General features: G+C 43.1%; 2 protein-coding genes across 3 annotated transcripts; one reads left to right on the forward strand and one right to left on the reverse strand.

The window, feature by feature from the left end:
- The first annotated feature begins 26163 nt into the window (after positions 1-26163).
- ctnna1 (catenin (cadherin-associated protein), alpha 1) lies at positions 26164-97688 on the forward strand. 2 transcript variants are annotated; one of them, XM_018745198.2, is made up of 19 exons: positions 26164-26562; positions 29739-29856; positions 30108-30303; positions 34286-34452; positions 35693-35812; positions 37091-37360; positions 41518-41721; positions 71750-71830; positions 73565-73717; positions 76355-76447; positions 76683-76839; positions 78077-78277; positions 79210-79361; positions 83990-84100; positions 86484-86665; positions 89036-89141; positions 93295-93429; positions 95512-95840; positions 96793-97688. In XM_018745198.2, exons 2-18 carry the CDS (start codon positions 29752-29754, stop codon positions 95797-95799), a joined length of 2721 nt encoding a protein of 906 aa, XP_018600714.1. In that variant the 5' UTR covers positions 26164-26562; positions 29739-29751; the 3' UTR covers positions 95800-95840; positions 96793-97688. The 2 variants fall into 2 exon arrangements, with proteins under 2 accessions (XP_018600714.1, XP_018600713.1); XM_018745197.2 differs by having other exon boundaries at positions 95512-97688.
- lrrtm2 (leucine rich repeat transmembrane neuronal 2) lies at positions 65869-69050 on the reverse strand. The gene is made up of 2 exons (XM_018745199.1): positions 68630-69050; positions 65869-67916 (listed from the first exon to the last, which is right to left on the reverse strand). Exons 1-2 carry the CDS (start codon positions 68631-68633, stop codon positions 66262-66264), a joined length of 1659 nt encoding a protein of 552 aa, XP_018600715.1. The 5' UTR covers positions 68634-69050; the 3' UTR covers positions 65869-66261.
- Positions 97689-144179: the final 46491 nt, after the last annotated feature.

The following is a 144179-nucleotide window of genomic DNA, read 5'->3' on the forward strand; positions in this document are numbered from 1 at the left end:
AATAAGCCTTTAGATCTAGAAATGGGTCTGATTGACAGATGATGGACTTTGCCATTTGTACCACTCTCTCTGCTACTCTATTATACTGTGGGTACTGAGGGCTCAAAGTGATATGACGAAATCCATAGTGTTGTGCCATCTGTTCAAACTCTTGTGATGCATACTGGGGACCATTACTCAAAATGACAGTTGTGGGCATTCCCCAGCAAGCAAAGATACTTTTCAGCTTGTGTACTATGCCAAAAGTTGTTAGCTTGTCCAAATGGGCAATTTCAACATATTGAGAATAGTAATCCACTATGATTATGTAATGGTGACCGTTGTACTCACACAAATCTGAGCTGAGTTTTTCCCATGGACAACTTGGCAGGGGTGTAGGCATAAGGGGTTTATGGCGCTGCTCCCTCAGGAACTGTTGGCATAGTTGGCAAGATTTTACCGATCTTTTGATGTCTGCACTTAGTCCAATCCAGAACACTGTACTCTATGCCCTCTGCCAGCACTTGGTTATCCCCTGATGTCCATCATGTAGCCTGTTCACCACAGTCTGTCTCAAATGTTCTGGTACATCGATACGGTTATCAAATAGGAGCGTTGCATTACTGATGGAAAGGTTGTTCTTCAGCAAATGGACAGTAGAACATCCTTTGACGAATGCATCGTAGAACATCCTTCAGATACGATGGCCATCCTGATAGTGTTACCCTCATCATTTCCTGCAGCTTGCCATTTGCATATGTGGCATTACAAACAGTCTCTAGCATGTTGGGTGAAAATCCTTTTAGTTCCACACTGTCTGCATACAATGCTCTCTCGGCATAACTTCACAAACAAAGATTAGGAAGGATAGGATCCACTTCTACTGCAGGCATGCTGGTGACTGATAACTCCAATACGCGACAGGCAGAGTCTACCACTGCGGCTGCACTAGAGGGACTGATTTATGGTTGGTGCTGAGGGAACAGGGTTCTTTTGCTTTCTTCTCTTCTCCTCCATGCTGGTACTCTGGTTTATCTCAAACTGTGCAGCAGCCTCCTGGACTGTCAGCTGCCACAAGTCTCTGTCGGCCACCTGGGATGCCCCTTGATGGTGATCTATATCACAGAATGCGAGGCACTTTTGCAGAGTGTCTTTGTATCGCTTTCCTTGGTTGCGATAACCTGTTGACAATTCGTCATAGAGTAGAATCTTGGGCAGGGGATGGCCATCCATCCTGGAGACATGCCCTACCCAGCACTGCTGTATCCTGAGGAGCATGGCCTCTCTACCAGTGCATTCTGCTCTTTGAAGGAATTTGATGTTGGTGACATGATCCGTCTTGTGGATGTTGAGAATGACGTGGAGACAGCGTTGATGAAAGTGCTCAAGAAGTCATTGGTGGCGACAGTAGGTGACCCAAGACTCAGCGCCATCCAACAGGGTGGTCAGAAAAATGGCTTTGTACACCCTGACTTTTGTGTCTGCTTTGAGTTTTTTGTTGTTCCAGACACATCTAGAGAGTCTGCCAAAAGCACTTTTGGCTTTAGCCAGACTGTTGTCCACCTTTTTTTCAATTTTTGCATCAGAGGATATCATACAGCCTAGGTAGCAGAACTGTTTAGATGATTTTAGCTCTGTCTGCCTGATGAAGATGCTGCGGGGCTTATACTCTTCTTTGGGCGCGGGTTGATGGAGGACTTCTGTCTTTGCGAGGCTGACCTCCAGGCCAAAGTGTTGGGCAGCCTCTGCAAAGCATGGTGGTATTCACTGCAAGGCCGATTCAGTGTGAGCAACAAGGGAAGCGTCACCAGCAAACAGAAGCTCCCGGATCAGCTGTTCCCCGGGTTCGGTGTGGGCCTGCAGTCACCTCAGATCAAATAGGCTGCCATCAGTGCGGCAACAAGTGTAAATGCCATCATCGTCATTAAGGTCTTGGACAGTCTGCTGGAGCATCATCTGAAGAATAGGATGAACAGAATGGGGAGAAGGACGCAACCTTGTTTTACACCATTTGCAATTGGGAAAGGTTGTGAGACAACGTTTCTATGTCTGACCTGGCCGAGCTGGCCCTCATGGAGCTGCATGAGCATGCCCAGGAACTTCAGTGGGCAACCTTGCTTTTCCAGGATTGCCCAGAGCCCTTTCCTGCTCACAGTATCAAATGCTTTGGTCAGGTCCACAAAGGTAACCCGCAGTCCTTTGTTTTGCTCCTGGCACTTCTCTTGGATCTGTCTCAGCACAAACATCATGTCGGTTGTGCTGCGGTTGGATCTAATCCATTTTGGCTCTTTGGGAGATGTTCCTCTGCAACAGCTGGTACCAGCCTGTTGAGCAGTATTCTTGCTAGGATTTTGCCAGCAATGGAGAGAAGAGTTATTCCACGATAGTTTGAATAGTCTGATTTATCCCCTTTGTTCTTGTACAGGGTAATGATGACTGCATCACGTAGCTCTTGGGAGAGTTTTCCCTGTTCCCAGCAGTGGACAAAAACTTTGTGAAGTTTGGTGTGTAGCGCTAAGCAACCATCCTTCCAAACCTAAGATGGGATGCCGTCGACTCATGCAGCCTTACCACGTTTCACCTGTTTTATGGCCTTCACAGTCTCTTCAAGTGTTGGTGGTTCATCCAGCTCATTCTTCACTGGTTGCTGAGGGATGCGGTCCGGTGCTAAGTCTTCCATCCATCCATCTTCTGTCCCGCTTGTCCTAAAAGGGTCGCGGTGGCAGCAGGGAGAGCAGAGAGGCCCAGCCACCCCTGTCCCCTGCAACTTCCTCCAGCTCAACCTGGGGGAGCCCCAGCCGTTCCCAGGCCAACTGTGAGATGTAATCCCTCCAGCGGGTCCTGGGCCGACCTCGGGGCCTCGTCCCAGTTGGCCGTGCCTGGTATACCTCCAAAGGGAGGTGTCCAGGGGGCATCCTTATCAGATGCCCAAACCACCTCAACTGGCTCCTCTCAATGTGAAGGAGTAGCGGCTGTACTCTGAGCTCCTCCGGGATGTCCGAACTCCTCACCCTGTCACAGAGAGTGAGTCCCAGCACCCTGCAGAGAAAACTCATTTCGGCCGCTTGTATCCGCAATCTTATTCTTTCGGTCATCACCCAGAGTTGATGACCATAGGTGAGTGTAGGGACGTAGATCGACCAGTAAATGGAGAGCTTCGCCTTATGGCTCAGCTCCCCCTTCACCACTACAGACCGGTACAGCGACCGCATTACTGCTGCCGCTGCTCCCAGTCTGTGGCCGATCTCACGCTCCCTTCTTCCCTCACTCGTGAACAAGACCCCAAGATACTTGAACTCCTCCACCTGGGGCAAAAACTCTCCCCTTACCTAGAGAGGGCATACTATCCTTTTCCATGAGAGAACCATGGACTCAGACTTTGAGGTGCTGATCCTCATCCCCACCGCTTCACACTGGGCTACAAACCGTTCCAGTGCATGCTGAAGACAGCCATGTGACGGTACCAAAAGGCCAACATCATCTGCAAAAAGCAGAGACGCCACCTTCCAACTCCCACACAGAATGCCCTCCTGACCTTGACTGCGCCTTGATATCCTGTCCATGAAAACCACAAACAGGAGTGGAGACAAGGCACAACCTTGGCGGAGTCCAACACCCACACTGAACAGGCCTGACTTAATATCGAGTATGCGGACACAGCTTTCGCTCCGTATGTACAAGGACCCGGTACCCCATACTCCCGAAGCACCTCCTACAGAATTTCCCGGGGAACACAGTCAAAGACCTTCTCCAAGTCCACAAAACACATGTAGACTGGATTAGCAAATTCCCATGCCCCTTCAATGATCCCTGAGAGGGTAAAAAGCTGGTCCACTGTTCCACGGCCAGGGCGGAATCTGCATTGTTCCTCTTCAATCTGAGGTTCAACTATTGGCCAGAGCCTCCTCTCCAGCACCCCAGCATAGACTTTCCCAGGGAGGCTGAGAAGTGTGATGCCCCGATAGTTAGCACACGCTCTCCGGTCCCCTTTCTTAAAGATAGGGACCACCACCCCAGTTTGCCAATCCAAGGACACTGTCCCCGAGGTCCATGCAACATTGCAGAGGCGTGTGAACCATGACAGCCCTGCAACATCCAGGGCCTTAAGCATTTCCGGGCGGCTCTCATCCACCCCCGGTGCTTTGCCACTGTGGAGCTTACCAACTACCTCAGTGACTTCCACCAAGGAAATGGACTCTGACAGCCCGAAAGCCTCTGGCCCTGACCCCTGTAAGGGAGGCATATCACTCGGGTTTAAGAGTTCTTCAAAGTGCTCCTTCCACCTCCCGACAACGTCCTCATCAGAGGTCAGAGTTTCTCCACTCCTGCTAAACACAGCCTGAGTGAAACTCCTCCGATCCCTTCTGAGCTGTCGGATGGTTCTCCAGAACCTCTTTGAAGCCGACCGATAGTCGTTTTCTATGGCCTCTCCAAACTCCTCCCATGCCTGGGATTTTGCTTCTGCAATCGCAGCCACTACTGCCTTTTTTGCCTGCCGGTACCTGTCTGCTGTTTCAGTAATCCCCAGAGCCAACCAGGCCCTAAAGGTCTCCTTCTTCAGCTTGACGGCTTCCCTCACCACCGGTGTCCAACAGCGGGTTGCCTCCCTGGCTGGCACCAACAAGCTTTTGGCCACAGCTGTGCCTGGCTGCTTCCACAATGGAGGTTTTGAACAGGGTCCATTCAGACTCCATGTCCCCTACCTCCTCCGGGACGTGGGAGAAGCTCTCCCGGAGGTGTGAGTTAAAATCATTCCGGACAAGGTCCTCTGACAGTCATTCCCAACACACCCTCATTAAACGTCTGGGCCTACCGGGTCTGTCCATCAGTTTTCCCTGCCATCTGATCCAACTCACCACCAGATGGTGATCAGTGGACAGCTCAGCACCTCTCTTCACCCAAGTGTCCAAAACATGTGGCCTCAAGTCAGAAGAAACAACTACAAAGTCAATCATTGACCTTTGGCCCAAGGAGCTCTGGTACCAAGTACGCTTATGAGCATCCTTGTGTTCGAACATGGTGTTTGTTATAGACAAACCGTGACTAGCACAGAAGTCCAATAACATTTCATCGTTCTGGTTCATATTGGGGAAGCCGTTCTTCCCAATCACCCCCCGCCAGACTTCCCAGTCATTGCCTACATGAGCGTTGAAGTCCCCCCAGCAGGACAATGGAGTCTGTAGGTGGGGCCCTGTCCAGAACCCCTCCCACCTTCTCCAAGAAGGCCGAATACTCCGAACTGCTGTTTGGTGCATAAGCACACACAACAGTCAAAGTTTTCCTCTCTGCAACCCTAAGTCGCATTGAGGCGACCCTCTTGTCCACCGGGGCAAACTCCAACTGTATGGCAGCCAGCCGGGCATTTGTGAGTATCCCCACACCTGCCTGGCCCCTCTCACCTCGTGCAACTCCTGAGTAGGAGAGGGACCACCCCTTATCGAGGAGTTTGGTTCCAGAGCCAACACTGTGAGTGGAGGTGAGCCCAACTATATCTAGTTGGTATTTCTCAACCTCCCGCACCAGTTCCGGCTCCTTCCCCCCAAGTGAGGTGACATTCCATGTACCAAGAGCCAGTTTTCCTTGCGAGGGGCCGTGACGCCATGCGCCACCCCGCTCACTCCCGCCACCAGATATACATAGCACCGGACCCCCACGCTGGACCTTGCAGGTGGTAGGCCCACATGGCCCCCCCACGATGCCTTTTTGGGCTGAGCCCGGCTGGGCTACGTGGGCTGCCCGGCCACCAGGCGCTTGCCTAGGAACACTACCCCAAGGCCTGGCTCCAGGGGTAGGTCCCGGTGACCCTATTCCGGGCAGGGTAAACGTTCTCTTGTTTCCATTTTTCATGGAGGTTTTTGGATCGTGTTAGTCTGGATCTTCACTCCAGACCTGTTCGCCTTGGGAGACCCTACCAGGAGCATAATGCTCCCAATGACATAGCTCTGGAGATCCCTAGATCACACAAGCCCTTCCGCCACACCAAGGCACCAATCCAGGAAGAGTCTTTCACTGTGCAATTAGTGCTGAAGATCAAATCAAATCAAATCAAGCTTTTTTGTCACATCGTCGTCAACATAACATGTAGACAAGAGTGAAAATCTTTAGTGCAGCTCCAGAAAATGCGGTATTGAGAGTGTCACAGTTGCGCGTAGCGCGGACGGACTCAGGTGCAGAGTTCTCGGATCGATGTGCACGGAAGCCGAATCAGAATCCATAATCGTAGTCGAGGGGCAGGCGAGGGTCAGGCGATCAGCAAATGGAGTCCAAAGGGCTAGGCACAGAACGTGGTCAGGAAAAAACAGGCAAAGGGTCGAAGTCGGGATGGGTTTCTTGGTAACATGGTTTGCTAGGAAACAAGGAGGCAAAACAAGGTTCCGCATCTGGGCTTCCTCGGCTTCCCTCTTTATTGTCGCTCCCATCAGGGAACGGCAGGTGTTGCAGATGTGCCAGATGCGGAGAACATGACAGTACCCCCCCCTCCACGGGCGGCTCCGGACGCCCTGGGCCGGGAAGGAGGACGCCCCTGGGGGTGCGGAGCCGGGCACTCGGAGTGGTCCCTGTGGAAAGCGGCCACCAGGTCGGGGTCCAGGATGTCCGACGCAGCTACCCAGGAACGCTCCTCCGGACCGTACCCCTCCCAATCCACCAGATATTGCAGCCGACCTCTCCGTCGGCGGGAGTTCAGCAGGGCTCGGACCATATAGACATCGTCCCCTGCGAGGGGTAGCGTAGACGGTGACGTGGTTTCTACTGGTGGCTGGGATCATTAATGATCTTATGTGCCTTCCTCATCCACCGCCTGTTGTAGATATCCTGGAGGGAGGGAAGCTCAACCCCCACAATGTGTCTGGCTGTCCTCACCACCCTCTGGAGAGACCTACGGTTGAGGCCAGTGCTGGTGATACAGCCAGTAATAATGCTCTCCACTGCACAGGTGTAGAAGGCTTTGAGGATGTTCTGGTTCATCCTCAACTTCCTCAGCCGTCTGAGGAAGAAGAGGTGCTGATGGGCCTTCTTCACCACTGCATCAGTGTGACTGGTCCATGTGAGATCCTCAGTGATGTGGACACCGAGAAACTTAAAGCTGGTGACCCGCTCCACCGGTGTCCTGCTGATGGTGATGGGGGTGTGTTCCCTCTCCTGCCTCCTGAAGTCCACGATGACCTCCTTGGTCTTGGTGGTGTTGAGTAAGAGGTGGTTCTCCTGACACCGATGTGTCAGAGTGTGCACCTCCTCCCTGTAGGCTCCTGACGCCTGCCAGTTAAAAAGTCCAGTATCCAGCTGCACAGGGAGTTGTTCAGACCCAAAGCCCGGAGCTTCCCACTGAGCTTGGAGAGAACAATGGTGTTAAATGTTGAACTGTAATCTACGAACAGCATTCTCACGTAAGTGTTCTTTTTCGCCAAGTGGGAAAGAACAGTGTGGAGAGTGAAGGCAATGGCATCGTCTTTAGGGCGGTTGTTCCTGTAGGCAAACTGGAGAGGGTCTAATGAGGCAGGCAGCACAGAGCAGATATCGTCTCTAATCAATCTCTCCAGACACTTACTGACTACGGAGGTCAGAGCAATAGGGCGCCAGTCATTTAAACATGTAATTTTTGATTGTTTTGGGACAGGCACAATGGTTTATGTTTTAAAACACAGTGGGACGACTGAGTGGGAGAGGGAGAAGTTAAAAATGTCTGTAAATACACCCGCTAACTGGATCGCACATGCTCTGAGCACTAGGCCTGGAATGCCATCTGGACCCGCAGCTTTACGAGTCTTCACCTGACGGAAGGATCGGGCTACATCCGCTACAGAGACAGAAAGTGGAATAACTTCTGCAGCCGTGGGAGCTCTCTCTGTGCTGATGGTATTGCCCGCCTCAAAACGAGCATAGAAAGCGTTCAGCTCATCAGGCAGAGAGGCAGCAGTGTCCGCAGGGTGGTTATTTTTCTTTTTAAAATCCGTGATGTTGTTAAGCCCCTGCCACAGACTGCTGGCATTGTTGAAGTTGAAATATCCCTCTACTTTGACTCTGTACTGGTGTTTGGCGGATCTGATGGTTGAGCGGAGGGCGTAGCTGGCTCGTTTGTACTCCTCCACACTTCCAGAGCTGAATGCTGAGGTTCGCGCTCTTAAAGCTGCCCGGACCTCACTATTGAACCACGGTTTCTGGTTCGGGTAATCCTGAATTGTTTTGGTCGGGACCACGTCGTCTATGCACTTCCGGATGAAACACATCACGGTGTCTGCGTAGGCGTTGACGTCACCGTTGGAAGCGGACCTGAACATCTCCCAGTCGACGTGATCGAAACAGTCCTGTAACACAGAGTCTGATTGGTCCGACCAGCAGCGGATCGTCCTGAGGGCGAGCGCTTCTCACTTCAGCTTCTGCCTGTAGGCAGGGAGGAGCAGCACAGAGCAGTGGTCCGATTTGCCGAAGGGTGGGCGGGGCAGGGACTTGTAGCCGTTCGGGAAGGGGGAGTAGCAGCGGTCTAAGACCCGGTCCTCCCATGTGTTGCAGGTTACGTACTGGTGGAGGTTGGGCGCTATTGTTCTGAGGTCAGCTCTATTAAAGTCCCCAGTAACAATAAACGCGGCCTCAAGGTGCGCGGTTTCCTGCTCGCTGATCCTCCCGTACAGCTCCTTGAGTGCCTGCTCCGTATCGGCCTGGGGGGGATGTAGACAGCTGTGATGATAACCGCCGTAAACTCCCTCAGTAACCAATATGGCCGACACAGGAGTATGAGGTATTCCAGGTCAGGGGAGCAGAAGGACTTGACGAGATGTATGTTCCTCAGGTCACACCACAAGTTGTTCACCATGAAACACACACCTCCCCCTCTGCTCTTCCCCGAGAGCTCTCTCGTCCGGTCCGCGCTGTGCGCCGAGAAGCCCGCGGACTCGATAGCCAAGTCCAGAACCTCTCCGGACAGCCAGGTCTCTGTGAGACAGATCACACAGCAGTCCCTCGTCTCTCGCTGGTAACTAATCCGTGCCCCCAGTTCGCCGAGCTTGTTCTCCAGAGACTGTATGTTGGCCAGCAGAATGGTGGGTAATGGAGGACGGAAGGCTCGCTGTCTCAGTCGTACGAGGACGCCGGCTCTCTTCCCCCTTCTCCGGCTGCGTTTCCGTTGGTGCTGCCGGATCTCCCAGACAGAGGGCTCTGCTCCATTGTTTGTAAACAGAGCGCCGACGTTTAGGAAATTAAAGTCCAGTTTACGGTGAGCAACCGAATGGCCTATTCTTATAAGTGTATCTCTGTCATACGTTATTAAACTAACTACTTCTACTACTAAAAACAATAAATAAATAGCTTAAATAGTTAGAATGAAGAAAAAACTGCATTGCTGTGCTGGAGCATGCAACACGGCAGCCATCCTCGGCGCCATCTGAAGAGGGAGTAAAAGTGCTCTCTCCAGGGATTGAGTATAGATCTTTTGTCTGTCAGTAGCTCCTTCCCATCAGTACTCCACAACAGACTCCGAATCTGATAGGATGGTCCATAGGCCTCTTTCCACGCATTTTGGTTGTCTCTAAGTTTCCGCTGTAGGATGCTGCATGCAAGACAGAAGGCCACCTTTTTCTCCGGGCAGGATGGGTTTAAAGGATGGGCCTGATGTGCTGTGTCTTCTTCGCCAACAGAGCCTGGACCTCTTGGTCATTTACATCAAACCAGTCACTATTTTTCTTCGTGCTGAAGCCAAGTACTTCCTCTCAAGTCTGCAAAATGGCAGTCTTGATGTTGTTCCAGGAAATTTCTGGAGATGAGTCATCTGCACAGCTTGAGCCTTCAAGCCTCAGTTGTAGGTTTTCTTGAAACTGTGCCTTGACTTCAGCAGTCTGGAAGCAATTTATTTTCAGTTTCTCCCTTGGGATGCCTCTTTTCCTTGGCTGAGACTTAAAATGGAAGTCAAGCTTGCAGTGGACGAGATGGTGGTCTGCATTGGCACTCTGCATGGCATGACTCTGGTGTGTTAAACATCTTTCAGGTCAAGTTGGCGCACTAGGTTATATTCTATCAGGTGCTAATATTTTGACCGAGGATGCATCCAGGTGGTCTTCAGACTGTCTTTCTGCTGGAAAAAGGTGTTATAGATGGTGAGCTGTTGTTCAGCACAGAATTCAAGAAGTAGGTGCCTGTTATCATTACAGTTACCTACTCCATGTTTACAAAGCATGCCTTCCCAGCCTTTGGAGTCGCAGCCCGCAGGGTCTGCCTGAAGAGTTTGTGTGTATACACTGAAAATAGTGGCATGTTGCTGGTTTCCAAGTGGAATTCACATGGATACAATACAGTCTGAGTGACCAGATGGCAGGTTTGTAAGCCTTTTGGCAATGGAGTTCCTGACCATGAAACCGATGCTGGATAGAGGTTTTTCTGCTTCCGGTTTTCCTGACCAGTATAAGGTGTAACCTACGCCATGTTCTTGTAGACTTCCTTCCTCGGGGAGGCGGGCTTTGCTGAGAGCAGCTGTGTCTACATCCAGCCTGGTAAGTTCAAGTGCAACTAAGGCGGAGCAACGGTCAGGACGATTTCTGTCTTTCAAGTCCAGCATAGTTCTAATGTTCCAGCAAGCAAGCTTGAGTCCCTTCCCACCTCTGGGTGGGATATGATTCCTCTTTGTTTTGTTTCGATAGCAGTTTAAGATGCCCATTGGCCACGGTATGCCAGCTAGCTGTTTGGGATATTTGCTTTGTTTGGACCACCTTTTCTAGGTCCATCTCTGTGTGGAGAAAGCAGTGCTGTCCCTAAAGAGGGCTACTTGGTCGCTCAGGGTACTGGTGGGTGATGATTTCATCTCCGGGTCAACATCAGACGGCCTGTACACTTGAGCTGCCTGCATATGCAGGATTGAGACTGCGGCTTCTACTGACATCTTCCACCTGCTGTTTTTGCCTCTTTCCCATTGTTACAGGACCTGACTTATAAGAGTTGTGGATGTATCCTAAAGCCTGCGCAAAGGAGCATCTAGGTGGAATAGAGTGTGCACGCAACTGATCCCACCCTTTAAGCCCGAGGTTCATCTGCCATAACCTAGCAAGCTGGGACGGTGACGATGAGGTCCTCAGGCTGTAGGTTTTTTGTCGGAGTTTCCCTCTCCTAGGCAACCAACCTGCTAACCAAAGCTAAAGAGGTCTGCCTCCCCTGCTATTTCAGCCATAGCTGGTAGCCCACAGCTACTGTCCACAGTTAACTAGCAGCATGTCCTGGTCACGTGCACTCGGAGCCAGAACGTGAGAGATTTAGGAGATGGATGGGCACCAGTTTTTCCGGTCATCCTACTGGTAGGATGCAGCTGTTAAAAAGCAAAGGTGGTACCCCTAACCCAAAGCCCCTTTACACCCCACATACAGCACTACCTCATTGGCACCTCAATAAAGAGACTGCTATAACTAAGCCCTTCCTTAGAACATATCTCGCTTATACTCCAAAATGCATCGATCATAGCAACAATCTCTGGCACAGCACTGGTACAAAAGCTATGTCCTTTGTCATTATCAAAGGAACGAGCGGTTTGTTTTATTAAAAGTTCAAAATTCAAGTCAGTTACATAGTTGACAAACTTCTCACAAGCCAAAACAACTGATAGACATTTCTTCTCTATTTGTGCATATTTTCTTAGTACTGGTTAAAGATCTCGAAGCAACAGCCACGGTTTCCACCTGCTACCGTGCCTTTGTAGCAGACAAGCACCTATCCCGTAGTTGCTGCTGTCAGCACTGATGATCATAGGCTTACTACGGTCAAAAAAGGACAAAACTGGGGCCTGTGTTATTGCCTCCTTGGCTCTGTAAAAAGCTTCTACCTGACTCACTTCCCACATCCATGTTGAGTTAGAGTACGATAACTCATTCAAAGGTTGAGGAATGGTAATTAGATCTTTCACATATCTCATCATAATATTGGCAGTCACCTGGCTTAACCTTGCACTATGTTGCTCCTTTGTCTTTCAGTGTTCTTGGGATTGTCCAGGGCAATGACTGTTTGAACCTTGTCCTTTGAAGGACTAATTCCTTCCCCTGTGATGCAGTGACCAAGGAAATCCAAACTTGACTGATCATTACTTCAGATTGCATCATGACTCCCTCATGATCTCTGAGTAGGTTACATATAACACGCTGGAAGATCTTGGGGGCACTGGAGATCCCAAAAGGCAATCTTTTAAAACAATACCTCCCAAAAGCAGTGATAAACATTGTCATCTTAGAACTGTGTGGATCTAGTGGAATTGCCCAAAACCCACTGGCAGCATCTAATGTGAAGAAAACTAGCTCCAGACAGCCGGGGTAAAATGTCTTCCACTGTGGGAAGAATGTATCTTTCCCTCATGACTGCCTGGTTTAGTCTCTTGAGATCAGCGCAGATCCTGACACCACTGAAACCATAGGGAAGCACCATTTTGTTGATTCCATAACTGGAGTAATGACTCCATCTTACTCCATCCTGTTCAGTTTGGCTTTAACTTTAGGTAGAAAGGGGACTCTCTGCTCTGTATGCAAACTGTACGACACTGCATCACGCCTTAATTGTATCTTTACTGGGTCATACTTTATCGTTGCAGTAATACCAAACACTGTTGACCCCACTGTCCTTTCATTTAGCTGTAACTTTATGAAACCCACTGCACGAGAAGCAGATTGACTCAGTAAATTGTTCACTGCATCTGACACAACGTAAAACCTGAGAACATACATAGTGTGTCTTCACTGTACTCTGGCAGTAAAAGTTCCTAAACATTCCAGTTCACTTCTTACACTGGATAAATTCCCTCTGCAAGGAGCTAGTTTTGGGGGATTGGGTAGGGAATTGTAAGAGTCACTTGTCAAGATGATAACATCAACATGAGAGACATCTTAAATGTAAGAAGCTTACTACAAATATCAAGCTGAACTTCCCACGATCTGTCCAATTTCCCAGTATTAGCAGACAGCGATTTCAGAAAACAGCTGTTAGTTCCATTGCCTTTTCCATCTTCTGAAACGACAATTTCAAGAGCGTGCTCATGTATCATGTTTCATTTAGGAATGAAATAATCATCAAATTTCTCAAGTACCTTAGCAATTTTTTTGCAATCTGGAGCGTTCAGTGCAAACGAGTTGAAAAGAATCGCTGCTTGAGCACCGATTATGCACAGTAGCATGCTGACCTGTACTTCACTATCTTCACTCATCAAGCTTAATGCAATTTTGTAACGTTCAAACCATGACTTACACAGGGGCCATTTGACCAGATGTAAAAAGTCAAACTTTTCTGGATGCTTATATTTCACCATATAACCATATAACCATACAGCTAACATATAACCTTTCTCACTACTAACTAAAACATGAAGCAATGATAGAAAACAGTTTTGTCAGGTGTTCTTGACAATACAGTATTCACCTAAGAAAAAGCATAATTACTGCTGCCATGATGTTATGGTTTTGACTGACACAACAACTATATCTTACATTATTAGTACACACATGCAAACTATATATTGATAACACTTACATTCTGACATCACGTGATAGCTTTGATTTAACTGCTGTCGAAGAAAATACCATGCTAATTTACTTGATGAAATCAACTACCTGTCCTTCAGACCAAATTTCTTCTAAGTTACTTAAAGCCACAGTTTCTGTTTTTACATAACCCATTATTAATTTAATCAATACTTTCTTATGTAATGGTTGTGTTTCAAATGTATTTAAAGACACCATTATTAGACTATTACTAAAGAAATTGGATCTTTACAGTAATGACCCACTGAATTACAGACCTATCTGTAGTTTATAGTTTTCATCCAAAATTTTAGAAAAGACTGCATCTTCCCAAATTCTAATCCTTAATCCAAATAATCTGTTTTTGAAATTTCTCTTTGGTTTCTGCCCTGGCCATAGCACTGAAATGGCTTTCACACCTGTTGTAAATAACACACACACACACACACACACACACACACACACACACTTTCTGAACCGCTTGTCCCATACAGGGTCGCAGGGAACCAGAGCCAAACCTGGCAACACAGGGCGTAAGGCCGGAGGGGGAGGGGACACACCCAGGATGGGACGCCACTCCGTCGCAAGTCACCCCAAGCGGGACTCGAACCCCAGACCCACCAGAAAGCAGGACTGTGGTCCAACCCACTGTGCCACCGCACCCCCTCGTTGTAAATAATATTCTTATTCTATTCTTGTGCTGGTCATACCACAATCCTTATATTACTAGACTTGAATGCCTCATTTGATACAATTGACCATAGTGTCTTACTTAGTAGACCTGAATCCCTGGTTGGACTAACAGGCACTGTTCCATTCATATTTATCTGTTAACAATTTGTACTAAAATTGGATGATTGTGTCCCTTCATGCTCATCTATACTTGAATGTCATGTGCCCCAGGGCTCTGTGCTGGGACCATTATTGTCTTCATTATATATGTTAACATTGGGTGATATTATTTGTTAGTATTATGAAAGTTTTCACTCATACTTTGATGACATTCAGTCATTTATTTTGTTTAAACCTGATGACCCATCACATATTGTGTTTTTAGCAAATTGTTTTACTAATATAAAATTCTGTATGAATAATATTTTTTTTCTCTGAATGGTAGTAAAACAAAGATACTTGTGGTAGATGGTGGTGCTGAATCCATTGACACAATCAGAATAATCTTTACAAATCATGTATTAAGCTTCATGTCTAGAGAATGAGTGAAGGACTTGGGTGTTTTGCTGGACAGAAACTTGTCATTAGCGTCTCGTGTTGCTACATTGACTAGGTCATGTTTCTTTCATCTGAGGAATATACCTAAATTAGAGCAATTTTTATGTAGGCAGGATGCTGAGAAATTGGTTCATGCTTGTGCTTCAAGTAGAGTGGACTACTGTAATGCTCTGTTATCGGGCTGTTGGTACCAGACTGTACAGTATACTGCTGCCAGAATTCTTAGAATAACTAGGAAGTACGAACATATAACACCCATTCTTAAATCCCTGCATTGGCTTACAGTTAAGTTTATAATAGACTATAAAAATCTTGCCTTGCAGTGGACTGGCGTCCCGTCTGGGGTGCGTCCCCTAGTCTTTCACCCTTGTGTCCTGTATTGCTGGGTTAGGCTCCGGCTTGCCACGACCCCGCTCAGAACAAGCGGTTGTAGACATTTTGTGTGTGTGTGTGTGTATAAAAATCTTACTTTTCAACTATAAGTCAGTAAATGGCATCGCTCCGGTTTACCTTAGTGAGATTATTGATTCTTATGTCCCAGAATATTGTCTTTGTTCATTGGATGCAAATTAAAGTAGCTGTGATCAGTAAGATCTCAATAGGAGGGCTTGCATTTAGCTGCAGAGTGCCAAAATGTTACGTTTAGTCATTTAGCAGATGCTTTTCTCCAAAGTGATTTCCAGTAAACACTACATAGTGTCATCAGCTCACACCTTATTGTCCCAAGGTGACTTACACTGCTAGATACAGTACTTACAATGGGTCACTCATCCATACATCAGTGAAACACACTCTTTGTGTCACTCATACACTATGGGTGACTTAGAGTCTCCAACCTACCTGAACAGCATGTCTTTAGACTGTGGGAGGAAACCAGAGCACCCGGAAGAAACCCATGCAGACACTGGGAGAACATGTAAACTCTACACAGACTGAGCAGGGATAGAATTCATGTCCTCTCACACCACCCAGGTGCCGTGAGACAGCAGCACTACTTGCTGTGCTACCTTGGCACCCAGCTTTGAATTACCGCAAAACTGTGGAATAGTCTGCCAGTTATTATCAGGAATGCCCCATCAGTCTCAGCCTTTAGATACTGACTTAACACTCATATGTTTACTCTGGTATATCCACGACTAATGTGATTCCTATTTGGTGTATTGTTTTTTCAATATAAAACTCTCTCGTTTTATTATATGGTCAGTTACTAACCCTTTATTTCCTGTTGAGCCTATGTTTCCCTGTGAGCCTCTTGTTCCCCTATGACAAGACTTGAGGAAGCTGGCTGCAAAACCAGCACTCCATGTTCATGGAAGTTGATGACTGCATGCAGGATGAGACCTGCATATGCAAACCAGGCCATCAGCTGATTAGTGTGTAGTGACAGTGTTATAAATAAGTTTACTTCAAAGTCTTTTTGTATCGAGAATGCCCAGGAGGGGTGGGCAGCCACTGGCACTTAGACCACCCAGGGTTTTTTTTTCCTCCGTTGCCTTTCCTTTGGGAGTTTTTCTTCCTTTTTATCTATGGTCAGTTGACTTATGGTTTCAATAATTAATAAATTTGATGTGTAGGCAACCTTTAATTTGTATTATGTCTCAAATCCTTTGTCCAGCACTGTGTGTCAGTGTGTGGGAAGAGCGCTCTATAAAAATAAATTTAATAAAATTTTCTGAGATATTGCTCTTCATGTGGCTATCAATAATTACTCTTTTGTGTATGCTGCACATCTTTTAGCACCTGTTTTGGGGGTTTTCATGCACAAAATTTCATAGCACCGTTTTTGTACCACATATGGACCGTGGTTAACATTCACTCTTCTTTGTGTTTTTTCTGCTACTTCCGTGAAGACAGAAAAGTCTCTGCAATGCATACCGTGTTGGGCTTCTGCTGCACTTCCGATGGCGTTTCTTGAAGCGTAATGTGGCCCTCTGTGTTTGGAGAAATCTTAAGAGTGGAGTGAAGTCAGACCACGATGCAGCCCAAAGAGTGGCCACGGGTTATTCTTGTACATTTTAATTCTGCTAATCTGTGAAAGCATTCTGCCTGGGAATTGGCTCCAACATTAACACACCCTCTGGGTCATTTAATTTAGTGATGCTCTTTGCAGATCTGTAGAGAATTCCTCCTGGAACTTCTTAAAAATTATGACTAAAAGCATTTTCATCCATGCATTTATGGAGTGAAGATTTCACTTGGGTTTGACTGGAGAATGAATGGGAAGTTGATGTAAAATAATACACAGATGATGTAATACATGACAAAATAACTTACAAACACAACAAGCAAACATAATAAGTGCAATATAAGAAGGACAATTCTATTCTGCTTGAGAAAGTGAAAAATCAAATATTCACACACAATATAAATAAGTGTAGAAAAAAACATACCTTTATTCAACAGGAGATGCTTTGTAGTTGTTTCACAGCATGGAATGTGCTGCAACTTGCGCAGTTTCAATCAGAATACCCTAAACAAGGCCTGGAAATGATAATACAGATAGCAGATATCTTCAAATTAACAACGTATAAATAATCAGCAATTTTCCCTGCTTGAGGAAAAGACACAAATTCTTTAAGAAGCAAGTTGGAGTAGAATGAAAATGTTGTGCATGGATAATTTCACATGGTTTCTGTTCAGCTGAATGACTTGAAATAATTATTTCACGTATATTGCCAAATTGTTCCATTATTCATAAAGAAGAGAAAATTCAAGTAAAGTTTTGTTCCCCTGTGTTTAGATAGATCACCGTGAGTCAGTGCACAGCTGACTCACAGTGATTTATTTTCCTAACTCCCACTGATAAAACCTTAAGCACAATAAAATGTTAACAAATCTGTGCCTTTGATCCAGGGTGGCACAGTAGTTCTGCAGGTAGTTCTGGTGTCTCACAGCTCCTGGATGTGGGTTTGAATCTGGCTCGATTTGCACATTGTCCTTGTATTTGTCACTTTCCTCAGGATGATCTGGTTTCCTCCCACAATCCAAAGACATGTGTTTCAGGCAGCATGGTGGTGCAGTGATTAGTGCTGCTGTCTCATAGTGCCTAAGTGGTGCGAGAGGATGTGAGTTTGATCCCCGCTCAGTCTGTGTAGAGTTTGCATATTCTGCTTGTATCTGTGTGGGTTTTCTCTGGTTTCTTCCCACAGTCCAAAGACATGCTGTTCAGGTTCACCCATAGTGTGTGAGTGACAGAGGGATAAGTGACCCAGTGTAAGTAATGTATCTAGCAGTGTAAGTCACCTTGGTGAATAAGGTGTGTGGGCTGATAACACTACATAGAGTTCATTGGAAGGCGCTTTGGAGAAAATTGTCTGCTATATGAAGTAAAGATAGGTGAACTAGCAACAAAATTATTTTTAGTAACTCTCTGTGTGTGTGTGTGTGTGTGTGTGTGTGTGTGTGTGTGTGTAAGATTGCTCTCTGATGGACTGGCATCCTGTCTCAGGTGTACCTTATCTCATACCCTTTGTTTCTGGGATATGCTCTGTGCCGCTACAGCCCTGCATGGGGAATGCTGTTGTTAGAGGAGAATGAACATTAAATCCATCGATAGCTTGCACACTTTCCTTTTGGGTATAATGAGAATGAAAAAGGGAAAAAGGGAAATAGTAATGTCAGTAAAACTATAAAATAACACACAAATTAAGTAATACATGCCTCATCTGTTCTTCGCATGGTGTTTGAAGGCTGCATATGGAATGCTGGTTCATAAACAGTATAACTGTCAGCTACAGTTTTACATGTAATGAAGATTCTTGGTACTGAGTAGGTCGGTTTTGCCTTCACAAAAGCTCCCCAAAAGGAATCCTTTATAAGGGGATGTGCCTCCACTGAGCGATCCAATGTGTCCATCATCTAGTGAAGGAAATGTATGTGTTGCAGTGAGAAATTCTGCTGATGGGGGGAGGGGATGGGGGGTTTGGGGGGTCATGAGCACTTTCCATGAAGAGAAGCCCATTCCACCGGGAGAGGGCAGTGGGGTGAGTCTGATGGCTGTACAGTAGTTCTCAAGTTTCACACCAGCAGGGAGACTGCACACGTCAGGGGCCATTTCAGTCTCCACAGAAGATGCGCTCTGAATCAGAGCGTTATAATTGTGGCAGCCTCCAGAGTGCTAAACACATTCATTGCATAGTTATGTAATAGAATTATTTATAACACGCTCTGCTTCCATGATGTGTCAAATACATTCACAGAAAATTACTTAAAGCCTTATCTCAGTAAAACCGTTTTGTCTATGGAAAGATGGAAATTTTCAACTTTGCTGTTGTTATTTTTAAATTTTAGACTTTCGATTTAGTCTAATTGTAAAAGGGCTTACGTGAGCTTTTTGAATAACAAAGATGCTAAATGTGCCGTATTACAGCAGATAGAAGGGAAAAGTGAATGGCAGCTTTTACTGGCAACCCAGAAACAGTGCTGCCAGCGAATATAATGGCATATGTTTCTCAACCTATTATTTTTTTTTTGGACTTTATTCTGTACTCTCTCTGTCAGTGTATGCGCCGCCCCCCCCCCAGTGTAAATATGTTTGAACTGAGGAGCCCAATCTCAGCCTACCTAACCCAACCTAAATTCCAGCAGAGGTCTTTCTCTCCAGAACTCCACCCATCTGCCCTGCTCACCTAACCCCAACAAGCCTACTGGGACCACATGTAAGAGGAAGCTGGAAGAGGCAGTTCTTTGCATAGTCTCGTTTGTTTCTGCTCCTGAAGCTCCAACCTATCTTTTGTCTTTCTATGAATGCTGGAAGAGTCATCTCACTGACCTGAAGTATGCACCTAGTCACCATCAAATAAATTCCGCACTTGGATTCCCTTCACTTCTAGCTCCTCGCAACATAATTGCAAAAACTCAATATGGTATTTAATATACAGTAGTCTGCTTTTTGCCATTTTAATCACTTTGTAAAACTAGACTATTTGACCTTGATATGCTGAACATGTTTTGCTGTAGAACTGCACCAGAAGCATATGCAGATCAGGGTATGAATGAAGGTATGGGGTGTAGTGGCAGACTACAATCAGCTGAAAATCACAACTGGTAACTATTTTTGTTGATTTTTATTCCAGTCCAATCAGTTCCAGTTCACACTTTCCTACCCTAATCCTATCGGGTCTGGAACCACACTTCCACATCTTGGTTAATTTGTTGGAGCATTTCTTGCCTTATGGGGGGCGTGGCAGGTTGACCTGTGCCCGCTGTGTGGCCGATCTGGGGTTCGAGTCCTGCTTGGGGTGCTTGCAACTGACTGCTGTTCTGTCCTGGGTGTGTTCCCTCCCCCCCTTGGCCTCACGCCTGTTGTTGCTGGGTAGGCTCTGGCTTGCCATGACCCCGCTCAGGATGGGCAGTTGTAGATGTTGCACTGTGAATGTCTTGTCTTTTGTCAGCCTTGCAGACAATTTAAAACCAGGCCATTACATGGTTCCTTCCATCTGTGAAAATCATGGTCATAGGTAAGCCCATCTGGGTTTATCACAACAACTCGTAAAGAAATCGTTTCTGTAATTGCTTTCCATCTGACTCAGTTACGAAGATCACTAAAATACATAGCCTACTTTAAGCATGTAAACTCAAAACCAGTCCATACCTCCAAGCTATGGGATGAAAGGAACCTCCGATTTGGATTCAAGCTGAAATTTGAGGAAGTATTTGATAATACACAGTGGCCTCAACACAATTTCATTAGGCTGGGGCTTAGGCATACCCATTTCCCTTCCATAGAGACAGTCATCCCTGAATGATCACCAGGTGTGACCAGTTGGACCAAGTAGGAGAAAAGGCAGAGAATAAAGAGTGAAGGAAAGGGGTCTGGGAGAATATGTAGTGAATTTTGCACTGAGGCTGGATTTTGGTTCATACGGTATGTCTTCACAATAGTTTTGGTTTTGTTCACGTTCTTTGTATGGTACTTAAGCAAACCAGCATTTGCTTTGCTTCTTGTGTTTTATGGGTAAGAAGAATAAAAGCATTTACAAATACACCCACTATTTTTCCATGCTTGCTCATTCCCAAAACCCAGAACTATTGCCATGTGGCAGAAATTCACAGCAGTTACAGAAACATTATGTAAAGGTGATTGCTGTTGTTCTGACCAAAGGCTGTGCTACTACATATTGGGTCTGGGGTTCCAGGAATTTTTGTGATACCTTTTTCCTTTTTTTAATTGCTTGCATGAACAACACAGACAGGGTCAGCGCAACATACAGGTAGAGGAACATTTCTTAGTATTTTCTGTTTTAAAATTATATACAGCTATACCAACTCCCAGTTTATAGACTTTTGCTTTAACCATTGGTATCACGGGTTATTGTGTTGCCTCCCATCAAAAAGAATGGCAGTGTTTTCGTTGCCTACCTGGCCCAGGAATGTCCAACATTGTTCTCAGAAGTGAATTCAGCTGGAAGCTGGACACCCAGCACTGGCAGCTGGAGCAGGGAAGTTGAGATAACTCGCCATGGTGGCACGCCTGGTGACCAAGGTTGCCATCCTTTCTCTTTATCTGCCTGGCCTCAGTCTCAGCACGGCTACCTGACGTGTCCCCACCAGGTCCCTGTGGTGCCGATATGGTCCTCGATGACCAGCTCTCGCAGGAACACAGGGATCACGCATTGCAGATGCTTATCGTTGTTGCTGCTCCAGCAGCGGTGGCAAATAGTCCTCATCTTTTGACGCCAGACCCACCTGGACTGATCATGGCCCCACTCATGCTCCAGCCAGTCTGTCGCTCGCTGGACCTGACGCGATGTCTGAAGGACTTGGTACTTCCAGTTGCATAGCACTTCTGCTTTCACAGTGCTGTTATATCTTGCTCTGAAGTATCACCCCCTTTTAAGGAAAGTTGAAGAGGCTTGAGATAAGCTAGGGACTTTTCTCCACAATGATGACGACTTCTTTTAATGTGGACAGCTTTACGTTCAAGGGCTTACTCAACTCATCCAGGCAACCAAGTCAGCATGTAGATGGGATACGCTCCATCCAGCACGTCTCCACGAGTTTGTCTTTTCCCTGGGTGCAGGGAAGACCCCTCTGAATCTGCTCACCAGCTGTCAGTGACATCTCGCAGCTCTTTCCATTTTCACAAAAGCAAACTCTTCTCATGGGCGCCTTTGGGCACCAGTACTTCATGACACTTCCTCAGCTTCAGCTCTGATTGCCACAGGCTGCTTCATCACATTTCCCCCTGGCTTCTTCCTCTGTGTTCAGGGTTTTGCTGCTCGTGGAATGGACCCTTTCCACATCTGATAATAATGTAGCAATCACAGTTTTGGGCTTTCATAGGGCAAAGAACAACTTCCAGAAACCATCCATCAGTAAACATCTATTGGAACACCAGCAGATAAGCAGTATCAGTGAGTACAGAAAGAAAGATTGCTTGTGATCCAAAGAACCCCTTTTCAAGGACTTGCACTTCTAAGAGGTGCTTACCCCTTTATAGCTCCTGATAGTCCCCTCTGTGGTTACACAGCCTGTACACTTCCCAGCAACCTTTGCTCTCATTAACTACTTATAATTCTTGCTTAAAAACAGCACCCTTTGGTCACATGGGTTGTTGTAGTACTGATGTTTTACTTCTTGTACAGACGGTGAGGATGGGCCATTTTATTCAGTAAAAAGAAATGCCGGAACAGGGAAAACAATGTGTTGAGTAGAGTGAAGCATCTGTCTTTATATACTGTTAATCCCTTTGTGTGACTATTATGCTTGTGTTGCATATATTTATTTCTAATAGATTTGCCCGCTGCAATAACCCCGATTTATTGCTTCTCCACTCCATTAGGCACAGACTCAAACCCTGTGCTACAGCTCAATTGTTCATTACATTTCACACCAGTATTTAGCTGTTTAATTAGTAAGAGCTGGCAAATATGTAAAAACTGAAGATAGCTTTTGCTTGCCAGCCCCTGGGGTCCATTTGCTGTGTAGACAACAAAAAACTAATTATCAGTCCCCATGAAAGTTGCACAATATGAAGTTGTCTGATTGATAAACTAAAAAAAGAAAACTGGCCTGAATTACAGAGGGAGGAAAAGTTTACTTATCAATTTAGCAGTAATGAAAAACACTGGCTGTTACAACATTGCAGTTTTTCTAGAATTAAAAAGAAATAACACTTTTTCTCAAACTGCAGTAATAATAGGGTCAAATATTGAACTAAAAATAATTTTATGGAGACCCAGTATTTTGTCCATTTAAAATTGAAACAACAAGAGAAACCGACATTGCCGTTGTTGGGTGGTCACACTCATTCTGCCACACAGACATTTATTTGTGTAGCACACGCTGTATCCCAAATCGGCGTACAGCTGAGTGTGAACAGAAGTACATCTCCAGCAAACCTTGATGTGATACTGGCAGCAAGTGCATCTACACCAGATATTTATGGGAGCAGTGGTCTGGAGCCTATCGGGGAGCAACACTACTCAGGGTACACCTTGGACAGCACACCAGGGCACTGCAGGTTACACAAGAAATAGAAAAATTTAAAAATTACAACAATAAAAAACAACAAAGTCCATCCATTATTAATAACTGCTTGTCCCTTGTGGTGGTCTGGTGGTACATGTTGTGGGGCAGGGTGCTCCCTCAATGGGATGCTAGTCAGTCAGCAGTGCCACCTTCTGTACCACAGTACCACAAGAGAACAACACTCCAAAACAACAAAATAAAAGGAGAAAATAGTAAGGTAAATGATGATGTAATGAGGAAAATGGCTCTGAAAACAGGAGCATGCAAATGTGTGTTTGAGTCTTAAGCCTGGATTTAAAGATTCCCAGAGTAGTTCTGAAATTGTGGACTAACACTGTGCTAATGCAGCCGTGAATGTTCACTGCAGCTCAGGATTACCCAAAGCATGAGTGCGTCTGAGATCATATGGCAAGTGCAGTTCAATGAAGCTGTAGGGATTGGTCACAACTCCCATTTTCTCTCTGCTGTTGTCTAAACAACAGACAGTTTATTACCGAACAGTTCAGGTAATGTAGCATCAAAGCACTTAGAGTAAAATTCCAGCAACGTACAGCCACGAGAGAGTGTGGCACATGTGCCCTGTCAACTCTTACACCATACAGCAGACAACACCTGCCTCCTTGCGCAGATCCCTCGGAGTTACGGCGTTACACTGGTAATACCATACCCGAACTGGATCTTGCCGGTTTGTCAGATAAAGATCTCAACAGGTTATTTCATGTTCTCTACGGTTTGCAATGGATTTCAAGTATGGGATATAGATATAGCATATAGGGTACAGGACAAAGGAAACACTCCAACACCTGGTGAAATAAACCAATTGAATTTCATCCAAAAATTGTGTCTCGTTCACTTTAATGAGTTTCTGATCCAAAAATTTTACACACAAAACATAAAACACCATAACCCAAGAAAATAGGATTTTTTATGTATAAATAGGAGAACTAAAAACATTTGGCTAATGCCACATAATTAAGAAGACACTGAGCAGGCTGAAAGCTGCAGGACAAACGCTGTGTTCACAAAATATACGTAGTACTACAAGGTAAAAATTACTCATAATGTTCAACATGCAGATGACATCCTTAGAGAGGTCATATTTTCAGATTTTATCTGCCACATCAGTTCCATTTTACATTTTCGCTAACCACCATGTTTTTCTTTGTGCTTTGTGTGCTAGGAAATTGTCACAAAGCCAATAAATGGAAGTGAATAGCTCCAAATGAACCGTCTCCAGAGAGAGGGTCCTGCTCCTATTGGAATAAACACAGGAGACAGGCAATAAATGGATGCCTGTGGCTGACACGTCAGACACAGAAGGACAGCTCTTGGACACTGATGGTAAAGACGGGCTCAGGGAATATAGCAGTACACTCACTTGTGATCACAGCCTTGCTGGGTATTTCACTACAAAAACAAACCGTGATCATTATTTGGATACTTCTATCACGTTTGTGTGTAGCACATACTGTAAACTACATATATTTCATAGCAGAAATCAAGCATGTAGACAGGGTAATGTAAATCAACATTCTTTCTTTATCACTTTTCCAAGTTGCTTGGCCTTCTCACACATTCATAGTGTTATTTATAGTGTGACCATTGTCCCTGGCACAAGCTGTCCTCACACACTAACCATGTCCCTTCACACACTGAGGGCAATTTGGAGTCACCAATTTACCTGGACTGCAGCAGGAAACCCATACAGACACAGGGAAAACATGCAAACTCCACACAGACTTAATCAGGATTGAACCCACATCCTCTCGTACCACCCAGGTGCTGTGAGGCAGCAGCAGTACTTGACACACCATCAGTCCTACTGTTTCTTCACACACACACACACACACACACACACACACACACACACACACACACACACACACACACACACACACACACACACACACACACACAGAGTCTGAAACCGCTTGTCCCGAGCAGGGTCCCGGCAAACTGGAGCCTAACCCGACAACACAGGGTGCAGGGCTGGAGCGAGAGGGGACACACCCAGGACGGGACGCCAGTCCGCCACAGGGCACCCCAAGCAGGGCTCGAACCCCAGACCCACCACAAAGTAGGCCCTGGCCAAACTCGCTGTGCCACTGCACCTCCTCTCTATTGTTTCATATGAAATTAAATTAGAGGACAAGTGGTTCGAGATCAGAGATCCAGACTTGGTGAAGCAGTGTAGTATTTACTGGGAACCAGAGAATTAGACGGTTTATACAGATACTGGTCATAAATTAGTGACTATGAATTCACATAGCTTTACTCTGTGTTTCAACCTGAGCAACAGGTGTCATTTCAGCCATGTGCCATTGTTTGTAATTTCACTGAAAGTACAGTAATGCTCTATTGTGATATTAGTGCTTTCCTGCCCAACAAAGCAATATAGCAGCTTACTAAACTGCTAATAATAGCTGCTTGTTCTAAACTCAGAACTGCTTACTTTGTCCTATGTCCTATAAAGCCACAAGGATGTATAACACAGAAATTCTGTACTTTGATGAGAGTCAATTGTTCAGCCATTTATTTAGTAGAAATTTATAATTTGATAATGACTTGGCCAGGTTTTCCTTACTTTCTGAGTTTGTGAGCCGAAGGTGTTCACTCCTTTTTTTTTAAACTCACCAAAATAGCACATCAGTTGCCTTTTTATTGTCTTATTTATGTAACCTCAATGCAGTGTAACAAGTAAGAATATTCAATATTGTGGAGTAGAGAAGGGTGGCGGTCGGACCACCCGCAATGAGGCGTCGCGTTTCCAGGACAACCAGCACTGCTTTGTGGGCCGGTGATTATTTAAAAAAAAAAAAATATATATATATATATATATATATATATATATATATATACACACATTTTCAAGATCCCTTCGAATAACTATTCATTTTAATTACATCTTTTAAACACTAAATTATCATCTCCACAAAACTAACATTAGACAATTCCAGTGTCACAATTCTAAGTCACGATAATACGAAAGAGCCAAAAACACACAGAGACGAAGACGTAACAGTGGCCCCTCTCCACAAGCGAACAGCTAGGAAGCCCCTCAAGTCACAGAGAGAACTTGTGCTGCGCGCGGACACACCTTGTCCACGCGGGGCGGGGCTGCCGGGGTGGGGGAAAAGGCACGCGCATTGTCCCGCTCACGCAGTTCCTGGTCGCTCGGCTCGCGTGCCATTGCCGCTCGAAACTCAGGAAAGTTTGAGACGCGGGAGAAAGTGTGCAGAAGTGCGCGGAGACAAGACGCGCGGATACATAGCCCACAAGCCGCTCACGCAAAGTTCACGGAGAGCCCCGCCGACGCTTCAGCGGCCCACGTCGCCGTCGTGTGTCGCCCGGCCAGAGCAGAGCCCGTCTTGCCGCTCCTCCATTTTGTTCCTGCTCTTCCTTGTTGCTGGTGAGTCAGTTGGCTTCTAGTTCCACACTTTGTCCACCACCTCCTGGCTGTACGTTGCGGTTGCGGCTTCGCTGCTGCTTCACCTCTTGCCGATTTGTGCTTCTTTTCCTGCTCATTTGGGGCTTTTCGCCTTCTGTCTTGTTTTCGGTTGCCGCTTCTCTCAACTACCGCGGGGAAACTTTTTCCCCATTATACGCCCTCACCCAGGCTGGCCCAGTGAGTGTGCGGAGCCGCCCGCCCCGTTTCGTACCGCTCCCAGCGGCCGAACGAAGGAGCGCCTTTCTCCGTGAAGGAGCCCCGGGCCGGCCCGGGAGGTCTGTCTCCCCTCTCGCTCTCTGGCTGTGTTTGCTGGGTACAACATCTTATTCCGGCTCCCCGACTTACGACCGCGGCAGCTGAGAGCGGAGCCTGGCCTGTTCATAACTCAGTTTGCGAGCGGCGCTGCGGGCCGAATCTGAGTGAGAGCACCTCCGATTGTTGACTGCCACGCCGGCTTCCCTTTAACAAAAGAAAGAAAAGAACTTAAGGCGAAATTACAATGACTTAAAGTTGGCTTTAAAACGCTTGTTTATTCCGCGTTTTCCTCTGCTCTGGGTTCCTCAACTTAATTTTTAATCTCTTCTTGTACCTGACTGAAGCAAACTAGTGTATCACGTCATCATGTGCGGCAGATTAAATTGCGCCACTGCCCACTCACTTACATTTAGTTTATTAATCTGTCCGACAAAAATTGTAACAATACGGAGTTCTTTGCTATGTGTAAAACTCTCGAATAGTTTCAGTAAATGGGGGGAGGGGATACGCTGTAAGACTTTGCAGGTGTTGATTAACTTGGAGCGGTATTGAAACTGATTCAAACCGCTCGAAAACAGACGCTGCCTTCAAAATTGCGGTACCGGTCGGTGCCATGAACGCTGGTCCGGCGCCGCTCCGTCCCTGTTCGTTGTACTGCCCCTGGTGGTTGGAGGCGGAAGTGCAGGTGACCTTCCCTACCAGACTCGATGATGCTTGTTGTCATTGTGTGCAACACTATGGAATTTTGTGTGGCAGCCCTCAGAACAACAGTAGCAGAAAGAAGACTTGAATAAGGATTTGATTAAAACTTTGAAGTCCTTAGCAGCCTTTGTGGATGGATGTGGGGCAGCAATGGAGGGACAGCTGGCTGTTGTGGTGAGTTCTCTGGTTGGGCAGGGAGGGTGTGATGGGGGCCACAGCTCTGGAAAGGAAGCTGTTCCTCAACCTGTCGATGCGGGATTTTATTGTCCTGACGTGTTTGCCAGACGGCAGTGGTTCAAACCGAAAGTGACCTAGAGTTCTTGAAAATAAATGAGGCGAAGGAATTGCAGATAAAATAAATGGGACACTTTTGGTTCTTTGAAAAGCTGTTGCGCCACATTGTGGTGCGAGTTGAGGCCTCTTCATTGGGACTTTGCAGGTTCAGAGGACTCAGCTTGGGCAGTACCTGTGTATCTCACACTTGAGCTAAGCAATAGTAAGACTCGGTTTTTTTTCAGGAGCTGTATTGGGAACATAATCTATTTCAACCTGTTTGCTGGAGAATGTAAACAATGAATGGAGAATAAAAGAATGAGTTGTGTGGCTGGACTAACCTGTAATGCTACTCACCTTTCCGTGGCCGACACCTTTGTTGGGGGCTGCTTGGTAGGTAGGGGGTTCGCAGTCAGTGTAGAGCAGACACAGGACCTGAATCCAGATGATATCGTACCGCTCATGTGGGCCAGTTGGTGCGCTTTGAGCGCTCAGTAAGGTTTTGGGGCAATGCCCCATGTATCCTGCCACGTACTAGGTTCAGTTTCACCAGCTTGTCACCTACAATGAGCTCTCCTTTTGTCCTTATTTATTCATTATGGGCTGTACTTGTAACATTCTCAAATGTCATGTTTGTAAAAGAAAAGTTTTGATCGATTCTGAAATTGATGAGGTGTTAATCTGTGTAAAATGGCATTACGGCAGTAAATGCTTTCATAACTGTTAAGGAAATGGAAATTAAACTCCTGTTGTTGGCATTTTATGTGAACCTATTCTCCTCAAGTTTCCACAATATGGAGTCATTTTCTAGAAGGTAATTTACCATGATGGTGACTTAGAGGTGAGAAGGGCAATTTCCCTGTTGTGTTCATCATGTTAACTTGTATGTGATGAATATGCAGGGAGCTCTGTAAGAGCAATGTCAGGATACACATATTTTACTGATTTCACTAAAGCAAAATTTCATTTTACCATCCCAACACCAGCTGCTGATCTTTCCAGAAGAGAACTGAGTGTTTCTACTTGGATGGAGTTTGAGGAGTAATTTTAACTTTTTTTTTTATTTTTTATTTTTATTTAAAATGTTGTGAAACAGTCCCTTCATGCAATGGGTCAGTTGTGTCCCTTGTAACCAACAGGAGCTTTGTCCAGCTATTGATTGTTCCTGATTTCACTGCAGATCAATAAAGCTGTTTCCACTGTGTATCTAACATGCGACCTTTATATCGCAGTGTCTAATACACACACACACACACACACACACATTTTCAGAACCGCTTGTCCCATACGGGGTCACGGGGAACCGGAGCCTACCCGGCAACACAGGGCATAAGGCCGGAGGGGGAGGGGACACACCCAGGACGGGACGCCAGTCCGTCGCAAGGCACCCCAAGCGGGACTCGAACCCCAGACCCACCGGAGAGCAGGACTGTGGTCCAACCCACTGCGCCACCGCGCCCCCATCAGTGTCTAATATTCACAACCTTTTTGGAAGCCATAGTAATTCTGTAGGGATCTGTGTTGTACTGGTCATGTGATTTGTGGATCCATTTTGATTTTTTTAAAAATTGTTTACATTTATTCATTTAGCTGCTGCTTTTATCCAAAGCGACTTAGTGTTCAGGTACTTAGTTATTTACTCATTTATACAGCTGGGTAGTTTTATAGCAATTCAGGGTAAGTACAGCTGGAGGAGAGACTTGAACGTACGACCTTTGGGCCCAGAGGTAACAGCTCTAACCCCTACGCTACTGGCTGTTTAAGGTGTAGCTATGGATAGGGTGTGATGTGATACCTGTTGTATAAATCTAGTATGATGGATTTAAACGCTGTTATGAAATGACAGTGTTGCTCTAACAAAGTTAGATTACACATACTTCAATACTAGGCTCTTGTGTCTTCCACAGAATCAGTGAGAACATGACAAGCATTAATACAGCCAATATCAATTTCAAATGGGATCCAAAAAGCCTGGAGATTCGAACTCTGGCAGTGGAGAGGTTACTTGAGCCCCTGGTGACCCAGGTAAGAATCTGTTTTTGTCTCTATTACCTTCATAACTCATCGTCCACTTGTCCATTTTGCTGCTTTTCAATGGGATTGTTATGAGGTGCGTTATCAGGTGTCGTAATTATGCTTTTTCAGAAGTTTACTGAATCCAGTTTGTGTAGAACTGAAATAAGGCAGAGGGAAAAATGTGGCAGTCCTGGCAATTTGTATCTGCATACCAGTTTTACATGTCAACTTAAAAATGTTCTGTTTGGAACCTAATCTAGGTCACTACCCTGGTGAACACCAGCAACAAGGGGCCATCTAATAAGAAGAAGGGCCGGTCCAAGAAAGCCCATGTCCTCGCAGCTTCGGTGGAGACAGCCACTCAGAACTTCCTGGAGAAGGGGGACAAGATTGCCAAAGAAAGTCAGTTTCTAAAGGACGAGCTCACGGCTGCAGTGGAGGATGTGCGCAAGCAAGGTGACCGCACTGTTTCTCGTTGCAGCCTCCCGAGGAGTTTTCTGGGGTGGATTTGAGAGTCAACTCAATTATACCTATTACTACTGCTGTTGTTTTCAGCCATGCATAACCGCTGACAAGGATTTGAAATAAACGCAGCCCTCGTGTAATGGTACCACATTAAAAAAAAAAAAAAAAAAAAAGCAAGAGTGGTTCTAGAAAATGGTTAGTGTTTTTCTTTAGAATGAGTTAAGATTAGTTGACTTAATGTTAAGAAATGGTGATTCACCCATTTATACAGCTGGGCAGGGTAAGTACGTGGCTCAAGTGAGCTATGCAGAACCCCTCACAATGGTGTCCACATGCTCTACAAATGAAATTTTCTTTATATGTATGTGCTGCAAATGATCAGTGTTGAGGTGTATGCAGAGTCTGTTTAACCTCAGCAGTGTACTGATGAACATTTTTTGAGCAGAAACTTACTTGCCCTCTGCTAGCTTGGTAAATACAAGCCCAAATTACAGCAAAAGGAAAACTGGTAATGAATAATGATGTCTGTCAGAACGATTCTTTCACCAGCACTTTTCCATGTTGTCAGTCTAAATGAAACGTGATGCCCGTCCCGTTTGCAAAATCAGGTTGACGTTAGACATAAGCAAGCTGATCGGTGTAGCCTTTCGGCAGCTCACCACCAGCCGGTTTCACGTCGGTGTCGGCTCCGGGCCGTGCGCTGTGCTGCCTCTTGCCCTCTGCGGTCTTTGCCCCAGTTGCAGCGCAAAATGTGCGCCCGCAGCTGTCTGTTGGACTGTTCACTGCCCTGGAATGTCACATTGGCTCTGGCATGCTTTCATCAGGGTGCAATTGAAAGAGCACTGCTAGCTGGTGCTGGTCAGCTATGCGCTGCCTGTGCAGCAGTGCGTGGTCAGACTGATAAAGCTGCTGCTGAGTGTAACTAAACATCTTCCAAACTGAAAGTGCTTTTCCCCGCCTAGCTGTGATGTAGCAGCTGTTTTGTAAAAATACCAAATTGAGTGTAATGTTAACATACCGCGGCTTTTACGTGATCGATTGTGCATTTTCCATTCTTTTAAGGTTATAATTGGCAGTTGGATTCATTTTTATTTTTTTTAATAAATAAAACTTACCATATTCTGAAGACCTGAACTGCCTTTCTTAGGCACATTTACTTTTGGCACAGTATTGTTTTGTGTAAACTTTTTCCAAATGCAGTTGTGGGGTACACTGGTTCCACACGTTACTAATGCATGAATTACGCATTTCCAAAGATCCATTTTCCAGTATTTGAGCTCTCTGCAGCTTTGTTATCTCAGATATCTGGCTATTCTCTAGCAGAAGCCACTGGTGTTTTGTGTTGAGACATTATTAGCCAAATGCACTTGGAACAAAAATGCAACAGGTGTGGGGCCAACTTGTGAACACGCTTTAATGCTGGTTTTTGGTGTCTCAGTGCTATGGTCGGTAATAGGATGAGGGATTGGATGTTTTTACAGCATGGAGCAGTCCGCAGTCACTACTGAGTCAGCACATTTTAATTTTGTCATCTTAAATTAGTTTAAGCTGTCATCTACTTTAAAGCTAAGAAAAATGTTAAAACATACTCTTAAGTATTTTTGCTAGATGTAATTTTTTTTTTTTTTTTTATTATAAAAAAAATACACAACTTCACACATGACTCAAAGGACATCTGTTTTCAGCCTCTGATTTGTTAATAATAGTTGACAAATGGAGTTCTGAATAGCCTTCCATTCCCTAAGAGTTTTGTAAGGCTGCGCCCCAGTGTATTTTCTGGTACAGAGTAATCCTTTTACAAAATTTGTTTTGCCTATGAACTATTTTTAGGGCAAAAATACAGCTTTTTTTAGTTACTACTTTGCAAGTCGGAAGGTGAAATTTGACTTGCACATGGTGTCTTGAATGTGAGTGGTGAAAAGCTTCCAAAATTGTGACCCGCCAATGGTCATCTTTCTTTTACTGCAGAGTAATAAGTAATGTCTTAAATGTTAACTTGTGAATTATGACTGTATTTTGATGCATTTGTATTCCCTCTTTCTTGATTTCTGTTCTCCTTCATTGCTCTTGAAAGAATGCAGCAAAGTAACATGTTGCTTGTGAAGTGAAGAAGTGCAGAAATGACAAAGTAATTGGGTCAAGTAGCCCAGTGTAGAGCTCACCTTGCCTCGGGAGATGACATAGCGGGAGATGATTCAGCCTCTTTCAGAAGGTTACTGCTTGAGCGTCACGAAAATATAACCCCCTTTATTTATTTATTTTTTTAGCATATGTAAAGGTCATATGCCTTTTGTGTTCTGATGGGAGGGTTTGCTGGAACCTTACCATCCCTCCTGACCAGCCAGTGTAATATGTTGTGCCGTCTCTTATTCCAGGCCTGTTCACATCTATAATTAAGCCTTTGCTTTGCGGTTCACTCGCCGCCTGCCCTCAGCGCAGCATGCTCCCAGGCGGCCGCTATCAGTGAAAGGCAGCACATGCTCCTCTAGCGTATTTCCTCCTGCCGAGGCTGTGAATGAGCCTTTAGATGGAAAGTCAAATTAACTCTTAATTTAGTGCTGGCAGAGTTCAATGCAGCAAATGTGAGGCACCATCTCAGCTACACTTAGCTTTTCATGCATCGGTGTCATCTCCTGCGTGCTTCTTGCACTGCTGTGACAGAGGCCGAGCGTTGCCTTAAGGGGTTTGCAGCCTTTCCTTGCATTGCTGCCCTCTTGGACTTTTGTAAGGAATCATACTGTTTATCTGCTTTCAGCTCCCCTCTGATGGATTTCTCTTCTTTGTCTTTTTTTTTTTAAACTTTGCGTTCAACACATTGTTTCCACAAGTCTTTGTTCTTGTTCTTTTCCTTCCCCCTTTTCTGTTTGAGCCCATCTCGGTCGAGCAGCTTACTGCATGTGGCAGCTAGCTTGACTTTGTCTCAAAGGTGTGGTGCCTCGCAGCACCTTGCATCTACGATCGGGTGTAGCTTTGAATTGAGCTCAGCCAGTGTCCTGTTTGTATGTTTTCCCTGTGTCTGCATGAGTTGCCCTTGGATGTGTGGCAGCACCCTGTCATGGAGCGGCGTCCCATCCCCAGCATACTTAGATTAGAGTAGTGTCACAGGGAGGGTCCAGACCGCCGCGACTCTGCATTAGGACAAGTGCTTGTCAGTAGTAGGTGGGTGACACTTAATTTTTACTTAACACCAATGCAGGCTGCAGCACTTAGAATTTGGACTGAAACTAGTCGGAGCAAGACCTGCAGGTGCATCTATTAATAGATCTGCTCAAAAGTAGAAATGGTTGGGTTAGTTATGACTGATAGCTCATTTTCCGTGCAGCTTTTAAGTCTGTACAAATGTTAGCCTGAGTTATGATGAGCTTAAATGTCTTAATTTATAAATGCTTTCTCTTTGAGTAGTTTTTCCACACTTGGAGATACGGGCGATACTGTTGACTGTGTGCAGATCAAACCTGTTTCATACTGCACCAAGTCTTGAATTTGTGCCTTAGTCAAAACGCAACATGAGTGGCGAAAGGGAGTGGAGTCTAGCATCGCAGTCGATTGATCCTGCATCGCCACTTGTTTATTTGGTCATTTAAGGTTTCAAATTGTCCTCTTCCAGTACATGCTGTGAAGTGGCTTTACACACCAAGGTCAATCTGTGCTCTGCAGGAGAGCTGACACCAGCAACCCGGGTCTTTTGCAAAGGAGAGCTCGTTAAGAATGCATGTTGATGTAGGCCGGTTGTGGTCTCTTTCGGTACTGGGGGGTTCTTCTCATTGCTCTGTTCTCTCTCTTACTGCCATTTTCAATATTGTGTACCTGTTTTTGAGGTCACATTCCAGAATGCCAGTCTTTTTAATAAAAACCTTAAGTTCAGAATTCAGTGTAGCAGTGTTTTGAAGGCATGGTATTCAGTATCGCCCATGCTCGTGCACGCTGTGGTATTTGTTCCATGACTATAACTTTTGGCTTCCTGTGCCTTCAGGCGAAGTGATGAAAACCGCCTCGGGGGAGTTTGCGGAGGACCCCTGTTCGTCTGTGAAGAGGGGGAACATGGTGCGCGCTGCCCGTGCCCTGCTCTCTGCTGTTACTCACCTGCTGGTTTTGGCTGACATGGCTGATGTCTACAAGCTACTGGTGCAGCTCAAACTGGTGAGAGATGAGCAGGCTTTTCACTAACAATCCTTCCTCCATGTCATCACTATGTCATATTTGCCCAGCTTTCTCCCCAGGGAGCCTTAAACCATGTAATTTTCTCAAGGTTTAGTGGTGGGCCTCTCCGGGGAAATGGGCTGTTGGTAGCTTCAGGCACGTATTTGATCCATCTTAGAGATGGGGAGGGGGATTACAGTTGGTACGCTACCTAGAGAAATGGGGCTTACTGTTGGAAGTGTCTTGGATGGTTTTCGGTGTAAATAATTTGCTGTGTAACATGCCAATAGTCATGTCATTAATACTGAAATCGACACTTCACTCTTTGTTAGGGTTAATCTTAAAATGACTTTTTTGGTATATTCCAGCATCAATCTTTTTATTCATTTAGTCTTTTTCCCATTTTTGTTGCCACCTGTGTTTGTTTGTTTATGTATAATAACCACACACACAACAGCTGAAGCCGCTAGTCCCAAGCGGGGTCACAGCGAACCGGAGCCTAACCCAGCAACACAAGGTGTAAGGCTGGAGGAGGAGGGAACACACCTGGGACAGGACGCCAGTACATCATAAGGCACCCCTAGCGGAACTGGAACCCCAGACCCGCCAGAGAGCAGGCAGTTTTGCTTAACTGTTAGTTTGTTAAAAATACAGTACATGTAGTCTTTATTTGCTTTGCATGGACACAAAATGTTTTGAAAATGAAAAATTTCAGGCAATTGGAGTCGTGTGGAGTTGTTCTTTGCCTGGCACTTCCCATTAATGTTGCTGCATTTCAATGCAATATTTATTTAATTGGAATTAGTCTGTTCTTATGAGCTTAATTAATTGGCTTTGTGGCCTATTTAGTTTTTTTTTTTTTTTTTTTTTTTTTTTTAAAAACAAGAAAAAAATTACCCACACCTTCTTCTGGTCAACTTTATGATCAACAGACTAAATTGCTACCTAATAATTCACGGTCTCATTTGAAAAGGTAAGTTAATGCCTTGGGTTTAGTGGAATTCATTAGGCATATTGGTTTTGATCATAGCTGGTTCTGACATCTTTTGGGGTTAGTGAGCACTTTTTATGGCATTGACTGTTGAAGTTTAACTTTTTTTTGACGTTGTCTGTCAGCCAAACGCAACAATGCTGTAAATGACTGCCAGTGTTGTGTATAAGTGAGACTTGACTGTGATTATGCCGTGCTTTATGCATGTGCCGTTTTCTCAAACCAGCTCATCTGTTTCTGCTCTTGTAGGTGGAGGATAACCTGGTGAAGGTGCGTAATGCAGGCACCGAACAGGATCTTGGCATTCAGTACAAGGCCCTGAAGCCTGAAGTGGACAAGCTGAATATGATGGCTGCCAAAAGACAGCAGGTACTATGTGCAGGAGGGCTGGCAGACCTTCTTTCTGATCTTTAATAATCCATGAATGTAAATTTATTTTTGAACGGCTCTTGTTCAGCAAAGTGCACATCAGTTTGTTTTGCAGGGTTATAACGTGTGATATATCTGTTGTGATGTGTCTAAGATGTAAGATGCTCCTAGGAAGTCAGGGCAGCTATTTGTGTTGCTTTGGAATGATTTTTTTGGTAGGTAGATTTTGTCCCCTTGATTTGATGCACTGATTGCTCACATAATGGGGTTAATTTGCTCTGTGAAATCATGCCTATAGGCAAATTCCAGTTTTAAGGTGATTCAGTTACTATTTTTGTGGGCGGGAGGAAAACGATTTGTGAAATGAATGATTTGCAGGAAATATCAAAATAAGACATTTCTGTGCTCTGTAATGACAATAGCATCATAAGGCACCAACTTATTTGTGGTTTGTGTTTTAGCCTTATATTGTCATTCATTATCAGTAACTACTTGCTCGCCATAGGGTTAAAGAAATGTGGAGTCGACAACACAGGCACATAGCATGTGCTTCATGGTTTTCTGCAAAGGCTTGCAGCTCTTTGTAGTAGTGGTAAAAGCTGTGGTTATTTATTATTTGAGAACTACACATAACATGAAGGACTTGAACTCTTAATTGTTTATTGGGGCAGGGGGTAGAGTCCTGTTGAGGGCTGTTGGCTTGTTATTTTGAAGGTCTCTTGTTTTGAATCCCCCCCTCCTTTGTAGTCCCTTATTGAGCGTACTTGTAGTTTTAAATACCTTCCAGTATAAATGAGTAAATGCATCAGAGCAGTGTAAGTACATGCTGCTGATTGCTATTCTGGATGGCTGATATGGTGCTCTGACTTTGGCTACTTACTGCTGCCAGTGACATGTAATACATGGAATAATGTGCTTTTCAGACGAGGGCTTCCTGTGTACCGATGCCTTTGTGAAGATTTAATCACGGGGCGCAGAAACAAATGGTTCATGCAAGTAACAGTGCTGTTTGATTAGGATTCAGACTTATTGTGTTCTCCTGCTTGATGATTATTTGTGCGTGGCCCTCCTGCAGTTAGTTCAGCAATGTTTTCTCAGCCTCTGTTATTTGTAGTCATGTTACTTATCCATTGACGGAAAGAACATTAAGTGTTCCTTACTCGGATTAATCATGCAGATGCTCAGCTGGTATCTATAGTTACGAGTTGATGAGGTTTTTTTTTTTTTTTTTTTTTTTTTTTTTCCCCTTCTTCTTCTTTTTACTTTTTTGGGCGGCAGGAGCTGAAAGATGTCCACCATAGAGACCAGATGGCAGCAGCACGTGGCGTGCTGCAGAGAAACATCCCCATGCTGTACACAGCCTCTCGTGCCTGTCTCCAGCACCCCGATGTGGCTGCATACAAGGCCAATCGCGACCTCATCTATAAACAGCTCCAGAGTGCGGTTGCGGGCATCTCTAATGCTGCCCAGGCCACTGCTTCTGAGGATTATGCCTTAAACCAGTCTGCTGGTGCTGGAGAACTCGCCTACGCCCTCAATAACTTTGATGTGAGTAACGACAACTACCGAAACTAAAAGGACACTTCTGTGATATGAGAGAACTTCATGGTTCTTCCTGCTTCTGGTGTTGCAGTATTATATCCAATCTTACAATGATCTTGAACTGATTTATGTCTTTGTTCGCTTTTTAATTTGCTTGGGGGCTTTGCACAGTTCGCACTAGATGAGATGTGCTGAAACTGAAAAATTAAAATGCTCTCTCATAAGCCTTTTGCTCCAAGATGGACAGTGCACCCCGGAAACAACCTCGCACCACAATGTAATAGGGACTTTCGTCTTTTCTGATGCCTGCTTTCTTTAAGTGACACGTGACTCTGAACTGCCAGTTGTGCTAATTGTAAGTGTTGTTATAGTTAAGGCCTAATTAATGCATTTAACTTGAGTACATGAATTTGGTACGTCTCTTTAGTGAGCACACATCAATACACCACAACTGAAGACATCTAAGATGTGTTCAGGTAAGAATCCTCTCGGCAGTGTGTGGGGAAAAACATGGCATCCTTTGACGTTGTGTGGAATATCAGTGATTTTGACTCCTATCTGTCTCAATTTCAGGGCTTAATTAAAAAGAAAAAACTTGGACTTAAACCAAAATAATAGTGTTAGAAGGAAATGTTTTGTACAGTAATGCATATTGCTTGTCATGTTAGCATTTCCTTAATCTGTTTTTTTCACAGACCCTACGGCGCAGCACCTGTGTAATCTCACTGTTACGACCTTTGCTTCTGTTGCATGTAGTTTGTATTTTACATTGACATTTTTTTCATTTAGCAGGTGCTTTTGTCCAATGCTATGTACATCTCATACAAAACACAATGTGTGCATTACATTAGGAGACATTGTTGCACATGTGTGATTAAGTACAGTTTTTTTCTTTCACCATATGCACTGCTGTTCATCACACAAGTACTTGCATAAAACTCAATATCGACGATTCCTGGTCACCTTCCTAATTTTTTTCTTTTTTTTTTTTTTTTTTTTTTTTTTTTAGATATGCAGAAACACGTGACAATAGAGGAGTAGCTGCGTAAAGGATTGATCTGGGCACAATCTTAAAGTTAGAGTGCATGAACATTTACAGTATACACAAATTTAAGCGCTCATTTTAAATGCACCGCCGAGTCTGACATCCGGTTCGGAAATGGACCTAACTTTGTGTGCCCAGTGGTGCAGTGTTGGGCACATTGCCTTCTGTTAGTTCTTGCATAGTTTCTCAGATTTATTGGCTGCTTTGCATCAAGTCACATTATTGAAATGACTGTGGTGGTGCATTTTGTTTATGTGCCAAAATGGGTGTTTATGTTTGGAATGCAGTTCTGATTCTTTATTGCTGTGTTGAAGTGCATTACCCTTAATGTAGTAATTAAAAAAAAAAATGTACACCCATTTCTCACATAACGGGGTTAAATCTTTGTGTGAAAACATCCTCTTGTGCAAGTTACCAGTTTGAGGTGGTCAAATATTATTTCCTATCAGAGAGGTGGTTACTTGATAGAGAACCATTTCTTGATAAACCAAATTAAATTTTAATTCATGGCAATGATAAAACTTGCATTTAATATTTACAGCAAATTATTCGTAGCTTTGACTTTTCCCCATTCATCCTTTATCAGTAGGCACCTGTCCCTTACAGGGTCACTTTGTCCATGTGTCATGGACATGCTTTCATTGGCCCTATGTCTAATTTTAACATTTATTATCCTGTAAAGCAGATCTGTATGCAAATTTAAGCATCCAAAGTTTTCACAGCAATTTTATTGTTCAGGATTCTTTGTTTTGAAGGCCACATCTCCAGTGCATCCTTTATTGTTGCTGCGATCATAAGTACGCGGTTCAGGGTTTCTTTTTCAGGGCTGCTTCTGATTTTTAGAGACTGAACAACTGAAGTCTAGGAGCCAGTGTTCATAATACCCTTTCAATGCTTTTGATATAAAATTGAGATTAATTGGAGGCCATTAATCTTTACACCTGTCATCTTCAAGTTCATCGTTTTTGACATCAGTTAAGCAACATATTTAAAAGAAAATGTAACGTTCAGCAATTAATACCAGCAAATGTATGACAGTGTGACTGAGCCAAATGATGATCTTGTATTTTTCATTTTGACATTGTGTCCTTCAGGGGTAGTCTGCCGTGTTGGGTGAGCCTTGTTGTTTTGCACCCGTACTGGAGCTTTCCTGAACACACTGGATAAACCAGGAACATTATATGGTGGGGGATGCAGCAATTATGTAGAAGAGGACCATTTGTAAAGTTTCCAAACAAGATTTATAAAAAAAAAAAAAAAAAAAAGAAAAACACTTTCAAGGGGTTGTCTGAACTGGCCATTGCTATCATGTGGGATCGTAGTGAGTCAGCTAATCTTTCAGTGTTTTAACTTGAGAACAGGATGTGACACACAGACAGCACTTGGTCACATCCAAACCGCTATCAGGTCCCAAGGAGGAGGTTCCCCCAGGCTGACTTTGATTTTCTGTCAAATCTCCAAGGCAGTGTGTAGAGAGACATACAGAGGAGAGGCAAAAGAAATGGGTGGCGCAATCCGAAGCAAACTATATTTAAGCCATGCAAGGCTGTTTAACAAGATTCCCAGAGCTTGAGCAGATACTGAATCTCCTTACATTTATACTGATGAGCATTTTAAAACACAGTAGATTCTGATGTGTGAATACAGTAAGCATACATCAGTTTCAGCTGGCATGATGAAAGGTGTCTTTTTGTCGTAACATTGTGACTCATCGCAGTGTACAGATTGGATTGCCGGTGACTGCTCAGACATGTAACATTGCACGCACCTTTCAATGCATCCTTTCCTGCTACTCAGTTTCAGACTAAAGAACCTGAGTGACTCATAGTCTGGTTTCCCTGGAAACGTCTCCATAGAAGCTGGAAAAGGCAAGGCTCGTAAAGTGGAAATTTCAGCGACACCATGTGTCACCTATGACATGTTGTGGCGGTTGCCACATTGTGCCTTCTGCATTCCCGTGTGTCCTTATCACTGCCTCAGGACTTGCACTATGGTTTTCCAATCCAACTTGAATTTTTCGTGTCGCCTGCGATGTTTCCAGGGAACCGACGTTGATGTGTGGTGCACATAATGTCGTGTGAATGTCGTTAAGTTATCACGGTGATAGATAGTGGTTTCGGCACATGATTCACCCGGCCAGTGTTATGCCTCCTACCTTTCATGAGAGTGTGTTCAGCAGCGCCATGGCCGGTTGGGTGTGTTTGTTTTCAGTTGTGTATCACGTTACGCTGTCAGTGTCGTGGCTCCCCAGTGTGTGTATCAAAGAACACTGGCATAGCATGCCTGTGACTCGGGAGTGGCATTTCCAGCACACACACCCCCCCCCCCCACCTTTTTATACTTGTGGTAAACACAAATCACTTCTCTTTATAGAACTTCAATTTTGTAAATTTATGGAATGTGAATTTCAGTGTTGTGCTAAACAAGAATTGAATTTTCTGTTTGATATAAGTAAAACCACACAACTGGGAAGTTTTGTCATAACTATGTAAATAATTCATTTTCACTCCTTACTTTTGCAAGTACTATAGAAAAGGGATCAAGAGTTATTAAACTCTTCCTATAAAGTTGCAGTCTGTTCTGGATGGCTGCTTGACTGATAAAGGCTTTTCATGGCCTTGCTCATGTTTTTAAATTGCTTGCTCCTTCTGCAGTGCCGCCCCCCCCACACACACACACACACACACACTAAAATTTGCTCCTTATCCCATCATAAGTGTGCACAATGAACATCTACCAAATGGGTTTTCTGCAGTAATCTGATGTGCACAGCTAATGGGGAAACTGTAAGACTAAGGAGGCAGTAGGTAGTGTTGTGGTTAGCAGTTGTGTCTTACACTTAAAGGGTGCAGGCTCCAGTCCCATCTGCTGCTCTGATACCCTCTACTGAGGTACTTCCTCTCAGTTGACACAGTAGAAATGGGTAAATAATTTTGTTACTTTGGTGAAAAAAGCCTACCTGAATAAATTAGTCAGAGCCTACTGCATGCATGCAGTCTTGGATAACCAAATTAAAGCAAAAAAATTTGTATCAATAAGTGCAACATCAGGCATGGAACTGTAAAGTTGCAGATGGAAAGTTGTGCACTGATACTCTTCCGTGCTCTTTGTGGTACAGAAACAGATCATTGTGGACCCTATGAGCTTCAGCGAGGAGCGGTTCCGGCCTTCCCTGGAAGAACGCCTGGAGAGCATCATCAGCGGAGCTGCCCTCATGGCCGATTCATCCTGCACCCGTGATGACCGCAGGGAGCGCATTGTAGCGGAGTGCAACTCAGTCCGGCAGGCATTACAGGATCTTCTATCTGAGTACATGGGCAACGTAAGTCCTCCTACCTCTGTCCAATCTTTATCACCCCCCGCCTTACGGACATGACTGCTTGTGCGTGCACTCTGTGAGTCAGCTCTTTGAGGCCAGATCCCGTTTTCCTCTAGGGGCTGATTTGCAACCACCAGAGGTCAGTCTTTTTATTTTCTCAGAGTCATTTTGGCATGTTGGCCCACTCTGCTGCCCTCTTGACCTTTATTTCCTAATATTCCTGACTAATACAAGAGCCTTTCAACAAAAGCCCTTTCTGTTTTCAAAATGCCTTTTGAAATTGTAGCTAATGGTAGATGAGAGATATGGCTTTTGTTCATATTTATCCATTGCGCGCGTGCACACACAGTCTGAAACCGCTTGTCCCAAATCCAGCAACCCAGGACGCAAGGCCCCAGGATGGGATGCCAGTCCGCCGCAAGGCACCCCAAGTGTGACTCGAACCCCAGACCCGCCAGAGAGCAGGGCCCAGCCAAAACCACTGCACCCCCCCTAGTTGACAAGCTTTTAGGGGTTTGGCTGCACTTGGGCAGATTGCTCAGTGGTCCTGAGTCTTCCAGATGGAAGGAACTTCCCAAAAATGGATTACCATTTAAAATTGTTCTGACTTAAAAAAAAAAAAAGATGTCATGAAGTGTTGTTCACAAATTAAAAATAAAGTGCATTGTTACAAGTAGGGGTGTGGAGGATGGCCTTCGTATGAACACTATCAGCTGATGTGCAATGCCATGCCAAACAGGTGGCGTATATGTTAAAGGTGCCACATTGTACTCAGAAGACCCAGTTTTGAATTCAGTTTTCTCCATGGATACTTGCCTAAATTTTTTACAGTAAAAATTACCCTGCATTATAAGTAGATGAGCTTAAGATTGCAAGTCACATAAAAAAAAAAAAAAGGCAGGTAAGACACAAATGCTCTATGTGAAATGTGACCTCAGCTGTGTTACTGTGTGAATTTTAATGCTTTTAAGAAGTTGTGATTCTGTGTCTTCACAGGGAAAAGGTTTCCCCTCTGGGTTTGGTTGAAAGTGTGTGTGTCCAAATATGCTGCCCTCCTTGTCATTCACTGATAATACACTTCACCTTCATTTCTGTGATGGACAAGAAGCACAGTCTAGAGCTCAGTTGTATTTAACTTTGCGGTTTTGGGATATTACAGGTGAAACAGGATTCACGTGACCTTTATGAAGGATTTCTACACATTAAAAGTGCATACTTGCACAGCGTATTGATCGACTGCAAATTGTATGTAGGTTGTTTCCAGATCAAGCTTTGGCACTGTGTTTGTGGTATTGTGATGAGCTGGGTTGTACATGTGATCAATGCCATGTGCTTGTTTCCTCTCAGCTGTGATTGTATCAAAAAAAAAAAAAAACTGAATGGCAGGCAGCATCCTAATCCTTACTTTATGCACATTACATTGCAGGTTGTGCCTTCACTCTAGAGTACTGCTTTTACATTGTAATAATTGGAATGTACTGTCAATTTTCCCCATCTTTTGTTTCTCTTACAAAGGAAATCTTCAGTTTAATTGCATTCATAATGTTGTCACAATATATTCATGTAAATTGATTCTGGGAGCTGAGAAGCCAGAGGCTAATTAAGATGAAAACAAGAGGCATTTGGTTTTCTGTAAAATCTTTCAAATGTTCAGTCAGTATTGCTGCTGCATGAAAATGTCTAGTAGATACCAAGAGATGCAATTATTCTGCAACTATTTGACAGCATTTTGGGGACGGCTGGTAGCGTAGTGGTTAAAGCTGTCATTTTTGGACCCGAAAGTTGTAGGTTCCAATTTCACGTTTGGATGTAGTTGCCTTGAGAATGCTACTTACCCTATATTGCTCCAACAAAAATGACCCAGCTGTACAAATGGGTATGTAATTGTAGATAAATTAACATTGGAAGTCGCTTTGAAGAAAAGCGCTAGCTAAATGAATAGATGCAATTTTTTGAAAACCGCTATTGTACACTGCTTTGGTTTAGGCAAATCGGATTTGTGCTGCTATGGACTGCTCTTTCCGTTTATAACCCCTATTTTCACTGTGATCTTTGAGAATATGCACTTACTGTGGTGGCTCATTGGAACGTTGTGCACCCTGCCCACACCTGTACTCCTGGACGTGTGGCCTCGCCTATATTTGACACTTGTGTTGTAGTGCCTCTGAGTAATGTGTCTTCAGTTTGCTATATTTTTAAGAACATGTGTTTGTGGTCACCAAGTTCTGTTAGCTTCTGCTTTCTGTAAATTGACACCATAAGCATGATATGAACAGCTTTGCATCTTTTGTGCCCCCCAAAGTCAGTGCAGTCTATTCCCTGGCTTATACTCAGAGCCTCTTACAATTACTATATGAATGATTGATGATACGTTGGAGTTCCTGCTGGTTGCTGGGCAAGTTTTGCTGCAGGGTACGGCAAGTCTGGCAACGGTATATCCACTTTCTCGTGAGTGTGTGTGTCTGTCTGTGTGAGTGAGATGCGGCGTGGTGCCTTCTGCATGGAGCACGGTTGCTGCGCTGAGCCCTGAACCAGTGATCTTTGCTTTGCGCTGCTCAGTAGCTGTTTGAATGTTCTCACACTTGCCTGTCACTGAGCAGTGCTGTTGTCAGTCTGTGAGATCATCAGCCAGCCCAGCTTGGCTTGTTCCTGCCTATCTGTATTCTCTCAGCACCCTTTTTAATCACGGGTGTGTTGGCACATGCCCTGCTCCTTCATAAGGGCTTGTTTGTTCCTATGTTCTTCATGAGCCTCAACTTGTTCCCATGAAGTAATGTAGCACTGGCTGCTGAGGCACAGAAATTTTCATTATCTCAGAACAGATACTGATTCAAAGGATCAGATAAGACATTTGTAATTAAACTTACACACCTGTTTATTGCTGTGAAGAATGTAGCTTCGGTGCCATTGTTTCCCCCATCCTTCAGGTAGTTGTTGATCCTTTTTTTTTTTTTATTTTTTTTTTTTTTTTTTTTTTTGGGGAGCAATTCACAGTAAGTCCCTTGCAGTAGTGTTTTCTGGTATTGGTTGTGGTTTAGCATGTTACAAATCCCTATCCTTCACTGTTGCACTCTTGCAGGTTCGTCTAAAGGCTGCTGAGAGCCTCACTAGGATAAGCAGTTAAGGAGACTGACTGATGATAAAATGTGAACCTTTAGTTTTTAAAGAGTTCTGCACACTAGTGGTCAGTACTACAAACCACAGTCTGTCATATTTCAGCAGCCTGCTGTTTCTCAGTACATTGTCAGCTCTCGAACTTTGCTATGTTCGCAACTGAAATTCAGATAAATAGATATGATAGAAAAAGAGCAACTAACTCGTGGTAAAAGACGCGCGCACACATTGTCTGAAACCGCTTGTCCCAAGTAGGGTTGCGGTGAACCGGAGCCTAACGCGGGGGGCAAGGCTGGAGGGGGAGGGGACACACCCAGGATGGGATGCCAGTCTGTCACAGGGCACCCCAAGCGGGACTCGAACCCCAGACCCACTGGAGAGCAGGATCCAGTCATACCCGCTGTGCCACTGCACCCCCCTCACGATAAAAGTTAATGATAAAATGAGAGCTGATGAAAATGAAGTGCACCACACAGGATTAGTGTTTTACCACTGAGGTGATGCTGAACATAGTATCCAGCCAGCAAAGCCTCAACTGTAGACTGCAGCTCCACCACCTGTTGTCATTTAATGTTTCCAGCCTCTAAACGTGTGTCTGTGTTGTTGCGTGTTACAGTAGATATCGTATATATTAATTTGTAAATGTCCTCATGGGCCCCATTACGTGAGGCGGTAGCCTGCAAATGGGACATCCGTGGCCTACACAGTGGGAGGTGAGTACAGGGAATATTGAAAGTACTATCGGGGTAGGTAAGGCACCACAGTAATATAGATTATTTTGCTATGACTATTACATCTACAGAAAAAAGAAATATTAATGGGGAAAATATTTCCCCTCCTTCGGCGTAACACTGTTATTGCAGTACACTATAAAAGTCGAAATCTATTACTACTTGTACAGTGAAGGATGTTTTCTTGTGCATCGTAGCTGGTAGAATGCAAGATTGTTTGCATTAATAACACGACTAATTTACTTGACCTTTTTAAAACGAATAATTTTGAAGAGCATTTTTGTCTAGTTCTTGTTGATGGATTGATTTGTCAGGATAATTGTTCCTATGTGATACTGTAGGTGAAAGTGGACATCTCGTACAATTTATCCATCTTGAGGTTTTAATCGTTTTCTTGTTGCCCAGCTCCTGTAAGGAGGTGCCTTCACCTGTAGTGATTCATTGAAAGAATGGCCTTATGAAAACTATTTTAAAATAAAAACTTTAATGAAAGACTTAATTCATAATCAGAAAATCAAAACTTTTAAAGTCCTTTCCTTAATTTTGAACCTGTATGAATTTGGTTGATCCTCTGGTTATAGGCCACTGTACTGTTGAGATTTGATAATTATGTCATTAGTTTCCCCCCCTGCAACACTAATTTTGACGAGCTTCTCTTGGAATGAAAGGATGTTGGTGTTCTAGAGGAAGTTGAAAGTATTATGGTTTCATATTTTTGGGTCTTTAGCAGAAGGTATGTGACATGGTGCTGAAGTGGGGTTGAATGCCCCTGTGCAGAAATAGATTTATGTAGGACCTTTCTCCGGAGCATGGCCTTCTGCTCAGCGCAGAGCCTGTTGGTCAGGGCTTTAGTCCTTTTAATAATTTCTCTGTCGGCACAGCTTGGTTCTTCATAGCACGTTGCTGTGTAGCATTGCGTTTGTCTCGGTAGCCGGTGCTGCGTAATTCACAGCTCATGTTCTGGCTCGTGATTTAAGTTTGCTCCCAGTGCTGCATGCAAGTTACCTAGCAACAAGGCAGCCAGGTTATCCATCTCTCTTGGAGGAGCTGGTGCTTGGTGGGTAAACAAACGTTCTCTTTCAATCTGGCAGTGTGCTGCCGGATGTATGTGATGTTTACTGTGTAGCGGAACCACTTCAGTCGCTTGTCTGCAGGAGGAATGCAGAATCCCTGCGTTAGCCCATTAACAAGCTGCAGGACGATAGGACAAAAGAGCCTGAAACGCATGAGACTAAGGATGTGCTGTGCATATTAATGTGCGCAGGACTTGTATCTTGAGCATCCCTGATCCCTGCAGAAATGCGTGCCTGTGAGAGACTAGCGGGCACCCCACCCTGTTTGTGTGGGAGGCACTTTTTTTTTTTTTGGCTCACATGCATGTTAGCAGTTCGCTAGACGATGGCGATGCTTGGATTACTTTTCAAGCAGTTGCAGTTGAGCCTTGGATAGATGGCCTGAATACTCGCATGGTTGCAGGAACGCCTGGAATTTTGGAACACGTAATTGTGGTTGACTCAGGAAACCTATTCTGTGGAGAACAAAAACTCCAGTGGTGTTTTGCTGCAGCTGTCTTCAAGATGTGCAATCAAACTGTCAAAGCACAATAATCCATTGTACCCTGTTAGAAATGCATAGACATTTTCATAAGGACTGGATAAGCCATTATTTTATGTTGAGCAGTTTTGGTAGAGATACTCCAGCTCTCATCAGCTGTGTTGTTTGTAAACACCACAGGAGTGAACATGGAGAAACACATGGAGATTTTGCACACAAATACTCCCTGGGTCAGAAAGCAATAAGTAAAACAAAACATGGTGCTTTGCTGAAAGGCCAGCAGATTTAACACACCAGGTGTTTTGTGGAGGTGGACAGAAGCTTTCTTTAATTTCATGCTGAGATTGTGCAAGGAATGTATTGACTCCTGGAAACCATGTGCTCATCTTGTTTCCAAGGTGAGGGAGGATATTGAAGTGCTGTAACACAGCTTTCTATCTTGGGCTGTGGGAGTTAACCCACACAAACATGCAAGGAACATGCAAATACTAACGTCAGCAAGCCAGGGTCGAACCGCGGCCCGCAGGGCTCCTTGCTGCTCTACCATGCAGGTGTGGGATGAAGGTGCTCCAAACAAGGTCTTATATTGAAAGATGCAGGAAATGTGTAACACGAGGAAGCACTGCCAAGTAAACATCGTTTCGCTGGCTGTGTGGCTCGGTGTCTTTGGACATGTTCCTAACAGTGTCAGTGAGCAGCAGGCATGAAGGGCAGTGATTCTGACTGCTGTCAGCCCAGCCCACTCCCATTGCCATTCCCAAAGGGCACCTCGCAATTAAGTTTTTGAAAAGAGAGGGGGGAGGAAAAGAAAATGGTAAGCAAAATTCAAAGCGTATTGCCAAAAGCTGGGTTAGATCTGCTCGGGAAAAGGCTTTGGTGTATTTACCTTTTTAGTGGTCTTCCATCATGCCCAAAGCACATCGATATAAATGCAGACTCGACTGAACTGACTGAACTCTCCCTCATTTTTGCCAAGCAGAACATCCTTGGTTTCTTTGCTCATTTCTCTTCCCACCCCCCGAGTTGAGTATTAGGTAGTTGATTGTAGTTAAAGGGTTCCTTTTATTATGACACCATTGCAAGTGTTTGAATCATTCAGCCTATATAACATATGATGTCACAAGTCAGTGGAAAATATTGCAGTTCTGAAATTACTTCTACTGTCCAGTAGTTTGATAAATCTCCTCTCTTGTATGACGGGATATAATTCATGAACAATCGGGGGGAACGGCAGTCATTAGCAATCAGTGACCCCCAACCACTCAGTTTTGTTGCACTTCATTTATTTGTTGTTGCTCAGCAAGGCCAGGGTAGGCATTAGAATTACGTTCACGGATGGAAAAGGGCAATAAGATTCAATTACTTTCACTTCCCCCCTTTTTTCAATCAATCTTCTTATAATCTTGTTTAAATGCATAATTAAAACAAATTACATAATGCACAATGCAGCATGAGGAAGATTTAATGTCCCTTAGGCTTTAGGAATATTTAAGAGCCTTATAAAACACAAACCTGTCACCAACAAGCTGTCAGGCGGTGTTTTCCAGACCTGGTCCTTGATCTCTTGCTGTGGAAATTTCTTACTTTTTTGATTGGCTTTGCTGGCAGGCGGATGAGATACGGTTCTTCGCTCTGCTCTAATTATATAGGCCCGTGGAGACAAGCAGAGCTGCACCTCTGTCTCCTTTCCTGGCCTAAAGAGGAACAAGGCCCAACAGCTGTGGTCCACCAGGCACTGCTACCAAATTCTGGTGCCGCACCAGTTGACCTGGTGCTGAAAGGGAGGGATCACTTGAGCACTTTTAATATTAAAATGACAGATGAGGTCTTGTACTGTTCAATATATATATTTTTTTTTATCGTTCAATATGAAAACGTTACCAAAGATGTTCCGTTAAAACAAATTTGCATATTGAACCATAAAGACAATTTTTTTACACTTGGAGCAATAAATGTTATATGGATTAATTTCAGTAATTCAACTTAAAAACTTGCACTTCAGTTTGTAGTTTGCCACAATTCAGCAAGTGTTAAATATAATGCAAACATGCTTGATCCAACATAGCTGGATGTGTGATTTCATATATATCTCTATATATACTGTGTGTGTGTGTGTGTGTGTGTGTGTGTGTGTGTGTATATACACACACAGTATATGATTAATACAAGAAGAGCAAGTATGAGCTTCGCAAAGCCATTGCCAGCGCGAAATGGGAATACAGCAGGAAGGTGGAATCAGAGTTTAACTGCACTTAAGATGCATGTAGGCTGTGGCAGGGAATCCAAACATTAACAGATTATAAACCACAGATGCGGACATTGACAGGTGCCGCTCTGTCTCTCCCTGACGAACTGAACGCGTCTTATGGCCGCTTCGAGTTCGAGAACAAAGACCCCCCCAGTGCGGATCCCCACTGTGCTGCATGATAACTCTAGTCTGACCGTCTCTGTAGTACAAGTGAGAAACTTTTAGCCGTGTCAACATCCGCAAAGCTGCTGGTCCGGATGAAATTTCAGGGCGAGTTTTAAAAACATGCAGTGAACTGGCTGCTGTGTTCACAGACATATTTAACACCTCCTTTAAAAGTTCAACTGTACCCACCTGTTTCAAAAACAAGTGGTAGGGAACAAACTAGGTTTGCTTGAGACTTTCATGTTTGCAGCCATGTCTCCTTTCAATGTAATGCATAAATTGTACTTTTGCTGAGATGTATGTCGCTTTGGATAAAATTGTCTGCTAAATGAATAAATGTAAATGTAAAAACACCACTATTATCCCCATTTCTAAGAAAAACAAAGTGAGCTGCCTTAATGACTATCGCCCAGTGGCACTGACCCCCGTTGTAATGAAATGCTTTGAGAGGCTGGTGCTGGGACATATTAAGGACACCATCCCAGACACTCCGGACCCACTGCAGTTTGCCTACCGCCACAACAGATCCACTGAAGACGCAATATCACACACACTTCACACCATTCTGTTTCACCTGGATAATAAAAACTGCTATGCAAGGCTGCTCTTTGTGGACTGTAGCTCAGCATTTAACACTGTCATCCCAACCAAGCTGATCCACAAACTACTAGGGCTGGGACTGAGTGCCACATTGTGCAGTTGGATCCTGGATTTCCTCATCAATAGACCCCAGCGTGTGCGGATTGGCAGTAATACCTCCTCCCTCACTGACCCTCATGACTGTGTGGCCAGGCACAGCTCCAACACCATCATAAAGTTTGCTGACGATACCACCATTGTGGGTCTGATCACCAACAACGATGAGATGGCCTACAGAGAGGAGATGAGGCTTCTGGAAGAGTGGTGCCAGGACAACAACCTGTTTCTCAATGTCAGTAAAACTAAGGAGCTGGTGATGGACTTCAGGAAACAGGATACGGCTCATGCACCCATATATGTAGGAAGGGACATTGTAGAGAGGGTCAACAGCTTCAGATTCCTAGGGGTCATCCTCACTGCCGAACTCACGTGGACTGAGCACACAGCATCAACCATCAAAAATGCCCATCAATGTCGCCACTTCCTCAGGCGTCTGAAGAAAGCCCGGATGTCCACTACAGTCCTCACCACTTTCTCCAGGTGTGCTGTGGAGTCCGTCCTCACAGGGTGTATTACATCCTGGGGTGGCAGCTGCTCCATACAGGACAAGAAAACCGTACAGAGGGTAGAAATCATCGACACACAGCTACCAACAGTCAAGGACACCTACACTACATGCTGCCTCAGAAAGATGATGCGCATCGTGAGAGATCATAGTCACCCCGCATGGGCACTTTTCTCTTCTCTGCCATCTGCAAAGCGGCTCAGGTCTATTTGAACCCGTACTGCTAGGTACAGAAACAGCTTTTTCCCCACTGCTGTAAGAGTATACAACACTAACCAATGTGCCACCTTTAGTAACTAGAGTTGGACTGCTCCTCCCAAGCACATTGGTAAATTACCTGCCACTTTAAGCATTCTTATTCTTTTGTGAGTTCTGTGGCTGTCAGCTGGTGGTATTATTACTGTTACCATTATTTATTGCTGTTGCACTACTCACTGTCATTGTTTTGTTTGTGCAGTATTTCTGTTGTCTTTGTCCATAGTCTGGTGAGAAGCATTCGGGAAGAATTTCGTGATACTTGTACGTGGTACTTGTACCTATGACAAGAAACTTGAACTAATACAATCCTCAGCTAAATCTGCACAAAGCAAGAGCAATGGGGTTGAGAATGTTGAACACTTCTTCACCCACTGTGTTGACCACCTTAAACTATTTTTGTGTGTTCTGTTTGCTGAAGCAAAGTTTAATGGAGACTTGGCGCCATGTGGACAATTCTTGTGGAATGTTTATTCAGAGTATTAAGTATTGCCTGTCAGACACTTAATTTTCCATTTGTGGCATAATTATTGCTTATTTTAAGAAGAGGTGCCATAAAATGCTTCTTTGAAAAAGGTAGGTATACCTGAATGTGGTGACTGGATAAGAGCATGGCTCTTGATAGCCGAGTTAACTAAAGATGATCTTAGAGTTTGATGTAAATTTACTGCCATGCCTGAAGAGAGACTCCATCCTGAAGATGGGCTGTTGCTGTCTCTCTGATATGTGGTCTTCCTTTCAAATGCAGCCAGAAAAATTTGTGGTATGTTTAAACGATTGCCGAAGAAGGATCTTGCTTCTGTCTGAAAGACACTGAATGACGTTTCTCCCCTTCCCTCTTTCCCCGTTTCAGCATGAGCCTGCCTTGGTGCTCTGTTCTCATTTTCTGTGTCTGTCTGTCTGTCATGTGTGGGTTGCTACCGTAGTGGAAACAGCAGAGGTTGGCGTACACTCATTGTTGCATCGTTCCTAAACCTGTGCTGCATATACCTACATGTGCAGTGGCTTTTATTTTTTGTCTGCTTTCCTCCTCCTCCAGAAGCAGTAAATGGCTTGTTTGTGAGGCAGCAGTAGTGTTATGGGTTTGCTCTTCCACTGCCCACCTGGGCATCCTCTGGAAAAAGACCCATTTATAGCAGTGAAGTACACATGTGCCAATAGGTACACTTTGGGTTATATGCTGTACATTGTAATGTCTTGGTGTCCTCTTAACTTATAATGAATTAAAAATAGTCTTGTGACAGAATACTTCCATAATTATCAGATGAACTGAGCAGGCTGTGTTTTTTTTAAAAGCTGTACCATTCCTGTCTTGTGTGCATTTTTCTCCACGAACTAAACTGTGTGATGCTATAAAACATGTTCTCAGTGCACTGTTCATCTTGGTTTATGACATTGTCTCTAGACTGGCAAATGGCATCATTCAATCACAAGACATCGTAGTTCACGTCTACATGTTTGTTCACATGTGGGCGTGAGTTGCACTGTCTTGTGATTGAGGTGTCTGCTATGAAATGATGCAACACTTGAGTGTTCAAAAAAGACCTTTCAGAGAAGCCGTAAGTTTATTATAGGTAACACCCAAAACTGACCAGCAGGGGTATGTAGCAAATCTGTTGGGATCCTGTTGTTTGGCTGTTCTTGACCATCCCTGTATGCCTTTATGAAAATTTGGCAGTGTAAAGACGAAAGTTCACATCTCCTCATGGGCTTTTGTGCCAAAAAGTTTCTTTTTATATTTCAAAATAAATGGTCCCTTGAGACTTAACACTGTTACATTAATGAACTAATAAATGAGTAAATGATGACTGATGTGGAAACTACTTTAGCAACTATCTTGCCTCTCCATAAATGTTGTTTCGGCCCCAAAAAATTCACAAAATGTACAATTGCAACTAGTGGGTCAAGTAGTCGGTATGGCCATCACAACCTGTTGGTAAATCCACATGCCTTGACAAATAAGTGTAGGTGCTAAAGTTGCCTGATAATGTGCTAACGTGGGAAAGTTTACGTTCAATGGCAGCGTGGTGGTGTACCAGTTTTGAACTGCGGTCACTCACTTCATAGAGAAGGCTACAGTCCACCTGATACAGCTCAACTTGAGTATCTTGTGTCATTTGTGTGGCTGTGCAACCTGTCCAGAGAGAACATATGCTATGTTCAAGTGGCTGTCCTGTCTGCTGCTCGAGGCCAGCTGCCCCTTGATGTTAGCCACAATTCCTTAGCCACTTTTCCTCTGTGGCGCTGCTTTTAGCACAAACCGTATGGGAGTGCCTGGCGACTGGGAGATGCTCACAAACCGAACTTGTCTGAGAACAAGCTTTTACTCCCGCTTCCTGGTCTACATTTTTTGTGTTCTACAAATGCTGCTGTCTGAATGTAGTAATCCTTTGCCTTTGAGCAGTCCAATGTGTATTTCAACTGAAATCTCCACCCCACATGATGTACATAAGGTATAGCACATGCACAGTGTCTTCCCCCAAGTACTGAAATATTCTCACAACAGTCTTCGGCACTAAACTAGAGGGACTGAGTTTTAGTCAAGTGAAAACTTGGAGAGGTGATCAAATGAAAGACTTGTTCCTAATTTTGTGATGAATGCCGAGGAGGTTTACTTTTATTCATTTGGCAGATGCTTTTCTCAAAAACTGACATACATTTCATAGAAAATACAATGTGTGCATTATCTTAGAAAGAGACACAGCTGTGGATGTGTGATTAAGTACAGTTAGTTTCCTTCACCGTATGCACCGACGTTCATCACACAAGTAGCTGCATAAAACTTTACCAGAATATCGCCGATTCCTAATCACCTTCCTCCTATTTTTTTTCTCTTTTTTTTTTGAGATGCATATAAACATTTATGCCGCGTTGTAGGAGTGGCTCTGTAAAGCGCTGATCCGAGCATGATCATGTATACTTTACGGGCATGAACATTTATACCTTACGTGAACTTAAGAGATCATGGGTGAAGTGAGTCTGGAAGAGATGACTTTGAGATGGCCAGGTAACTGCCATATACCTTGTGCTATGATTCTGAACACTTTTTAACCTGTTTACATAGCAAGTATCTTAACTGGAACATTTTAGGGTGATTTCTTCATGGCTGCTACACTGATGCCAGAAGGTGATTTGATATGGCAATGTTCAGGTTACAAGTCCATATTCTTTACAGTGGTGCTGCTTGACAGTGTGATGTTGATTTGTGTGCTCACACTGGCAAAGTTTTGAAAGGCCTTGTAGATATGTCAGAACACAAAGGGAACAGGTTTCATATGATCAACATTTGAGGGAGGGTCCTAGACAGTTTTTCTTCTCATGAAAACATTGGATTGGTGATGTACATTCCTCCCCAACACAGAAAATGTACAAGAAGTTACGGAAAGTGTAGAATGGGTCATATGATGGCCTTTCTGTTCTTTGCATGGCGTGGAGAGGTGGTGAGGATGGTGTCTTTCAAAATCTCAGCAGAGGATACCTTGAATGATGCTAAATTTGTTTTGATCAAATACACACGTGGTGCTAGCTAGTTCGCATGCGGGCCAAATATCGGTGGCCTGCTTTCAAAAACTCCAACATTGGATTATGTGAAATGCACAAGAAAGAAATGTGACAGGATCTTGTTTGCTTAGATGTCTTACTGTGCGGAGGCCTAGACCCGTGTAGAAATGTGTGACAGATGTATAGCTTTCACCATGGCCCTGACCTACAGCAGAGAATTACTGTGTACACTTTCATCAGAATCCAGTGGCAAAAAGATTCTGACAAAGCCCTTATGTAAATAAAAGAAAATCAGATGTCCCTAAGATTTAATCGAAAAAATAATCCCTATTTGTTTGGTTCAAGTCAGTGTTGCTGAAGAATTGGGTAATACTCAGCAAGGTTTTAGGCCATTGTTACATGTGCCTCGGTTGTGTTTGTTTTTTGAAATGACAGGAATGAGAATTGTTGAAATGCTCCTGTTGAAGTTTAATCACTATTTTGGGGGGGGGGGTGGTCAGCAGGTCGCATAGTGGTCAGAGCTGCTATCTTACGTTGCAGGTTTGAAATCCACCTCCTGCTGTGCTGTGCCTGAGAAAGGTACTTTTCCTTAATGGCTCGAGTAAAAATTACCCAGCTCTATAAAAGTATATTCGGAATAGTTAATATGTGAAGGTTTTGGTTGTGTGTGCCTAAATTCTTACGTTCTATCTTAAAATGCCCGTTTATAATGTAACCCTGTTTTATTACTAGAAATTGAGTGTAGAGGGAACAGTTGCATTATGATAGGATTTACTATGTGACATGTTTTTAATGCAGGGATTTGGAAGGATTTTAACCCTGGTATTTTCAACACTATTACTTTAGGCCTCTAATCTTGTAAGGGTGGCCTTGGGAATTTACATTGTCCTATTACTAAAGTGTCTTGTAATTACATTTAATAAATATTCAGAGGAAAAGAATAAATTGGTTGCAAACAGATAATTGAGGTTGTGGGGAGAGTAATTGCCACAGAGCTCAAATGTGAGGAGAAATATCAAAAAGCAAGTATTTCAGTTAGGTTCAGATGAAACACTAGTAGTGCTGCACACTATTTAAAGGGCGGGGGGTCAAGGATCCCAAATGAGCTGCTTTCTGTTCCTCACAATCCTTTGTTGGGTTCTGCTAATATACCCAAACAGTTGGTTAAAGCATGTAGCTGTTCACTTGTTCCCGTTAACATAATAATAAAAAAAGGAAACGTCATGTGTGAAAGTTCGGCCCTGTGCAGTTGTATTTACATGTTCCCAAAAAAATGGCTTAACTGGCATTCTGTTTAGCAGCTGGTGTGGAATGGAGTGACTGGCTTACACTGCTTACGAACTCTCTCAAATCCACCCCCCCCCCCCCCCACTGCATCAGCTTTAGTTAATGCCATTACACTGTGGCCATCCAAAACCATTTACATGTCTGCTGCTCTTGTCTGCAATTAATGAAATGTTTATCTGCTGGATCCTTTCCCTGTTTGAGAGGACAAAGGCCACTCATCCTTCGAGTTTGTAAGCAACACCAAAGGCGTGATGAATATATAGCGGAGAAGCAAAGAAAAGCTCTCCTCATCTACGAAGTGGGCACCAGACACAATTGTTTGAAACCTCAGCGCTCTTGCAGGCTGTCAGCTGCTGTAATTATGTGATCTGGAGTAATGCTAAAGAATGTGTGTTCCTGTGGAAAAAGTAACATACATATATATAACACACACACACACACACAAAATTTGGTCTTCTAAATTGTATGAAGTCTTTAATATCAGTTGTACACATTATATGATAAAATCTTCCTGGGAAGTAGTGGACTGCATGTTTCTGCACATAAAACTGAAATATCTTCCATTGTGAAAGCTGTCTTCTCCTGGAATGGTTCTGATGAATGTTTCTTCAGGTTTGACTGAACTGCATTTTAGAATATTAAGTTATTTGAAAATTTGGGGTTTATTCTTTCCCAGATCTATATGCAATCACTGCGCTGTATAATAACGTCATACGACATGGGTCCAAATTGTCTTCAGTAGCACTTCTCAGGTCGGTCAAGATTTTTGTGTTCCTCTCCCCCACCTTTGCTGGGAAATGGATTCCCAGCATTTAAATCAGTATGTTAAATCTTTTGGTTGAGTACTCTAGACTTTTTGCACTTCCAGCTTAACTGGGTGAACACAGTGGTCATTTATGCAGACAGCTAAAAGTACAGGAGTTCTTTCTAGTTGTTGAAAATGGCAGCATAAAGCAAACACCTCACAGCATCATCTTTATTTAGCACGTGACTAAGGCTATTTACTACGGCCCATGAATAGAATGTGAAGAATGTGAATCCTGACTGGAACTATGAATCGATCTTGGCACTGCAGACCTGTATCCTGCTCTTTGGATCCATCAGGGGCTCAGTGTAGGGTAGCTTTAATGTGTTCTGTATTAAATTTGTTTTCAGGGTAAGCAGCTTCTCAATGTATCAGGAGATGATGAAGAATACTACACAAACCAGAATGTCCTTGAACCCTGTAGGCAGCTGGAGAATGCAGCTTGTAGCTGGACTGATACACTATTTGCAGCCAAGAATAAAGGCTTAGAAAAAATGATAGAAACATGCACCTCACCTATCTAAATGGAACTGGGGAGATTTGTTTCCCATCCTTACTTCTACCCCATGCTGCCCATGAGCACCACAGTGAAATCTGAAATTAGTGAAAGATGATTATGTGCAAACAGTGACACTTAATTGTCTATATATATATATATATATATATATATATATATATATATATATATATATATATATATATATATAGAGAGAGAGAGAGAGAGAGACTTTTACAAGTTTGTGCTGTCAAATTTATTGCTACCATGTTTTAGTTGCATCCTGATGTTTCATCCTTGTGAGGTTGGAATGTAGTAGTTTCCATTTCAGGTGAAAGAGGTTTTAAATTTGAAGCCTTAATTATGTGTTGGATTTTCACTTTTAGTAACTGGTGTATTTAACCTGTCTTTTGGTTTTTAATAGAAAAGAAAATTGTCGGAGGTCGATGATCGACTTTGTAGTCGTTTCTTCTGACCTTCGGCCATATGTCTTGGACACTCGGGTGAAGAGAGGGGCTGAGCTGTCAACTGATCACCACCTGGTGGTGAGTTGGATTCGATGGCGGGGGAAAAAGCTGGACAGACCTGGCAGGCCCAAACGCATAGTGAGGGTCTGTTGGGAACGTTTGGCGGAGGCCCCTGTCAGAGAGGTCTTCAAGTCCCACCTCCGACAGAGCTTCAACCAGGTCCCGAGGGAGGCGGAGGACATTGAGTCTGAATGGACTATGTTCCATGCCTCCATTGTCGGGGCGGCGGTTCGGAGCTGCGGCCATAAGGTCTCCGGCGCCTGTCGCGGCGGCAATCCCCGAACACTGTGGTGGACACCGGAGGTAAGGGATGCCGTCAAGCTGAAGAAGGAGTTCTATTGGGCCTGGCTGGCTCATGGGACTCCTGAAGCAGCTGACAGGTACCGACGGGCCAAATGGAGCGCGGCTCTGGCAGTCGCCGCGGCAAAAACTCGGGCTTGGGAGGAGTTCGGCGAGGCCATGGAGGAAGACTTTCGGTCGGCCTCAAAGAGATTCTGGCAAACCGTCCGGCGACTCAGAGGGGGGAAGCGGTGTTCCACGAACACTGTTTACAGTGGAAGTGGTGCGCTGCTGACCTCAGCTGAGGATGTTCTCGGGCGGTGGAAGGAGTACTTTGAGGATCTCTTCAATCCCTCCGACATGCCTTCCGTAGAGGAAGCTGAGGCTGGGGACCTGGAGGGGGACTCGTCCATTACCCTGGCTGAAGTTGCTGAAGTAGTCAAAAAACTCCTCGGTGGCAAGGCTCCGGGGGTGGATGAGATCCGCCCCGAGTTTCTCAAGTCTCTGGATGTTGTGGGGCTGTCTTGGCTGACACGCCTCTGCAGCATCGCGTGGAGTTCGGGAACGGTGCCTCTGGACTGGCAGACCGGGGTGGTGGTCCCTCTTTTTAAGAAGGGGGACCGGAGATTGTGTTCCAACTATAGGGGCTCACACTCCTTAGCCTCCCTGGGAAAGTCTATGCCAGGGTACTGGAAAGGAGAATCCGACCGATAGTCGAACCTCGGATTCAGGAGGAGCAATGCGGTTTTCGCCCTGGCCGTGGAACACTGGACCAGCTCTATACCCTCACTAGGGTGCTGGAGGGTTCGTGGGAGTTTGCCCAACCAGTCCACATGTGTTTTGTGGACCTGGAGAAGGCATTCGACCGTGTCCCTCGTGGCATCCTGTGGGGGGTACTTCGGGATTATGGGGTTCAGGGCTCGTTGCTATGGGCTTTTCATTCCCTGTATAACCGGAGCAGGAGCTTGGTTCGCATTAACGGCAGTAAGTCAGACCTGTTCCCGGTGCATGTTGGACTCCGCCAGGGCTGCCCTTTGTCACCGATTCTGTTCATTATCTTTATGGACAGAATTTCTAGGCGCAGTCAGGGAACGGAGGGTGTCTGTTTTGGTGGCCGCAAGATCTCGTCTCTGCTTTTTGCGGACGATGTGGTCCTGTTGGCTTCATCAGGTCAAGACTTGCAGCGTGCACTGGAGAGGTTTGCAGCCGAGTGCGAAGCGGCGGGGATGAGAATCAGCACCTCCAAATCCGAGGCCATGGTTCTCAGTCGGAAAAAGGTGGATTGCCCCCTCCGGGTTAGGGGGGAGTTGCTCCCTCAAGTGGAGGAGTTTAAGTATCTCGGGGTCTTGTTCACGAGTGAGGGAAAAATGGAGCGGCAGGTTGACAGACGGACGGTGCGGCGTCCGCAGTAATGCGGTCATTGTACCGGTCTGTTGTGGTGAAGAGGGAGCTGAGTCGTAAGGCGAAGCTCTCAATTTACCGGTCGATCTACGTTCCTACCCTCACCTATGGTCATGAACTCTGGATCATGACCGAAAGAATGAGATCGCGGATACAAGCGGCAGAAATGGGTTTCCTCCGCAGAGTGGCTGGGCGCACCCTTAGGGATAGGGTGAGGAGCTCAGTCACCCGGGAGGACCTCGGAGTAGAGCCGCTGCTCCTCCGCATCGAGAGGAGCCAGTTGAGGTGGCTCGGGCATCTGTTCCGGATGCCTCCTGGACGCCTGCCTGGGGAGGTGTTCCGGGCTTGTCCCACTGGGAGGCCTCGGGGCAGACCCAGGACACGTTGGAGAGACTATGTCTCCCGGCTGGCCTGGGAACGCCTTGGGGTTTCCCCAGAGGAACTGGAGGAGGTGTGCGGGGAGAGGGAAGTCTGGAGGACTCTGCTCGGACTGCTGCCCCTGCGACCCGGCCCCGGATAAAAGCGGAGGAAGATGGATGGATGGATAGAAAAGAAAATTGGGTATATTATAAATGTTGGCATTAGAGGTTGTGCAGCATTTACGTTATGGATGCATAGTTCTTGTTTTTGCACATGTCCTATGTGGCTTATGAAGTCAGTGCTGATTTAAAGCCTTTAGCTGAAGCTATCCTTTGAAACAGTGCAATTGAATGATGAGCTCAGAGCCTCGTCTGGAGAAATGTCTAATGCTGAATACTGATTTGCAACCCAGATTAGATGCATCAAGGGTTTCTGCCAATACATTAGCATAATTGAAGATGCTCAGTTAAAAGATACCTTTTATTAGTGTGAGCTTTAAAAGCCTCTGCCTTGTGTCACAGTCTGTGCCAGGGTTTGTTCAGTTTTGTCGCACACAGCTAATAACCTCTTCTGCATGTCTTTGTCTCCTTGTATTTTCCACCTGTTTCACGCTTTCCCATGAGCTTTAAGTCCATACAGTGTGAAACCCCAGTTTATGACTGATGGTCCCAGTTGTAATACTTTGCGAGGTGATGGCAATGGAAGCAAACTGAACACCAAGGTTTCCAAGACAGTCAAGCCCTATACTAAGTGTTTACGGACCCTTCTAGCTTTTATCACTCATCGTTTATTGGCTAGGTCTGCTTATTAAGCCATTTCATTGTGGCACGATAGTGAATGCTCATACAGTGGTGTGCCTCGAATTAAACTGAGTCACAAACACGTTTGCCAATCCGCTTGTGCTGTGAATTGCCTTTTTACAGCAAAGATGCCAACCTGTATTCAATTGTTGTATGCTGCTGCATTGAATTAAGCATGACCAAAGTGTTGCGCAACGAAATAAAATGGTACATTTTAAAGGGGAAAGTGCTTCGGACCTCGATATGGGGTCCCTGTTAAAAACGTTGATTTACAAATTGTTGAAGTACAAAAACAGTGGGTGGGACACTTGAACGGGCAACTTTTAGGTTACAAGGCTATATCTGGTATCTTTATCTTGTAAGACTTAGCTTCAAAATGACACACAACTCGTAGCAACCAAAAGTGCATCTCACAACACAGAAGCAGGTGGAGATGCAGATGGACAAACTGACTGTGCTTCTACAATTGCCTAATATCTGCTTTTGCTGACGCGCCTGCATGTAGAAATACAAAATGATGGGTGGTTGCGAGTGACATTGTGTTACAAATTTACGGAGCACGTATGAGATGAGCAGAGAAGTGGGCAGTGGGCCCAAGGCCTTTGAATGTTGGAAGTAATGGAGCAGTTTGAGCAGTTTGAAGGCACAGAGGGAACTCATTCTACCTTGTGAGATCCAAAAAAGATGACTTTTGATTTTGGACCTCACGAGAGTGGATCTGTAGCGGAACAGATTCAGAGATGACTTGTCAGGTGGACCACTCTTCATGGCCGCACACGGATGTGAACTTCATTGACATTGACTGCACATGTGCAACTGGGGGATCGTAATGTTAAATGCTTTGAGTCTCCTGAACTGAGAATCACAACTTCAGCTTTTGAAAGGGTTCCCACTAGTTTCAACAAATGTTTGCGGAGTCTGAATAAATGGCTCAGTTCCACCTGTGAACTAGTGTCACCTGCAGCCTTGTCAAAAAGCCATTGTGCTTCTTGCCGATAAGGTGTGAAATTTGTTAGCTGAAAGACTTGAGGGTATGTTTCTAAATGTCTTCCATGCTAATTAAAGATGAGTGTTTTCACTGCTTGTGTTGGAGTAGGCTCTTTACTGTTCCCGTTCAATTTCACACGGAAAAGCTCTGCAAGTACGTAAAGCTCTGTAATGCAGTGCAATTCTGCCTTTGATCTGGATGGTATTTTTGAAGGGGGTATTTTTTCCCCACACAAAATCCCAGGTCCTTTAACAGTTTGGTATTTGCAGATTTAGTTTTGGTCCACTGCTTTTAAACTATTGGTACTGATCCAGAGCAGTCCCCGAGGCCATTTTGTGCTGGTTTGCATGAATGGTTGTGCAGTGGGGAAAAATGGAGTACCCTGCACAGTACAAGTGCACACTGGATCCCTGTGTGTTCAGTGGTCTGTGATAATATCCAGAAAGTTTTGGGAAGCAGCACATTTAAAAGATGCTTTGCTGTACATTGGACATACCTCAACTGTAAGCAATCTTAATTCATGAAATACAGCTGATTTATTCCAAGTGTAGAGTAAATGAAAGAATACCTCCAAGTTTCAAATGGCTTACAGAAATTCTTTAAATGGTTTGTCGACATAAGGTAAGTCAAACCAACCACTCTGACGCTATCAAATTGTGTGGTCAAACATAGATAACCTGGATTTTTACCCACATGTACTGAGTTTACAATGTTCATTTTGCATATCAGAGATGTTCTATTTATAAACATGAGTTGGAACATTTTTCATTTTTACTTTTTATTCTGCTTTCAATAAGCAAGATATTTTTTCATAATGGCACGTGTGTGTGTGTTCTAAGATCCGTTTAAGAAGCAGGTCATTTCAGATATGCACAGTATAGTAGGTGTCTAACTTCCTATGTATTCTAGTTTAAATAACGCAATATTCAGACTTCTGTGTATCCAGTCAAAACATTTTACTGCACTTTTATAAAATTACCTTCAGTGTTTATATAAAGGAACAGTAATTGTTATTCATTGCCAAAGATATTGTACACTTCATTACAATGTGTAGTTAACTTTTAAATGTTGTTGCTGCCTTCAGAGTTTTAAAGTCCTGAAAGTGGCACCAGTGACCTAATCTTAACAAACTTGGCATGACCAAATAGAAATTGTAACCATTTTTATTGAAAAATATATGTTTTAAGGAAAAAATCTCTTCAGTTAAAGCCACATCTTTATCCACTATACAGATATGAAATTGTACATTTTACAATACAAAAGGGGGAGCATTCTTTTGGGATTCATGGGGTGGAAGAAGTGTTTTAATGGGTTTGCGGGCAGTGTGCAGGAGGGTTGCAGTAGGATGTGCTGGTAAAGTGCTTTCATCATTTTCCTAGCAAGAGAGAGGTCGCTATCTTCAGATGGCTGTGACAAGCCAATGTGTCAGTCCCATCTGCTTTTGTGGAATCTCTTATGACAAGGTGGTTATGTCTGGTCTATGTAAATACAGTCCCAAGGTTAGGACTGCTTGCTGAAAGTTAATTCTAACTGATATTTGGCAGAGTTGCTGTACCAACTGTACGTGTAAGAATGTGAACGCGTTTGCTTTATATTTAAAAAGTCTATGCCATTTGACATGTATTTGAAGTGGAACCACAAATGCCAGAAGTAAGTTAAGCATTGACATTACCTGAAAGTACATTACCAGCCAAAATTGCATTGGTTGCACATTGAGATTTCATTTTTTCCTCCTGAATGTAAACTTTGGAAAGGTTTGTACTGGCTATCACACATGTTTGTGGGTTCATTGTAAAAATGTGCATGGGGGCACTGCTGAGGAATGTGATGTTACACTTTACCGTCACATTCAGGTGAAGGGAGTGCAGATAGATGTACAACTCTACAAATTGTATTTATCACATCACAAGCTGCTGCTTTTCGTAGTGAGATGCAGGGTTTTTGCTGAAATGACAAGGAAAAATATTGGATTGCTGCCCCAAAGTCATTACTCTTGTCTGCTGTTAAGCTATTATGACAAGTATGTAAAAATGACAAGTACAGATGTAAGGCTTGTTTCTTGGCCTCTTCTGATTTACACCAATCGGTACTCAAAAAAAAAAAAAAAAAAAAAAAAACTGTCCATTATCTTGGCACATGCAAGGTGTTGGAGGTTTGGGCAAGGTATTGAATACTGGAAACAATGAATTTGAGATTTTAAAAAAATGGCAACGTGGCTTTGTGTAGAACAAATTATTTTACTATGCAAAACTGCTACAGAACCTCTTGAATCTAATGCAGGTACTGTTTTGGCTGTTCAGCCATTTCACTACCTGTCAGTTCCCTTTAGCATGTTATCTTTTTCCCATGATAGCTATTTGTCTTAATAGCTATAGCTGCTGTTTGTCACAGTACTTCTACAAAATGCATTTGGTTTTAAGCACTCTGTGGAATTCCTTTTTTCTACAAAGGAACTGTTGGACTTTTCACAAATCTTCACATATAAAATTAACAAGTCAAAGGTTTCAGACAATTTGGAATATTTTGGAAAAATCTCAAAATTCCAAACCAGCAGTTTAAATCGAATGTCGAGCATAAATATTGTCTTTCGGTTCAGGTCCTTGCCATTCCTGGTCTTTTCCTGTTGACACTTGGTCACCGTTACATTGGCTGCTGAGGTCAATGTTTAGCTCCCCCCCCCCGTTTTAGGGAGGCTGGGCAATTCTTTAGCATTTTCACAACACGATTATTATACTTTAAAGGTACTGCATTATGGTTACATCTGATATTTGAAGCAGGCGAGCTATTCCATTAATATGTCTGTAGCACTGACTCTCTGGTGTCAGCATCCACACTGCCACTTTGCATCCCTTGCCCCGTCACGTGTTGCACATTAACACACTCGTTAATTAAAACGCTTCACGTGGACGGACCAGGCGGAACAGTGCTGGACTAGCAGGATCCAGCCAGAATAGGAGCCATGTCATAATAGGAGACAGCAAGGAGCCCTTAAACTGGCTCATTTATTGTTCAGATGAAGAGCAACAGGGTACTAACTAGCAAGTGGGAATGCAGAGCTGTTCAGTCACATTTCCCGTGCTGTAATAAACTCCCAACAGGTGCTACAGCAGTTTAGAAGGCTGCATTTAAGGCCGGTTTTTGGCAGGCTAGCTTATTTTGCACATTTACTGAAATTGGTGACGTTCAGTTCAGGGCTTTACAACACAGGAAAACAACCAGGAAAGACGGGGGACTGGCTAACATGTTCAAAAAATTTATTTGACAGTATCTCCTCTCGTAAAACAGCAGAACTGTCTTTGCAAGAATATTGAGACCGAGACATTTCTCATGAAAGACTGTTAGAAAAAGACTGTGCAGGACCTTTACTTGTTTACAAGCCTTTGTGTATTCCGTTTTGTAAAGTGTCTGCCTTATGGTCAACACTTAGTATGACATCACCGGTAGACCTGCAGATAGTTTAAGTTCATATGAAATATTATGTCTGAAATAATCTTTCCACACAGAGTGAACCTGGACTACCCCAGCTCCCTGCCCACCCCACCAAGCGAGAAATGACACACTAACATATTCAGCCCTCTGATCTGTGTTAGATCAGTGTTAGGTGTGTGTGTGTGTGTGTGTGTGTGTGTGTGTGTGTGTTTGTTTGTTTTTTTTTTTTTTCCTTTTTTTTCTTCTTCTCCCCCTCTTTCTCTTTCCCCCCTGCACCATTGATGACTCATGCGATTACAGAAGGTCTCCTTTAAGTAGAAGGTAGGAATGTCAGTCCAAGCACTTCTGCTTTATGGAACAGAAAGCAATTTCTTGTAAAATGGATATTTTCAATTGCACTTTTTACTGCTTTAATTGGCTGTCTTGTCTGACAGTCATGAGTATGGTTAGCTTTTTAATGCTTGCATCACAATTTTAATTCTTATGAAATAATTGAGGAAGCAACCTCCCCAGGCTGGTGTGGGTGCGATTGCTGAAATATGTTAGTTTGTGTAGGAGCTGACAGTAAGCTCAACACTGTATTGCAAAGAGTGGGGCACAGTTGTAAGCTGTTCATCAGTATGTTGTACGTGTGTGATTTGAGATTGTCCTCACTAACCATTGGCATTAGTATGCTACCCCACTGTAAGAAGAACTTTAATTATATTTTTAGCACAAGAATCACTGAAGCATATCTGGGGCACATGGACCTTTTCCAAGTGCTGCTCTTTTGTGGTTTAACAAAAGCAGTTGATCTCAGATCCTGAGTGTAAATATTTGTTTTGTTTGGGACTCATTCCCTTTTAAAACTTAATTTCAGGTCTGTCTGCATCAGTGGCAAAACTATCTTAACTGTCACATCTCAGGTCAAGAACAAAAAAATTGTTCCCTCCATTTAGAAGGTTAAAAATGTAATACTATGTGAATGAGAGCTAGCTTTGAATTTATTGTAGGTGTCTTTGTATTAGACCAGGAAAATGGTGCCTTGCTTGTGGAGTGTAGGCCATTTTCTCTTTGGGAACATACTACCTCTGTCCCCAAATAAATGACAACTGCTTTTTATCTTCAGTTGGCTTTGCTGCTTTATATGAACAGTTTTCATCTTACAAAAATAAATTTGTGAATTTTATTTCACTTCTGTTAAATTAATTTGAATATCCCAGAAAGATAGATAAAAGCAAAATGGCCAATACCCTTTAACTCCATTCTGCATCTGCACCCATGTTGTATTCAAAGATGAAATAACATCTTTTTCTCCCTCTAATGCACGCGTGCGTGCGCACACAGAAAAATAACTAACCGACACTATTGTCTGGAATGGCTAAATGGGCAACCATGAACTTCAGGAATAAATAATGGTTCATACTTCACACTCTTTATAAGGCAGCTGCTGGCATTTGCACTGCCCATACCCATTAATAATGACGAGTGCGCCTTCTTCGTGGCTGGGCTCGTATTCATTATAGGGCACCTGGGTGGCCAGGTCTGCCATGGGCTGCCGTGCCTGGGTCCTCATCTGCCTGCGGTTCTGAATTGCTGAGCAATGCCGGATCCGCCTCAGCGTGGGAGGGCAGCACTTTCTGGAAATGTACACCCCAAAAATTATTAGGAAGAAAGAAAACAGCAGAGCCATAGTTCCGATAATGACCCTTTGGGTGAGTACTCTGTTGTCTATGTCTGAGAAGTCCTCTTCGGTGACAGCGGCCCACCCCACTGTCGTCGTTGTCGTGGTTGCAGGGGTGGTGGTGGTTGCAAGCAAAGTCTTGGTTGCTGGGGTGGCAGTGGTGATGGTAGCAACTGTAGTGAAGCTTTCAAAATCCTCTGCATGGAAGTCCTGTGACGCGGTCTGCATAATTCCAAACAGGGACGTGGTCACTTCCTGGGCTGAAGTGACCACAGGAGGTGGGGTACTTAGTGAGAACGGTGCAGAAAAATTTTGACAAAGCTGGAATCCATAAACTGCATCCAGTATTTCCTCACCCTGCGCATACTCTGGACTATGGCACAATATGGGATGTTCCCATCTTCCTTTGAACGTGCTCAGCCATGTAGCCAGTGAGCAAATTCTTTTCGTACATTCCCAAAGGTTGCTGGAGAGCCCAATGGTGCTCAGTGACCGCCACATATCCAGTGTCTGGCTGTGAAGGCTTGTAAGTCTGTTATTATCCAGAAGCAGAATCTTAAGATTGGGAAGAGTGTGAAACACATCAGGCGTTAGCATGCGAATCTCATTCCCAGTGAGGTCCAGCTTTTCCAGTGTTGTCCAGGTCCATTCCATCCCACAGGTTAAGTTGTTGATCTTGTTCCACTGGAGGTATAGAACCTGTAAGGCAATCAGTCTGGGGAAGTGCGCCAGGTTGATCTTGGTCAACTGGTTGTGCTCCAAATGGAGCTCCCGCAGCTTAATGAGGCCTGCAAAGCCGTTTCGGGCCAGGCTTCTCAGCCGATTGTTGCTGAGACCCAAGTACTCCAGGCTGCGACAGTCCCAGAATGCTCTCACAGGTGTGGTGCGTAGAGAATTTGATCGCAGATGCAAGATCTGGAGCTTCCGCAACCCATGGAAGAGCTCTGGCTCTAACGCGGTCATCTGATTGAAGGAGAGGTCCAGGATCTGGAGGTTGATGAGGTGGATGAAGGTGGTGTTGGGCAGCTTGGTGATGCGATTGGAACTCAGGTTGAGGTCCTTGAGCTTGTAGAGCCCCTGAAAAGCATCTTCCTGCACCGTGATTATTTGGTTATGGTCCAAGTGGAGCCACGTTAGCTGGCTGAAGCCGTAAAATTGATCAGTGCTTAGTTCGATGATGCTGTTGTGCCGCAGTGAGAGCCCCAAGGCCCCCCTGTCCACACCGTCCGGGGGGGCCAGGAGCCCCTGTGTGTCGCAGTAAAACTGCAGGTCCTCACAGCGGCATTTCTGAGGGCAGGTCGTGCATGACACAGAGAGTAGGCTCAGCAGCATGCTGATGACAGAGAGAGCTGCTGGTGCTGGTCCCACCAATATCCACCTTGAATGGAAACCTAGGTGGGTTTGAAAACAAAATAAACCGGTGGGAGGGAGATCGTCTCTGCAGAGAACCCTCCCTTAGGGAATATCAACACTGTAACTATGGCTGCTGTTAAATTTAAAATTATCTATATGCTTGTGTGTGTGTACTTGAAAATGTTATGGTCTTATAAGACTGAAGATCCCGCATATCTTGATAGAGCATCCTCACATTGAGGTTTAGATGCAAAAAAGGCTTTTACTGAATCTCTGCCTCCATGGCTAGACGTAATCCATTTGCCAGAGATTCAACAGATACGTGTTTTAAGATGTAGAAGCCTTAAATCCATGGTTCCTACCAAATACATTCTTTAGGGCAGTGAAGCATGTGTACTTTCCCTTTCTAGGAAGCAGCTTTGTCATTGTCCTTGAAATATGTTAATGTGATTTTTTTTTTTTGTTGTTACGCACAAACGGGTTGATTTGTCTTTGAAATTGCAAATACAATTTTAGAATGTACGGGAATCAATGAACATAAGGGAGTCTGGTTTCCCTGTTTGTGTTGCGTTACAGTGCAGCCTGGTAATTTTGGGAAATTTACAATGACTTTGGATGAGCAAAGCGCGCCTGTAATGAATACATGAATGCTGGTTGGAGCCCTTAGTCCACTCGTCTGCACTCATCTGCGCTGCACTGCACTGGGTTCCCTGTTCTGGTCCAGAGCTGGTATATAAAAGAGCTAACTTACCCATTCTTTTCTGCACATCAGAGGCTGCATTCAACTGTCTTTCTCCACTGATTCTTTGAGCGCCCAGACTGAAAGGAAATCCAATAGGAAAAAACCCTTTTGAGAAGAGACAAAAGGAATCGTGATGGCCTCAAATAAAGCAATGCTGACTCCCCGCAGTTTTAACAAAAGAAATTCCATGACCAGAATTTGATCCCTTTCCTTTAAAAAGCACAATCACAGAATAGAGGTTTTCCCTTGAGGCTAAAATCAAAGTTAGCGGTTAGCATCCTTGACAATTCCAATGCACGTTTTCGACATGTTGTCCCTCCTGCGCCAGACGGCAGCGCTGTCAGCTCAATTTGTTAATTGAGGATCACGCAGCTGTCCTTCACGGCTTGGGCTCCATCATCCCCTAACTTGTTGATGCAAGCTGGAGACCCTGCTCGCAGAAGCAGCGTCGCGCAGAATATATGCTCGTGTTCTGCATGGAGGAGAGATGCTGGCCAAAGGGGCGAATAGGGAAGCATTGGAAGGTGTGCTCTGCGTGTTGCAGGCACTGGCTGCTACAGAGTGGTGGCAGACTGGCGTCGATCAATGATGCTGTTTTTCTCTCTCTCTCGCTTGCTCACCCACCTCCTTCCAGTTGCGCGTGTGTGCTCTTGCTATTTTCCTCCCCCCTCCCCCAGTCGCGCATTCTCGATTTTCCCTACTCTTCCTTGGCTGCTTCTTGGCGGCTCGCTCACTCTCTCTCTCCTGGCCCGTATCTCCCTCGCCCCCTCTGCTGCTTGCTCATCTGCTTCGTCTTCCTCTCTTCTCTCTGCTCTCATTTTCTCCTTCCTGTATGCCTGCTTGTTAGCTTACTTTGTGCCCCACTCTCTTGCTCACTCCTACCTCGTTTGATTCCCTCCTCCTCTTCCCCATCCTCAGTTCTGCTCTGCCATTAGAATACTGATAACTTCAACGTATTGCGGCTCGTCGTAAATTAGGTATCTTCTTCTCTTTGCAAAAATGAATTGAGGTCTCCTCAATTAAACAGTTTCAAGCACAAATGGAGAAATATGGATTGTCTTCCATTTTTATTCAGTTTGCTAGACCTTTCTGGTTATTTCTCCCTCGCTCGCTCGGTTGCGCACGCACAAAAATTCAGCAAAGAGGTCTTAAGTGACATCCACTGGAAGAAAAAAAGGAGGCAAGCAGCTGAACATATAACTAGGAAAACTGGTTTGCATAGGTAATGCAGTCGTCATATTTGCAGAATTTGCTATTGATTTGTAATCCTTACTGCTGAGCAGCTTCTAGCTCAGTGGTTAAATAGATGAACCTGCAGCCTCATGGTTGCCACTTTGAGCTCTGCTCCATCCTAGTACACTAGCACTCTCAAGCACGTTACTCATGGGCTGAAATACGTACTATAGGTTGCTTTGGATGAAAGCGCTAAGTATGTGATTAATCCTGAGCACCTGGGAAATGAGTGGATAGATCTGGTACGCACAGTGCAGTGTAGAATGTACACTGTACATTAAGTAAAGTAGATGGCTGGACTGATTAAGTTCTCAAAGGGCTGACGTGGATGGGCATGAGTGCAAGAGAAGCAGTGCCGCTGTTAATCGTATTTTATAGAAATATTGGCCTCTCAACTTAGGAACACAAGAGAGACAGGAAATCTATGTTCAAAATATAATAAAACCCCTGAACAATTTGAAACATGCATAATGAATAACTTATCCAGTGCAGGGTTGCTGTGGACCTCAGCCCGTCGTGGCTTATCGTAAGCTGGATCAAAATTAAAACTTTAAAATGGCCATTAAAAAAAATTTCTGCAAGCACCAGTTGTCTCAGTTGCTGAGCAGTTCATCGCATAAACATGTTGCGTGTTAAGCGTCTGGCCCCTTTCCTCTCATCTAGTTTACATAAGTGAGGCTATGTGAAAGATACAGGTGTAATAAAAATACCTTCAGCATTTTCACTGCCTCCTAAGAGCTGGATGCAGAACTACAGCCTTTTCACTCAACAGACATTTCAGAATAGATGCTGATGAAAATGCATTTATTTTAATTACATTAAATACCAGGGAAAATGTTCTTTGAAAATTTGTAACACTAAGTTCAACAGGAGGAGTGTGTGAATAAATGTATGTCAGGTATGATTTATCTTGAAATATGCGAAATAAGCGTGATTTATTCAGTCTGGTTTTAAGTGTACCCAGAGAGGATTACATATCTGGCCAAAGTTTTCAACTGCAAAATTTTAAGCATTCATATATTTAAGAGCATAAGCTTTCTGTTTCTTGGGCTTCAGCCTTGGTTGTCTCTTGCAGTTATTGCTGAAAGAAATTGATTGTTTTTCTGCCTGAGTGAACCCAAGACTGCATTGTAATCAGCAATTATTGCAAATAAGATGGCTTAGTCTGAATATCTGCTAAAGTTGAGTTAAATTTATTCAAGCTCCAAGACTCAAGTAGGAGGCAAATAGTGCTGACATTGTCCCTGGCTTACTTCTTCACGCACTTGTGCTAGGTATTTTTCCTTCTTTATACTTGTGAATCTGAACTGGAAAGTGAGGCACACACATGGCAATTATCTCACTGTGATAGAGGCTTGAAAATATTCCACACAAAGTAGTTAGATGACAAGGAATGTCAGCGTAGCGCTTATTTCTCTCAATGTAATGTTCAGCCTACCACCCAAAACACTAAGTGGTTCCTGTTGAAGTTCTCACGGAATTGTCAACACATAAGCAACACAAGTAGTCTTGTTTGTTTGAAGATAATATTTTAGTTATATTTGTGCAGTTGTGAAAATGAAGGTTTTGTTCATGTAGGTTAATGGGCCCACCTCTTAGTTCAGCTGTAAGGTTATGTGCCATTGCAGCAGACATTTTCCTGGAAGATAAGGGGTGAATTTATGTAATGTCTCAAAGGACGTTTATTCTATCATCATCTGACGTCCCCGCTCTTATCTTGATTGATTAATGTGTATTGGTTCTGGAAATATGGGTTCAGGCATCCTTTCTGCACATGGTTACAAGAAAAAGTGAAATGCAGAAGTCTTTTTTTTTTTTTTTCCTGAGACTGAATATCCTTATAACAAGTAATCCAACGTCTCGTCCATTTTTTTTCCCCTCTCTCCTCCCTTGTAGGCTGGAAGAAAGGACAGGAGTGATGCTCTTAACTCAGCCATTGACAGGATGACTAAAAAGACACGGGATCTCCGCAGACAGGTTTGTGTTTCTCTTCCTCACCCTTCTTACCTCCCTTCTCTGTTCACATATCGTGGTTACAGTCTGATCATCTTGTATGTCTTGCTTTTTCATAGAAGCATCAGTGTAACCCCCATAATTACCTAAGGTAACAGTATCACTGAAGTACTGAGGTATGCTTCTAGCTGATGGTACACACAGTACAGTCACTCACAAGATGAAGGCTACGTGAGGAAGGTCTGTTCCATGCCATCTATACTTTTAAGGTTCCTGGGTTTGTAGCACTTGCCCCATTTAGACTGCACTTTAGCAGGAGACCCTGGAAGAGGCTGTTGAGGACAAACACCACATTTTCTCAAGTGCACAATTCTTTTTTTAAATGGCTTGAAAATTGGGATGTCTCAAGCAAATGCATATCACTCCATTTATGGCTTCAACTGAGTTCTGTCTGCTAGTACAACGCATGTTCAATTTACCCTGAACTTGACCCAGAGGACCCCTTATTTACATTTATTCATTTAGCAGATGCTTTTGTCCAAAGCGACGTACATTTCAGCAGAAGTACAATTTATGCTTTACATTATTGTGGGAAGATACTGACATCAGCACTTCTGAATGCAGTGACAATTCAAAAGAATCTCATTTTGTAGAAGGTTATCAGCCCATAGTGAAGAGGAAACCAGAAAATGGAGTAATTTTTTCATTGGAAGTCGCTTTGGAGAAAAGCATCTGCTAAATGAGTATACCGTAAAATCCCTATTTAACGCCCCCACCCATTTTTGGAAATAACTGGTATATTTTTTTGAGTAATAAGAAGAAAATGGGGGGGGGGGGTGGGGTATTTTACCGGTACCAAGTTTTAAATCCCATTCTCTTCCGTAGTCTGCAACATGAAACAATCCACAAACACATTAATAAGTGTGTGAACAAGTCAAACTTCCGTGAAAAACACTGACATTGACAACTGTTAAACTGTATTAACACATTTACACACTGTAAACAATAAAGATAATCCATTGGTTTATTAATGTCTGGGACTATCGTAATCCGGCGCATCCTCGACGTCTGTCACATGCGAGTGATCAGGTTCATGATGATTGCTTTCATTCATTCATGATGATTGATTTCACCACCGTATGACCTCTAAACGCCCCCCTTTTGGAAAATGTAAATAGGGATTTTACGTCATGTAAATGTAATTCATTTGGTTTTTGCATTTCATCTTTCTTCATTTTTATGTGGTACAAAGTTTAAATAGTAAATAATTAGCTAATGTAGTTTTATTTAATATATTTCCTACAGTGACACTGCCAAGATTCATCTCTAAATTTGTGGCGTGGCTTGCCGTTGACAGCATCTTAGAATCGAGTAAAAATGGTATTCGTGTAGCAGCACTAAAGGGTTAGCTGTAACCTTCGTGTGTAAACTTCTACATTGCTTAGGTTAAGCGCTGCATTGACATGTTTAAAAAAAAAAAAAAAAGGGCAGACCTCCTTGAATCCCTGCCATATTGTATTATGATCACACATTTCGTTTTTTTTTTTTTTTTTTTTCCCCCCCCTGTCTTACAAGAGTTTCTTCCGGTATAAGTAATTTGTGCTGGTGACAGGATGCAGCCCATACCATCAAGATTTATACTTGGCCTTTCACTCTTCCTGGTTTTGCCAGAATTGGTCTATTTCATGAGGCTCTCTTTAAAATAGAATGTTTCTGTATAGTGCTTGATCTGTACTGTGCTTTTGTGTCTGTCCTCAGCTGCGGAAGGCAGTAATGGACCATGTGTCGGACTCTTTCTTGGAGACCAACGTCCCACTGCTGGTCCTTATTGAAGCTGCCAAGAATGGCAATGAAAAAGAGGTGAAGGAGTATGCCCAAGTGTTTCGAGAACATGCCAACAAGCTCATTGAGGTGCGTCCCCCCCACATTTGCCTGCACTCATACACCTTCATGCATGCACACTCATAATTGCAACCTTTGAGAAACTAATAGGATTTTTGCTGTGTCTGTATGAAGAGGGAAACGTTCACCTGGGGCTTTTCGTCGGGAATTGTGTGTAGTGGGGAGGAAAGAAAACACTCAAAACAAAGACATGAATACATATGAGGGAAAAAGGTATTCTTTATATCAGCTTGTTAAAGCTTCTACATCCAACAAAAACAAAAATTTTGGCTTTGTTTTGTTGAAAATCTGGGGTAAGCTTCTGTGTGTGTATTGGGGTATGTTCCAATAAGCTCACCAGTTGTTCTCCTCCACCCCCATCCCCACCAACGTGCTGCCAGCGCAGACTTTAGAGGGCTGAGTAGTTAGTTCATGGTAAGATTAAAAGTCTGTCTTAAAGTACTGTCTGTCCAAAATGTCCAGATTTGCATTGTTTCAGCCATTGCTGCATTAATTTGGCCACTTCTGCAGTGTTCCCCAAAAGAAAGCTTCACGCTGAAGGGCCTGCAGCAAGCAGAAGGACGTGAGATGCCGAATTAGTATGGATGGACTCTGCTGTGAGTGAAATGTTGTACGTGGCCAAGGGGCAAACATTTTCAGTGCTCTGGGTTAAGTGCCATCTGGAGGAAATGTGTAAATGTTCTCAGTATGTGAATACCCCATGCTCTGATGATCAATTACAATTGGAAAGTGCAAGCCCAACGTTGCAGGGACGCATGTTTACTGTAGTGCGCCATGGCAACAGGGAACTGTATATGTTTATGAAAGCAAAATAATGGAGTAGTGGGTTGGCCAGATGCTGCAACTTCCGGTATAGGCTCACAGGTGAGCTAAATGCTGACAGGATCATTAGCCACCCTCAGTAGCTTTTCTGAAGTCTGTGTGCAGCAGTCCCCATGGCACAGTGACCTTCTCCTGTGGGTGCCTGATCTGCAGCACTGTGCCAGCTGAGGGCCAGCTGTGCCGGCTGAACGCCGCTCACAAATCACCGCAGTGCCGCTTTGGTGAAAGAGCCCCGGCTCTCTCCGTGGGCAAGCAGTTGGCAGTGCCATTATGGAATGACACAACAATTGCTGTAATTGGAGCTGATGCTGCAAAGATTTGGGACAAGCAGAACGGCGTCGTCCCGACATGATTAGGTTACTTTCCAATAGTACAGTTAGTCTTTTGAGCGTTGCTTTTCTGTTTTCAACTACCACTCCTTTAGTGGCTTTTACTAGGCTAATTTGGGAAATGAGGTGTTCAAGAGGACTCTGGCCAAGAGTCGGTGAGTGAGAGTTGCAGTTTGTGGCTATTCCGTTTTATTAAACATATTGCTGTAATGTCTGCCGTAATCTTGAGTAAACATGACCTTTATTGCGTTTAACTGTGCGGCTCATCGGGGATGTTTAAACACTGACCCAAAGCACTTAGATATGGCATGTGGTTGTGTTCCACGTCGCTGCAGCGTATGCTTTAATACCTGTGTTGTATTTCACTTAACGATTTTTCTTCGTCTGTAAGGCTCATTTTCTTTCATAAGCGCAACTGGAGTGTCGTCTTAGTTCTTTGTGTGCTTCAGTTTAGTTGTTATATGCGGTTCATGACCGCATATTAAAATCTCACACACACGCACACGCACACGCGCGCGCGCGCGAACTCTGTCTGGAACTGCTTGTCCCAAGCGGGTTCGTGGCGAACCAAAGCCTAACCTGGCAACACAGGGTGCAAAGCTGGAGGGAGGAGGGGACACATCCAGAATGGGACACCAGTCCATCACAGAGCACCTCAAGCAGGACTCGAACCCCAGACCCACCAGAGAACAGGACCCGGCTAAGCCCGCTGCACTGCCATACATATTAAAATGAACGTCCGGTTATTTTAAGTGTTCTTCAGAATTTTTTAGTTAACATAATTTCTAAACAATAATATAATTAAGGTTACTGTCATGTCAGAGTGATTCAAGACAAATCACATGTATGATGGATTGGAATGGCGTGACCCCAGTCGCCCCATTAGTTTGGTCAGGCGAGGATGAACTGCAGTTAATGCTTTCCAATAACTCTCTTGCACATTTCAAGCACTTTTGTTACATTTTGGTCTTGGGTTAAAAACAAAATGCAAGTTTCTGGCTCTGAAGTCTTTTAATTTTTAGAAGATGTAAACTGTCAGTGTATTAAGCAACATGTTTCTAAGGAACTGTGATCCCCAAAATAGCCCTTTAAGTTTCAGCATCTTTGTTTGTCCTGAGCAGTGGTGTTTGAAGTGTCAAGAACATTCACCTCTCACATCTGTGTGTAGACACACTGTCATACGAGGTATTAAGTCAGCTCTCGGCATCTCTTCATCAACGCCTGCGAAGGCCACACAGTTAACAACTATTCATATGAATCTGGGCTTTCATGTGGAACAGTTGATGTACCTCTCTGCGGATTGACTCCTATGCTTTGGATTACGTCTCTGGGCTTTCTGGGCCGGTCCTGACCATGATGCTTTTGAATCATTCATTGAAACAGGCCCGTGAAGGGTGGTGTTGATTGTGCTTTCGTGGCGACTTGGCACTCAGAGGTGGTAGTGTACTGAAGCACCATACGCTGACACAATTTAGGGTGTGTTGTCTCTGTGCAGGTTGCCAACCTTGCCTGCTCCATCTCCAACAACGAGGAGGGAGTGAAGCTTGTCCGGATGGCTGCTTCCCAGCTGGAGACTCTCTGTCCCCAGGTACTGAGGCCATGTGCAAGCTCTGAGTGTTAAACACAACAGTGTGTGCTCACTTGGTCTTGCTTAATCACTTTCATTCATGTTATCAGGGGTTCATACTCAGCATTCTGTAATCACAGGGGTGATGAATTACCAGGTATTGTACAACTGGCCTGATTATAAGAGCACATGGCTGTCTGAGTTGAGGCTGATCTTGAATGATGACTGTTTAATAGCTTTTAATGTGCAATTACAGGTGATTAATGCTGCTCTAGCCCTAGCTGCTAAACCCAACAGCAAAGTGGCGCAGGACAACATGGATCTGTTCAAAGAGCAGTGGGAGAAGCAAGTGCGTGTGCTCACAGATGCTGTAGATGACATCACTTCCATAGACGACTTCCTTTGTGTGTCTGGTAATGAACATTTTTTTTTTTTTTTTTTGTAATTATAGTACTGTTTTTGAGAGAGGGGCCTATGATGCGCCTGGCCCTTTGGGGGAAATGTGTAATTTTAGTAATCCAGTATGTATGTAAACAGTTAACCCTGTACATTACTGTAGTGATTTTATTTTCAGTGTCACCCAAACAGATGCATCTGAATGCCTTGACACATTTTACTGCAGCTCTGAACTCACATAACCTTGTTTTTTGTTTTCTAATTGAGCTCAGTCACAACCACAGAGAGGCAAAAACAGAACACTAATGATGATTTGAAAGTGCATCAACATGCATGATAGAGTAAGGGCAAGAAGTTCCCATATTTAGCAGGGGAACTCCTGTATCACTGTGTAAGAACTTCCCAGAAGGGTGACCAGATATCGCAGGGTTCATTACCTTTGTCATGCAGATCAAATGTTACCTTTTCTAGCAGAGGAAAGTTAGACACTACAGTGAACCATATTTATCGAGGGAGCTTCTGATGTAGACAACAAAATACTTTCCTTGCCAAATATGTTAGAGTAATCAACCAACACTCATGCTTGAATGTCAAAAGCAGAATCTGGCTTGTTTATGGGAACAGGAGGGGAGAGGGGGACAAGTCAAACTTCTTGTCTTTTTTTTTTATGGTTCTCTTTCTATGGGTACAGTAAAATGTTGTATTTATATGTCAGTATTAGACAGACCAAAGTTATCTTTAAATGGTTGAAGCTCTCCTGCATTTGATCTGCAACTAAATGTGATATATTCATTACCACACACATCCCTCTCAGAGCCCAATTTGTCCAAGTGCCAAGGGGGAGTTCTGGGTGTTAAGAGCAATAGACCATAATGACAGTCCAGTTGAGATCCTTAGGCATCTTCTGATCTCTCTCCAAACTAGAAGTGTTGAATGCTACTATATTTTCAGATTTAAATGAAATATTATGGTATTTCTGAATAAAAGGTAAAGCCGTGGATAAGCTTAAAAAAAAAAGCGCATATCGAATCCACTCTTACCTGTAACCAGCTAATCGCTTGCCTAATTTGTGCAGGCCAATAATCTCATTTTTAATAAGCCAGTGGTTTCAGTTCCCCAGAGTTAGTGCTGTTCTAAAATCCTGTAACTGATTAAGATGCCCATCTCAGTGTAAACGCTGTATTTTTGCAGTCTGTTATCTTGGTTCACCGATGTGAGACATGGTGGTGTATCTTGATGTCGTCTTCTGTCCAGAAAACCACATCCTGGAGGACGTGAACAAATGCGTCATCGCCCTGCAGGAGAAGGACGTGGATGGGCTTGACCGCACAGCCGGGGCCATCCGAGGGAGAGCTGCCAGAGTGGTCCATGTGGTCACCTCAGAAATGGACAACTATGAACCAGGAGTTTACACAGAGAAGGTGCTGGAAGCCACCAAGCTCCTGACAGACACAGGTGTGTCATCATTTGCCGACATTTTTTTTTAACAATTGTTCTATTTGTGTTTAAAGATCGGAAATTGAAACTGTTTTTTCAAACGACACAGCTTAAGTCTGACGATCACGTAGCCTTCATTCACCGTCAAGGTTCAGCGCTGTGATTTGGAATTGTGCTGTTACTACTTTTCAACCTTGAGCACTGCGCTTGCAGGCAAACCCAAGTGCCTCTGTTGATGTACTGCCTTAAGTGTCTGCTTCAGTCTTCGCGTTGATGCCATAGCCCCCATGCCCTCATTCAGATGCCTTTAGGCCCTTCTTCATTTCTAAATTCTGAATGAGCCTAAGCATGAAAGTGAGTGCAGACAAAACCATCACTTCCTCATTTTGGGCACAACTGCAAACTTCTGGGACCTTTTTTGCAGAGATGTTTGATGAAAGCTGCTATAGATCAGAGCAAATGAAGCGACTGATTCACCGAAATAGCGTGCTGCCATTGTTCTGAACTTCATTGTGGATATTTGTGCTCAAGGCTAGAGCTGTTGTCAAAATGCAATCATTTACCAACTGCAGATGCTGTGTTCCACTTATAAAAGCTTTTCCTGTTTCCTCTTTACTCTTCTCAAGCTGCTTATGTATGAGACAGTCTGCTTATGCGTTTTATATCTGCTCTGAGGATGCTTTGCTCTGTGTTTGTGCAGAACTTGGTCAGCAGCGCAAGTAATTATTTAGAAGTGTTAAAATAAGTGCAGCCTACTTTTTGCCGTGCTGCTTTGCTCTGCAGGTCAAAGCTCCAATGCTGTTTCGGGGTCTTTTTGTGCGTGTATACAAGAATCCCCAGTTGGAAGTGATCAGCACGTTATCTGTAGTGCCGCCAGTGGCCAGTGCAGCCAACTGGAGGAGTTTAATGGACACTGCTGTTCTGTGGTGACGCTCGTTCTTTGCTTTCAGTGATGCCTCGTTTCACTGAGCAAGTGGAAGCGGCAGTGGAGGCCCTGAGTGCCAACCCGTCACAACCAGTCGACGAGAATGAATTCATCGATGCTTCCCGCCTCGTGTACGATGGCATCCGTGACATAAGAAAGGCTGTGTTGATGATCAGGGTAAGTCTATGAAGTGCTGAAGTTTGGCTTCTCACTCTCCCTCTTGTTGTTAAAGGTGAAAGACTCACTGACTGTGGCATCACTATTTATTTATTTATTAAAGCATTAACCTAATAAGAGTAGTGCAGTATTTGTATTTTAGTTGGTGACTGCACAGAAAGGACATGAACGTTGGAGACTGAGCGTTGTAACAGTCATGCGTACTGTGCACAGTGTAGTGCGCTCAAGTAATTGGAGAACAAGTGTCAACTGCAATTTGAACAGACCCTTGTGAAAAGGTGTTGAACCAAAACCCATCAATGCTTGAGACAGGATACACCGACACCACCAGTTGCTTATGTAGCCAAATTAAAAATACTCTTTATATCTGGTTATTAGAAAAAAATAAAATATGTAAGAAAAATCATTGGGGAAAAGTTAGCAGTGTTTCAGCAAATGATGCCAGTAGTAAGGCAAGCCAGTTACATTTCTCCCACATTTGTCTGCAAGAACTACTGTTTGCAGCTATAGTGCAGCTGGTAGGTAGTGTCGCTAGCCCCCACTCCCCCAACACACACACACACACACACACACACACACACACACGTTACTGTGTCTCATTGTGTTTTTGAGCTTCATGTGGGAGTTTACATTGACACTTGGGGGAACTTGTAGTAGTCTGTTCTCTTCCTACTGGGAGTGTTGATATCAGTGAAATGTACATGGATGTGTGTTGAGGTTCTCTTAAATAGTTTGGGAATACAAATTTGCATTTAAATGTTTCTTCAGGTGTTATGGAGTGCAGGCTTTTCACCTGTGAGCATGTATAGGAAGTGTAAATGCCCCCTTTGTTTCTTCATTTCATAAATAAATTCATAGTTAACGTCTGAAGTGCTATGGTATTTCCGAAAACCCTGCAGTAGTATGCCCGTTAATATACTCTCCATCTTTGGGTACATACAGTTTTTACTCAACGTTGAGGCTCAGTGGGTGCGGACTCACCTGTGTACATTCAGACAGCACAATGCAGAAGCTGTTGATGGCTGTCTAGTAGATCCCTTAGGTCTGAACAGACAAGTGTGGCCATGGCTCACTGAGATGGACAGTGTCTTTAACCTCTGTAAGTGGACTCTGCAACTGTCTCCTGCTATTTGACTGCCAAGCTACTCTGCTGCCAGCCAGTTGCACTGGTGCCCAGTGGCTCCCTGTGAACAAGCAACAAAAGAAGCTATGCAATGACCAGCTTTATGTCAGTTTTGCAAGATTTTGTGTTGCTCAATTGTAATGAAAGTATTTATCTCAGTTTATATTGTGAACATAATTTTCTAGGCTTAGCTGTGGAATTCGGTGAGCTCTGTAATTAGAAGCACTAGGAACACGGAACAGAATTCAGCCCTGCGGCTGTTAACGTGCACACAGGAACATAACAGATTATGGCATGCAGACAGCAAATCACCCGAGAGAGCTGGTACCCTGGAACTCTGGGGGAACGCTTACATTTAACACTGAGACAAGTTTAATGTTAACTCTTAGTGTTCAGAACTAGTTTTTCAACCGTTATGTAAAAATTGTATGAACTTATCACAGTTCGTTTTCCTCACAAGCTCAAACCCAATTTCCTTCTGCTGGTGCACGGTTGACCATACCATTTATAAATGTCTTTAACTCTTGTTGAGTTTAACAGAGCTGACAGTTGACAGCTGAAATGAAAATCCCGAGCCATAGTTATTCCTGTTTCCCCCCATCTTACGTAATCAAAAATTACACAAAATACATTTCAGTGTTACAGCAAGGCAGCCTTCCATTGCTGTGGCCTTAGAAACCAGCACCATGGGTACAGCACTCTGCACTTTTTTAAATATTGCTGCAGTTCCCAAAAGCCTTGATGTCCCCCGTCAAGGCTCGACTGCTTGGTGTGCACACTGCTTCAAGTAGGGATGAAGTTATCCATCTGTTACCAGTCGAGTCCACTAGTGTGTCACAGCCGTTTTTATGTATACATGCATTCCTCCTAGTTTGGGGGACTTTCTTTTCCAAGTGATATCTTGTTGTCAGAGGATAGGCTAGGCTCACTATGGGCTTATTCACAATTCAGAATTTCTGGAAGATTCTGGCATTCTGGGTGGCATAGTGGTTAGAGCTGCTTCCTTTACATCCAAAGGTCACAGGTTCGATCCCCATATTAGCCAGCTGTACACATGGGTAAATAATTGTAGGTAGACTGACTTTTCTCCAAAGCGGCTTACAATGTATCAGCTGAATGAGTAAATGTAAGTCTGTCTGTAGTTACATTTAATACGGTTCCATTTTCACGAAGACAGGTTGAATATTCTTACCTGTGCTGCTGCCATGGTCTACATCAGAAGCTCCCTATGCAAATATGTGGTTGATTCAAGTTGCTTATTTTCTCTTTACAAGAGTTGACCTTCAACCAACATCAAAACTAATTAATTAATGCTTTCATGCATTGCCACTTTTTTGAACTTTCTTTAAAAAAAAAAAAAATCCTTTACACTGACTATTATAGCCCCTATGTACTTCTTTAATGTCTACCCATGTTTGTTGTCTTGTTTAACATGACTGGGTTTGGGTTTCCCCCCTCCCCAATATACCAAGTCTAATGTGGAATGTCATTGGTAGTACATTGGACAAGCTTGTCAAATCTGTTTTTTTGCTGGTGTGCAGTTTTTTTTTTTTTTTGTCGTTAAGGTGTTTCCCACCCCCATCCAGTGTGGCCATTTTCTGCATTTTGAACAAGTTTTTTTTTTTCTTTTTTTTTTTCCCCTCTTCCCCCCCCCTTTCCCAGCCAGTGCTGTTAAAAACCTATAGATACAGGATTATATATCTCTCACACACACACACACACACACACACACATTTTCAGAACCGCTTGTCCCATACGGGGTCACGGGGAACCGGAGCCTACCCGGCAACACAGGGCGTAAGGCCGGAGGGGGAAGGGGACACACCCAGGACGGGACGCCAGTCCGTCGCAAGGCACCCCAAGCGGGACTCGAACCCCAGACCCACCGAAGAGCAGGACTGTGGTCCAACCCACTGCGCCACCACACCCCCCGGATTATATATCATTAACTGCAATTTGTATAGTCCAAGTAAAATGTATAAAATGTGATATGGGTCATTTTATAAATACATTGGGATGGTGCATTCAGTCTCCAGTGGCTGTAGAGAACAAGCCCAATATTCTCTGAGCCTGTACTGCTGAACTGTGTGTGGAGTACTGTCCTTTGTAGGTCAAATGGACTAATGTCCTGAGCAACTCGTTGGGTTCGGTTTGAATCCAGCTCCAGTTTGTACTGCGGCCTTTGCATGTTTTCCCCTTGTTTGCAACCCAAAGACATCACTGGTATATCACTTCCATGCGCCCCCTTACCCAGAAAACAGCACAAGTGGTTGCTCTGAGTTCAGTTCAGCTTAATGGCATTTGCCCTACTGTTACAGAAAGAACTGTAATTGATAAACAGATTTAGCGCAAGTAAATGGCCAATTCACCATGTGATTTTTATCATTCTACATGCTTGGCTACATTTAAATGAAATCATTGGATCTGACTCATTAAAATTTTCACAGGATACCCAGTTGTATCCCGAGGGTGTCAGTGGCATTGCAGAGAGCAAGAGCTGTGGCAGAATGACAGATAAAAGCTGTGCAAGGCTATGATATCTTCTCAGTTTGCCCCTCAAGTGCTGTCCAGTTTGTTTTAGAAAGCACCTATTGCTTCTGAGCTGACCTAGCAGTGAACTTCTGTTTTCGTCCATTTGTGTTTTGATGCATACTATGAAAAATTTAATTAATGTCCCCTTTGCAGTTCCTGTGATGTGCTTATAAGCAGTGTTACAAATGATACAGTTTCTGTTCAAATTAATAATAGATAAGGGTTCAGTAATGGCCCAGACCAGCTCCTGTTTGCCATGTGAAGGTGCAGCTCTGCGCTCTCCTTCCCTTGACATGTCGGGACTCGGCAACCATCACCACGCACGAGCCTTGTTGGAGCAGTGGCATCGCTGTCCAGAGGCTCTGCACACCCCTTTGTCGCAAGTTCGCACTCTGTGTGCGGGCTCGCGCTGTGACCTGTTGTGACACACTGCTGCAGTCCTTGAGCAGTGCTCTCTGTGGGCAGCTATGTAGTGTGTTGTCTTTTGTCTTGTATTTCTAGCCTTTCTCAAAGGATGGTAATAGGGAAGTTACATAAACATTTACTGCTCTTTCCAGTGCATGTGCATTGTCACTTATGCAGTGGGCTTCCTTGACTCTACTTGCTGCAGTATGTACTGGCCACCAGTTGTGCTGCTGTGTGCTTGGTGTTTGCTTGGAAGACTGAGCGAAGTGCTAGCACCAGGAAACAAGGCAGCTGCAGCGTCTCACTGAAGCCAAGATCGTTTTACTTTGCTCCCCCCCCCTCCCCCCCCAAGTGAGATGCCGAGTGAAACTCCCCTCGCTTTAATGTTCCATATTGCCCCTCTTGAAATGCAAAGGCAGCAGATTACATTTGATTTACAAATTCATTTACAGCTCCGTTTTGCCCATGAGGCTAGGGGGATTTGTGATTCAGCTATTGCTGGCAGGTCTGAAGCTCACGTCATAGATCATCAGCAACTTTGTTAATGGTCTACTGCTCACTCATACAGACCCCAGAGGAACTGGATGACTCGGACTTTGAGACAGAGGACTTTGACGTGCGCAGCAGGACCAGCGTGCAGACGGCGGATGACCAGCTCATCGCTGGGCAGAGTGCTCGGGTGAGTGACTTCTACCCCATTGTGGGTGTCCCAGCACCTGGCCTGCCAATATCTCAGCCCAAACCTTGGATTCATGCAGTCATTCCAGCAGGAGGGTGCTATTGTGTCAAACATCTTCTCACCAGTGACTAGCTCCTGTTATTGAATGTAATCAGAAAGCATAAGGCTTGAAATTAAACACTAACTTGCTTGTTCTGTGACAGTCTCTAATTTCTGTAAGGCATCCAGCAAGTGGAAATATGTATGATCACAATGATCCAAAGTTTTCCCCAGTCTTCTCTGCTCCTGTCATGTCTGGCCTCAGATTTACTTGGCTATTTTACCTAATGGGATCTGAGTCTTCACTCACTAAACCATTCTTTCTTTTTAATATTTCTTAAGCTTTTCAATGCCTTCTCTAAATTGTATTCCGTATATTTGAGTACGAGTTCAAGTTTCATCTTCTGAGAGCAGCAGTGTCAGCAGAGATGAAATCACTGCCAAGATTTCAGGAAAGCATGCACCAGCCTCATTTTATCTAGCCCATGTAATACTTCATTTCATTGTCTGGGCAATACATAAAGACATCAGAGTGAGCAGTAGTGTAAAATCGAGGTTTATTTGAAAAGGCAGTGCTATTTAAATTGATTTTAAGAAGCAGAGTTAATGGGACATTTCTTTGCAATGACATATGAACCCCCCCCCCTTATCTTAACTGGTGCTTTAGTACCATTATCACACCACACTGAATTTACCTTTCATGAGTTTCGCTGCTAAATACCTGCTTATGCTTGTGTGCTGAGGTTTATATAATTTTCAGTTTTTTGGGCACAGTATTGCTAATTCCTGTCAAAATGGCTTGTGTTCAGCACACACTCTGAAAATGATCAGCCACATGCTTAAAATAAATCAATTTCTAAGCTGATACTGTAAAGCCTACTCGGTGTCAATATCAGAAATATAACAAGTCACTTTGATTCAGGTCCAGTGACAAATTGTCCCCTGTGACAGAAGGAGATGCCTTATGTTCTGGAAATGTGAATGGCTGTCAAAATGTCACTGTTTGCTACATATACCAAGAAAAATGTAGCTGAAATGGAGAGTTCAATGTGACACAAAGGAGGCTTTGAGCAGTTCAGTCTCTACTTAAAATTGCCACATAAGTTGATCTAACTAATGTCAACCAGAGTTATACGTGAACATAACAAGAAAATGAATCATTCATATTTTGAAACAATCCCATTTTTCCCAGGGGAACTAAAGCAAAAAGCTTGCTGGTTCTCTTGTGCCTAGTGTCCTTGCTATGTGCCAAAGCCTGGGGGCCAGTTGACACGGTGCCATGCATCCTGCGTTCCCAGGGGACAGGAGCTGTGCTTCAGTGCATGGCTTTCCTGTGCTGTTCTCTGACCTTCCTGTTCAGTCCTTTGCTGAAATAAATAAATGTGTGTGTTCTTTTCACAGTGTGTCAAAACGACCAAATTTTTTTGCACCAGAATTAAGCTCATGTGCCAGGTGTGCTTTCGAGCTGTCACTCTGACACTCATTGCAGTAGCTCTATGTTCCGTCTTTCCAGGAACCTAAACCCTTAGTCCATGAATGAGTCGGTAGAATCGCACAAGTGACTCATTCCTTGAACTGACATTTGTACTTCGTAATGATGCTTTGTTCTCCCCTCAAACTCATTTTATTTTGAAACAATACACTGCAGTTTTATTTTTACTTTTAGACTTTTTTTAGTCTAAATTTGCTGAAGGATGAGGAACATGTCAAAATTGTTCTATGTTTGTTGCCACCTCCACTGTACCCACTGACAGGTTATTTGTACACTAGTTACAGAAACTGTAGTGGTCTCTGGAGAGCATGGCAATTGAAAGGACTGTTATGCTACAGCTATGGTTAAGGATTCATTGTCATAAATATGTGAAACCAGTTTTAAGGTATTCAGGAAAATTCAGCTACAGTTGTAGAGTTTCTACACACACACTTTTTTTTTTTTAAATTTTTTTGAGCTTGTTAGTGAAAAGTGTCAAAGCTCCCCACACAACGCACAAACTTGGGTAGGAAGCACTTTCAGTATACTATTTTATTTGGGCATAGGTGTGGTCATATTGAAGGTATTAATGAAAAGCAGTTAGTTTCATTCTGGAATACTTGGCAGAATTAAGTGTGTGTACAATATTTAAGTTCTGTCAGTAAGTCACTGAAAAAGGTATGTTTGTTTCTGTTTAGTTCTGCTTGATGTCGCATTAAATCTATGGTGTGTCATTCAAGGGGAACATTGCAGAGTCTAACGCCTTATGCTTCCAGAATAGGCACTGGATTATTGTGATCCGGCCATAGGAAAAGCAGCTTTCAAGATTGAGAGAGAAGCCGCTCAAACTTTTCACTGTTCCTCCTTCAACAGGCAATTATGGCTCAGCTTCCCCAGGAGCAGAAAGCCAAAATTGCAGAGCAGGTGGCCAGCTTCCAGGAAGAGAAGAGCAAGCTGGACGCTGAAGTGTCCAAGTGGGATGACAGTGGCAATGACATCATTGTTCTGGCTAAGCAGATGTGTATGATAATGATGGAGATGACAGATTTCACCAGGTGAGTTTGACTGTCAGGTGCCAGGCATGAACACTATCTGCAATTTAAACCACTTTAGCTCTTGTGGAATGTAAAATTTTGATTTGGCCACTCGAGGTAAATTTTTTTGGAAAGAAATTGTGTAATAGCAGCATAACTTACCCCTTATCCTATGTCTCTTTCAAGCTTTGGTGGAAATTGTGTCAGTAAAAAATTCTTAATACAAGTGGTTTTTGAATGTCACATTTGCTTAGTGTTTCCATAATGCTGCTTCCTTTTTATGTATTCTGTTGAATTGTCGTCCCTCCAAAGCATTGTCAGTGTATTGGCATAAAATTTAAAATATCCATTTCCAGATCCCAACCATGTTAGTGTCACACACATGTTAGTTTATCCCATAAAAGTATAATCTACATAACATTACTGTGGAAAAATGCTAATAAATAATTCAAAACAGATGGCTTAGTAGATTTAACTTTATTTCTCAAGGAAACTAAGACATGAACAGTGAATACACACTCAATGTTTAAGTAAAATAAAGAACATAATTTCATTTAACTCTTAATTTACAGGTACTTAGTTATGCCTAGTGCAAGGCAACATATCTATCACATTGATGGTCTCAAGCTGTCACAATCATTGATTGTTGATGTGAGGGGGAGGGACAAGATTATCCAAACCCACTGGTAACTGGTGAACCCATTAGTAACTTTTTTTTTTTTTTTTTTTTAATTTTTATTATTAAATTTTCTCCTGAAGTAGAAGTTGAGAGTAAGAGAAATATTGCCGCGCACCCTGAACCACCTGGCCCCACAACTCACTTCCCTGAGTACAAGCTCACCTTCCTTGGGCATCTTGTCATCCTGTCCACCAGTCCTCCTGTAATGTTAATATAGTATCACAACTGAAATAAGATAACACAATTAATTTAGCTGATCCTTTTCTCAAGTGACAAAAATATTTTAAGTACCTTGATCAAGGGCAATACAGTTGGAGTGGGATTTGAACTGGAGTTCTTTTGAGCATGGAACTATTAAATCCGTTATTTAAATAATAGGCTTGAATAAAATGAAACCCCTTGCACTAGTATAAAGTTCTTCATGTTGAGCTCCAATGACGATATAGCCTGTGCTTGTATGGTTGATTCTGTGGATCTGCACTCCCAAATTGCACAAGTGGTTCTTGATAATGCCTGAATGAATGAAAAATGACAATCTAGAAATAAAATATTTTGTTTAAAAATATTAGAAAATAGTCAGTCATCCTGAATCCAACTGAGATGTTGTGGCAAGACCTGGAAATAGCTGCTCATGGTTGAAAATTGGCGAATATTGCCGAGATAAAGTAGTTCTGCATGGAGGAGTGGCATAGAATACTTCTACAGCAATGTGATACCCTGGTCAACAGTTATGGAAAATGTTTAGTTGCAGTCATTGCAGCTAAAGGTGTTGCAACCTATTTACTGAGCATGAAGAGGCAATTATCTTTTCACACCTATGATTACACATTTCATTGTGTTCCACGCTGAGGAAATGGCAAATATTGGTGCCACTTGTTCTGTCACGCTCTTTTCTTATAGTACTTGAGCTGACAAATAGTCGATCTTATTTGTCAAAAATCTGCAAACGTAAAGGAAATTGGAGGAGGGCAAATACTTTCTCACAGCACTTTGTGCGTGCATATATATTTTTTCATCCCTGTCAAAGTATGCACTTATATTCTGCTACTACAAGTAAGCAGGAGGGAGAAAATATGAACTGAAAATTCCATCTGTCATGGGTTGGATGACTCTATTTAGAGCTTGGAGAGAGCAGCTCTGAATGCAGGTTGTGCCACTTGCCAACTGTGCTCTGGAGTCTCTTGTGGTGCTGAAAAACTGGCAAAGGACTGAGTAGGCCTGGCTGTTCGTACATGGCGGACCAGGGTTGTCTTGTAGGCCGGGGCGGCAGTGAACTCCACCGAATGGAAAGGGATGGGCAGCTGGCAGGAGTGGGCGGCATCTCATTAGTGCTTCAGGCATGCATGCTGCAATGTGCAGCATCAGATCCTTCCTCTGATCACTTCCAGCTCTGTTCTCTGTTGAAGGACTCTGAGCTGGTGGCTTGCTATAGGATGAGATATACGTGGGACAAATTTCATTTAAATAATTTAATGGGTGAATTTTGAGTGACAGTATTGCAGTAGTGAGTACTAGTCTGTGTTGAGGCCTGACGAGCCCATTGTGCCATAGTCACAGCCTTGTGACTTATCTGAAGCACTTTCTTTCCTTTCCATTAAAGAACCTCCTGTTTTAACGAGTGATTGTTTGCCCAGTTGCTTCTTTATGTTAATATAAAAACGTGAATACGGCACAGTACAACACAAGCATTTAATAAGTGTACCTCCTTTTAGGGGTAAGGGACCTCTGAAGAATACATCGGATGTGATCAGTGCTGCAAAGAAGATTGCAGAAGCTGGATCACGGATGGACAAGCTGGGTCGCACCATTGCTGATCAGGTAGCTCGGTCCATTTCTTAAATTCTTGTACAGCAAGGTTCTCTTTGTATCTGCTGAAAGAAAGATACCACTCACTAAAGTTCTGAGGGAGGATCTCTGAATGTAGTTTTGGTGGTACACATAGTTGGTACAGTAGCTAGAAAATAGATATGAATGAATATGAATATGCTAGTGATTGTTGTCAGAGCTGTTACTGCCAGTATCGTCACAGCTTTTCTGCATGTAGCATATGTTCAATGTTCTGGTATCAGTTAGAAACTTAAGTACTGCTGCTTAATGTACAGTGTGAAATAAGTATATTGTCATTAAATGTATTTTGCACAATTTTACAGCTCAATAAATCTGCTACAAGCTTGGCAGGAGAGAGGAGTAAATATATTTGCTAAGCAGAAGCTTTAAATAAGAAAGTGGTGTTGGCAACTTGTGAAAACATGCTGAGCTGTTAGAGATACCTGAGTTTTTCTTTGTAATACGCTGACATCTATGGTTTCCATCTAATTTATTAGGACATTTGTAGGTCTGACTGGAATATGAAGTCAATCTCAGGCTTGGTCTGTTCTGTAGTTCAGGTGCTTTTATTTTACTTGATCCTATCATGCATGCCCAATAAGTTCAGCCTTTCAGATTTCTCGTGCATTCTTGTGTCATAAGCCTTAGAACTGGTTACAGGATTTCCAAAGCTAACTGGTTTTAGAATACATGTGGAATAAATACACCCGAGTCTTAACTTGCACAGTTAGGACTGGAGGTCTGTCTCACTGTTTGTTCATAAATCCAACCGTTATCTTTGTCGGTAGAAACAGATGTGTCTCGATTTATTTGCGACTGAGATCTCGAAAGAAAACCTCAGGTAAGTCTACAATGAATTAAAAGTTGGCTGTGATTCCCCCCTCTTCACTATCTTGTGTTAAAGAGGCTATCCTAGAATTTTGGGACATGAGGCAGGGAACACTTTGATTGCTTTATAATTAATATATCAGTAAATGTAACAGTACAGCTCTTCCTCAGTCTGTCCGCTGGGTTGGTTCTGTAAAAATGTGATATAACTGATAAATCAGATACATTAAAGCATTTTCTGTAGTGTTCACATTTATATTTAACTATTTAAAATGGGAGGAAAATTTCTTTAATTCCAGGTATTGACATTTCATCCCACAAATATGTGCAATGTGTCTTGTCACTGATCACTCTCCACAAGCTGTGAACACTAGACACCAGTTAAATTGCTCCCACCTTTATGTGATGTGTTAGGATGCTTTTTATTGCCGACTAATATCTGGAAATACTGGTTATGTTCGCTCCTGAATTTTGGAAAACAGATAAGTGAAGAAAACTGAAAAATGCTTTTGAAAGTTGGCAACTCGATTGTTCGTAACACAAAGATACAGTGTAAATGTAGAAAGTAACAAGGGTTTTACAGATGGGGAACAAAACAATGTAGTAAAGACACATTGCAACCTTGATTTTTAACAGATTGTGGTTCCTTAACAGCTTGATTATTTTCGCAGCCTTTTGTTAAATATACGTCTGTCTAACTGCTGTAGAAACTGGTCGGAAGATGAAGTATAATTGTTTGTTTTTAATTGTCTTATTCAGTGTTAATCCTTGGCATGAAACGGTGTGTAACAAATCATTTGGTTGTCATGGATTAGGGCTGTTGGAGGCAGCTATGAAAGAACTGTATAAAAACTGCAGAAACAAGGGCATCTTCATTATGATAATGAAGGTCAGTGCTATATAAAATGTCTGTCAAGTGCTATACAAAGGTGCTCAGTGAGAATTCTGTATTGACCATTGGAGGAAACATTAGTTTTAACTGAGATTAATTGTGCATATGTGCGTAGAATGGGCAACCCTTCTCAGAACAGTACACGTGTTGAAAGCAGGCGTGCATGTCTGCAGCAGTCTAAAAGCTCCAGCTTTGTGGAAACGTGACGCTCGATTTCTTTGTTGGCTGACATAAAACAAGTCTGTTGAATGCACTGTACACAGCTCAACGTGAAGTCTCAAGGTGCCTACAGTTGCATTCATGTTAAGGTGTGTCGGGTAAACGTGCTGTGGCTGCTGGGATATTCTCCACTACACGTGTCCTTACGGAAATGGATGTCTGACTGCTCCACTTCTGTAGCACAGGGCCTACCTGTAATGTGGAACAGCTCTGTCTCCGAGCTTGGTGTTGATGGACAACTTGCACGTGGGGCTTGGCAGCGCTTAAACATGGTTGATTATGGCCTGAGGCCCACATATTCCTCTGAAGTACACTGCTGAAACCCAGGTGTTACGGAACTGTTATGTTTATAGCTCCCCTTCCCCATTTACTCGTAACTAGCTAGGCTACTAAGACAGCTTCTGACCTTTCCTTGATGATCTGGTGCATGTCACATGTCTCGTCTATCCATCTGCAGGACAGAAATAATGTGCCTGATTTTAAGTACAATTCTTAGTATTTTTCATTTAATTATTTATGCACGAATTGGGGAGGAAGAGTCCTGTGGACAATTTCAGGAAATGACCCGATGAAATGGAACTGATGAAGACATCAGTAACAATAGTCTTAAATGGTTCAGAATGATTCTCATATTGTTGTATTGAAAATAATTGTAATGTGTAGCGGTCTGGAACTGGTTGCTGTACTAAACAGATGTACACTGTTGAAGAGAAATGAGATTTAGATTTTCCGCTCCAATTAAAAAATTATTGTATTCACAAGTGATGAATTAAAAGCAAGAACAGGAAAAAGAGGCAGCTTTTTTTAAATTTAATTAAGGACAGTTGTATGATTAGAGAGAAGACGAGTGTTGTGAAACATTTGCAGTGCAGATGATGCAAACATCGAGCCTGGCATTGGTGTTATGTCCTTTTCCAAGGTCCGGTAAGGTAGAGGTGTACTATAGCATTAAAAGTTTGCTCTATGAAGACTTGTAACAGAATGAATTTTTTTTTTTTTTAAGAATTTTCATAGCAACTAGCGTAGGTGTATTTCCTGTTAATGACCATTTTAATTGTAGCATGAAAACAGAATAGGTGAACCTCTGTTGTAGGTTTGTAGAGTCATAAAAATGGACTAAGTAAAATAATTACTTGCTTATACAAGTCAACTATTAGAAACGATATTAAAACACGACATGTTCATTCTGTAATGTTTGGAAAGATCAGACTTTACCCATTGCTACAGCTTTGTTGTTGCACAGCCTCCCATTGAAAAAGAAATTCAGGATGTAAGTTGACATTTTCACTGCAGTCAACTGGCCCTGCTGCCTATTTTATAGATGAACTTCTGTGTCAACAAATAGTGTGGAGTAAGAGAACCAATTTTTTCAGTTCTTCTTACTTCACTTGTGGGAGTTCCGTAGCAAACAAACACGTTGTGCTTTGAATTCCCTGCATGCAGATGTAGAATGTTCATTTTATTTATAGTTTTCTGCAAATGGTTCTTGTCTGGTTCAATGCAGTCTGGCCTGTAAAAATAAGGCATAGTATTTAGTACCTGTAGCAGGCCTCATTCATACAGTTGTTTTGGAAAATCCAAAAATAGAGCAAAACACGTATAGCAGTCAATAGGAAGGCAAGTTAACAAAAAAACCATGTGTTAATGTATGAAATGTTTGAACACTCTGTACAGTTGGTATGTAGAGGTCACATGTCCCAGTGCTGTGGTACTATAAACTGTCTGCAGATCTCTAGTCTATTCTCTGGTATGCGCCAACGTTTTTAACTGTTCCTGAAGTACACTAAACATATTTATCTATAAAATGGCAAGATTGGAATTATGAGGTTTTTTGCATTTTAGTGTTCTCTATTTAAAATATTCTTAATTTGCGCTGCATTCTTTGTCTTTGCATCAATTATAGAAATAAAACATCCTGACCTTCTTAAAGGATTACATTGCTTTATTTATCATTATTTCACATACTACTAAACGTTGTGTCATTCTCGTTTGGGCCTTCACAGTCATGGCCGGCGATGCAAACCACCGTGAAGTGGACAAAACCAAGGCGCAATTCCATGGTCTTTCTAGACTGATGGATGCCAATGATGATGAATGATGACTAAACGTTGTGGAAATTGCTTCATTGGAGTCACATTATGGCACGTTTTCTTTAAAGCTTTGTTATTCTGTGGTGCAAAACATTTGCTTCCTGTGCATTTGCAGTGCCCAGACTCTGCATGCAAGCAAGACCTCCTGGCCTACCTTCAGCGCATTGCCCTGTACTGCCACCAGCTGAACATCTGTAGCAAAGTGAAGGCCGAGGTCCAGAACCTCGGCGGAGAGCTTGTCGTCTCTGGGGTGAGTCTCTGAGCAGACAGGCAGACTGTGCAGAGCTGACACACAGTAATTTATTCCCAGCACACACATCCTTCTAGTGCATTCTTTTCAAGTGTGATAATCCAGGCTCTGTCTACATACAGGCTCTAGACTGACTGCATGTACAGAAAAGTGTTGAACATTCATAGCGCTTTGCAGTTTTTTTCACGTCACTCTTCTCCATCTCTGAACTGAGACAGGATACACCACCCCCATCTGCTCTTTTCAAAATGGAACTAAAACAATTTATTTTATTTTATATCCATTTATATGTGGAGCACCGGCTCCATGACAGCGGTCACAGATCTGTCCAGCAGAGTACCCCCAACACCTTCAGTTGTTTGCATCAAAGCAGTTCTTCAGAATCTAAAGGAAATAAATGACCTACTTGGATAAGTTCCTCAACAGTACCATGCGGCATCAGTCTTTGGAAACTGCCCGAATCATTACGTTTGGGAGGGGATGCTTCAATTTAGTAACAAACACAGGCTGAACACCCACTGGAGTATTTTTAAATTATTTGCAGTATTATGGTTTTTACAGTGGAAATCTTTGAAGGGGTTATTAAATGTCACAAATAGTTTGTGTTACAGGAATCATTTAAATGGAATGCACATTTGTACACTCAGTACATCACCATGCCCTAAGTCCCTCGGGACTCTAAATTACTAATCACTTCACTGGCAACATTATGTCTCATAACTAGAAAAATAGCAATTACGGTCTTATGTCTTTCCTAACTACTGTTTTTAACAAGCACAGGGGCTTCACTTCTTTTGAAACAAGAACTAATATCAACTTCCAGTCCCCAAGGACACTGCCAAGGGGTGAAATTCGCAGTGCGACAATGTTGTTGCAGTCCGTTTATCCCTTTGTCTGAGAGCCATATTTATGTGTAGTAGTGAAGGCGCCTTTCAGTTTGAGGTTATCCTGTTGGGCCCGCAATGTCATCGAACCCTTTAAGCAGAGTCGGAAATGGCAAGCAAGATCAGTGTCTTCCATAATGGTTAATTCCTCATGTTATTTATGGCACTGAGGTGATTGAAGATTAAAGCCCAGCTTCAAAAGCACTTTATAGCTGTATTGCAATTGATCATTTTCACATTATTCCTGGTTCTTTGGAGACTTAATGATGAGGCACAATAATGCTTTGAGGTTTTTTTTTTTTTTTTTTTTCTTTCTTTCTTTCTCAGCCTCTCTTCAGATGTTTCCTGCCACACAGCTGCTGCTCCTCATCTCTGTGTGCTCCAGAAGGAACATATGTACTTTTAGAACTCCAGCTCTTATCGATCATCTTCCCATATATCCTACATCTTTCCTTCTTCTACAAGCGCTCAGTGGAAAATTTAAATGACAAAGGTGTATGCCCCGAAGTTCAGTGGTGCAGGGTCATAGCAATATGTGCAACAGGTAGAACAGTAAAAAAGGAATTTTCCTGATGTTGTTATCCAGCTTCTTAGCTGTATAATCTACCAGCGTGTCATGGATGTTCATTTATGCTGTGAAGACAGTTTACGCTGAATACAACAGAACCTTGTTCTATTTGTTCTTTATGATCTTTTTTGCTTTATTGGAATTGAAGAAATTCCAGTGGATCCCATCTGATTTCTCACTTTTTTTTTTTTTCTTCCTCCCTTTTACTTGTCTCTTTCCTCTACTTTTGTCCCATTTATCATGTAATGTATGTGGGGGCAGAATGCATTTCATAAAGCTATTTGATCTCTCTGCCTGAAGCCATTTATGCCAGTTGTTTCTTATTTTGGAGCTAAAGTTGCTTATGAAGCAACTAAAATGGGAGTGTCGTGCTTGTGCAAAAATATTCACTTGCAAGCCAACGATAAGTTCTTCGAGCTGGAGGCATGGGCCAATATTCACAAAAAAGCTCTGCAGCGATTAAACAGTTCAAATTGTTAGATCTGCTGCCCCTTTTATATTTTCATATAACAAATAATATGAATAATATTCTCAAATTGCCAAAAAGATAAAATCTTGAACTCCATTTCTAATTTGGTTTGTGTTGTAGCAGAACTATCCGTTTGAAACGCATGCATCCTCCTTCTGCAGGTGGACAGTGCCATGTCCTTAATTCAAGCTGCCAAGAATCTGATGAATGCCGTGGTGTCTACAGTGAAAGCCTCTTACGTGGCCTCCACTAAGTACCAGAAGGTGCAGGGCATGCAGTCGCTCAATATGCCTGCCGTCTCCTGGAAGATGAAGGCCCCCGAGAAGAAGCCCTTGGTCAAACGTGAGAAGCAGGATGACGGGCAGACTAAATTGAGGAGGTCGTCCCACAAGAAGCATGTCAATCCTGTGCAGGCCCTCAGCGAGTTCAAAGCCATGGATAGCATCTGACCTGTGCTTTGTCCCCCTTTTCTTAGTGAAATTGCTCACTGGTATGTGATATGCTTTAAAATGTATCTATATTTTTAATTTTCACTTGGGGCTTTAAAGCTGCCTGCTTTGATAGAAAGTCTCTCTGATTGACAGAAAAAGACATTTGGCAGACCACCATACTCCGCTGCCTTCCCAAAACAGACAATCGGTAGTTACACAAGGTTTTTGTACCTCAGCTATTTACAAGGGAGATTGACATTTTCATGCAGTCCTGTTTAGCAATATGGTTTATTTTGCGGTATTTTATTTACTTGGTTTGCCATCTGCTATATGTTTTATACAAAATTTTAGCTACTTCTTGATCCCTTATAATAGGCTTTATAAAAGAGTAATAAAGCAGTAGAGTTTACGGCCTTCCTTAATTTTCTTCTGAAACAATTATACTACATGTAGAATGAGTGAGTTCATTATTTGGTTCAACACTGAATTTCTATATTTTTCTCTTTATGTAATAAACCTAATTGTCTTTATGCAGTCGCCTTAGGAAACTTACTTTTAGTGGGTTAGACCATTTAGTTACACCTTACTGCTTCCTGTCTGACATACTCCATTATTAAAATGTGTCTAATTGTTGATGCTTTACGTGTTTTACAGTATGAACATGTACTCTGTGCATAACCAGTTTAAATCATCAGTGAGACCAGGCTTAATCTATAAATCTCTTCTACGTTCTGTGCTCTAACTTAAAAATTAATAGAAACTGGAAAGTTTTTCATATTTATCTTCTTCCTTGAATGTTTATATTTTATTAACCAGTGACAGGAGATTGTTTGAGGCTGAACCTTCACATCTCTCTCCCCCCTGCAGGGCAAGTAGCCATGCAAAGTTAACACTATGTATGTGCCCTGAATGGTTAAAACTCTTGGTCTTTATGCCTTATTAATCAACTGAAAAGGTGTTTTTTTTTCTCCCCCCCCCCCCCCCCCCCCCCCCCTTTTTTTTTTCTTGTAGCAAAGACTTTGGGTTTAGGACATTAAATAGTACTGCTGCAACAGAGTGAAACCGGGCACCGAAATTCTGACTTTTGGGCATTACAGGAAGCAGTTGACTCAACAGATTTTCACTGAAACTTCAGAGATCCTTTTTGAGAGACTTTCTAAACTGGGGTAGTTCATAACTGCATAATTTTAGTTTTGTGTCACTACAGTGTGCCGATGAAGCATTGCACAGCAAATTGAGACATTTTATGTTTTAAATATCCCAGTGGACAAATTTGGCCTTCTCACAGGGGGAGAAATGACTAATGCAAAGATTTTCTTGGGGTTTTTCATTTGGATGATAGTGGTTAAGAATTTTAAAGTAACATTTTGACTTTTTCCTCACTACTTAAAAATAGGATTATGTTGATGCTGCCAGGATGGATTACATTGCACCTCACTGGAGTTCATTGTGACTTGAGTGGATGGGTTGAGCTTTACTTTGAGCTGTTGAGCAGCACAGTCAGATGTACCACTTATCAAAAATACTGTTCTTGGCCTTTTACTATCAGACGGTCACAATTTTTCTTATGAAAAGATTTTCTGTGCTGAATGATGCATTGCTTATGAGACCATAATTCAAAAATTGCTCATGTTTAATAGCAGAATCAAAATTAGTAATGTGCAAAATTAACATTTAAAGGAAGCTGAGCTACACTTAATGTGCATGATGTTGATTTTATTGGAACAGTATGGTTTTCTGGACCATTTCAACACATTCATAAGGGTTAATATTTCTAAATGTGTATTACATGGTGGGGGGGTTGTACTATTAAGTACCCATACATGAGGCTTTGGAATTATGCTTATATCAACAGAAGTCATATGTCATCTGAGGTTTTTTTTTGCACAGAAACGCATTGCTTTTCCTTCCTGTTTTAATCCGTTTTTCTGTTTGTGCTAAAATTTGCCTTCTAATAAACAATTAACATTCTTTTTTCTGTGGTCATTGTGTAGTTGCTTATTTGGTTTAGAAATTCTCAGTTGTTTTTACTGTTCTTTTGTCAGCTCTCAAAGGTCCCCCCCAAGAATTAAGTGAAAACATTTTTCCAGTGTAGGAGAATTTGAAATTATGCATGGGATCTCTTGAAACAAGACTTTCTAGTAAAGTTCAATACATGGACATATTTTGCACAAAGGAATGTTTTTTTAAAAAAAAAAAAAAGAAATGCTAAACATAAGGTGAGGCATTTAAAACTTGACATTTTTCACCCCTGCAGTGGACAAAGTTCTTGGTAATGGATGTTTCAGATATTTTGAATTGAGCCATGACAAACATGTAATGCAGTGTTAGATCTGATAATTTTAACTTTTCTGAATTCTTATGAGTCAGGAAAATAGTTACTCATTGTCCAGTAGTGTTTATTAATACTGTTATGAAATATTAGAGGAAATACTATATATTGGCATTGGTGGTGATTTTCTTATTTTTTTTGGTGGTCCTCACAGGATCAAAATGTGCAGTCAGCCAATTTCCGAGTGTCTTGTTAACTGTGCCTTGAAGGATCTCTGCTCATTTTTCCTGAATTTAACAGACTACTTCTTTCCTTTTCCTCTCCATGTTAACACCATTTTATTTAACTTAAACCACAATCTTGTCTCAGCAGCCTTTGTGTAAATCAGGCAATGAGCTCTAAGAAGTAAATGGGAAATTTAAATCTGCAAAGGGACTTGCTGTTGAACCTTTTGCAAAAGTAATTGACCTCTTTCTGCTGTTCTGAAATATTCAGTTTTAAACTGGTAAAAGTTAAACTTTACATTGTCAATGACTTTGTGAACAACAGATTTGTGTGTTTGGTTAACATAGTTTTTTTTCTTAGAATCACTTGATAGTGGGTTGTGAGGTTAGAGTTCCGGTGCTGTGAGATATGGGACAATCCACAAGGCCCGCTACTTTTCTTGTTACCATACAAAGCCCACTGTCCGTACTCCCATCTTTTATTTATTATAGCCATGCTTATCTTTTCTCCCCTCATGACCCTCCCGGTGCCAGCATGCCTTTGCCATTTCTGCAGAAGATCAGTGGCTGGGGGTTGGCAGTGGTGAGGGAGGAGGGGCACATCACCGGTAGACCTAAAGAAACTGTTAAACACCCTGTGGTGAGAATCAGCTGTGGATCTCTGACAGCAGAAGCAGTAACTCTTGTCATTGGCATGCAAACAATGGGATGTAGAAGATCATAGGCCTACTGGTTCACATGTGGCTACTTTTGGATGACAGCTGATGACCATCTAATTCCACACAAATTAGTGTCTAATCCACTTGTAATGTGTTTTCTGCACGATATTACCCAATGGCTGAATGCTCTGAGGCAATTTTACAAATGAAAAATGAAAAGTTGGCATGCCTCCTTAACCTGAAATGACAGAAAAATTTATGAAAAAGAGCACATAACAAATGCCTAGTTAACAGGCCACAGATGGGTGTTCAGAATTCATGAGAAATCATCTCAAAAAGATTATCCCCATTCCTTACATAACCAGGCTATTTTTTCTATGAAATTAACTGATAAATTTCCATTGAACATGTATCAAATTAACATCTATGGAATCACAGGTTTTCAGGAGATCCATCTTGATGGGTCAATTTGAAGCACCTGTTCCAGTTAGCATGTGGATATGACATTTCTGTGCAGCTAATTGTTCAAGTGCAATGAAAACTGAATTTGCTGCATGCCAGTTCTGGCTCATTCTCAACAATCAATCTGTTACTTGATATATATATAGGGTATGTTATGAAAGCTTTACTTGTTGTTGTGGACAATGTTGCTGTGTCCTAGAACACTCAGTACTGGTCAGTCGCATGTGCAGGATGGAGCAATGCGACAAACACTCAAAAAGGGGACAGGAATTCAATACACATGGCTCCATCATGGGCTGTAGTCCCTAGTCTGGAACCCACCACCTGCTGGAAAGAGTGTTCAATAGATGGTCAGTGAGAAGGAGATGCAGTGCTGGTCTGCTTTGGGTGACTGTCCCCCCCCCCCAAGTTGTGTCAGCCGGCCATGTGTACCATGCTCACATTAGCTGGTGCATTTTAAAATTATTCCATTTCAATCTATGTAAGGTGTGTTTCTGTTTCATGATTCATATCATTTTGTCAATGCAGCTTTCTATATATGTTATACTGTCATTTTACAGCAAATGATGTTCCTTTGCCCAAAACAACCTTTTCCCCAAAATAACCTAGTGCTCTGCTCTGCATGTATGTCACATCACACCATATGAATCCAGTCCTGATTGTCAGTGAAAGCATTTTAATAGCTGGTATCAGAGAGAGAGAGAGACATGAGTACGCAGCAGAATTTGTTTCTCTCCAAAGACTTAACCACAACTTTGATGAGTCCGAGTTCTCTACCAGCAGGCCCTTGAAGATGTTATTCCTACACCAAGAACCATCTTTTCTGAAGCAGGCAAAGGATGAGGTTATGTGTTAGTCAACAGGTCTTTGTTTTCTTCATGATGATGGCCTCAATTCCAGAGCTTCCTTTTCCTTTCAAGGGCTATTTATTATTGGCTGAAGTGCTTGTTTTGATTTTACAGTTACACTGATTGTCACCAGGCATTACAAAGAGGTTTTTCATAATTATATGTATTGACATTGAGTACTTTGCAAAAGTTCTGTTTTATAATAATACACACCTTCCATTCAGCATAGTCACTCTGGTAGGTTTAAGATTAAACAGGTGAAAAGCCACACTAACAGGTGAAAAGATGGCTTTCCTGTGAGCCTCTTCCTATACTCCTTGGAAGAGATGACTATGTGTAGAGTATCTAGTGAAAAAAAATCCCTATTCAAGGATCCTTGTTCTGTTAGTGAATCTGCAGGCATGATTTGCATTACATGTACATTTTTTATTTAGTAGATGCTTTTCTCCAAAGAGATTTCAAACGTTATGTAGTGTTATCAGCCCACACACCTTATTCAGCAAGGTGACTTATTCTACACTGCTAGATACACTACTTAAAATGGGTTACTCATCCATACGTTAGTGCAACGCACTCTCTCTGTCACTCACACACTATGTGGGAACCTGAACAGCATGTCTTTGGGAGGAAACCCACACAGACATGGGGAGAACATGCAAACTCTGCACAGACTGAGCAGGGTTCAAACCCTTGTCCTCTCCCACCACCCAGGTGCTGTGAGACAGCAGCGCTACTGATGGCACGATAAAGGCATGAAGACTAAAATACTTTCTCAAAAAGGCAGAGGTAATGTGGTAAAATGTGTAGATTATGGAAAGGGTACAACATAAAAATTAAAGTGTTTGAACGTGAAGCTGCATCACTGGGCATCAGTGAAAAGCTCAGCCTTTGAACCAAAGGATCTGATAGAAGGCATTGAAGATTTGACTCTTACCATCCAAAACACCCATCAGAGGAGTACATGTGCCTTCATCAATTCTGTGTAACACTTGCTTGTACCAAAGGTAGCAAGAAAGGAGCTATTATTAAATAAGAATTGCCTGAAAAGCACAGAAAGCTAAATAGATGTGAGAGTGACCCAAAAGCTATGATTTTCTTCAAAATAGCTGTGTTCTCTTTGAGTTTCAAACAAAGGCTGCGCTGTTAAACAAAGGCTCAGGTGTATAAGTCAGCCTGTTGTTTTATCTTGGTTTATAAATCCAGCATTTATACACTGAGTTGCCTTGGAAAAGGGCATTGGTTCAGTGGATAAATGTAAGCTGAGGGATCAAGACAAATATATGTGTATTTCTTCAAACCACTATAACAAACCAGCTACAGGGCAGATCCATTGAAACAAAAATTGAATTTGTGTTTAAATCACAAATTCTTAAAGAGCAGTTGGATTATGTCTCCGATGCTTCCAACATAACAGTGAGGTTAAGAGCACTATGTGTGGTCCAAGTCCACCCTCTGCTCAATTACTCCTGGTCACTTTCTGGGCTGGACACTGTGTCAAACATTGCAACCAGAGTTTCACTAATTCACTTTTTAAGAAATACATCCTCCTTGTGAACCTAGCTGCTTGTCAAGGTTTCAAAGGCACTAATGTCTACTAGTACAAACTAGTGTAGTTTGACATGACAGAAGGGGATATGCTATGGAAATCAGGACATCATTAGCAAAAGACTAATTTAGTAGCTTATTTTTGGCCCTTCATGAAATACATGTGAGTAGTAGAGGTACTTTAAACCTACTACCAAAGCGGAAATCAGAAAAGCAACAGAGGACTAGTTCTTTCAATTGCCAGAAGTGTGTGGTGTAATGTAAAGGAAATTGTTTCCCACTGGGCATATTTCCTTATAGATTTCATATAATTCTTTCAGCATGCTTTCACAGAAAATAAGGAACAGAATGTATCCTTTTGTGCAGACATGAATTTTTGTGTCTCTGTGTGTTCATCTGGTGGGCAGCAATTTCTGTTTCTCTGTTGAGTCTGACTCATTCACTTGGTTTCCTCAGGGTCAGTATGACAGTAAGATTTTATCTTGCACCCTTCAAGTTACGTATGTTTACATGTTTCTGTAACTATTAATGTGATATGCTTTTTTTCCTTTTTTTTTTTAGTCTTCTGTCACCAGTTACTAACCCTACTAATCTTTTAATCAATCAACCTTACATGGTTGATGAGACCAGCACATCTGAAACTGGAGATAAGCTCATCAATTTATTAGCTTCTAATGATTGCAGTAATGTTATAAATTGCTGTTTAAATTGGTTTAAGTGTTTTTCTATCTGTGCGGTGCTGCAGTGGGTTGGACCACAGTCTTGCTCTCCGGTGGGTCTGGGGTTCGAGTCCCACTTGGGGTGCCTTGCGACGGACTGGCGTCCCGTCCTGGGTGTGTCCCCTCCCCCTCCGGCCTTGCGCCCTGTGTTACCGGGTAGGCTCCGTGACCCCGTATGGGACAAGCGGTTCTGAAGATGTGTGTGTTTTTCTATCTAGAATGTCTGGGAGGGGGAGGTAGCCACTGGCACTTGGACCCCCAGAGCCTTTTTTTTTATCTCTGTTGACTTTTGGTTGAGAGTTTTTTGTTTTCCTTTCCTCCGTGGCCAGTTGGCTCACTTATATCTTTCATGAGTAACATAGTTATTCATAGCCAACATTTTATTTTGTCTACTAATCAGCACTTTGTGTCACTGTGTGATACTAAAAAATGAATTGAATTGAATTGAAAGTCCACAGGGGGGTGCGGTGGGGCAGTGGGTTGGACCACAGTCTTGCTCTCCAGTGGGTCTGGGGTTCGAGTCCCGCTTGGGGTGCCTTGCGACGGACTGGCGTCCCGTCCTGGGTGTGTCCCCTCCCCCTCCGGCCTTACGCCCTGTGTTGCCGGGTAGGCTCCGGTTCCCTGCGACCCCGTATGGGACAAGCGGTTCTGAAAATGTGTGTGTGTGTGTGTGTGAAAGTCCACAAAGGTGTAACTTGGATTAATAATATTTAGGGCTACATTGAAGCTAAAGAACACCTTCCTGTACCTGCTGAACAGAGTCTACTCGCACCTGGACAAGGCAAGCTGTGCTGATCACGATCTTTGATTTTTCCCATGTATTCAACATCATGCAGCCTGGGAAGAAAAGGGAGAGAAGCTTTTGTCTGTGCAAGTGGACCCATCCATCGTTTCCTGGCTTCTGGCAGACCACAATTCTTCAGGCTGTCTGTCAAACATGGCCATGAGCAGCATGGTGTCCCCTCATGGGACAGTCCTGGGTCTCCAAGTACAAAACCAAACCCTGTCATCTACAGAAGTTTTCAGATGACACAGGGATTATTGGCTATGTTGCTATGTTGCTATGGGGATGTGCACAGGAATTTGAAGTAAAGGACTTTGTTGAGTGGAACAAAGTGAACCAGCTGCTACACAACACTGGAAAAACCAAGCACATAGTGATGAACTTCAGGAGGTCCAATGGTTCAGTGTGCCCTCTGAGGATTGACAGAGCCGAGGTGGAAGTAGTGGGGATATACAAATATCTGAGAGAGCAGCAGAACAACCGGTTGGAGTAGACATACAACACATAGGCCCTATACAAGAAACAATAATCACCTTCAACCTTCTGAGGAGGCTCAGGTCCTTTGGAGTGTATAAGTCATTATTGCTGATTTTCTACTAGTTAGTTATAAATACAGTCTTTTCTGCAGAGCAAGACTAAGACAGTTGCATTACCACAGTAACAAGATCAACAAGTTAATCAGGAAGGCTGGTTCAGTTCTGGGAGTGAAGCTGCACTCCCTGGAGGAGGCCACACAGAGATGGACTCTGAATAAACCATGGTTAATCATGGACAATGACTCACACCCTCTGCACATCACCAGAGTAGAATAAAATAACAGTTTCAGGAACAGATTGGTCCTATTGTGATGATCCATGGAGCTACTGGAGGTTATTTCTACTAACAGCCATCAGGCTCTACAATGAGTCCTTAAGCTGCCAGGTGGTGACCTCTTAATAACTGAGAGACACTGAGCTTCGCTCATCATCTCAGTTCAATCCACTCCTTCCCTCTCTTGAACTGAAATATATTTGCCTGTTCATTCACCCGATAATTTATGTATTTTTGCACTTATTTTGCTTGCTAACTTATTTTTCTATTTTTTTTTTTAAAATGTTTGGTAACTTCAGATGTATGTCTATATAAAGTGTGTGTGTGTGTGTGCGTGTGTGTGTGTGTGTATGTTTTGAATTTTATGATACTGCAAGTGAATCTCTTTGTATTAATAAAGTTTCATTGATTCATTCATTCATAAAAAACTATTATTCTGAGCTAACAGAATAAAAAATTCTTTTTCAGTAATGGACTAAGCTAGCCAACTATAAATCAGATGTGACAGTTATTATTCCACAATTACAGTACTGTAACTAAACAATATAACAATGTTAAATTATTTTATATGAAAATCTAATAATAACACACACACACACTTCCAGAACCGCTTGTCCCATACGGGGTCACGGGGAACCGGAGCCTACCCGGTAACACAGGGCGTAAGGCCGGAGGGGGAGGGAACACACCCAGGACGGGACTCCAGTCTGTCGCAAGGCACCCCAAGCGGGACTCAAACCGCAGACCCACTGAAGAGCAGGACCTGGTCCAACCCACTGCGCCACCGCGCCCCCCTCTAATAATAACAATGAACCCAAAATGCTGCAGCAAGGCTTATACTGAAAGAAGAATCAGAAATGATGCTGATTGTGGCAGTTTGTACTTCATTGCACATGAAATTGTTTGTGACATTTTCCATAACATTATCTATCCATTTTCTGCCTTCAACTCCCCTGAGTGCTCGCAAGCCTGTGGCGTAATTTGCAAACTGGAATACTCAAACCCTCCACATACAACCAGATCCATTGGAGATTGTCTGACAAAAGTGTGTCCAGACATGTAAGGATTAACTGACTACTGCAGCTCTTAACTTTTATTCTAATGTTAGCATGGCCAGGATGGGTAGGCAGCCAGTTGGAAGTTGACGTTTTTCTCCCACCACAAGTTTTCCTCTCCCATTTTTTCTTCTGGCTTTTCCTCATTTGTTTTGTTGAACTTTAGTTTTGTTTCTGTCTGCTGAATGTTTCTGTTACATTTTGCTTAGAAAAGCTAAACTAAATTGAAAAGTTTTATTCTCAAATGTTTTATGAGACAAAAGTAGAGAGTTTTGGCCCAAACTGAAGTAATGTGATAGTGGCGGCATTATACTTTGTGGATGCTTGTCTTCAGCAGGGTCTGGGCATCCTGGTAGAATAGAAGGAAAAATTGACTAAACAAAGTACAAGAACATATTTCAAGGGAAACTGTTTCAATCTGTTGAAGTGCTGCTTGAAAGGAAAAACACCTTTCATTAGGACAACGATATTAAAACACAGGGACAAAGAAAAATTTGAATGACACCTTCCAAGAGCAATTGGAGAACATCACAATTAATGAATGCACAAAGTTGTATAACACCTAACATAACAGACATATAGCTGACATTGCCTTTAAAGCAAATATTGGAATCCAAAGTCTAAGAAAACAGTATGCAACCATTCCTTGCATATTGGGTTCAGCTGGTTTGATGAAATCACCACAAGGTAATTTTTGTTATGAGGGGGTAAAAATTACTTTTATATCTTACAGAAAAAAGGTTTCTTGGCAAAAAATTGACCTAAAATTAATAAGAATGCCAATGCATGACTGTGGAAACTCCAACATATTCTATAATATTTGTAAAAATAATATTTTTAAAAATATTTTATTTTCATTCATTCATTATCAGTAACAGTGCATTGATTCTAGTGTGGTCTGGATTTTTCTGGTATTTTAAAAATGGTTTGAAAACCAGCTGAAGAAACTGGGACTTTCTCCACTTGGGGAAAATCCATACTGACAACTTTGTCTTTTTAAAGTTTTTTATCTTCTTACATTATGTATCTTACTGTGGTTTTAGGAAAGCTGTTGTTTTAACCTATTTCTGAACAGCTTGTGTTTTAAACTGTGTGGTTCTCATTTTGAAGAAGTTTTACTGCTGCATGCTCTGATTTCCTTTTTTGACTTATAAACACACTCGTACTGAAAGGGTCCTTTTCTGCAGCAGATGTGAAGAATCACATGTTTTATTTGGTTATTCAATGCTAAACCATTTTATTAATTTTAAAGAGAGTTTTTGAACTTTTCAAGCTGCCGTGGAAGTAATATAAATGTATGTAAAATTGCCCGGTGTCTGAAAAAAGGTACATATTGTACTACCTATCATCGCTCCAAAGGACAGGACAGGAGACTGGACTCAAGTGCAGGTTTTATTTGGAGAGAGGCTAGAGAGTGGTCTAGGAACGAGCAAGGGTCAGTCGAGGCGCAAACGTTGTCCGGGGGGATGTCACAAAATCAGAAACCAGAGAGACAAGAGCAACGGGTCAGGGAGGCGAGGGAAACGCCGAGGGGGACTGAGGCAGGAATCGGGTAAACACAAAGGCTAGAAAACAGAGTGTGAGGCGATAGGAGAGAGGGGTCCAAAGAGGTTCCGCCGTCTGTCCTCTCACAGGTTGCTCCTCTTATTGCCTGCTGCTGATGATTGTTAGCAGGTGTAGGGGAGGAGCGCAATGCTGGGGGCGTGACAGTACCCCCAGTAGTACATGGAGTTACTGGAGAAAGAGTTCTGGGAAAGTGATAATTATTGAATGCATACATGACTTTCAATGGTGTCCTTGACAAATGAGCAACAGAGAGTACAAGGCATTAGTTTACATCAGGCCCTCCTCAGCTCCGTGACATCCATCTGTCCATTGTCAACAACCGCTTGTTCCGACTGGGGTCATGGCGAGCCGGAGCCTTACCCAGCAACAAAGGGTGCAAGGCTAAAAGGGGAGGGGACATACCCAGGATGGGACACCAGTGTGGTATTAATTTTGATCTAAACATGACTTAAATGTATGCTTTGGTTATACATATATAAAAATTAGAATGTGTGCTTAGAATGCATCGTGACTTAACTAAGTAGGACAAGTACTAGCAAACAAGATTGTTGTGATACTGAGAAGTGACCAAACATGTAAGGTGAGGTGGTGCCAATATGTGTAAGATATTGTGGCGCGCAAAGCAATGGGTTTGGATGGAGCGAAGAAGGATGCACAGACAGCGTTCATCTCAAACATTTTATTTAACACCGGCACACAGAGAAATAATGTTCTCAGTCTGAGGACCCAAGCCAGCCTTCCCACCCTGTTTTGCACCTCTGGGCTCCCTCCTCACACACTGCCAAACACAATCAACCCCATTACTTTCCCCATAAATCACCCTAGTGGATGAACCTTCTATTTACAGTTTACCCACAGTTCAACCATTCACATTAAACAAATCTTCCTGTCCAAGCACACAGTAACGCAGGTCATTACAATATGATATGAAATGAGGTCAGTAGGTCAGCAAGAGGAGGGGTGTTAACTGCTTCTGCTTCCACAGAAAGAAAAGAAATCGATAAGAAAGTTCAGAGAACCAAGAAGTGTAACGTTACTAATAGGCTAATTGTTATGCCCTGAAATTAATTATGTATGAGGTTGGCAAATAAAAGCAAGCCATCAAGACTGATTGGGGAGACACCCAATTTTCAAGGCTCTCCCATTTGCCAAAGTTGTGAAAACCCTTTGTGGCTCTGAGCGTATTTCTTGCAGCGTCTCCTACGGCTGAATGGGAACGAGGAAATTTCTTTCATGTCAGTCTGTCACTAGGCACCCCAAGCAAGGCTCAAACCCCAGACCCACCACCCAGTGGGTACTGGCTGAACCCACCACGCCACCATGCCCCCCCAGCTCCATGACAATATTTTCAAAAGCTGTTTTTGTAGCATTTTTATTTATTTTTTTTTTAATTTCCTTCAAATCTGTGGACTAATCACTCTTTTTGGTTTTAAAAATGTTCTCAGTACATGAGCCTACTTTCACATGAAGAATTCAGGCAGACTGTACAGAATATACACACACAACACTGGTTGAAGCCGCTCGTCCCAAACGGAGTCGCGGCGAGCTGGAGCCTAACCTGGCAACACAGGACATGAGGCTGGAGGGGGAGGGGACACACACAGGACGGGATGCCAGTCCATCACAAGGCACCCCAAGTGGGACTAGAACCCCAGACCCACCAGAGAGCAGGATCCAGCCAAGTCCGCTGCACCACTGTGCCCCCTGTATAGAATATAAAATATACTAAATAAATATATTTATTTTATAAACCTTTTAATGTTGTGATTTCAAACTTTTTAAGCATTCTGAAGTGGGAATACGTCTTTTTTAAATGTGAAGGATGGCTGGTACTGTGGTGCAGCAGGAAGTCATGGCATCTCAGAGCTCCTGGGCTCTAGATTTCTATGTGCCTTAGTGTTTTTGTGTGGGATTCTTCCAGGTCCTCTGTTTTTATCCCACAGTCCAGAGACATGTGTTTCAGATGAACTGATCACTCTAAGTTGCCCTTTCTGTGTGTGTGTTGGGATGGTGAGTGGATGACTGCATCATACCCTCTGCTTCTGGATTAGACTCTGCACAGTAGACTTTACCCTTGCATTGAACAATTAATTGAAGGATGGTTGAATGAACTATTTTTCCCCAAAGTGCACTTTAAAAAATAAATTCCCTCTGAAATTTGGCATTTACTTGTTGAGTAGTTTATTTCCTTTTACTTCCTCTACAGTTCCTGTCTGGTTTAGTTCTACATGATCTCTTCAGTGTTTTGGTTTGTAAAAACATGTGTGCTACTTGCTTCATTTAATATTGCTCAAGGATGTGTAATCTGCATGCTATAAAGAAACAATTCATTTTTTTACCTAAGAAGAATTAGGAAAAAAAAAAGCTTCCTCTATTTTAGATGAAGACATAGTTGGACTCTTCTGTAAAATTTAATTAAGTGAAACAGAGATTTTTCTTCTCCCTGATTAGCAAAATCAAGAAATATATTTGCTTCCATTTTCAATACAGAATCTTTACCTGCAAAAAATTACATGTGTATTATATACACACACACACATTTTCTGAATCGCTTGTCCCATATGGGGTCGCGGGAGCCTACCCGGCAACACAGGGCGTAAGGCCAGAGGGGGAGGGGACACACCCAGGACAGGACACCAGTCCGTCACAAGGCAGCCCAAGCGGGACTCGAACCCTAGACCCACTGGAGAGCAGAACCTGGTCCAACCCACTGCGCCACCGCACCCCCTCCGTGTATTATATAATGCTTCACAAACAAAAATGTTTTTAAATTTACAGCTCAGTAACAAACAAATGTAATGGTGTAATGGACAGTTACATTTAATTCTTTATTCAAAGAATTTGTATTTTATATGACGTTTCAGGTAAAATTTATTGTCAATTTGTTGTCAGGGTGTTCCCCCGGGGCAGGTGCGTCGAACCCAAGTGCGAAGCAGGGTAAGCTGGTTCAGGGGGCGATCCGGAAGACATGGTCGAAGAGGCAGGCAAGGGTAACCGATGTGCGCACGTAGTCCGAAGGGAGAATCCGAGGGGCAGGGGCAGGGGCAGCTTCCTCAGGTCCGGGCTGCCCTTTTATGTGCCAGGAGCCTGATTAGCCGCCAGTGTTGCTTGTCGCCGAGTTTGTGGGCGTGACATTTGTATTCATCTGTTTATTTAATTACCTTATTAAATTTAAGATTAATTCATTACCTTATTGGGCTGATGGATTTTGCCTGTTTTGTGACATGAGAAGATGTGAAATGATAAATGAAATTACATTTATGTGTCTTGCTGATGTTTTTCTGCAAAGTAACTTATAACATTGAGCTACATATAATTATTAACCCATTTATACAGTAGGATAATTTCTACTTGAGTAGAAGTACTGCAAGATGTGGAATTCAGCTCTGAAACTTCTGAATCTTAAGGCAGCAGCGCTAACCAGTATGCTACCTGCTGCTCATATCCTTCTATTCTGAGAGGAAACCCACAAAAACACAACATGCGTCGAAACTCCACACAGACTGGGCCAGATCCAAACTTACACTGAATGGACAGTGCAGAGTCTCTGAGAAAATTTACCACCCAAATTTATGTGAAATACTCACTTCATTAGATTTATCTTGAGGAGACAACAGTTTCACACCTCATGTTTCCATATTTGCTCATTATGACCAAAAAAAGGTGTTTTTTCTTTCTCTCAAGATTTTCTGATGAAATGTTTTGAATTTTTTTAAAAATAAAACCTGAAATATCAGTCATAAGTTTTCAAAGTCTTTGCTATGACACTTAAAATTTAGTTCAGTTGCATTCCATTTCTATTGATCATCTTAGAGAGGTTTCAACACCTTGTTTGGAGTCCACTTGTGGTAAATTCAATTGATTGAACATGCTTTGGAAAGGCATACCCTATACACACCTATAAGGTCCCACTGTTGACAACATGTATTAGAGCAAAAGCCATTTGGTCAAAGCAACTGCCTGTAGAGTTTAGAGACAAGATTGTGTCAGGTCTGCGGAAGGCTACAAAAGATTTCAGCAGCATTGAAAGTTCCCAACAGCACAGTGGCCTCCATAATTCTTAAAGAAATTTAAAACAACTACAAATCTTCCTAGAATTGACCACCTGGCCAAACTGAGCCACGCGGGGGAGAAGGGACTTAGTAAGAAAAATGTAGAGAGTTGTGGATACTTTCTGAATGCATAGTATACATAAATGCATACATATTCACAGGAGCAGTGAGTACCACTGCAGCTTCATAGCACCTGAGGGATGTAACAGAACATGAGTCTGATCCCTGCTCAGCCTGTGTGAAGTTAGCATGTTCTCCCTGTGTCTGCATGGGTTTCCTCCCAAAGTCTAAAAACATGCTGTTTGGGTGGATTGTGAGCGACAGAGGGGAAAAGTGTGTTTCACTGGTGTATGGATGTGACCCATTGTAAGTAGCATATCTAGCAACGTAAGTCACCTTACTGAATAAGGTGTGTGGACTGATAACACTACATAGAGTTCATTGGAAGTCACACTGGAGAAAAGCATCTGCTAAATGAACGTAACATGTTGATCCTGAAAAGCAGCTGCCTCCTGAACCTCCCCTGTTGCCTTCCTGCAGGATGGTTGATGGAACTGACAAGGTGTAGGTAAGTATGCTTTTGACAGCTGCCCTGGTGCTAACCGGCAAGCCCCCTTCTGTGCTCACTGCAAGTGTGGAAAGGCTGGCAATCAGAATAGTCTGAGCATTCCACTTTCTTCCTTTCCTCTGGCTGACCACTTATTTTTGAAGATTAGCAGATGCTTTTATGCTTTTAAGTGACTTGTGTATCTTACATTTATTGTACTGAATATTTCAATGGTACCAACCAGGTTTAGTACTTTTGCTTAAGGGGACATCAACTGTCCCACACATAAACCTCTAACTTGTCTGCACTGCTCCATTATGGCAGACAGTAAAAACATTGTTAGTATAAAAGCATTTCTTTTAGTTGGGTTCCTTCTCAGTAAATTCAGTGTGTGCCTAATTACCTCATCTAATGTACTGCATGTATTTAGTTTGCAAGTCCACCAGGTATTAGTTTCCTCCAGTTATTTTTCTATTAATGACATACTGTGACTCAGGTGAGCTACCTGAACGAATTGAGCCAAAATCTAAATGTACAATCTTATTGTATTGTGGGTTAAGATATATGAATTTTACTTTCAAGATTGCCTACATTACAGAAAATTAAAGTATATTAATTGCTTAAAATTATATTCATTTGATGTCAAATGCTATTCACAAAATTGCACTGTGAGCAGTCCATCTTAAATGCATATTGTAACAGTACAGTTTTCTTTATGTTTCTGGATTTCTTGGAAAAACACACCACAAAAGTCATTCAAAAAGAATAAGAAAGAAGATACAGGTGAAATTGTAGCTTGCTATTCTCTGGGTTAGGATGGGACAAAGAAGGGCACATGGACACCATTCGTTACGAGCGTTTATTGGAATGCCAGCACACAGTGAGAGGTATTGACGCAAACCAATGAAAAATAATGCTCTCGGTCTGAGGACCCCCTTTTCCTCAAGGAGTAGCACTTCATGCCAGCCTTTCCAGCCTGCTTAGCCTTTCTTGACATTATCTGTCACTGTCCAACAGGCACCCCCTCAGAAAACACATAAGCCCCCCACAGCAGTTGAAGAACTAGCTTAGATTTTACCCACAATTCTCAACAATAAACATCTTCTCTCACTTGAACACGACACCCCTCAGTAAAGCTGCTTGTTACAGTATGTTTGTGTCATGAGGGGAATTTGCTGTACTTGAACTCCTGCAGTTGTGCTTAAACGTAAGGAACATCCCATGCTTCCCTTGACTTGTGCCACACGTGACAGGAAAAGTTTGCAAATACATTTGACTGTACTCCAGGACTTATGTCACATTCTAACTGTACAGAAAAAATTGTTTTTTTTTTTTTTTTTGTCTTATGGAGACCAGCATGGATTACCAGAACACTATGACTGTCTGGCACCACAACCTGTCCATCTTGACACACAGTTCCTCTATTCATCAATTCTACCGTTTAAATTTTTTTATTCAACAAAGCCATAAAAACCATCATGCCAGTATCGATAATGAAATCAGTAAAACCAACCGATATAAATACTGCGTGACAGAATCGTATATAACACTAAAAAACATGCTGCAAGGCTAAAACAATAAATAAAGGAAACTTACCTGGCAACTCCATCACTCTAAAGGGGTGGTTGCCATATACCTTATGTACCATTTTCTTTGATTATTTCTCTTTTCACATGACGTCTACCCCTATTTAAATGTTGGAAAAATATATAAACAATGTAAATACAATTAAGCAAATACATCAAATAAAAAAGAATTAGGAAAAGTTTATGAACACCCACATGCATAATTGAAACTAAACTACACTCCACTAAACTAGACCTAAATTAGACAAATGATGATACAAACATACCACACAGGTAGTCATTTTCAAATACATCTTAGAAGTGTGTGGAAGAAATTTTCTTTCTCCCCCCTGGAACCGATCAGCTGCAGGAGATCCATACAAAACACTCAGACATGTAGAGAGTTTTCACGACAACATCGGCCGATAGGAAAACTCCAGACAGCTGAATGTCTTCCCAATTGGTTTGCGTTGCCTCCTTTTATTTGCAAGCTCATAAATAGGTCATCATAAGGGATGGCTACACTTTCACAACTTCTCTTGGATCCTACGCAAAAGTAATCTACTCCAAATAATTTGTCAGTTTTTCTTTTTTGCGTCTTGTTTCCCTAGAAACATTTTCCATTGCGTTAAGCAGTCACACAGAGCATGAAGCCAGGGTACAGCATGCACTTTCTGAATGGATTAACTTTCACACTAACACTAGAACACAATTTTCACACTACACATGCAACAAAGTGCATTATGTTATGAAATTGTGCAATTAACGTGAGTGCAGTTAAATATAAAATGCTATACCTAACATCAAACACATAACACACCACAAACACAACACCTATAGACACCAAAAATAGGGGTAGCGATGTAAGCATTAAACGACATTAAATGAGCCAAAATAGATTTTCGGCTCTAAGAGGTTCACCTAATAATAATATTAATAATAATAATAATGTGCTCATTTTGGGGGATTCGGCTGTCCGAAATGTTAAGGTTCGGGGGCCTAGGAATCGAAATGTAAATGTTAAGTGTTTCCCACGCGCACGTGTGTCCAACATGGAGGCTTGCGTCAGTTCTCTGGCCGATAATGCCGTGTCGACTACTATGGTAATGATATTCGTTATCAACTGGTTTATTTCTATGTCTAACAAGGCCAGAAGGGAATGTCGTAATGTAATAGTGTCTGGTCCTTTACCTAGACTCTTCATGGGGGACATGGTGTACAGTAGATTTGTGTCTTTTAACAGGTGGTTAGAGACGTGGTGCTGCTCTAATCGTATATCATTTGTTAATAACTGGGATGATTTCTGGGAAAGGCCCAGGTTTTTCACGGGTGATGGTGTAAACCTCCACTGGAACTTCTGGAAGGGTTCATTTGTTTTATCCCAGAAGTTAGCCTGTAAGTTGCAGGACTGACTCATGGTCCATGGATCATCTCCTTCAGCAGCTTGGTGTATTGATGGGTCTATTACTCCTGCTGGTACCAGTGATCATTTCTCATGTGATGGGGTGACTTGTGTCTTGTCCAGTGTGGGCCTCAAAACTTTAAATAAAAGCGTTAAGTGGAGCCAAAACATACAAACTATTATAAAGCCACGGCATTTAACTGACGTAGTGATAGGAGCGTTTGCACCAGAACCTGAAATACATTAAAACAAACATTTTCAACTTACCACCGAGGCCAAACTGTAATATAAAATGCTTTCTGTTAATATTCGTTCATTAACAAGTAAAGCTGTCCTAGTAAACGACTTAATATTAAGTTACAAGTCCGATCTATTCTTACTGAAACCTGGCTCCGTGAGTCCGATACGATTTCGCTAATAGAAGCCGCTCCGGACGGATACGATTATTTCCATAAATCTCGTTCTGTGCGTCGTGGAGGTGGAGTCGGCGTCCTTTTTAATAATAGATTACAAATAACACAGAGAAATCGTGATAATTTTGCGTCGTTTGAAGTTCTACAGCTAGATTTCACGTCAAACCCCAATATAATTATATTCCTTATCTACCGTCCACCTGGACCGTACTCCTCTTTCTCTAGGCATTTAGCAACTTTTCATAACCGATTTAGTCATTAATCATGACAAAATTATCCTGCTGGGTGATTTCAATATTCATGTAGACGTGTCGTCGAATACTCTTGCTAATAGATTTGTCTCTCTTAAACTCCGTCAGTTTTACTCAAGTTGTTAATTTTCCTACTCATTGTAACCATACGCTCGATCTCGTCATAACCAACCTACGGCGTAGATGTTCATCATATTAATATTATTCCTGTAAACGAGGCTATTTCTGCTCATCATTTAGTGACTTATACCTGCCCGTGCCGTTGGACAATAGTAAGACCAAAATCGTGCGGCATACTGATGACACTACTACTGCTAAAATTATTAATCATATTCGAAGCTCCGATTTTGGAACGAGTGTAGATATTGATCAGATGGCTTTAGATTATAATTTGGTGGTAAAATTCGCCCTACCTACTAGACTGCGGCTCCACCAAAAACTAAACTTATTTGAAGCGTAAGAAACTCGCCATGGCATGGTTCAACGAATCAACTCGTGCAATAAGTTAGAATGTTGTTAATTAGAGCGTAAGTGTGCCACGCCCACACAATCGGCATAACCAGATCTGTGACCTGATCAGTTTTCTCGTGTTTGACCTGTTACCTGTGTTCACCACGATTCTGGATTTCCTGGTGTACAACGTTTGCAGTCCGAAGACCCAAGCCTGTCCCTGACTACGGTTGCTCTCCAGCCCCTGAATAAGCTCCTGTGCACTCCGCAATTGAGTCCGCCTTCTCCTTCCCAAACGAAACCAGGGCAAAATGACATTCAACTAAACTAAACGTTTTGTCACGTTCCCTGTCCGGGTTAGAAAGTACGGACCCAAGTGCAAGACAAACAGGACGTTTATTAGGGAACTCCAAAGTCGTTGTCTCAGAGAGGCAACGGTCACCGAGGGGCTAACGTCGTTCAAGGGGATGATCCAGAAAGCGAAGTCGAGACGGAGGCAAGAGGTCGATAAACAGGAAAGCCAATCAGGTAGAAGGGAACTGGGAACAAGGAAAACCGGGCGAGGGGCGGGGCGCGGCGGGGCGCGGCGGGGCGGGGCGGTAGAGCAGGTGTCTCGTGGGAAACTTGGGCTTGAGGTAAACAAGGTTCCGCGTCAGACTCGGTTTCGGCATTACCTTTAATGCCCCTGCCCTGACTGGTTCCCAGGTGCAGCTCGTTGTGCCGGTAGTGCTGACGTGGCACGTTTATTGTGTAGCCTGGTCCGATTGTCTAAAAAAAAATCTAAAAAAGCACTTTTTCATGCCAGATGAGAATACTACACAAAGTTAATTGATGAAAATAACAAGAACCCTCACTTCCTGTTTTCTGACGATGATAATATTAGTTGTCCGCACCATCTCAGTAGCTTCAACATAATAACTGTAGAGGAAATTACCGTGCTAATTCGCTCTATGAAAAGTTCTACCTGTCCTTTAGACCCAATCCCCCCTAAATTACTGAAAGCCGCAGTTTCTGTGCTTGCAGAACCTATTGTTAATATATCGTTACTAAATGGCTGTGTTCCAAAAGCTCTTAAAATCGTCATTATTAGACCCCTACTACTAAAGAAATCGAATCTGGACTGTAATAACCCATGTAATTATAGACCGATCTCCAATCTACTGTTTTTATCCAAAATTCTAGAAAAAATCGTATCTTCCCAAATTGTAAAATATCTTAATCATCATAATATATTTGAAAAATTTCAGTCTGGTTTCCGCACTGGTCACAGCACTGAAACGGCACTTACACGTGTTATTAATGATATTCTCATTTCTTCTGATGCTGGTCAGATCTCTATTCTTATGTTACTTGACTCGAGTGCTGCGTTTGATACTGTAGACCATAGTATCCTACTGAGTAGCCTTTGAGAGCCTGGTTGGACTAAGAGGTACTGTTCTGAAGTGGTTTGAATCATATTTAGCTAACTGTGAACAATTTGTGTTGAAATCTGACGACTGCACCCCCTCCATCTCAACTGTGGTTCAAGAATGGTGTGCTACAGGGCTCTGTGTTGGGGCCATTACTATTCTCACTCGATATGTTTGCAGTGGGTGACATTAGACGCAAACGCAATGAATTTGCATTCGTATGCCGATGACACACAGCTTTTTGTATCATTTAAGCCTGATGATCCATCACGTGGTGTTGTTAGCTAATTGTTTTACCAGTATAAAATTATGGATGAGTAATAATTTTTTATCTCTAAATGCCAGTAAAATAGAGGTACTTGCCTGAGTGAACATGTAAGTCTTTAGTCGGGATTTGAAGACAGAAACATACGGGGCATTTCTGACAGTAACTGGTAGAGTATTCAACAGGTTAGTTGCTCTATAACTAAAGGCGCGACCTCCTGCTGAGGTCTTATTGATCACAAGTACTTTAAAGAAACCTGCATCTAATGAACGGAGATATTGTCCTGGGATATAAAAATTAATGATCTCACAAAGGTAAGCCGGAGCAATGCCATGTATTGCTTTATAGGTCAAAAGTAGGATTTCATAATCAATTCTATAAGCGACCAGGAGCCAATGCAACGATTTAAGTACTGGTGTTATATGGTCAAACTTCCTAGTTCTAGTAACAGTTCTCGCAGCAGCATTTTGTACCAACTGTAGCCTGGATACAGTCTGGTATGGACAACCAAACAATAAAGCATTACAGTAATCCAGTCTGCTGGAAACAAAAGCATAAACCAGTTTCTCAGAATCCCATCTACATAAGAATTGCTGTAATTTAGCCATGTTTCTTAACTGAAGGAAGCACGACTTAGTCAAAGCATTTCCATGAGATACAAATGACAGTTTCCCCTCCAACAGGACACCCAAATCCTTGACACAATCCATACACTTGAAGGTAATACCATTTGTTGTAAAGATTGACGTGATTATGTCGAGAGTTTTGGCATCACCACCCACCACAAGTACCTCTGTTTAACTGGCATTTAGAGATAAAGTAAGTCACCTTGGTGAATAAGGTGTGTGGGCTGAAAACACTACATAGTATCCATTGGAAGTCGCTTTGGAGAAAAACGTCTGCTAAATAAATGCAAATAAACAGAGTCTAGGGTGAATTTTACCACCGAATTATAATCTAAAGCCATTTGATCAATATCTATGGTCGCTCCAAAATCAGAGCTTCTAATATAATCAACAATTTTAGCAGTAGTATTTTCATCAATATGCCGCACAATTTTGATCTTAATGTGGTTGGATGGCACCGGCAGGTATTGATCAAAGGTTAATAAGTCATGAGTGGAAATAGTCTCGTTTAAAGGAATAATATTCACATAATGAACATCTATGCTGTAGGTTATGACGAGATCAAGCGTATGGTTACGGGAATGAGTAGGGCCATTAATAACTTGGGTAAAACCAACGGAGTTTAAGAGAGACAGAAAACTATTAGCGAGAGTATCCGACGACACGTCTACATGAATATTGAAATCACCCATCAGAATTATTTTATCATGGTTAATGACTAAATCGGTTATGAAGTTGCTAAATTCCTCGAGAAAAGAGGAGTACAGTCCAGGTAGATGGTAGATAAGGAATATAATTATATTGGGGTTTGACGTGAAATCTAGCTGTAGAACTTCAAATGACGCAAAATTATCACAATTTCTCGGTGTTATTTGTAATCTATTATTAAAAAGAACGTCGACTCCACCTCCACGACATACAGAACGAGATTTATGGAAATAATCATATCCGTCTGGAGCGGCTTCTTTTAGCCGACTCGTATCAGATTCACTGAGCCAGGGTTCGATAAGAAAGAGTAGATCAGACTTGTAACTTAATATTAAGTTGTTTACTAGAACAGCTTTACTTGTTAGTGAACGAATATTTAACGGATAGCATTTTATGTTACAGTTTTGCCTCAGTGATAAGTTGAGAATGTTTGTTTTAACATATTTTAGGTTTCTGGTGCAAGCGCTCCTATCACTACGTCTAGTTAAATGCCGTGACCTTATAATAGTTTGAATGTTTTGGCTTCACTTAACGTTTTTATTTAAAGCTTTGAGGCCCACACTGGACAAGGGACAAGAAACTCCATCACAGGAGAAACGACCACTGGTACCAGAACGAGTAACAGACCCATCAATACACACAGCTGCTGAAGAAGATGACCCATGGCTGAATCAGTCCTGCAGCTTGCAGGCTAAATTCTGGGATAGAACAAACGAATCCCTCCAGCTGAGGTGTACACCATCACCTTTACACCTGTAAAGGGCCAGACACTATTAGATTATGAAATTTCTTTCTGGCCTTATTACACATAGAAATAAAGCGGCCGTTTAACGCCTCAGACTGCTGATAATGAACATCATTACCACCAACATTCACCATTGTCGACATGGCATTATTGGCCAAAGAACTGACACAAGTCTCAATGTTGGACACACGTGCGCATAGGAAAAATTATTATTATTATTATTATTATTATGTTAACTGCTTAGAGCTGAATATCTATTTTGGGTTTGGATGGGAGAACCCGAACCAGGAACCCGTGGCTTAGGCTTTGCTTTATTCGACTTCTTCCGAACAGTAACCCAATTGCCATGAAAGTGCTCCAGATTCCCGGCTCCTCATTAGTTGCACTAGGGCCTGCAAGTGTCGACGCCGAGTTCGACACTACGAGGCATTGGAACACACCGAGTCCAACCAACTCTTCGTTTCTCGGATAGAAATCAAATTCTTAATGCGTTCTTCTAAATCGTGGACTTTCCCCACCAAGTCATTATTTGTCATGCGTTTCGAGCAAATTAAATGTTCGACAAAGTCAGCAGGTGCAACTATGCAATACATATTACATGATACACAACACATAGGTGTGCTGTCAGATCATGCATTCAGGATGGAACTTACGTCGAACGGGGACTCCATTCTTTTGAAAGATGCTGTCTTGGCTACTGATGTTAACCTCTTCTCTCTGGACACTCTGCCTTGCTCTGGACACCTTTCCACGTCTCTTTGGCTTGTAAGTAGCCCCATTTTGTGACATCCTTCTCCATCCTAAATGTTTTTTGGTAGAAATCCTGGATGCCCAAGTCTACCTTGTCTGGACCAGCTGGGTTCCCGTAGTCCCGCATTTGGTTGGCAACATTTATCACCAGCCAGAGGAGAGCAAGGAGCTGATGATCTTAACGATGAAGGTGGAGAGTTGCAAGGAGATGGTCTGTAGAAGTGAGGATGGGATTGGATCTAACAAGCAGGTGGTGGATCTGTGTCATATCAGGAGGTCGGAGACTTCAGATTCTGAGGGTGGCTTGAATTCAGAGAGCATTTCTTTGCGGGGGGTGGGGGTGGTTCCCTCTCTGGTGGGCCTGGGGTTTGAGTCCTGCTCGGGGTGCCTTGCAACGGAGCAGTGTCCAGTCCTGGGTGTATTCCCTTCTCTCCAGCCTTGCGCCCTGTGTTGCCGAGTTAGGCTCTGGTTTGCTGCAACCCTGCTCAGGACAAGTGTTTTCAGACAGTGTGTGTTTGTGTGTCTTTGCAGGGAAGTCCAGTGTGAACAGGGCAGGGTAATGCCAAGAACTTTTCTGTGATTGTGTTGACTTTGTCTCTTTCACTTGTGTAAAAACCATCTGCACATTGATCTTCCTGCACAGGTAAGTCACCAAACACCAGACCTCCTCCACTTGTCTGCAGTCCCAAAATGCTTGCGCAAAAATTTCACTCTTGCCACACTGCAGTCGCATGCGCAAGTGGGTGGCTGTTCAGTTTGTGCCTGTACAAGACCACTTTCACCGACAACTTGCTTTACAGACAATGCTAGTTAAAGTCTTACAAATGGTGGTCTAGTACCTTTGGCTGAATCTTAGCCCACATGCCTTCTAAAAAAACTCAAATTTCTCTCCTCTTTACCAGGTCCTTGTACAAGGCCCTTATGCTTAAGGAGGGCCTCTGCTTTGACCCCAGCTGCCATGGTCATACTCCACTTTACAGCATGGCTGTAATGAACAGCATTTTCCTTCACCAACTCAACCTCAGATGCTGTCCTCTGTTTTTCCAGCTCCCAAAGTACTTGATAAGGGACTTGCCAGGGTTCAGTACCATGCTGGAGGCAGGCCCAAATCAGGCTGAGCACCTGGCCAATTGACCAGTCCGGACACAGTAACAACGTAGTGTCATGTGCATACTGGGTCAGCTTCACCACCTCACTGTGAACCCCCCGGCAGAAGCAGGCTATCAATCGCCAGGTGGGCCACCAGTGGCTTGATGTAAAGAGCATAGAGGAATGGGGAGAGTGGACAGTTCTACTGCACACCTCTAAACTGGAGCACCCACCGCCTGAGGGAGCTGATGATGGTAATTCGGCTACCTACCTTTCACCCGCCCCTGGAAATTGGGGCCAAAGCCTAATATCTTCTATGAGATTTACATTGCTTTGGAGAAAAACATTTGCTAAATGAATAAATGTAAATGTAAATCATGCTAGGGGGTGCGGTGGCGCAGTGGGTTGGACCGCAGTCCTACTCTCCGGTGGGTCTGGGGTTCGAGTCCCGCTTGGGGTGCCTTGTGACGGACTGGCGTCCCGTCCTGGGTGTGTCCCCTTCCCCCTCCGGCCTTACGCCCTGTGTTACCGGGTTGGCTCCGGTTCCCCGTGACCCCGTAAGGGGCAAGCGGTTCTGAAAATGTGTGTGTGTGTGTGTGTGTGTGTGTGTGTGTGTGTGTGTGTGTGTGTGTGTGTGTGTAAATCATGCTGTTAAACAGGAAATGGTGATCCACTGAGTAAAATGCCTTCTCCTGGTCCAGACTGACCAGTGCAAGGGGGACCTTTCAGTCCTCAGCTCAGGTGACTGTGTTCTGAACCAGGTGCAAACTTCAGATGGTAGAACGCCTGTCACGATGAACCAGGTTGGCCATTACCTTCTTCAGGCACTTGGTCAGGACCTTTGAAATAATCTTTGTATCCACGCAATTCCTCCTCTGGCAAACTGATATCTTGACATCGTAAAGCAGTGGTTCCAGACAGAGCGTCTGCATAGGATGGCCTATTCTTCGGGCAGAGACAAGCCAGATGGTCTGGACTGCTACAGACATTAATTTAAATTGATTTATTCAGCTGATGCTTTTCTCCAAAGCGACTTATAATGTTAAGGTTACATATGAAGCAGCGGAGATCCTTGCAGTCCCTGGCAAAATGGCTGGTCTCCAAACAGTTCTGTACTTCATATGCTTTCAGTCTTCTCCTGTGTGCCCCCAACCCTTGCAGAGTTGGCAGAAGCGAGGCTGTTGGGAGAGGAAGAGGTACGCTTTATTATTTAGGATACTAAAATATGCCAGGGGATGGTAAAGTCTGTCAGGGGCTGCAAGGTCAAGACACAGATGCACCTGAAACTGCCTGTGGCCATTCCAAATGCCAAACTTGTCCTGAACATCCCTGTGGCCTGGCAGGAAGTCATTGTGGCACTGCAAATAAGTCTGGATGGTCTCAGTTGGGACAAAGGGATTGAACACATGATTGGTGATGATCCTTCTGTCAGTCTGCCGCAAATGTTAAATCCTGTGTTGTCTCAGTCCCCTGTCTTTTTCTTTTTTGAAGAGTTCCACCAGCTTTTGGTAGGTTTCTTCAGTGAGGATGGTGACATTGATGAACCGCTGGGGTCCATTCTTTTGGATACAAACAACTTGACCAGCGGTCAAAGCTCTCCAGAGTCTTGAAGATTACTTCCCTGCTGAAAGTGGCTCAGTCAGGGAAGTCTTCCGCTGCCTCAATGTTTCTCCACCTGAAGCAGACAGCGACAGTGACACCTGGAGGGGTGTGATTGGGAGGAACGGCCTCCCTGATCTGAACCCGAGTGGTGAGTTGTTATTGGATTTCTGTACTAGTCATGGATCGGAAGGGGGAAGCAGTGTTCCGCCAACATTGTTTACAGTGGAAGTGGTGCGCTGCTGACCTCAACTGAGGATGTCGTTGGGCGGTGGAAGGAGTACTTTGAAGATCTCCTCAATCCCTCCGACACGCCTTCCGTAGAGGAAGCTGAGGCCGGGGACTCGGAGGGGGACTCGTCCATTACCCTGGCTGAAGTTGCTGAGGTAGTCAAAAAACTCCTCGGTGGCAAGACTCCAGGGGTGGATGAGATCCGCCCCGAGTTTCTCAGGTCTCTGGATGTTGTGGGGCTGTCTTGGCTGACACGCCTCTGCAGCATTGCGTGGAGATCGGGAACGGTGCCTCTGGACTGGCAGACCGGGGTGGTGATCCCTCTTTTTAAGAAGGGGGACCGGAGAGTGTGTTCCAACTATAGGGGGATCACACTCCTCAGCCTCCCTGGGAAAGTCTATGCCGGGGTACTGGAGAGGAGAATCTGACTGATAGTCGAACCTCGGATTCAGCAGGAGCAATGCGGTTTTCGCCCTGGCCGTGGAACAGTGGACCAGCTCTATACCCTCACTAGGGTGCTGGAGGGTTCGTGGGAGTTTGCCCAACCAGTCCATATGTGTTTTGTGGACCTGGAGAAGGCATTCGACCGTATCCCTTGTGGGATCCTGTGGGGGGTGCTTCGGGATTATGGGGTTCAGGGCTCGCTGCTACGGGCTGTTCGTTCCCTGTATGACCGGAGCAGGAGCTTGGTTCGTATTGCCGGCAGTAAGTCAGACCTGTTCCCGGTGCATGTTGGACTCCGCCAGGGCTGCCCTTTGTCACCGATTCTGTTCATTATTTTCATGGACAGAATTTCTAGGCGCAGCCAGGGAACGGAGGGTGTCTGTTTTGGTGGCCGCAGGATCTCATCTCTGCTTTTTGCGAACGATGTGGTCCTGTTGGCTTCATCGAATCAAGACTTACGGCGTGCACTGGAGAGGTTTGCAGCCGAGTGCGAAACGGCGGGGATGAGAATCAGCACCTCCAAATCCGAGGCCATGGTTCTCAGTCGGAAAAAAGTGGATTGCCCCCTCCAGGTTAGGAGGGAGTTGCTCCCTCAAGTGGAGGAGTTTAAGTATCTCAGGGTCTTGTTCACGAGTGAGGGAAAAATGGAGCGGCAGGCTGACGGACGGATTGGTGCGGCTTCCGCAGTAATGCGGTCATTGTACCGGTCTGTTATGGTAAAGAAGGAGCTGAGTCGTAAGGCGAAGCTCTCAATTTACCCGTTGATCTACATTCCTACCCTCACCTATGGTCATGAACTCTGGATCATGACCGAAAGAATGAGATCGCGGATACAAACGGCAGAAATGAATTTCCTCCGCAGAGTGTCTGGGCGTACCCTTAGGGATAGAGTGAGGAGCTCAGTCACCCGGGAGGAGCTCGGAGTAGAGCCGCTGCTCCTCCGCATCGAGAGGAGCCAGTTGAGGTGGCTCGGGCATCCGTTCCAGATGCTTCTTGGACGCCTCCCTGGTGAGGTATTCCGGGCATGTCCCACTGGGAGGAGGCCTCGGAGCAGACCCAGGACATGTTGGAGAGACTATGTCTCCCAGCTGGCCTGGGAACGCCTTGGGGTTTCCCCAGAGGAACTGGAGGAGGTGTGCGGGGAGAGGGAAGTCTGGGGGACTCTGCTTGGACTGCTGCTCCCGCGACCCGGCCTCGGATAAGCGGAGGAAGATGGATGGATGGATGGATCTATTCCTGCTGGTGCCGTCCGACCACGGTGAGACTAAAATCGTACGACATCTTGATGAAAATACTACTGCTAAAATTGTTGATTATATTAGAAGCTCTGATTTTGGAACTAACGTAGATATTGATCAAATGGCTTTAGATTATAATTCGTTGGTAAAATTCACCCTAGACTCTGTGGCTCCACCAAAAACTAAACTTATTCGAACTGTAAGAAATTCAGCGAATCAACTCGTGCAATAACGTTAGAATGTCGTAAATTAGAGCATAAATAGCCGTCAACTTAACTAATCATTTATTATGTAGCCTGGTCCGATTGTTTAAAAAATATAAAAATGCACTTTTTCATGCCAGAGCCGAAGACTACGCAAAGTTAATTGATGAAAATCAGAACCCTCACTTTCTATTTAAAACCACACACACACACACACACACACACACATCTAGAGGGGGAGGGGACACACCCAGGACAGGACGCCAGTCCGTCGCAAGGCACCCCAAGCGGGACTCGAACCCCAGACCCACCGGAGAGCAGGACTGCGGTCCAACCCACTGCGCCACCGCACCCCCCTATTTAAAACCATTGCTTACTTAACTGGTAAACACAACGATAAACAATGTATTTCTGTTTCCATTGCTAATGATGAATTTATGTCATTTTTCAATAAAACATTACAGAATATCCGCGAATCTATTCTGCCCTCTAGTTCGGTCTTAGCCAGCATAAGTGCTTCTGACAATGATAATATGAGTTGTACTCACCATCTCAGTAGCTTTGACATAATAACTGTAGAGGAAATTACCATGCGAATTCGCTCTATGAAAAGTACTGCCTGTCTTGTAGACCCAATGCCCACTAAATTACTGAAAGCTGCAATTTCTGTGCTTGCAGAACTTATTGTTAATATTGTTAATATGTCATTACTTAATGACTGTGTTCCAGAAGCTTCTAAAATCGCCATTCTTAGACCCCTACTAAAGAAATTGAATCTGGATTGTAATAACCCATGTAATTATAGACCCATCTTAAATCTACCGTTTTTATCCAAAATTCTAGAAAAAAAATCGAAGCTTCTCAAAGTGTAAAATATCTTAATCATCATAATATATTTGGAAAATTTCAGTCTGGTTTCCGCACTGGTCAAAGCACTGTAATGGTGCTCCCACGTGTTATTAATGATATTCTCACCTCTTCTGATGCTGGTAAGATCTCTATTCTTATGTTACTTGACTCGAGTGCTGCGTTCGATACTGTAGACCATAGTGTCCTACTGAATAGACTTGATAACCTGGTTGGACTAAGAGGTACTGTTCTGAAGTGGTTTGAATCGTATCTAGCTATTTGTATTGAAATCTGATGACTGCACCCCCTCCATCTCAACTACAGTTCAGTATGGTGTGCCACAGGGCTCTGTGTTGGGGCCATTACTGTTCTCACTCTATATGTTACCACACACACACACACACATTTTCAGAACCGCTTGTCCCATACAGGGTCACGGGGAACCGGAGCCTACCCGGCAACACAGGGCGTAAGGCCGGAGGGGGAGGGGACACACCCAGGACGGGACGCCAGTCCGTCACAAGGCACCCCAAGCGGGACTTGAACCCCAGACCCACCGGACAGCAGGACTGTGGTCCAACCCACTGCGCCACTGCACCCCCTTCTATATGTTACCATTGGATGACATTATTCGCAAGCACAATGAATTTCCATTCGTATGCCGATGACACACAGCTAAACTAAATCGTGCTTCCTTCAGTTAAGAAACATGGCTAAATTGCGGAAATTCCTATGTAGACAGGATGCTGAGAAACTGGTTCATGTTTTTGTTTCAAGCAGGCTGGACTACTGTAATGCTTTATTGTTGGGTTGTCCATACCAGACTGTATCCAGACTGCAGTTGGTACAAAATGCTGCTGCGAGAATTGTCACTAGAGCTAGGAAGTATGACCATATAACACGAGTACTTAAATCATTACATTGACTCCCGATCACATTTAGAGTTGACTATAAAAGCCTTCTTTTGACCTATAAGGCAGTACATGACATTGCTCCTGCTTACCTTTGTGAGATTATTGATTCGTATATCCCAGGACGATATCTTTGTTCATTAGATGCATTGTCAGAAACTGCTCGTCCGATGTGGGGTCGCAGGGAGCTGGAGCCTAACCCGGCATCACAGGGCAAAAGGCTGGAGGGGGAGGGGACACACCCTGGACGGGATGCTAGTCCAGCGTAAGGCACCCCAAGCAGGACTTGAACCCCCAGATCCACCGGAGAGCAGGACCCGGTCACACCCACTGCGCCCCCATAATTAGATGCAGGTTACCTTAAAGTACCTGTGATCAATTAGACCTCTGCAGGAGGTCACACGTTTAGTTATAGAGAACCTAAACTGTGGAATAGTCTACCAGTTACTGTCAGAAATGCCTTGTCTGTTTGTGTTTTCAAATCTCAACTAAAGACTCACTTAAGCATTCCACCTCGAAATGTAATTCCACCTGCTTTGGTTGTTTTTTACCACTATTATAAAAATGCATAATAAATTAAGCATAATAAGCATAATAAATGCATAATAAATTACTAACTCTCTTCTTTCTTCTTGTTGAGCACTGCCTTGCTACATAAGACCTGAAGAGGCTGGCCAGTGGTGACAGACGAAACTCATGCTGACTGAGGATGATGACCAACTGCCATGATGAATGAGACATTCCATGCTGAGCTGAGGATCCAAGATGCCATTCAACAATAATATCATTATTACCCGTTAAATTGACTTTGTTCCTTTTCCCGGTGGCCAGTAGGGATACTTATAGGTCTTTAAAAGTACTTTATTATGGTAGCCATTAATCGACTGTCTTCTTTGTTTGTGCCATGTTCCGTGTCCGGATGTAAGAGGACAGACCCAAGTGCAGGGTGAACAGGAAGTTTATTAGGGAAATCCAATAACCGTGGTCACAGACAGGCAAGAGTCACCGAGGGACAATCGTTGTTCAAGGGAAAGATCTAGGAGGCAAAGTCGAGAAGAAAGCGAGGGTCCAGGAACACAGGAAAGCCAATCAGGTAGGAGGGTTCAGGGATCGGGGAACAAGGAGTAGGGATTGCAGGGCGATGAGTGAGAAGCAGGAGGGCGAGGAACAAGGAGTCGCAGCAAGGTGTGTCGTGGGAAGCTTGGGCGCGAGGCGAACAAGGTTCCATGTCAGCCTTGGTCCTGTCGCCGCCTTTTATTCTCCCATCCTGACTGGTTCCCAGGTGTAGCTCGTTGCACTGGTAGCGTGGGCGTGGCAGTTTGTATCTGTTTTTCTTGCATTATGCCTGTGTTAAAGTGCTCTGTGTCACTGCGTGAGAAGAGCGCTCTATAAAAATAAATTGAATTGAATTGAATTGAATTGAATTGAAGGAGGGGGGGCGCGGTGGCGCAGTGGGTTGGACCGGGTCCTGCTCTCTGGTGGGTCTGGGGTTCGAGTCCTGCTTGGGGTGCCTTGCGATGGACTGGTGTCCCATCCTGGGTGTGTCCCCTCCCCCTCCAGCCTTATGCCCTGTGTTGCCGGGTAGGCTCCGGTTCCCCGCAACCCCATATGGGACAAGCGGTTCAGAAAGTGTGTGTGTGTGTGTGTGTGTGTGAATTGAAGGATTTCTCAACATGTGAGCATGAGATGATAGACACTCTAAAATTGGAAAAGTCCCTACCTCTCTTTGCAATCTCTCTGTCTATGTCACTTGCCTTTCTTTTCTTCTTTCCACTTGAGGAAGGAGATGCTAATTCACAAAGACCATAAAATCCTTTTCTCACATCCTTTGAGCATGGAGACAGCCATATTGAATGAATAAGTGAAGTCATGTCAAAGCACATTAGTGACTGGCCAAAAATCATGATGATGTCATCCGTTGGGATTTATTGCGGTTTGCCAAAATGGTTTGCTGGTGTTGATCGCAGTTTGTAAAAAAGCTCAATTTATAGGGATGGTTTCATATTGGAAATATCTCAGTTTGTGAAATATTTTTACAGCTGAGGGAAAGAGTGCAACTTGATGCATATAACTGTTTAGCTATCTCCGAAGTTACGAAAATGGGGCTTATTGTGTTTTGTGGCCAAATCCCTCACGTCATTAAAATTGATCAGACAGGGTATTCTAAAGCTAGGCAACAATAATGTTTCCTGTTTGAAATATTTACATTTATTCATTCAGCTGACACATACAATTATTTGCTCATTTGTACAGCTGAGCAGTTCTTACTAGAGCAATTTAGGGTAACTATGTTGCTCAAGGGCACCGTGGCTAGAGGTGAAATTTGAGCCTATGACCTTTGGGTCTAAATGCAGCAACTCTAACCACAACACTACCAGCTGCCTGTTAAATGTAAGATTTATTGCTAAGCAGCAGGACCCTGCCTTGGCTATTTTAGTGCAAGGTAAAATGGAAATTTGCCTTTTGGAAAACTTTTAGAAAGTAATAAGCCTAATTAAACATTTACATGCTACCCCCTTGGTAAAAGGTAATACAAATGATTTACTTTCTGACATATTTCCACATTTCTGAGATGTTGCCAGCAAGTCTATACTTTTTTGATGTTCCCCGTTACGATTTTCTCTTCAGCAGAAGATGTTGGAAGCAAAAAGGCCATATGCAGTATCAGCTTATGAAAAGAAACTGCATTTCAATTGATACTAACAACATACTTGCGTACCTGAAAAAATCCTGGAACATTCATCCAAACATCTCTAAAAGTGACACAGGAAACTTTCAGATTATTAAATTAGTCTCTCAATTTCTGGCAATGCAAATGGATTCATTCATTCATTCAGCATTCACAGGACAAGATGATACACCCCATCTGAATATTACAAGACTGTACACAAGCACCCAGTCCAACTGACTTCACCGTGAAACCACAAAAAAAGACACCCAGCATTATCATCGTACATCTCCATGACTCAAGACCAAGCAGCTTAATTAATTAAAAATTAACTAAAGCCTACTCAAACCTCGGTGCAGCAAGTGGTAGGTAACGAACTAGGTTTGCTTGAGATTTTCTTGTCTGCAGCTATGCCTCCTTCTTTTAATGTAATGCATAAATTGTACTTTTGCTGAGATGTACGTTGCTTTGGACAAAAGCGTCTGCTAAATGAATAAATTTAAATGTAAATATAATTTCCTACCCCAACCACAACCTCATCTACAGGGTGCCAACATGGGTATTTCAGTGAGGTTGTCAAGCGGGCACCTCCCTTCATTGGTGTTTCGTCAAATTAGTCCCGTAACATCTCAGAAAGTCTCAACAGTGCAGTCTGGCATCCCAGACCCAACCCCTTCCACACACGTTTGATGCTCTTCACCCTCAGCAAATGCAGCAGCTCCATAAACTCAACGAACCCGATTAAACAATACTACACCTCCACACATGCCATAAAATACCGCAAACGCACCAACTCCATAAGCTCAAACCATCCCAGATAATACCATACCTCTATACAACAAAAGCTGCATATGCGCCACTCCACAAACTTAAAACAACCCAATTAACAAGACCACATCTCTCTTACATACCAACAGCTATGTCCCATTGCTAAACCACTAATTTTAACCACCACTACACACCTCCTTCTGACCTGTAACCCCAACTACCCTGCTCTCTTCTCAACCATAACCACTGACTTGCCTTCTCAGAAGACTCAGAGAGGTCCTTTACCACCACCCTTAACAAACAGCCTGTAACACCAAATTCCCCCAACAATGATGTAACTGATTTAGCCACAAACCCCCTGACACATCTACTGGTCTCACATGAGTGAGGCACCCATGGTCTCTTGCCTTTGTCACCAAATCTGCATACTTTAACAATTTCCACTTGTATGCCTCCCCAATAGCATCCTTGAATGGCACTGTTAACTATACAAAGTACACGATCTGTTCACAGTCCGAATATAACACCATGTCTGGATGCAGTGAAGTAACCACACTAACTTGCGACCGGTTTCGCAAGCCTTGCCAAACAGCTGCCGTTTAGCTGCTTCTGGGGCAACACTCTGCAACTACCCCATGTGGCAAGAGCTAAACCCCACCTTCCCACTCTAGTTCAGTTATAGGTGATGATCAGACATCCATGCAGAGATGTCTGACAGGCAAGCGGCAATGCATGCAGAAATGTCTGATGCTCCAGGTAGAAAGGAGAGGAAGAGCTGGGTATCACCAGCGTAGCAGTGGTATCTGAATCCATGGAAGGCAATGACAGGGACACAGGAGGAGGTATAGATTGAGAAGAGCAGAGGACCTAGTACTGAGCCCTGGGGGTGTGGTGTTAAAACTAAATAGTCATAGAAATTGTTAAGCATGGTGACTGGTAATATTTTTGTACTGGGTTTGAGGCTATATTCTGTGCTGTGGAATGTAAGACCATTGTGGGAGAAGCAGGCTGTACCAGGCACCAGGTCAGAGGATATCTGATAAAGGCAGGCTGTGGACACCAAGAGCATGTCATAAAAGGCTGGTGGTCCTGCTTTGCCTGGAGCGAGGTCAGTTTAAGGTAAGCTGGATGATGGGGGTTGGATGGCTTGGCTTTAGGGTGAGGGGTTTTGAGAAGAAAAGAAGCAGAAAGTTACTAGACAAAAAGGTGGGGAAACACTGAACAGACCTGTTGTAACATCCTGTTATGAATTATGTGTGAGCTTGGAAAATGAAAGCAGGCAATAAAGACTGATCAAGGAGACAGCCATCTAGGGCTCTCCTATCGGCCGATGTTGTGAAAAGTCTTTGTGTCTCTGAGTGCGTTTCTTAAGTGTCTCCTGTGGCTGAAACGGGAAAGGAAAAACTTTCTTTCACACCGGACACCAGTTGAGAGGGGCAGAGGAGAAGAACGGGAGCCCCGCCAGACCACTTGATAGGATCTGTCAGATAGACAGGACTCAAAACCATCTTAGAGCTGTTCCTTTGATCCCAAGTTGACTAAGAGAGGAGGGAAAAATCTGGTGGTTGACAGTGTCGAATGCTACAGACAGGTAGGGGAGGATGAGGGCTGAGGAGCGGGAGGCCGCTCTAACTGACTGGTGAGCAGACGCTACCAGGAGCGCTGTCTCTGTGGTGTAACCAACTTTGAATCCAGACTGATAGCCATGGAGGAGATGATTCCAGGTGGGGAATTCAGATAGTTGATCACAGGCACTACTCACGTTGCTCTGCAACCTGGAGTTTGGTCCTTTTAATAAGGTCCTGATTCTATTCTCCAACTGATGCCAAGACATTGTATAACTTTCCGTACTAAAACAAAACTGGATATCTCCAAAGCAGACTTTCAACAGCCTCGTAAAACTTTTAGAGACCTTAAAAACCTGAACACCTCCCACAGCAAACTGTGCAGAACCAACCCAAAAGCCTTTGCCAAGTCCAAGAACACAACACAGAGATCTCTTTTCTTCTTCTTGGCAGTCTGAATCTAATGCCAAATCATACTGGTGTGCCCCAAGCACCCCGAGGATCCTGGAAGCCCTGCCCTCTGCACAGTGGTATGAATCAATGGGTTGGCCTTCAAGTATGCTACCAACCCCCTTGCCACAGTGCTAAAGAAAATTTTCCCTTCAACACTGAAAAGGGAAAATAGGCCTAAACTGAAGGCTGAAACTAGCCTATCCCAACATCATCCTTATCTTTAGGAATGAAAATCTTTCCCGCTCTCCACCATGACTTTGGAATGACCCCCTTCTTCCACACAGCAGCCATCAACCTCCATAAAAATTTCGGCACATCCGGTGTGCATCTGAACACCCAGTATGGCACTCCGTTTGGGCCAGATGCTGAGGAGGCCCTTGCCCGCCGCACAACATCTGGCACCTCTCCCCACCTCAGGGGGCACACATCCATTTTTCACTGTTTTTCCCCTACAGGGGAGATACCCACCCGTAATTCAAGTCCACCAACATGCTGTTCACCAGAGTGCACCTCATGCAGATAACCATCCAGCTCCTACTTTTCCATCTTTAACATCCCAGACTTCTCCTTACCAAACAAAGCCTTTACATACTTGAAAGAATATCTGAAAAACACCAGCCTAGCCCACTCCTTCTTCCTCCTCTTCCTTCTAAGAGCTTCCAACCTCCTTAATATAGCTAATCTAGTTTTCATACCCGCTCGCAAAACATAAATACCCTCCCTTTCCCCCTCCTCAGATCGCTTCCACTGTCTTCTAAGCTACCTTCCCTCCCGAACAAGCCTCTCTATCGCTACCTGCTGTCTTGACTTCACTCCATCCAGCTGCTCCTTACTTCTCACCTGCATTACTCCAAATCTCTCTGCTCCAAAGCTATAAATAACCTCCCAAATCCTATCCAATTTACTCTCTGCTGTCCCCTTTGTCTTACTCAAAATGCCAACCAAATCATTATTTACACTACCCTATACCTCAGCTTCTCTACCCACTGGCCACATAACCTTTGACTGCTGCCCCCTTGACTTTTCCTTCCCTGGATTCTCCTCTGTCTGCGCAGTCTGACCTGCCTGGTTTTCACCATCCTACAACTTGGTGCCCAGTCCTACATCCTCAGTGCCAGGGGTACTGATATCCTGAGAAATTTGATGTGAGACCTGCCACTGGACTTCAGCTGACTGACTTAAGCTACTTCTCAACAAGGAATGACCAAAACAGGGCCCCTGCCCTCTGACATTCAGGCACCTATTCCCTTCCCTGATGAATACACAGGCCAGTTATCGATGTTACCTTTCTCCATCCACAAATACAAACCTGCAATTGCTTTCTATCACAAAGAAAATTTAAAAAAAAAAGAAGAAAATTGCCCTCATTTTGCTTTCAAGATCCCACAAAATCATACTTGAAAAAGTACTATATGAAGATACACACACACACACATTTTCTGAACCGCTTGTCCCAAACGGGGTCACGGGGAACCGGAGCCTACCCGGCAACACAGGGCGTAAGGCCACAGGGGGAGGGGACGCACCCAGGACGGGATGTCAGTCAGCCGCAAGGCACCCCAAGCGGGACTCAAACCCCAGACCCACCAGAGAGCAGGACCCGGGCCAACCCACTGTATGATATGGTATGTATGAGTGTATGATAAGCAATGTATCTTTTGTGAAAAAACCAGCAAATACATTAAGAGCCAAAATATCAGAGAAACTCTTGTGCAATGTTGTGATTTATGGGCATATAATAAAATCTGCAAGCCACCAGAAAATCTGATCACAGGATCCTTGCTATCACGAGCACAGAAATTGTTGCACCTGAAGGACATTTCCATAGGTCCTGCTACCATCCATACAGCCGGGAAGAAAGTAATACCTGTTTAGACATGGCAGCTGAGGGTGATGAAGATCCAGTAGTTCAGTATGAAAAAGCAAAAAAGGATTCCCACCAAACATTGTTTACATATATCAGAAGTGAGCTCTTCAGTGAACCTAAGGTGTTATCCCTGGCAGATCTGACTTCAAGACTTCATGAACAATAATGAAGTGATTGAAATCAAAGATTCCACCAAAATGCCCATTCGCTGTAAACTGGAGAGTGAGCTGGGGGAGTGTCTGCAGGATTTTCCTCAATGACAATAGAAAACACTTTAAAACATTCTTGAAGAAGAAGGAGACCTACTCATAATGATCACAGAATCTCATTGAGAAATCTCGCCTTATTTTGCATTCAACTGTGTTCCTTGCTCATTGTTATTTGTTCTTGATCCTGCTCTTTAAACCACGACTACAGTTCTTTGGATTATGATCTTTGCTTTCGAACCACGACTCTTTAGATCTCGAGCTTGCTCTTCGAACCACAAACACAACCAAGCCCCTCAGACCTCGGACTCATGCCTGCCTCCTGAGTGTCATTTTTCGGGTCACTTCTCCCAAGCTCTCTCTCAGTGTTTTTTCAAACAGCTTCAGTTCCCTAGTACTTCTCAATGCAGCGGCTCAGAAGATTTCAGCGCATATATTACTACAGGTAACTCATGTCAAACATGACACTGATGTGTACAGGGAAATGTCTATTAAAAATGCATACAGTAAACAGAGGTGCAGACATGGGAATCCAATTCAGGAGCATTCTGCTTGGTCACCATATTCAAAAATGGAGGAAGTTGCTCTGTAGCTCTTCCAAGAAAGCCAGTTTGAAAAAGTTCCTAGTTGATGAATGGAAGGAGCCAAAACACAGGGAGAAACTTCAGGACCAGATCTTGTTTGTTATATGTGAGCAAACCTGTTCCAAAATCACCACCACCACCACACACACACACACACACACACACACACACTCTGAACCGCTTGTCCTATTCGGGGTCGCGGGGAGCCAGGGCCGAGCCTGGCAACACAGGGTGTAAGGCTGGAGGAGGAGGGGACACACCCAGGACAGGACATCAGTCTGTCGCAGGGCACCCCAAGTGCAACTCGAACCCCAGACCCACCGGAGAGCAGGACCCAGTCCAACCCACTGCGCCACCGCACCCCTTCACCACAGAACAATGGGAGGAAATTACATATCTAACCACTGATCATAAAGTGGCTGATATGCAGGTTCTACTACATGCTCGCTATGCTGCAGCTTCTGGATACAGTGCAGTGATAGTCAATGCTGATGATACAGATGTCCTTGTCCTATGTATTTACCTCAGGAAAGACATCCGATGCTGTTTGTTCCAGAAGTGTGGAATATAAAACCGGAAGAGGTTTCTTGACCTCACCAAGTTTTCCCAGTCTCTAGGAAGCAGTGTGTGTAATGCTGTTATATACCTTCTACAAATCAACAGAGGTGAACACATTCAGGTACTGGCATTTCTGTGCAAGACATGGACAGGTTGAATCTAGTCAGCTACCACCATCTAAGGATTGCCTCTGCATGCATGTACATTATGCAAATTAACAGGCAGCCATTTGGAGACAATGCTTGTTAACAGAAATGACAGTGCAAAAACAATAGCTGTGTATGGACCCTTGATGATGATGGTGAGCTAGTGATTAAGTGGATGAGTGGCTCACCTGCACTGGCAGCAGTATTAGAGTTGCTTTTGTGTACGTGTAAATGTAAGTGTCCAGAGTGCATTTGTCTCAGCAGTGATTTTAAATATACGTATTCGTGCAAGCTGCAAACATGCTGCAATCAGGCCAGAGAAGAAAGGCCATCTCCAGAGTTAACAGGCTCTGAAGTGGATGATGATGCTAATGATGAATGAACAAGACTCTGAAAATGATGACACTGATGTTGATAATCTAACAAGATGACAATATATCATTACTTAAATAAGAAACAAAAACTGTCGTGGTGATACTGTTAGTGAACAGTATGAAAGATCTAAAGTGTAAGTTTTTAGATTTATACTCATGTTTATTTTAAGCAAGCATGTCTTTATGTTTAATTAAAAGTGGTATTTTTTAAATCCCGGTTGAAACTTGTTAGTTTAATGGTTAATTTTTTTTTTTTTTTGTAAAAAAAAAAAAAAAAAAAGCCTTTAGGTGACAATTGTATTAAAGAATTTCATGAATAAAGTTATTTTTGTTAAAAAAACAGAATTTTTTTTTCCCCCAAGACAGTACCATACAAATCTTGCAAAATTTCATGAAAATTCTCAATTTTTGAAAAAAGTTATATCCCAAAGGAAAATTCTTAAAAATAAACAAAATGACTGGAACAACCTATTAAATGTATTGAATTATATTGAATTTATGCATGATAAAATGTCATTTAGTTTCCATAGGAAGTGATAGCATCACAATATGCAATGCCTAGAAAAGGGATATTTTTAATATAGCCAAGCAGAGGGTCTCTGTCTTCAAAATATTATAACACCTAAAAAGCTGTCACTGTACAAGGGTTAACATGTCAGAATGCACACTAGGGATGTTTAAGAACTTAAAATAGTAACTAGAATTTGCCCACCCAGGTGGTACCAAATCATAATTTTTGGTGTCTGGGCTCAATGATCTATCTAGATTATATGCTCAACTAAAACTGCTAGCCAGGTACCCAAATTCATTACAGTACTGGTTAAATAAAAATGGTATAGTCCACATTGGGAGAAGAAGTCATAGAAATACCAGGGAGGTGCCCAGCTGATGGATGACCTAGAATTTAAAGGGCTGCAGGGCTAGGAACTAGCAGGTTAATGTCTTTCATGGTGACACTAACTCCCTGTTGTGGTGTAGTGGAGTTCCCTGCTAACGCATAGTGGTTCCAGCTAATGTATAAAATGGAGTGGTCCCCTCCATCCATAAAAAGAGAAAGGCCAGTGCCTAGGGGCCCCAAGAAGGCTGAAAGGGAGGGTGATGAACTGATGAAAGCCCAAATGGGGTTGGAAAAGAATTCTCTGATTTTGTGGACAAGGGAAACTGTCAGAAGCCCTTTGTTCAGTCTAGAATTGAGTACAATTGAGCCACACCTAGGCCATCCAGGAGGTTGTCTACCCTAGGCATTGGATATCTGCCAAACTTGGTGACTACATGAACGTATAACTACTTTTCTCTAACTGATGAAGAAAATTACTCAACTATTGGACTTGGGTAGTAGTACTGTTGGGCTATTCCAAACACTTCCCCACCTGTTCCATAATCTTGTCTACTCCTTTTTGAGCTTTTGCTGGATTAAGGACAGTCCATTCTCAACAGGGGTCGAGGAGGACTTTAGTGGGAGCTCAGCCTCTGTGGGACAGTTCAGTTCTTTTTTCTATTTCACCACTTCTTTAGGTTAATGTAGTAAATCTGGAGTGAGTTCACTATATGAGCAGACTGCTTCGTAGTTAATGTTTCCAACTTGCTGCGTGACTACAAAGGGTCCATTCTACTTTGTGAGTTGCTTGGAATGAAAAGTCAGTAGGACCTTGTCTCCTGGTTCTTTCTCAGATGGAGATTGTTGTTTTAAGATCAGGCCTGCAGTTCCTGGGCATGGAGCAAATCCTCCTTGGCAGTTTGTGGAGAACTGTGAAAAGTCCATATGCGTGCTCCTCTTTTTGTGTATTTGTTTGCATCGTGTTTGTGTGAGAATGCCATAAAAGAACTGTGGCATTCATTCATATGGAGGTATAAAGTTATTTTAGTGGGTAAATATAATTGGAAAAATTTTCTTTTAATCCTATTTAAAGTTTAAACACTTCTACAAAAAAAAAATATATGGAGCACTATAAATATGTGTGATAAAGCATTTTTTTGCAACTAATTTAGCCCAGTTGTTCTGTTCAGCAGTCACCTGACACACACCTTGTCTGAAATCATTTGTCCCAAGTGGGGTTGCAATGAGCCGGAGCATAACCCGACAGCACAGGGGACACAAGTCCGACACCCTAAGTGAGACTTGAAACCCAGACCCACCAGCAAGGGAGCACAGGCCAAACCCACTGCGCCACCACACCGCCCCCCCAAAGGTCCCCTCTCAAGCTTGAGCTGTCCATGGCAGAGAAGTAGTGCAGTGCAAAGACTACTGGGGCAGCTGCTGAGAGGGAGCCCTATCATAATAATGATTTACCTGAATTTTAGAAAGTACTTCTGGATGTTTTCCTTAGCATTTTATGACAAAAATTTACAATATTTATATGTTACATAGTATCTTTGCTTATGCATGGAGGTACTATGTAACTTCATAGGACAGAAACTGCACAGGTCATCTGGTAGTGTAATGGTTAGCGTTGCTTCCTTTAGACCCAAAAGTCATACCTTTGATTTCAACCTCCAGCTGTAGTACCCTTAAGCAAAATACTTTTCATCACTTGCTCTCATGAAACAGCCCAGCTTTGTAAACTGTTGTACGTAGCTTAACATTGTGTCTGTCCTCCATGATCCTGTGTTTCAGCCCTATCTATGTCTCATGTCCCTGTGAGAGTTAGGGATTAAGTTTAACCCTAACTTTGAATTTACTTTGTCTCTGAAAAACAGGAAAAAATCATCAGTGGTGAGAGAGAAGGGAGAAGGAGGAGGAGAAAGAAGGCAGAATAGGAATGAGAATGTGGAGAAGAGTGCGTGGATTGTTAATTGCAGACTGTAGTTTGTTGAAGAAGGTTGTTTTAGCTGAAGAAACAGCACAGTGGAAAGTCACTAGGAGTTCCTTGTAAATTCCAAGTCTGTGAGAATCTTTGAATTCTTCCATTGGCACTCTGCAGCCCGGAGTTTGGTCCTTTTGACATGGAGTACATCTGATAGTCATGGGGTGGAGCTGGGGCATGCTGGTCTGGACATTACAGGACAGCGAGAGAGAAGTATAGGTCCGAGAGGAAGATATTGATAGCTTTGTCTGTGGACAGCTCAGAGAATTGTGTCGCAGAAGGAAATTAGGACAGTGAAGAAGAGAAAAGAGAAGAGAGCAAGAGATATTTTAAGTTGTGGTGTAAGGTAACAGACTGGGACAGAGAGAGCTTGAAGGACTACAGGACAGACAGAAGTTGGATTGCATGAATGTCCCCCACATTCAGGTTGAAATCACTCAGGAGAATCAATATGCAAGATCTACCACAACATTCTCCCTGTGTGACAGCATAGCCTCTACCGTTAACTTAGAAGCATCAACCTCCACCACAAATGATAACAAAATGTTAATTCAGGTCCTCAAGGGTACAGAGGGCCTTAGGATTCTAGCTAAGTCACCTGGGATCACCACATATCAGTGCTATCAAGGAGGCAGAACTGAAACCCATAATGGACAAGCAGTAAAAATTTCCAAAGCCTGAAAATCATTGTATTTCCTTTACAGACTTAGATTGTTGGCAGGCAGCAACTGCATCCTGTTAAGTGGTACTGGTAATGCAAATTCTCATGTTCTGCAACATGGGGGTTGTGGAATGAAATTCTGTTTTACTTATTCTGTTCTGTAACGTTAGGTTTTCATGTCTCATGTGATGGGGTTTCATGTGCCTTGTCCAGTGTGGGCTTAAAAACTTTAAATAAAAATGTTAAGTGCAGCCAAAACATTCAAACTATTATAAGGCCACTTAAACTTAGTGATAGCAGCGTTTGCACCAGAAACCTAAAATACATTAAAACAAACATTCTCAACTTACCACTGAGGCCAAACTGTAATATAAAATGCTGTTTGTTAAATATTCGTTCACTAACGAGTAAAGCTGTCCTAGTAAACGACTTAATATTAAGTTATAAGTTCCGATCTATTCTTTGTTAACAAAACCTGGCTCGGTGAGTGCAATACTATTCCGCTAATACAAGCCGCTCCGGACGGATACGATTATTTCCATAAATCTCGTTCTGTGCGTCGTGGAGGTGGAGTCGGCGTCCTTTTTAATAATAGATTACAAATAACACAGAGAAATCGTGATAATTTTGCGTCGTTTGAAGTTCTACAGCTAGATTTCACGTCAAACCCCAATATAATTATATTCCTTATCTACCGTCCACCTGGACCGTACTCCTCTTTTCTCGAGGAATTTAGCAACTTCATAACCGATTTAGTCATTAACCATGATAAAATAATCCTGATGGGTAATTTCAATATTCATGTAGACGTGTTGTCAGATACTCTCGCTAATAGTTTTCTGTCTCTCTTAAACTCCATTGGTTTTACCCAAGTTATTACCGGTCCTACTCATTCCCGTAACCATACGCTTAATCTCGTCATAACCTACAGCGTTGATGTTCATCATGTAAACATTATTCCTTCAAACGAGGCTATTTCTGATCATCATTTAGTAACCTTTGATCTATACCTGCCCATGCCGTCGGACAATAGTAAGACCAAAATCGTGCAGCATACTGATGACACTACTACTGCTAAAATTATTAATCATATTCGAAGCTCCGATTTTGGAACGAGTGTAGATATTGATCAGATGGCTATAGATTATAATTCGGTGGTAAAATTCGCCCTTGATTCTGCTGCTCCACCAAAACTAAATTTATTCGAAATGTAAGAAACTCGCCATGGTTCAACGAACAACTCATGCAATAAGTTAGAATGTCGTAAATTAGAGCATAAATGGCGTTCAACTAAACTAAATGTTTATTATGTAGCCTGGTCTGATTGTCTAAAAAAATATAAAAAGGCACTTTTTCATGCCAGATCCGAATTCTACACAAAGTTAATTGATGAAAATCACAAGAACCCTCACTTCCTGTTTAGTACCATTGCTTACTTAACTGGTAAACACAAAGATAAACAATGTATTTCTCCTACCATTACTAATGATGAATTTCTGTCATTTTTCAATAATAAATTAGTGAATATCCGCAAATCCATAGTGCCTTCTAGTTCGTTTTTAGCAAACATAAGTGCTTCTGACGATGATATTAGTTATCTGCACTATCTCAATAACTTCGACGTAATAACTGTAGAAGAAATTACCGTGCTAATTCGCTCTATGAAAAGTTCTACCTGTCCTTTAGACCCAATCGCCACTAAATTACTGAAAGCTGCAGTTTCTGTGCTTACAGAACCTATTGTTAATAATACGTCGTTACTAAATGGATGTGTTCCAAAAGCCCTTAAAATCGCCATTATTAGACCCCTACTAAAGAAATCGGATCTGGACTGTAATAACCCATGTAATTATAGACCAATCTCCAATTTACCGTTTTTATCCAAAATTCTAGAAAAAATCATAGCGTCCCAAATTGTAAAATATCTTAATCACCATAATATATTTGAAAAATTTCAGTCTGGTTTCCGCACTGGTCACAGCACTGAAACGGCACTTACACGTGTTGTTAATGATATTCTCATTTCTTCTGATGCTGGTCAGATCTCTATTCTTATGTTACTTGACTTGAGTGCTGCGTTTGATACTGTAGACCATAGTGTCCTACTGAATAGACTTGATAACCTGGTTGGACTAAGAGGTACCATTCTGAAGTGGTTTGAATCGTATTTAGCAAACCGTGAACAATTTGTACTGAAATCCGACGACAGCACCCCGTCCATCTCTACTACGGTTCAATATGGTGTGCCGCAGGGCTCCGTGTTGGGTCCATTACTTTTCTCACTTTATATGTTACCACTGGGTGATATTATTCGCAAGCACAATGTGAATTTCCATTCGTATGCTGATGACACACAGCTTTATGTATCGTTCAAGCCTGATGATCCATCACATGTGGTGTCGTTAACTGATTGTTTGACCTGCATAAAATTATGGATGAGTAATAATTTTTTATCTCTAAATGCCAGTAAAGCAGAGGTACTTGTAGTGGGTGGTGATGGTAAAACTCTCGACACAATCACGTCAATCTTTACAACAAATGGTATTACCTTCAAGCGTACTGATTGTGTCAAGGATCTGGGTGTCCTGCTGGATGGAAAGCTGTCATTTGTATCACATGTAAATGCTTTGACTAAGTCGTGCTTCCTTCAATTAAGAAGCATAGCTAAAATGCGGCGATTCCTTTGTAGACGGGATTCTGAGAAAGTGGTTCATGCTTTTGTTTCCAGCAAGCTGGATTACTGTAATGCTTTATTGTCGGGTTGTCCGTACCAGACTGTATCCAGGCTACAGTTGGTACAAAATGCTGCTGCGAGAATTGGCTCCCGGTTTTTTATAGAGTTGATTATAAAATCCTGCTTTTGACCTATTAGGCAATACATGCCATTGCTCCGGCTTACCTTTGTGAGACCATTAATCTTTATATCCCAGGACGATATCTCTGTTCATTAGATGCAGGTTACCTTAAAGTACCTGTGATCAATAAGACCTCTGTAGGAGGTAGCGCCTTTAGTTGTAGAGCACCTAAACTGTGGAATAGTCTACCAGTTACTGTCAGAAATGCCCCGTCTGTTTCTGTTTTCAAATCCCGACTTAAGACTTATATGTTCACTCAGGTATTCCACCTTGTAATGTAATTCAACCTGCCTTAGTTATTTATTTTATCACCTTTCTAAAAATGCATATTAAATTCACTGAAGTAACAAATGACTAACTCTGTCCTATCTTCTCGTTGAGCACTACCTCACTACATAAGACCTGAGGAGGCTGGCCAGTGGTGACAGAAGAATCCCATGCTGACAGAGGATGATGTCCATCTGCTGTGACGAGCGAGACGTTCCATGCCGAGTCGGGGATCCAAGATGCCATTTACCAACATTATGATTACTTATTAAACACTGGCTTATTATCTTCTAGAATGCCCAGGAGGGGTGGGCTACCACTGACCCGTGGACCCCCAGAGGTTTTTTTCTCCCTCAACTTTCAGTTGGGAGTTTTTGTTCCTTTCCCCTGTGGCCAGTAGGTGTACTTATAGCTCTATAATAAGTTCTTCATTATGGTAGCCATTAGTTGACCGTCTTTTTTGTTTGTATCTGTTTTTCTTGCCTTATGTCTGTGTTAAAGTGCTCTGTGTCACTGTGTGAGAAGAGCACTCTATGAAAAATATTTTTTTTTTTTCATTTTTCAGAACCGCTTGTCCCTGACGGGGTCACGGGGAACCGGAGCCAACCCGGCAACACAGGACGTTAGGCCAGAGGGGGAAGGGGACATACCCAGGACGGGACGCCAGTCCGCCGCAAGGCACCCCAAGCGGGACTCGAACCCCAGACCCACCGGAGAGTAGGACTGCGGTCCAACCCACTGCGCCACCGCATCTATGAAAAATAAAATAATAATAATAGGTTGTTGTACAGTAATCATGTGAACTTTGTATACGTTTTTGAGCCATTGTTTGTATGAAGACTGTTCCTCTAAGATAATGAAGCATGTGCTTGTACGAGAATGCCCTAATGCAAGACCAGAAATTGCAACGGTTTCAGTTAAGGGCATGTGTGCTTAGTATAGGGTTAAAGTGTCCGAAAATGAGGACCTGCGTACGTGACTAAATGTGACTGGTATGTTGTGATAAGAGGATATCTTTTGCGCCTACACCTACACACGAGCTTGGGGTAGAAGTAACAACCCTGCCCCCGTGTATATAAACATCTGCCTGCTTGCCTGCCTCGGTGTGACTCTCCCAGGAGGCTCACCCGTGCACAGGTATCGCATTAAAGGCTTCTGTAACCTGAAAGAGAAGTTGATGTTGTTCTTTCCTACCACAGGGCCCTTGTGGCAAGTGCAGTACCCACACCATTAACATAATAAGGTGGTGAAGCTCTTTCCAGTGAGAACTAAATCGTTCTCCATTTTTGAACCCTGTCTCCCTGAGTTCCTGTAATCCCATCGAGGTCATTTTAACATGGCTGATCCTTTTGTAATATCCGGACGTGACACAGATACAGACATATATTGCTGTAATGTCCAGATAACGACGTAAAGTGTGGTGATCTCAAGTGCCCAGTTTATATGAGACTGCTCAATGCAAATTAGCAAATGAAGTTTTTTTTTTTAAATTTCTTTTTATTTTACTGCAGAAAAGGAACAGCACTGCATTGAAATACAGTAACATACAATAAAAGGAAAAGAAAAAAGATAACAGTAACATCTCATTCAATACGAAAAATGTGATCATAAGCCTTAATAAACTTGTTATTCTTATTGTGATCAATAAGTTTAAGAGAGTTTACAATAAGGGAAATCTCAGCAAAAAAGACATTCAATCTAGGCAAAGTCTTGAGAAAGTTGTTTTTGTGAATAAAAAATTTACAATGCAACACGAAAAAATTAGCAACAAGATCAATAGCATGGTCAGTGCCAGAAAAATAAAGAAATATATCTTTCAATAAAAACTTAAAAACTAATTTTATATAATCAGATAAATAACAACAATGGTAGAATAAATGAAGCAAAGTTTCTTCCTCAACTCTGCAAAAAACACATAAGTTTGAAAGATC

The sequence above is a fragment of the Scleropages formosus genome, chromosome 13, assembly GCF_900964775.1.
Source record: "Scleropages formosus chromosome 13, fSclFor1.1, whole genome shotgun sequence".
Classification (NCBI taxonomy): Eukaryota; Metazoa; Chordata; class Actinopteri; order Osteoglossiformes; family Osteoglossidae; genus Scleropages; species Scleropages formosus.

Bases quoted from the DNA above. Each gene is read 5' to 3' on its own strand.
- ctnna1 (XM_018745197.2), top strand. From the start codon at position 29,752: ATGACAAGCATTAATACAGCCAATATCAATTTCAAATGGGATCCAAAA. The intron at 29,857-30,107 runs GTAAGAATCTGT...AACCTAATCTAG, and splicing joins TTGAGCCCCTGGTGACCCAG to GTCACTACCCTGGTGAACAC. The intron at 34,453-35,692 runs GTGAGAGATGAG...CTGCTCTTGTAG, and splicing joins TACTGGTGCAGCTCAAACTG to GTGGAGGATAACCTGGTGAA.